This window comes from Neolamprologus brichardi, chromosome 1, assembly GCF_056152115.1.
Source record: "Neolamprologus brichardi isolate AB-2024 chromosome 1, ASM5615211v1, whole genome shotgun sequence".
Lineage (NCBI taxonomy): Eukaryota > Metazoa > Chordata > Actinopteri > Cichliformes > Cichlidae > Neolamprologus > Neolamprologus brichardi.
In genome coordinates, this window is record NC_142104.1 from 22,009,031 (window position 1) to 22,123,970 (window position 114,940).

A 114,940-nucleotide genomic window follows, 5' to 3' on the forward strand; every position below is an offset into this window, starting at 1 on the left:
TGTGTTCGCTCAGACACATGAAAAATTAGAGAGAACATTGATGTATTTATATATAAACATATATAAATTTACTAATTTTATAAAATTTTTATGTAAAAAATTTATATTGTTGTTGATAACAAATTAATTAAAGCAACAAAACAACCTGAAGAGCCGGTTGGGGGCCGGTTAGGAGCTGAAAGAGCCGGCTCTTTTTAGTGAGCCGAGCCGAAAGAGCCTGTTCTCTAAAAAGAGCCAGAATTCCCATCACTATTCACCATGCTGATGGTATTTTATGGCTGTCAAATGCTATTGTATGGTTTTTGGTAAATTCAGCTAAAGAAATGGAAAGGAAGTATTTGTTTTTGCAACTGGCTTCTAGTAACAAAGTAAAATTGCTTCTTTGGTAAGATTCTTGTTATGTGCAGATATCACAAGAAAGTCTGGCTCCTTGGAAGGAAAATATAAAAAAAACGAAAGGTGGCTCAAACTTGTGCTGTACACATCTTTATTCATCTATTTCTGGGTTCTAATTTTTTAAAAAACCTAAGTCCTGTTGATATACAAACCATTCAAAAGTACAAAAGGTGGACATTGTGATACCATGATATCTGAATGGAAGCGTGAATTTATCAGCTAATGTTAGCTAACTTAGCAATCTGCTTTCCTAACCAGGTGTAAGATGCAATGCAAAAACACACATATAAGCTAAGTAGTGCTATTTATTGACTAATAAAACACTACAACTTTACTTACCAAATCCAAAGCGTAAAGATGCAAATATGTCCACAGTGTTGGGAAGGTTACTTTTAAAGTGTATTCCACTGCAGATTACAGAATACAAAATGGCCCAAAATGTAGTTTGTAACGTATTCCATCACGTTACTCAATGTGACTAACGTATTCTGATTATTTCGATTACTTGATATATTGTCATGCTTTTTACAACTACATGAATGTACTATTGCTGCATGATTTTTTACTATTAATGAAGGGTAGTCGCCACCAAGCTAACATTGTTAGCTGGCGTTAGTTGAGGTTAGTTCATAGACTGCAGACTGTTAGACTTGATGGATAGCATTAACAACCTGTTAGCTGCAAATAATCCTGTGCAGTTCTGAAAGCAATACCAACTACATTTTTAAATCTTAATATAAAATGAGTAAGATTAGGGTGGACATCAGAAAAGGCTGCACTTTTTGCAGCAATCTCGTATAGAAAACAATTTCTGTATCAGTAATGGTTTTTTTCTGTCTGCTTTCAGAAACTGCACATGATTATTTGTAGCTAGTAGGTTGTAATGTAGCCTTCATTAATAGTAATAAAACAAACATCAATAGTTCATCGAAGGTACTGTAGTGGCACACAACCCAGGTAGCTACCACAACTAAAACAAGGTAGTTGCAGTAGGCGAACTTTAGTTTTTAAAAAAGAACTCACTTCCAGATGTTTCTTTAGGTTGGAGTCTTTTGATGCTGAGAGCAGCTTGGTTGCTGGCAAACAGAGTTTACATTGCACGTCAGATTTCACCCATCCTGTTCTTCTTTAAATATGAAGTGGTGTCAGAATTTCCAATGAAATGCATTCCTGCCCGTCCACTGCTGGCTCTGTTGTGCTGGCTCCGGGTCCATTGTGTAACTGACACCACCAATATTAACAGGATGCTTACATTAGCGCTTCTTATTCCGTGTTTTGTTTGGGTTTCCGGCAATGCGTGGAATTACCAAAATAGAGAAGGGATAGCCTAACATATGAAACAGGAAAAGACCACCCTGGAATCCATTTATTTCAACAAAGTAACTGTATTCTAATTATCACCTACTTAAGCGGTTACAGTTACTCATATTTTGTATTTTAAATATGTAATGCCGGTACATGTATTCCGTTACTCCCCAACACTGTATGTCTTTAACAACAAACAGTTGATTGCTTGCAGAGTGATTGCATAGGCAAAAACTTTAGCCTCATATGCCAGTCAGAGGTATTCTTTACGCCCCTTGGTATCACCTCCATGAAACTACTAAGATATTTTTATCTTATTAGTAGCTAAATATCATTGAGATTTTATGTTCCCTGGTTGCTCCATTGCTGCTAGTTGTGTTTGGATGCCTAATAAGAATAAATAATTTAATTAATTAATCTTTAATTAGTTAACCAATGAACACACATGATCCTTTTCTGAAACACAGTATGACCAAAATTTACAAAATTACACATTTTTGTTGTGAATATGACTGAAAATGAGTGGCTGAGTCCATAAAGTCAGCAGGAAAGTATTTTCTGAGATGAGAAGACTTATCCATGGACTTATGGAAGCCTTTTTGCAAACACAGGGGACATTAAAAACACCACAGATTCAAGTCACTTCCTCACATGGCTCCACATTTAACATACCTGGAAGATACATCCATATTTTATACTGTAAGGGTGCCTAAAACTAGAACAGCTAACCATTTAGCTAACTTGCATCAGACCAGTCATAAGCAAACGTAATACTGTCCTCAAACTACAGAGCAGTCTGTAATCTCCACTCAAGACATTTTTAAAAATTCTTTAATTTCACTGATTGTTTTAAGCATCCATATCTGCAAGCACACATAATTAAAACTAATAGAGAAAACAGAACTCCAAACTCTGAGGCACTGAAAGAACCATCTAAATGTAGATGGCAACTTCATGATTCCTTACCCATAGTGTCATTTTTTAAAAGGTTTTTGTTATATTAAAAAAATGGAAACAGATTTTTTTAAAGGATCTTTGTTTTAAACATTTTTAATATTCAGTAGCTATTCGACTGTAATTGTAAATGTGTTGCTATGGGAACCAAGTTTACTCTCTGTTAACAACAGGAGAAAGAGAAAAATGTAATTTAATTAAGATATCCTGTTTAAATATATTTATTTAAACATGGAGGGGGAAAAAAATCCCAGACAAAAACGAGGGAACAACAGCTATGTATTTCCTTCTTTTCTCCCATGGTCTAACCTGTCTTCAGCGGTTGTAAGCTGACACCACAAACTTGCAGGCGTTTAAAAGTGACGGCCCCCTTTACATACTTTAGTGTACTCACATGTGGTGGACCTGAGGGCGCTGAACATCTGGTCGTGAGTGATGTGTGTACCAGAGGAAAAACACGTAAGAAGAAGACTGTGAATAAGAGACATCTGTGGAAGAATCCTACAGTTACTGTGAGCGTTGTGTAAGTATATTTTATATTTATGTGGAATTATTATTTTTATTATTATTATCATAGCTGTGGTCATAACAATTTATTTCAAGAAATAGAAAATGTATCAAAATTTACAATTTCAGAGTTGCTTGTGTATTTTACAACACCTACCACTACATGTATTTAACCATAACTTACCTTTTTTCTGTCAGAAGAAAACGTGTCTTTAAATGTCAGCTTTGTAAACTTATTTTCACATAAGCACTCACAGAAGTTACTAACCGAACAGACTGTTCTGAGGAGCTCATTGTTTGAACCAGTGGAAGATTGAAAAATGTATATCTTGGCGCCAGAATTTGATTTGATCGGGTTTTACTGGAGCAAGAGCACGTTTTATCGAAGGAGCATAAAGAGGTGCAGCAGGCGATAGACCTTCTCATCCTGTGTTGACATGGAGTTTATTTAGTCTAGAAGCACCGTAGGGTAGGTCGTGGAGTGAGAGCTGAAGCCTCTTCTTCATTCAGTAGTTTTACATTACCTCTTCTACTTTCCAACAAGTCAAATGAGACGGACTCAAAACTGATGGAGTAAGATGCTGCCAGCAGCGCTACTGCCGTCCAATATTTTATGGATAGTAATTTCAAATAGTTGCCACACAGAAAGCATCAGATTTTGTTGGAAGCTGAAGAGATTATTTCTACTTGTTTTAACCCCAAAGTAAACACCAAAGCTGTGCCTGCCATGTAGGAAAGGAATGTAGTTGTTTACCAGATGCTGCCAGGCTTTGATTTCATTTAATAGCAGAGCTGAGCCGAGGGTTGCAAGAATCCCATTCATAAATAACATCTTGTCTTACTAAGACACATTTAAATGAATGCTTTGGCTCAGGTCTGTAATAATTCAGGTAGTCAGGTGTGTAACTTTACTAGTTTTCCTCTAATAGCTCGTTTAGAAGTGAAGATTTAGGCTTTTATTTTGAAAACACATTAAAGGGTGTGAGATAACAGTGAAGCACATCTCTCTTTGGAAGCAATAAAGTTTGGGCAAAGTAAACAAGGTGTAAATCAGAGCTGCATGCACGGACCTGTGTGTTTGTTTATTTGGCACTGGTGTGTGTGTCTTACAGCCTTTACACGCAGCTCTGCAGGAATATAAAGGCTGCTAGTGTCTAAGAGCTGGGCCAGTGGTTGACCTCTGCCTTCCCTTCCCAGCAGAGCTCTCCTGTAGCAGAGGTGTGAATATTGCACCTGGATGTTTTCTTAGAGACAGAGGCTCCCGTCTGTCAATCTGTAATCCAGCATCAGACTAGGCAGTCTGTGCCCTCCACATATAGTTTGCCTCCGTCCCACATCTGCATGAAATGTTTAAAAATGATATTTTGCACTGTGTCTAGTCAGAGTGGTATTTTTACAAGTTTCCCACATTCATCTCACACAACCCAAGGCCAGACTTCAGTGCAGCTTTGCCTGACATCTTTTGTGAACATGCTACAAAGGAGCTTGCTGCCAAGAGAAGTCAGCTTTACTGCAAACTACACCTGAACTTGTAGTGCTTATCTGCAACGAGGAGCTACATGTACTTTGATAGATAAAACACAGGTGGTATCAAAAAGCCAGCTGCGATCCTGCCGATCTGGGTCCCTGACATCTATCTTCAGGTGTGCAATTACTTCACTATTCTACTAAAGGCAATAAATATTGGGAGTGGGTTTTCCCAGAGACAAGATTTTTATCAGTTATGTTAGAAGCACAGCTCAAAGGATGCCAATATCATCTTGTTTTTGTCTGGTGTGAAACAAGAGTAAATTATTATTATTATTATTATTATTAAATGGTAAATGGCCTGTATTTGTATAGCGCTTTTACTAGTCCCGCCTAGGGACCCCAAAGCACTTTTACACGTCCAGTCATCCACCCATTCACTCTCACATTCACACACTGGTGGAGGCAAGCTACAGTCGTAGCCACAGCTGCCCTGGGGCAGACTGACAGAAGCGAGGCTGCCATATCGCGCCATCGGCCCTTCTGGCCATCACCAGTAGGCGGTAGGTGAAGTGTCTTGCCCAAGGATACAATGACCGAGACTGTCCGAGCTGGGGCTCGAACCGGCAACCTTCCGATTGAGCCACGATCGCCCCGTATTATTATTATTATTATTATTATTATTATTATTATTATTAAAAATCTAACAAGTTGTCTAAGCAACACACCGGTTTCCCTTGTTAGATGGCTACCACAGCATTTATGAGGGTCTCAGGATCACATACTGTATATAAAAGATTGACATGGCCAATGTGACGTTACCTACCTACTAGTTTACTGGTTTTGAACTCTGCATTTTGAAGCTTCAATGGTACTGAAGCATAAATGTGTGAACAAGCGGATGGTTTGGTAAATTCTTAAAATGCCAGCAATCTTTGTCATCAAGCTCAAACCATTTAGGTGCAACACACAGAAATACACATTTGTCTAATATTGGCAAATAGTTGAATAATAAAATCCTAGCTTCAGTCATCATAAGCACGAGTACAAACTTCTTGAATGGGCTGCAACACACAGCAGGCATATTTGTAAGGGAACAATGGGAACCAATCTCTCATTTGGCTCCTGTGTGACTGGTTTGAGTTGAGTTGTAAAAGTCTTTTTAAAAAATCACCCGCCCTACACTGGTTATGAAGAGCCACCGGGAGCAAAACTATTTTTTCTGTCAGGCTTTTAATCCTGTAAAACTGTCTACCTTTAATATACAGGCCTACTGTTAGCCTCAGATGGCCACCACATGAGCAGCAGTTTTTGGTATTTCGGCGTTGGCTTAATTTTGTTGCTGCTGTGTCGTGACTTGTAGACTATGCTCAGAGAACCCACACATAAGCATCAATGAGGCTTGTTTCCCGGTGCAGCTGAGGTTGCTGCAGGAATGTGTAGTAAAAAAGATTAAACTCGTCTCTGCTTTTAATTAATGGCAATATATCAGGTTCTGCATTGGGTCAAAGAACTACAAGAAGCATATCCTTATTCCAACTGTAATATTTCCACCCTCCGTGAAGTGTTTTGGCATTTGACAAACCTTAAAATTAATTGATTTTTTTGCCTATGCTGGACTGCTCAGATCTTATTTTACATCTCACCGGTAGCTTAGAAAAACACCCCCACCATCCAGAATGTTTTCTTGCCTTATTACTTTATAGTGAAACATTAAAGTCAGTCAACTGGCTCAAAGTAATCATATCTCTACTATATATCAGTCAGCACACCCACTGACCCACTGTACATGTTGTCATCTTAATTCTAGCTGATTAGCGAGAGCAAGCCTTTGCATGGTGCTGAGCTTTACGATCGTGACTGCTCTGGGAACAGGACAAATGAGCCATGCAGCAGCACCAGGAGACTGGCTCGGGGCTATGGCTGTACATCTTATTAAACACAAGCTGCCTGCAGTCAGTCAGTTTAATCCCTTTGATTAATGATTGTGTGGATTGTTTGGTTGTGAAAACAGAGTTTGCACATGAAAACCAGTGCCGCAGCTTTTGGAGAAGGTTTCAACATGTTTTGTTGTTTTTGTACATTCACTTTAAAGGACCTAATATTACCCTTGAAAAACCATTATATTTTAAATTATGTATTTGGCTTTAGATGTATTATAATCTAATTAGATGTAGATGCACCTTTACAACATTTAGCATATATAGGTATATGAGTTATTTTAACTGCTATTCATAGTTTTAATATGTCTGATCTATTTTAACTTTCTTCATGGGTAACAGATATAATTAAGGCCCGCAGTTAGAGGAGGGATAGTGTATATATAGGACAGAGGATGGTGAATATGACAGGAGGGAAAGAGAAAGAATAAGATTCATTGATGTAGTGAAAGAGGACATGCAGAGGGTTGGTGTGACAGAAGAGGAGTGAGATGGAACTCATCTGGTGATCCGTAAAGGGAGCAGAGGAAGTTAGGAGGTCAGCTGTGTGAATGTCATACCCTAATTTGAGACAACACTATTCTACACATTACTGATGAAGAGCAGGTGTGCTTGAAATTGTTTACTATTGAGATGCAATAAATGAATAAAAATTGGAGGACCAGAGTCATGTGCGGTCTTAAATGGTCTTCTTTTTAAATCCAGTTTCTCTGGACTAGTGGGATCCATCAAAGATCATTTGGTGCTGAAACATGGACAGTGAAGTTGGAGCAACGAAAGCCACTCTTGGCAGTCCCATCACCCCGAGGCAGTTGACTGGATTGGGGATGAATGGCTGTCTCTCACTAAGGTACAGACACTCTGGACCAGGCCTGGCCTGTCCCCAGGAGTACCACCAGTGGCTCCCCTACCGCCATGACGCTAGCCTTCTGCCCATGAAAGAAGACCTGGCCTTCTGGCTCAACACCATGATGGGTGAGACAACTTTTTATTTTGTAATAAACTGTATTGAATAATACTGTTTTTAGCCAATGATGATCAGATCTTGCAGACCTTAGAGGCCTACTAGGTTTTTATCCATTAAACATCTCAGTTATATATTTAGGCCCCAAGCTATTTAACAATTTCTAAACAATAACCAATACTTTTTATTCTGTATTTGATTGGAAGCCAAAACAAGTAGCTGAGGATTAGAGTAATATGCTCGTATTCCCTGTTTCTTGCAGCAGAATTCTTAACTAACTGTAATAAAAAGCATTGCAAAAAAATATTGCAGTGTTGCATTGCAGTAATCAACTGGATGATCCATAGAGAACCTTTAGATTTTGCTGGGACTCCGTCTAGCTATAATACTATATTTTTAAAACAAAACATGGCTACAAAATCCTGAATTTAGTTTGGATTTTTTTTCTAATCCACACAGTCACACCCCCAAAAAATGTTAAATGCAAGTTGCACCTCAATCAGCCATCAACAAGCTTCTGGCTTAATTCTGGTTCAATATTTGATATTTGGTCGATATTGCAAATGGGTGGCTGTAGCTCAGGTGGCAGAGCAGGTCAGCCACTAATCAGAAGGTCGGTGGTTCGATCACAGGCTGCCTCCTGGCTGCATGCCAAATATCCTTGGGCAAGATACTAACCCCATGTTTGCCTACTGGTGATGGTCAGAGGGCCCGGTGGCGCCTGTGTCCGGCAGCCTCGCCTCTGTCAGTGCGCCCCAGGGCAGCTGTGGCTACAATGTAGCTTGCCATCACCAGTGTGTGAATGTGTGTGTGAATGGGTGAATGACTGAATGTAGTGTAAAGCGCTTTGGGGTCCTTAAGGACTAGAAAAGCGCTATACAAATGCAGGCCATTTACCATTTACACAAATTTTCAATAAGACTGAGGTCTATTGATTTGAGGTGAAGTTGAAGAATTTGGAAGTCATCCTCCAGTCCTTGACAGCTGGTACAGTGTTCCAGAAGGTATTTGGCTTATCCAAATGTCAGACAAGCTTGAAGGCTTCAGTTCTGAGCAGATATTTCTTTCTTGGTCTTTGTTCTCTTAGTCCATTTCAATGTAAAACTTGCTTCACTGTTGAAAATAATTCTGGTGTTCCAGCAGTTCCCAGTTCATTGCAGGGTTGAAACTTGGTGTTCCTGAACATCCAAACTAATTTCCTTTTATCTGAAAGTGACAGTTTTGGCAGAGTGGTGACACATCTGAATAAATTGTACTTAAATGCATTGAAATGCAATAGTTTAGAAATGTCTCCAAGAGACCTTCCTATTATGTGTAAATCCATAATCTTTTTAGCTCTTCGCTGAGTTTCTTGGACTTTCCCATTGCTCTGAGTCAATCCAATAAGTGCTGTCAAACAAATCCTTTTATGCTGACAACAAGAAACGGTTGACTACGGTTGGAGTCAATCATGATAGCAAGGTGTTACTAGATCTCGGTGTTGCCAAGTATTAAAAGATATTATTAACACTATTTACAAAGTGTGAATATATCAGTCATTATGTTTGGAATCAAGTACAGTTTTAAACAGACTGCACATCCTCATATTAAGTGTTGCAGTAGAGATGGAGATTATATTACGTAAATGTTTAGAATATATATAAATTGTATTAAATTATTATTCTCATTTCAAAGTCACAAAGTCATAATTGTAATGTGTAAACGCTGACGGGGTGTTTTTGGTTGTTTTTATATATTTTATCAAACTCATAAATAATCTTTGGCATTTAAAGGAAATTAGAATTCGAAGGTCAATACAGAAAAAAACAGATGTAATCATGTCATTATTATTTCAAACATTGGTTCACCCATGTACATTTTCACTCAGCTACAGTATAATCCAGAATTACTGATTTCATATTGGACTATTCTGAGTGTATCTCATTGTTAAAGAATCCTTCTTATGAAAACAAATGGATAAGATCGTCTTGGAAAAACCAATAGAGGAACATATTTGATCGACTTCTAAGATCTTTTTTTTGAGTAAAGCAAAATGCTAAAAGCAAACAATCCTGAGTTACAGTTGTGAAATTTCTGTGTGTCATGTGTGAATTCTGCCCAGGAGTGGACCTCACAGCAGATAATCTGATGGAGAGTTTGGATAATGGCGTTCTGCTCTGTGAGCTGGCTCAGCTGCTGCAGGACAAGATGATACACAACAACAATGGCAAGGTGATGTGACAACACAAAGTAATGTGCACAATTATTTGCACACCAAACGAAAAAGAAGATAAGACTAATGCAAAAACACGTAATGTGAGTCATTTTAATAACAACAAAATAAAAACAAAACAAATGAAATCTAACTTATGAACAGCCAGAGTTCAGGTAGAAACTAGGTCAGGTCACGTTGGCAGTGATGATGTCTGGCATTTCATTCAGTGCTTGTCTATGTCTGTTATGTCTATTCATGTTTTCTTTCAGTAAGCCTCTCCTTACTACAGTCTTGTTTTGTAAAGATCTTATCCCTGATATGCCCTCCTTGTACACGAAATGCTGGCATAATGCAAGTGGAGAGGAAGTTGTCTCTTCCACTCAGTGTGTTTATGCTCAAACTCACTAAAGAAGGCTTTTCTATTGTTGATCATTGGACAGGATCCATTGTGTACCCTGAAACACTGATCTGAGATAAAGCCAGTCAGTATGCTTCTTAGAAATGAGAGCTTATGTTTCCACTGCTTCTCTGTGAATGTGCTTGTTAAAAACAATCAATCACAGGTCTTCACAAGAAGAGTGATCCACTGGCGAGCTGATGCAACTTCTGGATCATTTTTCGCCAGGGACAACACGGCCAACTTCCTCTACTGGTGTCGAAAGATTGGTGTTGATGAGGCTTACCTTTTTGAGTCTGAGGATTTGGGTGAGTTAGGACCGGAGATTGAATTTTACCTAATGGAGCAGAGAAATTCAGACCTTTGTTTCTTTTAACAATACAAGGCTCAAGTGAATCATGCCTCACAGCACTTACAGCACATTACTGATTAACATGAACATGTTATATCTCAACATGGTGTGCAGTGTGTTCTTAAAGAAACTGGACAATTGGAGAACAAAAGAAGAAGCGGTAGGCCTAAAAAAACAAAACTGTACAGCAGATGAACAGTATCTGAAAGTCATGTCCTGACCTTGACCTGACGCAGGACCTAAGAGATACATCTGGACCTTTAGTTCCATCTACTGTTCACTGAAGTCATTCTTAAGAAAGGGAAACAGAAGGAAAAGGCTGATGCATGCCAAATTACACAAGAACTGGACTGAAAATCAAGTGTAACAGGTCCTACGGAGTAACGAATCCAAATTTGAAATATTTAGCATTTGAGAGAGAGTTACGACACTGAGGCACGATGGAGGCCCAGTGATACTTTGAGGCTTCATTTTAGCCAGCCGTGTCAGAGATCTTGTCAAAATTGATAGAATTATAACCACAAAAAAGTCAAATCATCCATCCACTATGCACTGAAAAGGTGTCTGACTGGCAATGGCTTCATTTTTCAGAATGATAGTGATCCAAAACACACTGCCAGTGCAGTAAAAGCATACCTCAATAGAGGTGCACACAGTGGAACACTGTCAGCCACAGACTGGCCTCCTCAGAGCCCAGACGTCAACATTATTGAAGCAGCATTTGATCATCTTGACAGAGAACTGAACAAAAGGCTTCTATCATCCAAAGAAGAGCTTTGAATTTCCTTCAAGAAGCCAGGAGAACTATTCATGAAGACTACCTAAAGAAATTACAAGAAAGCTTGCTTGAGAGAGTTCAGGCTGTATTGAAGTGGTCATACCAAATATTGACTTTCAAACAAGTCCAACTCCTTTTTTTGCCTTATATACTGTGTTGCCATGTATGTTTTCCCATGAAAGGTGACTATAAACATTTGCACAATACTATAGTAACAGTTGCAAAACTACTACCAATTGTTTCAAATTACACATTAACAGTCCAGTGAGTCGGTGATAAAATGTTTGTGACTCAGAAAAAGTGAAGTATACATATCTCACATCTCACTCCAGTCAAGTCCAATTGAAGTACCAGTTTTAATCAAGTTAAATGCAGTAAGTAAGTCTAAGAACGAACATTTTGCACATCTTAGATGGGCATGTCTCTGCAAGGTGGCAGATGCGTAGGACTGATAATGTACAGGCTAATCCTCACCAGCAACAATGAGTCTCCCCTGCAGGCAAAGTTACCCACTTCACTTGATTAATTGAGGGAAGTGGGAAAATACAGTTACCACAGTTTGACAGACTTAAGTTTACTTCATCAGTGACACAAAGGGGGGATGATATAAACTTCTTTCTTTTGTCAAAACAGATGAGTCAATAGAAACGCAGCTGTTTGCTGATTGTATAACTTTTTTTTTTTTGCCATAAGTGAATGCTGTGGATAATGTGATGTTCTTGGACTCAAACGTTTGTCATCTTGACCAATAACAAATTAATAATAATTTTCTGACACAAACTGAGTGTAGAGCCATTTTTAAATAAACCATAATGGACTGAAGTGGCTTACTTGTTGATGACTTCATGCCTTCATGCCCTCAGCAGCACATCCAGGGCCCTGAGGAATTCCTGGTTCAAAGAGAGAGATGCACAATAGAGACAGAATACCTCCTGAAACATATCCTCTATGTTCAGGCTGCTGGCCCCGCTTTTTTTTCTTTCTTTTTTTTTTACAAAAACAGAAGCTTATCTCTGGAAAGATCTTTCCTTTCAGATAAGTGACCTTTTTTTTATTCGTACCCCTGTATCCTCTTTGTCTGTACGTCACGCATGTGCTGCCTGAAGTCCTCCACAAGCAGCCTCGGGAGGTGTGCCTGTGTCTGATGGAGCTGGGACGGATTGCAGCCAGGTAACTAGGAATAACCAACTGTCCATCCACAGAGCAGCTCCAAAAATAAAACCGTGATTGCATTACACTTAAATGAAATATATTATTTTTATATCATTGTTTTCATTCTACTGCCAATAGCTGCATGTTTTCCTGTTTTATTGTAAACTGGAGAACCAGTTTTCACAAAATCTATCATTTTACTTTGGTATTTAGTTTTCTTTTCTATATTTAATTTTCTTGTCATCTCATTTTCTGTTTATCCTTTGATTTTCACTGCTATAGCAACTCCTTATTCATTTCTTTTCACCTCTTAAGTTTTCATTTCTAGCTGCATTAGGTGCTCACTTTAAAAAAAACTAAGTGATAACTGCTGAAGTATCTCCAAGGGTTTAAGCACCTTGATGTGAAAACCACTATGTTCTCTCTCCTGTGTTGATTTGTTTGTGCAAATGCAAATTTTTTTGTTAAATTTCACTTTCAGGTACGGCGTGGAGCCACCGGGGTTGGTTAAGTTGGAGAGCGAGATGCAGAGGGAGGAGGCAGAGAGCTTATCTCCATCATCCCCTCTTTTCATTTTTCCTCCTCTCTCATTGTATTCACCATCCCAGCCATCCCTACCACCTGCCCCTTCTCCCCCTCTCCCTGCACCCGCTCCCCTCACTCCAAGGGCAACCAGTCCATCTGAACCCCTCGCTGCTTCGCTTGCCTCTGATCTTCCATCAGCCACAACAAACCCAGTAACTATGTTTTCATCCCCTCCTCAGTCCTCACTCTCATCCTGTACTCCTTATACAGCCACAGTCTCGACACAAACACCTTTGTTCCCTTCATCCTGCACCACTAACACATCTGCCTCAACTCCGCTGTCAGCGCCTTCACCCGGCCAAACCCTGGAATCCACCACCAAAGTCTGCCTTACCGCAATAAACGCCCGCCGTCCGACAGCTACACCTCCCACTAACTCCCCACCTGCAGCCTTGACTCCTCGCTCATCAAACAAGTCAACCATCAGGAGGAGCTCCTGCAACAGCATTTTGGATGACTTTGTGCGTATTTTGTTTCCAGTGAAATGAATCTCAGTGGTACACTGTTTAAAATACACTCGTTTTGAGTTTGTTTTCTCTGTGGAATCTGTAACAGGTAAGAAACATTACTGAAAATCCACCCTGCAGTTGTCCCATCACTTTCCTGGTTGAGAAACAACCAAAGGGCTGTTACCGTGTTGGGGACAAAGTTCTTTATATACGAGTAAGTATGTTTCCGTTATCCCTTTCTCCTAAAAATTACTTGTATTTTGATACATTCATGCAGTAACTTTGAGATCCTCCATACAACTCTTTAGATAATTTTGCCAACATAATAGAAGCAGTAAATACACTCTCTGACCCTTTGTCTGTACACTTTGGCAGTACTGAGTTGGACCCCCTTTAGCCTCCACAGTTATATTAATTATTCATGATACAGATTTAACAAGGTGCTGGAAACATTCCTCAAAAAGTGTGGTCCAAATTGACATGATAGCTTCATGCAGTTGCTGCACATTTATCAGATCCATGATATGAATCTCCTGTTCCACGACATCTCAATGGATTGAGATCCAGTGGCTATGGAGGCCATTTGAGGACAGTGGTTTTTGGTGACCTTGTGCAAATTATAGCTGCAATTTCCTGTTCTTGGCTGACCACATAGCAGTGCCGTGGTACCCTATGTAGTTTTCCACTTCTGTGCCTCATCTGCTTCAAGGTTCATTGTGTTGCTTGTTCAGAGATGCTCTTCCACATACCTTGGTTGTAACAAGTGACTGTTTGAGTTACTGCTGCATTCCTTTCAGGTCAAAGTCGGGTCATTCTCCTCTGACCTCTAACATTAACAAGACTTCTCTGACTTTCACCCAGAGAACTGCTGGTCTCTGAATATTTTGTCTTCTCTGTAAAGACTGTGTGGGAACATTCTAGTAAATCAACAGTTCCTGAAACACCCAGAGCACCCAGTCTAGCACCAACAACAACACCACCTTCAAAATCACTTAAATCACCTTTCTATCTCATTCTGCTGCTCAGTGTGAACTCAGTAGGCTGTCTTGACCAAGTCTACATTCCTAAATACACTGAGTTTCTGCCATTTGATTGGCTGATATGTATTAGTGAGCAGGTGAATAGCTGGACCTAATGAAGTGGCTGGTAAGGGTATAAAAACATAATAAACAAATAAGTAGTATGTAAATATATATTTTTAATAGAAGTTTGGTTTACATTGCATTAGTTTGATGACAATGCTTTTAACTTGTTTTTTTAAAATAAAATATTAAAGTATTTTCACTAATAGGACAGGAGGCTTTGTGATACCAAAAGACAAATAATAAACCACACCTAATGTGAGCATTTGTCACCGATAACACATAATCACATATGAGGTGTGAATGTTTAATCAAGAGTTGAGTCAGCAACAAGTGCAATGTGTCAGAGGGACTGATTTGCATCACTTGGGATGGAGACCCTGATGTCTTTCAGCCTCCCTGAAACATCCTCCATCTGTATGCATGTGTTTTGAAGGCTCAAGGATGGGGAGGCAGGGTTGCTTGGCAACCAGTGGTCAGGATACGAATGGGCTCACAATGATTGTATTCAGTACATAGACCTTCAGTGAAGAGTTCAAACCTGGAAGAAAAATAAACATGTTTCTTTCAGGGTGATTCTGCAAAGATATGACCCTGGTGTGCATTTTAAATGGCAGCCCACTCGGGAGTGCATGTATGTGGGTACGGTTTTGAATACAAAGATGTACTTCAGTGTCTTTTATACATCCCTCCATCTATAAAAACTAATAATGTGACCTTGATGCTTGCTGTATGTTTTGAGTACACGATATATCATTTTAACATAAAAATAATCACTGGGAATCTAAAAGGTGAAATCTTGATAAGGTTTCTCACAGGTTGGATCACAGTGTTTGTTCAGGAGATGAAATTTATTAGATGCATAAGTTCTGTTGCAACAGCTACATTATGACATTAGTGTCAGATTGCACATTTCTTACTTCCTATTTAGAGAATCATATCTGCCATATCATAACAGATATAACATATGTTGGAACACCACTTCTTAGAAACCTGAGGAAGTACAGATGCATGATAGCCAAATCATGGGCTGGCTAAATGCATACGCATAAGCAAGATTAAAGCTTTTCTGTGCTATCAAAACTGCCTTGTGTGCTCACATTCTTTATGCAGTCTTTCAGATATAACGTCTGTCCTTGAACCTGCATCACGTCTTCATCCCTAATTATTAGTTTGTAGATAAATTGCACTGCTTCATTTTTTCCCGGTTGCTGAAAAGCAGACAAACATGAGCTGTTTGAACAGAGTGATCAGTAAGCCATCCATTACCTTGAAACCCACCGCTGTCTACACGTGAGTGGGGAAACACACCATAAACCTCAATTTCCATATACCGTGATAACCCCCGTGCCGCTCCTAGGGGAGTGTCCCCTTCAGTGTGTACAGACCTTTTTAAAGAGCAGATACTATTGATTACAAAGACAAAGTCATTAGCGATGGGTTTAATCAGACAGCTTGTTAATGAGCGGCTGAGCATGACCGCCCCTCCTCACGTGTAAACTTTCTACCCCGCCTCTCTCTCCCCTTCGCTCTCTATTCCCTTTGGACTCTATTCAATCACGCTGGCCCTGGAGTGCTTTGCTATTCTTTGGTGTTAAAAAAGAGGAAGGCTTCTCTTTCTTCTCTCTGCCCAATTAGGCTCTCGTTCAGCTTTGTAGCAGAGACCCCGTCTGGCTGTGCTGATGGAAGGAAAAGAGATTTAAAGCCCCTCACAATATTAAGACACATCATGCTAATATAGTGATGAACCTAAAAAGCACTCTTTTTTTTTCATGATCACATATAGCTGATTAAAATCGTTTTCATAGAAACACTTCATCATCTTCCTTTCTTAAGTGCTCTCGAGAAAGACGTTGACTCAACAGAAGCCGTGTGATCTTTGTTCTATAGCCGACCTTTGACATAACAGTGGAACGTGAAGAAATGATGAACAAGGAATGTGTGAAATATTTATGAAACCTGTACTCAGACCAAATCTACTGCCTTTGTTGTCATCGTTTTACCTGTTAGTAAGCTCAGATTTAGTAAACATTACAATGTAGCTGAGGCTTATGTGAGCGACGTTAGCTTTGTAGAGGTAAATTTAAGATTATGCAAATCTTCATCACCACAACTGTCCTCCAAATCATGAACATGTGTCCAATCTGATGAACATCTTTACTGTAGTGGATTTGGGGATAACTAAAGTCACTAAGCTTTATCTTCTGGCGAATGAGGAGTTATTTTTAGCAAGATATCTCAATTTGACCTTTTAGTGCCATTCAGAATCTGCAATGGTCTAATCAATGTGCTGTCTTATAGGGTTTCTATTATACTGTCTGCACCTAGACATACACCCTGTATTTAATAAGGAGGTCTCACTGATGTGAGATCTCTAGTAAAGGGAAAACCGAGTACAACAGGCGAAACAGATTAATGGCATTAGAACCGGTATGGCTCATCAATTTGTGTGTTTGCTGTCAAATTTAAGAACTGAGCACGCTCACAGCATCAAAATCAGCGCTTGTGGCTAAAGCCTGCCTCCTACTGGCATGTGTATAGAGGACTCCTTTTCCCTGAGTACCCTAATGCATCTTTCAGGAGGAGAGGGGGAGAGAGGGAATCGATGGAGGACACAAGGGAATCCAGACGTTAGTTTATGGGCTGCAGACATAGCAGGGAGGGGGAGGAGGGCGGGGGTTACAGAGACAGAAATAAAGGAGCCTGAAATAACAAAGAGGGCTTTGGTAGATCATCTCCTTCAGAAAGATGCTGACTTGTTTCATTTTTTGTATTTTCTTTTTAGATGATTAAGTTGGTCTTTTATTTGACAACATTGGTCCATGTTTGAAAAATTACACCCAGAAAATAGTAGACTGCAGAAGCTATTTATAGTCTACATCAAATAACAAATCTAAGTTTATCTTTTACTTTATTTAATACGTTTAAGCTTAGACAGTCCATTGTTAAGAATCTGGACCGAAACACGAGGTTTGCCAATGACAGTAAATGAAAACAAGGAAAAAAACAACTGTGTTTAGACAGTTTTTTTTTTTTTTTTTTGTATTGTGACTGACGTTTTGAGAATGAGCACCAGTCACACTGATATTTCCTGGGAGTGTGACAGGAGAGTGGTTTATTCAGGATGTCAGACTTGACCCCTGTCAACCTCAACAGTTTAATCTGCAGGATAACAGCTGAGACGCACCACGTCTGGAGTTTCCTCTAAAGCTGCCCGTGTCTCCCGCCTGCGTGTGTGCGTGTGTCTGTGCTTGTACCATTGATTTTTTTTTCATCCCATACACGTGACACACACACACTTCCATACATAAAGCGAAGGGATCTGCTTGTATTATCGCATTCTTAATGGCCCTGTAATGAAGGCTTTATTGCTGATAAGGCAGGAGGTGGGTGGGGGGGGGTTGCTGGCGCTGACAGAAGAACGGATGGCTTTGCAGGGCCTCTTGGGAATGTTAATGTCTGCTGGGAGTTGAGGGACTGAGCCGAACTCATCTCAATTTCTCCTTCCATTGCTTTTTTTTCTCCAAGGCTCTATATTGTGGCATTAGTTGCCATGGCAGCAGTTGGTTTTCAGCTGTAAGGATGGCTGTCTGTGTACGATTTGTTGATTCAGACACGACTGACCTCACTGTAACTACTGTTAACAGACAGACTGGTAACGCTGGAATTATTATCATTTAAAATAGTTCTGCTAGGTAGCTTGTGCTTCAGATCTGTGTGGGTGCGCCATTGTGCGTCACTGTGTGTGTGTGTGTGTGTGTGTGTGTGTGTGTGCTCAGCTGGTTCCACGAGGAGCTGTTTCATTTGGCTTAATGAGATTTTGACAAAGCTTTCCAAGACATCATTTGCCTTTCATAGCCAGTGCTACACACACACACGTGTATGTGATTATGTGTGTGTGTGTGTGTGTGTGTGTGTGTGTGTCTGTGTGTGAAGCACTGCTTAACATGTATTTGAGAGTTCAAAAACATCCTGGAAATGCATCAGCCAGAAAATATATGGAAAGTTTATTACCCAGTATTCCCTCCCACGTCACCTTTGCAGATGCTGAATGAGCGTCACGTGATGGTACGAGTTGGTGGAGGATGGGAGACCTTTATGAGTTACCTGAAGAAACATGACCCCTGCAGAGGAGGAGAAGGAGGAGGAGGAGCAGTGCTGGCAGGTAAATCTGAGGTCAGGCTCTGTAAGGACAAACCAAAGCCACCCAACTTGAACATCTCACCTGACAGTTACATGGTGGTCGGAGCCCATTATCGTGGCAAGAAGTAACTGCCTCCAGCTTCAGGTGGCAGCGGGAACTCTCACCTAATCAGAGCAAAGTGTTCAAGGTCAGTGATTGAACACAGCTGACGTCCATTTTACCTCAAGTTAAAATACAATCCAACCTTTTCTCCTTATACACAGATGTGACTGTTCTTATAGCTGTGTGAAGTACGCAACTGACTGTGATTACAAGCTTACTTAACTCTGTGTATGCCACAGTGCGTTAGGAGGCAAATAAATGGCAACAATTTTATCAATTCACTCGCTTTCACCGCTTCCTGCTGCTGCAATTTGTGCTTCAGCAGCTTTATTTTGAGCTGTAAGAAATTGCAGCGCAAATATTTTTGTCAGCGCACCATCTTTTGGATGTGCATCATTACTTTCATATATTCTTCATTGTGAAACACTCTTTCAGGAAAAGTCTTTTTGGTACTCTATGCAATAATGTGTCTGGTGTAAAGTCATTTATTTAGATTTGTGCAGTTTCTCAAGCTCACAATGTGTTTATGTTTGTTTGAACTTTTTTTTATTTTAGACATCCACATTCCATCATCTGTGTATTTGAGTTTCATTGGATGTTTGCCTGTAATTAAACCTTTTTACAAAAAAAATATGTGTTTAAAATAATTTTGTTTGTGTTTAAAAAAAAATAGACTTGATTGCTATTGCAAGGACTAAATAAAAGATTTCTTAATGCTGCTTCATATTTACTTACTTCTCACGTTATTTGTATGTTTTGGGCCTTTTAACACAGATTTACTCATTCAAGTCTTTTTTTTTTTAAAAAAAAAAAAAGCAAAGACACAAAATGTTAAGTTCTACCTCTAGGTGGCACCATGTCCTCAGTGACAAAAGGCCAACCGCCACCTTTGTGATTAGTTGGGGAAGTAATGTGTCAACACTGGCGCTATGATGGTGTCCTACCTTCCTGGACATTCATCTCTTACCTGGACTGTCTGTTTTCAGTTCAGCTCCAGAAAGCACCTCTACCCTACAGATTTAACAGTACAAAACATCTTGCTGCCTCAGACAGACGAGGATCGTCACATATTAAAACTTTCAAGATAAAAGTGCTTTTTTTGCCTTGTTTTTTTAAAAACAGTTAGAACGATTCACATATAGCTCTGCAACTTTGGAGGGCAGAACTACAGAGTCCCGGCACAAACACAAAGACAGAAAGCAACAACATGTTAATAATTACATGTTTTATTTCAGTAAAATAAACTAATTAAAAATGGACACACTTTTTCATATATTGAAAGAAACTAACTGTAATGAGATCATGCAAGGCTGTAATGTCTGGCTTTTGTTTTTTTTTGTTTTTTTATCCCCACGTAACATCTGCAGTGGATGGAACCAGTATAAATGTAGAAAATAATAGCTGTGCTACTGAAATGAGAGCCACTCTTAATGGTGGCATTTTCACGGGACATCTCTCATTGCACAGAGTACTTCTCTAAGTTCCTCATGAAAGTTGGATTATACAACAATTTCCAGTATCTTGTTACACGGTGCTCATCCATCCTCTAACGTTCGTTGTTTTTTGTTTTTTTGTAATGCTTTGTAAATCTTGCTACTGTGTGCTACTGTTCTTCTGTTTTGAGTTGATGACAAAACTTCAGCTTCAAAACACAGACACTGCTTTGTGTTGGTGTTCATTGAAATTTACTATTTGAGACATGGGGGGGTGGGGGGTAGCTGTGTGCTTTCAAAATGTATCATGTGTTATCTTTTGACTGCACACATGCAGTGGTGGCAAAAGTCTAATTCCTCCCCCACCCCCACCCCCATAATACGCAAAAAAGAGTTGTGTGCAGTTGTGCTTCAGTCAGAACAACACATTGTACTTGCACCATGTACATATACATTACACTTCACTGCTTACAGTATATTACTGTGTTTCAGTTTAAGTGCAAACTTAAAACTTCATTAAAACACCACACAGCGTCGCATTCTGTCAGTTAGCAGTGTAGCGAGCATAGATATAAAAAATTTCCATATTTATAGTATGCCCTACTTTCAGGTGGAAACATTTCCACATTAAGAGCCTCGGCCAATTGAACCTGACCTCACAACACTGTATAAACGCGGACTCACAACAGGGTGCTTGTTACATGCTCTGATAATCTTTTGCTCCCTCGTGTGACCTTGCAAACAAATATAGTGCCACCAGCTTAAGACTTCAAGTTCACTAAATCATGAAACGCAGCAAAGTGCAAAGATTCAACAAGACACTGGCGATACAGTTTTCTATCATGCCTCAGTTCATTTCCTCATTGATGGTGATGGTGAAATGACCAAACGTCACACACAGTGTTGTTAAGACACTATAACACCTTTTTTTTCTAAGAGAGTTAATTGACATAGCTGATAGAATATCTCATGATTCATCTCAGGCAATCAACACTTATAAAAACATCATGGCTGTAATATTCTTGTATCATGTAGTCATGGATCGTGGAGGTGGTGAGTTTTGTCCTTTTAAAATATATTACCTCTAGTGACTCAGGAACAAAAATTACAGCGTTACAAAAAAACAAAACAAAAACCAAATGGCTTTTGTGGGTTATTCTCGCCCAGTAGTGTTAACAGGGTGATAGTTTTTCCTTTTATATTTAACAGCTTGAAGTCCTACACTTTATTTTCAGACATTTTTACATTGTCCAAACCATGTTGCACACTGTGGAATATGTCATTTTCCAACTTAATACAGAAAACCTGGTGTATTTCAAATCAAAAATAAGTTTCCAAGAACGCATTCCTTAAATTTGACTTATTATGGATACTTGTCATTTCAAGTTTTCTCAGTCTAGTTATTTTCGATGTGTAAATTAAATAATTCAAACTGAATGTGTATTTGCAGTACAGCTCGAGACACATGTCTAGGCATATGTTGCTGTAGGTGCTTTGTTTCGACCTCGGATTTGGAGGTGTAAGACGAAAATGAAGAATTCCTCTGTTCCTCTCACACACAACAATGTGTAGTGTACTGTTTTGTTAGCTAGTACACAGTACATTTGCATTTTACTGGTACAAAATATATGTTTACTAAAATGATCAGTCATTGTGTGAATTCCAAGCATCACAGCCTTCAACAGGATTTTTTCTACTTATAATTTTGTTGTTGTTGTTGTTGTTTTCTAAAGATTAACATCCATATAAAAAAATTTGTAAACAACTCTTAAATTCACAATATGCATTTGATTGCTGGACAATGAGGTCCATCACAGAAATGATCTTTTATTGTGCTCCTTTCCTTATATTAAAACTAACATTGCAGGATATTAAATGATGATAGTTTGGCCTTCCACTAATGTTTGATATAGTCTGTTATTGTACTTAGTACAGATGAGAATTCTGTGTGCAGATTGTGCTTGTATTTTTAGTGGCATCACTGAAGTTGCATTTCTTTCTCTTCTAAAATTGCTTAATTCGCTTCTATTCAGAGAAAAAAAGGACTGACCAATATGAGGTTAAACAGTGGAGCAATCAAATACTTCCTCCATAGTTTGGTCTAATTTTTCTTGCTGTCAGGTTATGATTCAGCCTTCAGCAAACACACCGGTCTGTCAGATCCATGACAGTGCAGCAGATGCTGTGTTTCTTTTACTCAGATTTACCTGCTTACTTGCATTACTTTCACTTGGTAATCGACTGAACTCTGCCGGCCATCACTGCCTCTGAGCAAACAGAAAACAAATATTCAAAATCTACTTTACACAAACAATGATCTGGATCTACACTGAGATGCATTTGTACATATATAATTGTCAAAGAAGCATCAAACAATTTGCTCTTGAAGGCAAAAAATTTACTTCTGTGTATTTTATCATACTGACCGCACTGCTAGACCCAGTATAGGCTGTAGACGTGTGCCCTGGGGCTCATGTTTGATATCAGTTAGTGTGCTATACTAAAGATAGGCAATGGGCAGTCAGTGCCAAATTTTTTTCTTCTTCTTTTTTTTTTCCATTACGAACAATAACACAGCACACTTCACTCGACTGACAGAGGAATGCTGACAGGATGTTCTGGCCTGATGTTTGTTCCTTTTGCTGGATATCTCTCATGATTCATCCATAGTAATTGAGCATGTGTGGAAAGGCTGGTGTGTGTCTGTGTTTGTGTGTGTGTGTATGTGTGTCTTTGTGTCTAAGTGTGTCTCTTGTGTGGGATTGTGTGTGGCTTTATGTATTTAAGAGAGCACCATTTTATGACAATTTCTCTTCAGAGAAAACAGTCACCATTAGATCATCATAAAGTCAGCATTTCAAAAATCAAAACCAAAAAAAAAAAAGTCTTATTTGTGCTATTAGAGCCATGCCCCAGTCAAACATTGCTGTGGGTGTCACTCTTGGCCTCTACGGAGGTCCCTCGGGGATTTTCAAGATTAGGTGTGTGAAATTTGCCGTTACTTTGTTCCTTCTGTCACAACTCAGGCACACTGAACACTGAAGGGGGATGGCGATGCTGAGGGTGTTGTGAGATGGTGATCAGACAAAAACTGTTTCAGAGTTAAACATCAAGGTTGGAAGGGTGTGTTTGTGCGTTCGGTGGTTCAATCGCTTCACAACGCCCCTGTCACACGGTTCCGTTCTCCTGCCTCGGCTTGTGGATGGTTGTGCGAGCGGCAGGCGTACTCAGGGATGGAGCCAAGGTGCAGAGGAAGCCAGCCAGCAATGTGAGACCGAGGCCCCCCCAGGCACAAAACATGGACCAGCCATAGCCATGGCTAATGTCTTCAGGGAGGCCATACATGTAGCGAGGATAGCGGGATAACTCGAAGTTGATTCCTGCCACACATGTGCACAACGAGATGATGCAGCATGTTCCTGTGTGAGTGGAAGAGAACAGGACTGGTTTACATGGTTTTCGATCGATTATTGAATTTTTACATGTACTCTGCATCTTACTGCAGGATGAGAATCCTGTTACTGCAGGACATTGAACTGTTATCTCATGTTAACACAAAGGTGCTCTCAGCTGTCATCAAATAAATAAATAAAGTGAATAAAATTGGATTTTGCATGCATGCTTGTGTGTGGATGTGGGCATATGTGCTCTCACAGTACCTCCCATGAGAAAGAGTAGCCCAGCTACATATTGCATGAGGTCATGCTGCTGGCAGCATCCCAGCACTCCAATGATCCACCCGAAAAGAATGATGGACACAGCCATGCCCACAAAGCCAGCTGTCATTCTTCTTAGATCTGCAAGCAGAAACGAAAACTTCACCGAGGGAATCGTAACTTACAGACACTGAATACTAAAGCTAAAGGCTAAAGTATTATTATTACTATTATTGAATTCCTTATGTAAACACATTGCATCACTGAGAACAAGATCTCTTTTTCATGACACACCTGTGTGCAATAACATAAGTGTAGACAGACTGCTAGACAGGCAGAAACCTAATACAAAGAGACATTATACATGGTCATAAATTATGAAGAGTATTTCCCAGGGTAGATGTAGACATGTAATGTTTTAAAATCATCCAATTAAATTAAAAAAAACAACAACATTGCTTTAATTGTTTGGTTGTTTATTTTGTTTGGTTGTTGTTGATGGGGTTTTCCCTTTTTTAGGCAGCAAAGTCTTTCAGTTTTTCCAAACTGTGTGAACAGGAAGTACAGCTAATATTAAAATGTCATCAGACATCGTGCAGTAGAGCCTTGTAAATAAACTTTATACATTGCTGCTTTATTTGCGAGGCAGGAAAATCGCACTGTGTTTCACAGTTAGAACAAAGATACAAGAAACACAGGTGAGTAGAACAGAAACAACTACTCTGTGATAATAGTTAAGATAAGCATGAGTCAAGAGGCAGGCATAGAAACAATATCACCATAATTGTGTAGACAAAACTATAGATTGTACAATGATGTTACTGGGAATACAAAAGTCAAATCCCTGGTGTTCCACAGCAGCCTTAAACGTGAGGCTAGCACCTATCCAATCAACAATTTCATGTAAACTAGGCTACATGCTAACTTAGAAATAAAGTTACAAATGAATGTTTACTTCTAATTGTATTATCAATAGCAAAGTTGTGACAGAACCAACTGGCTGTCCAGTTTCTTCTTTCAGAGGAACTAATATTGTAGTATGCTATGATATACTTACTCGTGTGTCAAGGATTTAACTAATGCCAATAAAACTACTTAATATAGATCAATATAATATTCAAAAATCAGAAATCAGTGAATTCAAAGCTCTAACTGAACTTTATTTTGTGCTAAACTATCTGCTTTTAGACAGCTTTTTCTTCTTTTTTGTGTTGAAACAACCTGCTGTGTTAGAAGAGGAAGTGTTTTAAGACATCATTACATAGTTTCAATACACAGTTCTTTCTAGGAAATAGTCTTTTTTCCTTATCTTCTAAATAGATCCACACAGTGAAATCAAATGAGGATCCCACTGTATATATATATAAAACTAATTCAATCTGTTAGTTAAAATAATTACATACATAATTAAACAATTCAAAAAACTGTAATGCATTAAAATGATATCACTTTTACAGAAAACCTTTTTAAGCCAGAACCATGAAACAGTTGCCAGAAAATTCTAAACTTTGAAAAATGAAGTGTTCAGTGAGCCTTCTAATAGCTAATGTAAAAATTTAGTACTCGTGCAACAAAATACAACGAGAATAAAAATGTAAAAATATAGCAAGAACACAAATAACAAGAATAAATGCAAGGATGTATTTTTAACTCATTTTAACTGAACATCTCTGCATTACCAATGCACTGTATCACCCGTACTGAATATAAAACAACACACCTACAGGCAATAAGATAAAAGTAGTGGAACATGATACTGGAAATCACTACTGATGGAATCTAAGGTCTGGCAACTCACTATCTCATGTTAACCCAAAGGTGCTCTCGGCTGTCATGAAGAACAGAAACTGAATAAAATTGTATTTCGTCTGCAGACTCGTGTGAGGATGTGCTTTTCACAGTACCGTGATACAAGGATGCCAAGAAGTACAGGTCTACTCAAGGGTTTAAAGGGGAGGTTTAAGAAAAGAAGCCCCTGTGTTAATAACACTGATAACAGTGAGTTCAGTATAAGGTCAGCAACACATTTACTATTGATAGGCAGCTATGTGTTAAAAGTGGTAAATATAGGTATTTTAATTATTCAGAAATGGATAAGTATCCACTGCGACGAAGCGAGCGTCTTGCTAAGGCTTATAGGTTTATAAAAGACTGCAGGAAATGACAGCACAAGGAGATTATTTCACATAAATGTTTGCAGTAAGACTGAAAAAAGACGTGGCTTTTGTAAATGCATTTGAAATGGTGGGGGGGTAAAGACAAAAAAAACATATTTATGTTTAATATTTCCACACTTATATCATCATATCTGTACTGTAAGGTATAAGAACAGTATTTTGATTTTGGTGTTATACGCAGTTTTACATTTTTGCCATTATTTAAATTGCATTTATACAGTATGGGTACTTGTATGTATAGTTGTATCTTTTAATATTTGATGACATCTCGAAGGCAAATAAAAATCACAATAAAATGTATTGACAGAAACAAAAATGTCTATTTGAATTTGTTGTTGAATGTGTTTTCACATAATTTTTAATAAAATCAGCAATCATTGAATAAAAGTTTATAAATAAAATTCACATTAGCCTCTGGAAGTGCTCAAGTTACCTTCATTTGTTAAAACTAATTAATTTTGTCACTGCTTCTCACATGAAAATAGTTTCTGACATGTTTGAGGCTGACAAGAACTGACAGGATGAGAACACTGTTATGTGAACATGGCATCTTTCATCTAGTGGATCAATTTTAGTTTAACAATCAGAGCTGATGGTAGTTACAGTAAAACTGTCTGTCGGTGCAAAGAATAAATAAGTGCACAATACAAAATGTGTTTGTCTGTGTCCACCTGCCAAACTTATGTTCAACTTTTACTTCTGGTTTGGGTCTCCTCCACCTCCAGAGGGAAATATCTAGCTGATAAACTGCTATATGTTCCACTGCCTGTTCCTATTTTTGTCTGCTATTCAGTGCTGTGCAAGCAAGTCTAAAGTGAGTTCCTTTTTCTCTGAAAACAGTGACACTAAATAAGAGAAGAAGTGCGTGTTGATTCAAGTAGCAAAACAACGACTAAAACAGGGATAACTTTCACAACTAGCGTGGGTTAGTGGTAGCAGGTGTGCTGCTGTTTCTCTTTTTTTGATTAAATGTGCACACATCCTTTACTTTTTCATGCAGCTCTGATTTTTCATTGGTGTTTCACTGGTCAACAGTTTCAGGACTTAGTAATAAATATTGCATGCTTGAGCTGTTTTTATGGATTGTATAATTAAGAGCCTGTATGTGATAGTTATGTAGATGCTAAGAGCAGTATGATAAATTCAGAGCACTAATAGTAAGACTAAAGCAATCCTGTTGTACAAACAATAAAAAAAACACCACTTTCCCTTCGACTACACATCATGTTGAGTATTGATATTCATTAAACAGAAGCAAATGTGATTTAATGTGAGAAAAAAGTGAGAAAGACTTCCAGCAGTTCTTTAGCTGGCAACATGGTGTTGTTTTGATTTGGTAATAATAGAGACACTTGTTTGACGAAAAAAAGACATAGGACCCAACACATTGCCTTGGTGCACACCAATGTCACTCAAAAACAAAGCCCATTACTAAAAAAAGATTTTTATTTAATTTTCTCTTTTTATTTTTTAAATTATCATTAAGCTAGTCTATTAATGCTATGACCACACTAGGAAAAACAGTGGCTGGAAACTGTGTGCAATAAACTTCTAATCTTCATGCTTCAAAGATGTAGATTGCATGAGCAAACCACTTGCAGTCACTTGCTATCTTCAGAGTGACTTTGAACAGCAGTACGATGGAATTAGCCTACTATCAGATTATGATTGAATGGGTTCAAATTGTCAACTATATACAATCTGTTTGTGATAATGCAGCAAATAATTGTGATAAATCAATTAAAATAACAAATCTGTTTGCATCTACATAAACAGAAATCCACATTAACTTTAGAGTCCAGCCAGAACCTCAGAGATTTAAAACAGAAATTTAGATTCCCTCCAAATAGTGAAATTCTTGCTGTAGACCAGCAATTTCAAGAATATAGCAAGAATGCCACCAGATGACAACCAGCTGTGTCGAGTCTCCAATACAAAAAGAAACGTCACAGATGAAATGCACTTATCAGACTTGCTGAGTTAGACTGTAATGTTTTGGCAATCAGTCTGCTTGTATAGATCAGACAGCAATTATTTACAATGCCAAACCCTTGCCAGTCTGACCGAAATTCTTTGTAGAAAAATGTGTATTAATGAATAACTCCAAAAACCAGATAGTCAATCACCAAACACAAACACAGCCAATACCAGCTCCATAAAGACAAAAACTTTAATACTTACGGAGTGCATGCCACTCATCCTGCCGTATAGTCTTTGTGATGTTGATGGGTAAATTTCGCGGTAAGATAGACGAAGAATAGTGATACTTGACTGGGATACATCTCTGAATTATGCCTGGCAGAAGAAAATGGAAACAGTTGTAACTGGAGGACAAATTCCTTTAATTCAAGTAAGTAAGAGGGTAACAAGCAAGAAAATTAAGTAAGAATTGCATTCTGAACCTTCGCCCTACTTCTGGGATTGTAAGATAATGTGTGTATGCAAACATGGTAGAAAAGCTTCTTATTTATTTTCCACCCTCACTGGGTTTTAATTTTCTGAGCTGGCCTTATTAACCTTGTTTTCCCAACCACTCCTACATTGTTATTAAGGGAGGGGATTAGGGAAACAATATGGAATATGGATTATTCCACCGACAGCCACAACTGTTAACTGTTCTGCCTTTAAAGTGAATCTATTTTGATTTTTGCATTTGGTTTTGGGATCCAAAGTCTATAATCCAGATCCTGCTTTTCATATCAGATCTCATATTAAGGAAAATTGTGGAAACTTGGCAAGCCTTTAAATGTCCCACACACCTATTGAAGATTAACATAAATTAATTTAGCTTCATGACTGGAGCTGTGTGCTTGACTGACGCCTCCCTGAGTCTCCTTTTTGCTTTGTTGTGAGTTCAAATGGGACAAATCAGACATTTATCACAGCTACGGTACAATGAGTTTGATTATTACTCGTAAGCATATCGGTGCCCGGCTTTAATCTGATAACGCAAATGAAGGAATCTTTGAAGGTGTCACATATTGTGAAAGTCTAAGTCCAAACATCTAGGGGTAAACTCTGTTCCACATATGCTGAAAAACTATGTGAACAAATTAAGATTTTGAACTCCTAATACTCTGTATAGATCTGGAAATGCATTCAGAAATGTTTGCATTAATTAAGAAAATAATCTCCCAGATGAGACACAATCAACTATTAAAATGCTTTGCAGCTTTGACCTTTCTTTTCATCTGATTCCGAGTGCAGTTCTGTAAATTGTCTCACTTAAAATTTGTGTTATTATCATTTATTGTTTGCCTTCAAGCAGGATGACAGAGTTTAATTAAGGTCACTTTAAATCTGACAGACTGGTTGACGTCTGATTGCACAGTAATCACATTTCGGCTGCTTGAGCAGGAAGTAACAACGTTAGCACAATTCTGATGTTCAATTACATACATTCGTGAGATCTAAATGTAATAACAGCGGACGAATCTGCGTAATGCTTCTGATGGATATTCATTGTCACCGTAGTGAACATGCCAATGGCAAAGCAGAGCTACTGCAGCGAAGAAAGACATAGTTTGGTTTACATGTTATTATTCTCCACATAATGCTGTTGCTTTATAGGTCAGTGACCATTATAAATAATCAGTTTTCTTCTATGCCATCTGTACCACTCTTTGCACAAAACATGATCAATTAATGTGAAGCTATAAAACCTGAAGTTAAAGATTATCCTAAGACTCAGACAGGGCTATCTAAATCGAGTAATAAAATCTATTTACTTAGACTGCATACAGCATTTACTTCTGCAGGCACTTATAGTAAATATTGTAAGTTCTATTATGCTTGAAATTGAGCCAATTCTAATCTGCACCTCCGTTCTTGCTGATAAGAGCTCAGTATGGTAAATATCCCAAAGGCATGGAGGCTAGTAGCAGCAAGAACTTTTAACATAAGTTAAATGTGTTGTAGTCTGTCAACATGCATAGTGCAAGATGTGGACATGGTATCATGAACACGGCTCATAACCAACGTAGCAGTGCTCGTTTAAAACTCAGATGTTTTTAAAAAGCATGCAGTCCAGTTAAATAATAATACAAAGTACAGCCTGAAATAACCAGAACACTGAATCACAACCATTCAGAGACAAAATCTGAATAAGCTTCATCAGAGTTACTTGCTGCTGCAAAAACTGCATCGCACTAATGTGTTTATGCCATAAAGTCAGCCTTTACAGGACAATGGGGCAATCAGTGAAACATTAACAGAACACTGAAGTGATGTAAGTGCACTGCTCTTACAATATGGTGATTTTTGAGAGCAGAAATGAAAATGCACTGTAAAGTATTCATTAGAGAGCCTGAAATCTTGTGTTATTCGTGCAATTAAATGGTGGCTAATTGTAACATAAGTGGCAGTAGTTATAGTAGTTGGGGGGGGAGTGGGAAGTATTATGTAACAGAATTACTGCAAGGTATCTAAAAGGCTGCTAGATTTGGTGTGAACTGATTTCAATACAGCATGCTGTGGCTAAATTATGTTATTTACTGGTCTGTTTTAGCCATGCTGATCTACTTTTATTGTGACACTAACCAACAACAACAACAAGGACCACAAAACGTCCCCCACTTTCAGGACCTTACTCTTTTCCAGGTATGACATCAGGCCTGATACAAAGCTTTTCATTGTTGTTCACTGAAGGATGGCTGTGCACTGAGTTGTCTCTACTGTAGCCTAATATTTAAAGCATTTGCATTAAAGATTCAGCTTCTGGTGCACACTGAAATTGTTTTATTTGTCATATTGACTATTACGAGACCACTTAGGCTCTTATAGACAAGACTATCCTCTTGTTATAATAATATTATCCGAGAGAGAGAGACAGAGAAAGAGAGAGCGAGAGAGAGAAAGAGAGAATTAGCACCATGGACAGCGAAATTACCCGCTGAATTAAAAGACACAATAGATTCCAAAAGGCCATCCTCACGTTTTATAAAATGTCAAAGCAGAGACACACTGATGTGAGAGGCCTCTGGATGATTGTGTGTGTGTGTGTGTGTGTGTGTGTGTGTGTGTGTGTGTGTGTGTGTGTGTGTGTCAGGCTAGGTGAGCTCATCGCTGAGCACGGCCTGGTGGTGCACACAAGAAAAGCCAGGCTCCAGACTGCTCGTGTTTACCTTTGTAAATGAGGTCCTCGGTCTCCGGGTCGAATCCTTCTCGGTGACATTTCCTCCAGAGACCAGAGATGGTGGAGTTAAACTGCCGGCTACAGTGAGACTCCATGGCAGACGCCCCGGCCAGAAAGTGCCGCTTCCTCCTGAAGACAGGAGCAGCATCTGGGCCGTTACCTTCCCTCTCCAGGCTCTTTGGAGGCATCTGGAGGGGGAGGTTGTGGCTCGAAATGTAGATGTAACCCGGGTCGTTTCGCTTACTGGCATAGTTTTTACACCTCTCTCGATGTCTCCTCGCGTCCGTCTCGTACCAATAATCGGTGCAAATCGCCATGGCGAGCAGCCCCAGCGCGCAGAGAGCCAAGAAGAGCCCCGTGCCCGTTAATATTTTCATAGCGGCCATCTTCCCCACTCGACGGAGAGCCCAAACAGTCGCAAGAAGGTTCCTCCGTGGCCGTGGTGATACCGCGTGAAATAAATCACGACGGCACTCACAACCTCGCGCAGTCCCGCGCTGGGAGCATGGTGCTGAAAGGCCAGTGATGTCCGGACTAGATGCTGCGGTCTATTGTTGTGGTACCCGGTGAATGCAATGTTGTTCCCACCATCTGTTATGGTACAGGAGGAGAGGGGATGGATGGCGACCAACGCTGTGAGGAGGAGGCAGGGGCAGTGATGTAGTTGCGCTCTCTCTCCTCCAGGTTGTTGCGGGATGGGGGAGCAGACAGAAAGCAGCTCTGTTGTGGGGGAGTGCTGATTTTTAATGCTCGGATGGTCACCTTTTGCACTAAACGTGTAAAAGACAGGTGCTGTGGAGTCACAGCTGAGCAGTGTGGAACCGATCCTTCAGATTAAGAATCATCTACTTTTTTTATGTGTGTATTTATTGTTATTTATCTCCCACAACTGCGTTCCTGAACAGCAGCAGAAACGATGCACAGTGTAGAAATGATGTGACATGCTTTAAGTAATAATTGTTCTATACTGGGCTTCATAACTCAGCCATCCAGGCAATGTTCACGAGATGGCTGCCAGCTGATACACAATCACATTTGTGTTTCAGAAGCAAGTTCCAACACAATTAAATTTGTTTCAATACAGGTACAAATAGAGCTATATATATTTGTGTGTCTGTGTATATATATGTATACTTGTGTGTATTGCATGTACAGTGGGGCAAAAAAGTATTTAGTCAGCCACCGATTGTGCAAGTTCCCCCACTTAAAATGATGACAGAGGTCAGTAATTTGCACCAGAGGTACACTTCAACTGTGAGAGACAGAATGTGAAAAAAAATCCATGAATTCACATGGTAGGATTTGTAAAGAATTTATTCGTAAATCAGGGTGGAAATTATAAGTATTTGGTCACCTCAAACAAGGAAAATCCCTGGCTCTCACAGACCTGTAACGTCTTCTGTAAGAAGCTTTTCTGTCCCCCACTCGTTACCTGTATGAATGGCACCTGTTTGACCTCATCATCTGTATAAAAGACACCTGTCCACAGCCTCAACCAGTCAGACTCCAAACTCCGCTATGGCCAAGACCAAAGAGCTTTCGAAGGACACCAGGAAAAGAATTGTAGACCTGCACCAGACTGGGAAGAGTGAATCTACAATAGGCAAGCAGCTTGGTGTGAAAAAATCAACTGTGGGAGCAATCATCAGAAAATGGAAGACATACAAGACCACTGATAATCTCCCTCGATCTGGGGCTCCACGCAAGATCTCATCTCGTGGGGTCAAAATGATCATGAGAACGGTGAGCAAAGATCCCAGAACCACACGGGGGGACCTGGTGAATGACCTGCAGAGAGCTGGGACCAAAGTAACAAAGGTCACCATCAGTAACACACTACAACGGCAGGGAATCAAATCCCGCAGTGCCAGACGTGTTCCGCTGCTGAAGCCAGTGCATGTCCAGGCCCGTCTGAAGTTTGCCAGAGAGCACATGGATGATACAGCAGAGGATTGGGAGAATGTCATGTGGTCAGATGAAACCAAAGTAGAACTTTTTGGTATAAACTCAACTCGTCGTGTTTGGAGGAAGAAGAATACTGAGTTGCATCCCAAGAACACCATACCTACTGTGAAGCATGGGGGTGGAAACATCATGCTATGGGGCTGTTTTTCTGCCAAGGGGACAGGACGACTGATCCGTGTTAAGGACAGAATGAATGGGGCCAAGTATCGTGAGATTTTGAGCCAAAACCTCCTTCCATCAGTGAGAACTTTGAAGATGAAACGAGGCTGGGTCTTCCAACATGACAATGATCCAAAACACACCGCCCGGGCAACAAAGGAGTGGCTCCGTAAGAAGCATTTGAAAGTCCTGGAGTGGCCTAGCCAGTCTCCAGACCTCAACCTCATAGAAAATCTGTGGCGGGAGTTGAAAGTCCGTGTTGCTCGGCAACAGCCCCAAAACATCACTGCTCTTGAGAAGATCTGCATGGAGGAATGGGCCAAAATACCAGCTACTGTGTGTGCAAACCTGGTAAAGACCTATAGTAAACGTTTGACCTCTGTTATTGCCAACAAAGGTTATGTTACAAAGTATTGAGTTGTATTTTTGTTATTGACCAAATACTTATTCTCCACCCTGATTTACGAATAAATTCTTTACAAATCCTACCATGTGAATTCATGGATTTTTTTTTCACATTCTGTCTCTCACAGTTGAAGTGTACCTCTGGTGCAAATTACTGACCTCTGTCATCATTTTAAGTGGGGGAACTTGCACAATCGGTGGCTGACTAAATACTTTTTTGCCCCACTGTATGTATTAGATAATGGTCCAGTGAGAGTAAATCTGTTAAAGATTCATTTACTCTATATTGGGATGGCAAGATGTTGGATGCATACCTCAGAAATTTTGGCTCACACCAACATGATAGTATGACCCAGTTGCTGCACATCCACAAGGCGAATCTCCAGTTCCACCAGGAGGCCATTTGAGTCAAGTCATTTTTGTGTTCAAGAAGCTAGTTTGAGATGATTTAAGCTTTGTGACATGTGGCTGGAAGCAACCATCAGAAGATAGATGTGGTCATAAAGGCATGGACATGATCAGCAACAATATTCAAGTAGGCTGTGGAGTTACTCAGTTGGTACCAAGGGGCCGAAAGCGCGCCATGAAATTATCCCGACACCATTACATCCCCAACGACCTGAACTAGGCAGGATGGATTAGTGCTTTCATGTTGTTTACACTAAATTAAATTCTAAACCTGATTTCTAAATGTCACAGCACAAAAATTGAGACTCACCATCATCACCTGAGCAACATTGTCCAATTTGGCGAGCCTGTGTGAACTTCCTGTTCTTAGCTGACAGGTGTGGAATCTGCAATAGGTTTCTGCTGCTCTAGCTCATCTGCCTCAAGGTTTGATGTGCATTCACAGATGCTCTCACACATGAAACCCTTGGTCCACTGGTTATTTTAGTTACTGCTGCCTTCCCATCACTTTGAGGAAGCCTTGACCATTCTCATCTGACCTCTGACATCAACAAGGCATTTTCACCCAGAGAAACTGCTGCTCACTGGATATTTTCTCTTTTTCAGAGATGTCCCCAGAGACGTTCATGTGGGAAAATTCACGCAGATCAGCAGTTTATGAAACACTCGGACCAGCCCCTCTGTCACTACCAAACATGCCAAGTTCAAAGTCACTTCATTCATTCCTCTGATGCTCAGCTTGAACTTCAGCAGGGCATCTTGACCATGTCTTTTCCTAAATTCTTTGAGTTGCTGCCATGTGACTGTCTAACTGGATACTGCATTAACAAGTAGAACAAGTGTGGCAAAGTGGCAGGTGAGTGGATGCAGAAAAAAAATCTCAGTGTAAAGTTATGAAACACAAAAGCTTTTGCAAAGCTTCATGTTTTGATTTGTTTTTTGTTGTTGATTTTTTAAACACTAAACAGTTAAATCCACTCTGAAAAGTGAAGTTATTAAGAGGACAGTGTAAACATCATCAAAATATTATGATTAACATCCATCTGTCACATATTCCAACCCCCCGACTCCAGGAAATAAACTCTTGGGCTAAACTATGCAAGGATGAGAATAAGAATGAAAGATTTGTTTGTACCATTTGCCAGTGAAACCTCTTCCACTACAGAGTAAATAGTGGTTGCTGGTTGTCCTTCTGTGCTGTGACTTAGGAAGGCTCCCACAGACAATAAGCTGCTCACAGGCTGATGACTAAGGAAGGCAACCCGTGGAGGAGTCGTTATGGCAACAGAAGCTTGCCAAATAGACTGTGTTGAAATTGGACAAGTGTGAACACACAATCAATACCCCCCCACACTGCCATATGACATTTTAGGCAAAGGACCTTTTGCAGTAAAATTATGCTCACGGTGGACAACAAGGTCAGCTGAACACGTCGCACTGTCTCAGCACCCGCACACAACTCTATCAGTCAAAATATCCCTAAATCCACTGAATCATGTGTCCCAGTGCTTCCTCTTGTCTGCTAAAGCGTGGTGCTTAAAGTTAAAAATAAAATAGCTTCTTTAAACAGAGATGCTGGAAATTTACTGGTGATTTTATTCAGTGGTGGAAACTTTATATTAACAACATGACATGAACATCTGCATGGTTAACTTTCTAAAAATCTGTCTTTAGCATTACAAAACTGTTAGTGAAAACTAAATATAAAACCATACCAATCATCTTCTTCCTCCTCGTGAACTAATTTCAACTTTGTCAGAGACATCAAAGTATACGGCGCCGGCACAGCTTTGTAACGAGCCCCGACTTCTGCTCGACAAAAGGTGCAGCCTGTGTTATGTTAAGGAGATAAAAGCATATGGAGTGTACTTTGGTGAGGAGCCGACTCTAAAGCGTTAAACCGTCCTGATTTCTTGGCACTTATTTCTGAACAAGGCAAAATGACAACGTGGTGCACGTCTGATGAATCTGTTTTCTCGTTTTCAATAAATACGCAGCAGCTACATGAGAAACAGAAGATGGGCAGCAGTAACAACACACAAAACATTTAAACAATGTAGCTCTGAATACACTATAAAGAGGGAGGTCCTTGTACAGGGCCGGTAATACTTGTTCTGACCAGGTACGTCAGGCGTACCCGTGTAAAGATACATGTGCAAAACATCATGATTATCTGATCAACAAAAGACAATTTGGTAACAGAACTCCAAACGATCCAAGTTTGGCACATTTTGAAGTGTCCACACCATTTGTTCCACCGACAGTCGTCCATCCGTAAGGTGCCAATCCTCTGTCAGACTTTTTTTAAGCATCACACAAAAGTTTCTATGAACATATATGACGGGTAAAAGATATGAAGAGAACGGGATGTTGCTCCGCTATTAAGTTTTAGTGTTTGGTAAGGCAAAAAGGGTGTTTCTGCCATTAGCAGTCGAGAATGGCAGAGAGCAGAGCCATGACAGCCACGCCACAGAAAATGAGCAGTACCTGCATCAGGGAGTGTCTGGAAAAGCAAACAAAAAGATAATAAAACGTTAGACATTGAAACTAATTTGAGCACATTAAAGGAAACCATCTGCCCTTTTTGAAACCACAGAGCCAGTTTTCCATTCCTTGCTAAGTTTTATTCTACTAAACAATCGGTCACAAACCACACACTGGCTCTTTCAGCCATCTCCAATGTCTCCCCCTGTGGCCTCGAGCAAAAACTAGATTAATATGGAGCATGGGAATAAACAATGGCCATTTGTTTTAAGGGTGTGCAACCAAAGGACTGATAAGCTCATGCCATGGCAAAGAGTCCATTACCCATCATAATGACTACTACTCCTACAATCCTCTATTCTGATTCCTTTGCACAAACACAGGTAGGACTCAAACTGTCCTGCAGAGCTTTAAATAGCTGCTTTGTAACAAAGCCAGCGTAACCCCCCCCCCAAAAAAAAGGCTAATGAATGCTTTCCTTTTACTTCACACTTATAATAAATATAAAGTAATTTGTTATTTCAGTTCTATAATTTCATATACGCATCAAAATCAAGATGTTGCTATAATAAAAATGCTACTGCAACTAAAAGCAGTTAGGTGTGTCAAAAGATTTCAATATTTGAACTAGAGATGGACCGATCCAATATTACGTATCGGTATTGGTCCGATACTGACATAAATTACTGGATCGGATATCGGAGAGAAATAAAAAATGTAATCCGATCCATTAAATATCAAAAAAGCACCTCACAAAACTTGCGACATGGCGTAACTCGGCTCATAACCGTAGCACGTCGGAGCAGTATGCTCAAGTGATAGAGTGGCTGTGTGTATTTGTAGCCTCGCTACCAAAACAGCATTTCATCTCCGAGGAAGTTATCCCAGAGAGAAGTAAAGCAAATGTGTAAGTTCATCTCTGAATGTTTGTAAAGCATTCCCACGTTAAGCTTAACAACCGATATATGGAGCGACTGCCTCTTCTTGCTGCTGCTTCAATCATGAAACTGATCAATGATCAGCTGATCGGCTTTTCTGTCGCGAGTCCGTCTCTCTTGTTTGTTTTTGGCCCACTTCGCGCCGGAAAGAGGAAACCAGTGGCTGAACAACAGCAGCACGTTTAAGCTTGATAAGCTGTTGTTAGAATTTATTTAATATTACTTTCTACACCAGGATCCTTTTCTACGCAGCTGACGGCTGGTAACTGTGCAGGGGCGGATCTAGCAAAGTTTAGCCAGGGGGGCCGATAGGGCATGAACAGGGAAAAGGGGGCACAAAGACATACTTTTCTTTCTTGTTCTCATTTAAAATGTCGAGCTTTTAATAAATAATTATCTGAATCTTACACCCAAAGTTTTAATCTGATGTAAAATGTATAGAAGTCCATTACTGTATATAGTAACTGTTAAGTCTAATATACCCTAGTAAGCTATAGTACTTTTTCCTTTGGGAAGGTACCATCTGTGCAGTCTGCATGTTGAATTTCTTTAATTATTCTTGAAAAATAATTGATTTCCTTTCTTTTTTTCACACTGCATCAAGTTAAAGTTGATTACGTCGACTAAGCATCATGAGGTGGAGGGTGGGTGGTTCCCTATTTTTTTTTTTTTCTGGGAGTTTGCAACCCTTTTAGTTAGGTTGCTTAATATTTCTGCTAAGTACTCTGTAAAATACCAGAATAGGAAGGATGGAGCAGGTTTAAGTTTATTAGATTGATCAGTTTTGCTGAACTATGAAATATTTTGGGTGCAGTGTATTTTTTACATACAGGTATAACAGAATAGCTTTAGTGTTGTTGTTTATTTAAACTTGAATATGAACTTATACAAAATGCAGCAAGATATTAAATAAACAGTTTTATTGATTAAAAAAACACACTATATCGAATTCATATTGGTATCGGCCGATATCCAAATTTATGATATCGGTATCAGTATCGGACATAAAAAAGTGGTATCGTGCCATCTCTAATTTAAACCTATTTGTGATGTTGATAGGCTTATTTATATTAGGCTGAAGCATGTTTTCCATACAGATTTATTTTTTGGTTAAACAACAAATAAACAAACAAACCCCACTCTGGCTGTTTTGATAGTAAATGCTGGTGTCCCATGTATTAATCCATCTTGGTTCACATTATTGCCACAGAACACATAAAGATGTTAAAATATACATGTGGTGTGAGTTAAAGCCGGACGTTCGGTTTCCGGCAATACCAATCACCGATGAACATCTGTTTGTGAAAACATGCAAATTATTAAAACAGATAAAAACAAACAAACATGTGATTTAAAATAATTCTTCTTGTCAAAATCCATTTGACATGCTGGTTAGACCCCAAGAATAATGCTGTTGATTTCCTCAGTAGCAGTAAAAGCACTTTAATAAAGGACTTCTTTAATAAACATCCATCATACCTGAAACTGGATTCCTCCAGAAGGTCAGGCACTACATTCACCAGGGCTATATAGAGGAAGCCTCCAGAAGTGAAAGGCAGTATCCAGCTACTGGCATTTTCTAGGCACAATATGAAAGTCTTGTTACTGAATATGGCGACTGTAAAATGCACTCCAGTTATTAATAATGCGTTTGCTTGTGTGTTGTGTATTGGCCCCATCCTACCTGTGCCTTTTGGTGACTGAGCGCACAGAGCGAAGAAAGCTCCGAGGACCCCAACCAGCGCTGTAGACAGCTGCATGCGAGCAGCACTCCATCTATCAAACCCGGCCCTCAGCAGAATGGCAAAGTCCCCCACCTGCAGATGATGATGTTTCCCACATAAAAAAAATGGGTAAACATTCAGCGTGTTTACAAACACTAGAGCACTTCATTCTTCCGATACGCCTTAAGCAAAGTAAACTGTACAATTTAGCAGCAACTCTGATCCTCACCTCGTGTGGGATTTCATGGAGCAGGATTGCGAAGGTGGTGAGGAACCCAACCTGCAAGAAATGTATCATTAGTGCTGCTTTGTCCTACACAAAGAGCCTAAAGAAAACCACAACTGAGTCAGGAGTATAGCTATGCGTCAATTATTTATTGTTTTGTTTTTAGCATGAATTAGGGAAGACAAAATCTCAGCAGATCACTATAAGTGAGCTTAAATTTTTTTTAGCCATAGTCAAGGAAAAGAAAACCTGAAAATCTCATGAAACAAAACATGTAGTTCATACATCAGTAAGGTCAAGTGACAGTGAAGGTAACTTAAGATGGTTTAGGCTAAACCATCTTAAGTGGTTTAGCCTAAAGCTAAAGTGATAGCAGCAATGATCACCTGCTTTTGAAACAAGACTTCATTGATCTGAGGGAAGTTGACAAATTTATAAAGTCCTGATTATTTAATTCTCAAAATAAACAAAATAAATAAGCACAATCATAGACCAGTGTGAACGAAAAAAATTGCTAATTTTACACTGTGCTAAATGCACAACGAGTAAACAGAAGACACTGGTGAGATGTCTTGTATGTGCATGTTTGAGACATTGAGTTAACTTCCTCTCTGGCACACGGATCCATAGTTCACGCTGCTTGCCTTATGTCTCTCCAGCTGGACTCCCATCCCACTGCTACAAATATACAATAACTTACTGAAGCGATACAAATTCATGTTACTGCAGTTTGGAGTGCAGATTTTTTCAATAAGACCGTAATGCACCAAACAGAAATAATGTTTTAAACTCAAAGGCTGCTCCCACAAGCCGAGGCCGTATATTTCTTCAATTTCAGACACTGTTTCGTCGTTTGGAATAATTATTATTGTGTTTTGTATTAAAGTATTTATTATTCAACCTTTTGAAGTGCAAACAACCAAATTTGTATTCACACTTACCCACACTCAGTGGGCATTATGTTACTGAGTCTGATGTTTCCTCCTCTGAGGTTCCAGGAACAAACCACTGACATGTATTTATAACGCAGTGAAAAAGTATTTGCCCCTTTCTGACTTCTTTTTTTTTTTTTGGTGCATTTTTGTCACACTTACATGTTTGACATCAGATACATTTTAGAAAGATAACCTGAGTAAAAACAAAACACTTTTTAGACGATGATTTTATTTATGCAAGTGGGGGAAAAAAGCTACGAGGTGGTTGAATTATTTGTGATTAACCACTCAGTTTCACTTGCCATACCTGCAAAGTGAAGCAGGTTAAAAGATCACTAAAAGTAACATATCATACCTCAATCATGTAAGTGCGACAAATTAAGAAATCGTGAAGGGGAAAATATTTCGATGCATTGTATAGTTTGTATAGTATACATTATACTTGTATAGTGTAAAACATAAGGCCCGAGGGCCAGAATCAGCCCAACAAAGGCTCCAATCTGGCCCACTGGAAGGAGTGAATAGACTATGATGTTTAAGCTTTCCCCCCTACTTATATTAAAATCACTCAGGAATTAAATGTTTAGTTAAATGTTTTTACACTGACAGAAACGGCACTTTCACTTGTCAGGGCCACTTAAACTCAAAGTGGGCTTTATGTGGCCCACAATGTAAAATGAATTTAACATCCCTCTTCTATACAGTTCGATGAAAACAGAGTAAAATGTGGGTCTTCAGACAAATATTGCTTCTTGTTCATGAAACAGAATTTGAGGGGCTGCTACTCGACAGTCAACATTCAAATACAGTATCTGAAAAGCTTCCATTATAATTATAAAAGAGTCCAGCATCAGCTACTGCACTGTATTTACAGTCACCAACTGTCAGTATGTGACTGCAACTTCAGGGAACATCGGCAATTATATTGTAAAACCAGGAGTTATTTCATGAATATGCATGCTGGAGACTAATTGTGAATAATCACATTCTCACAAAACGCCTTTGCTGAATCAGTGTGGTTTTGAATTTGCATATTTTCAGCACAAAACTATCCAGAGACATTAAAACAAGGCGCCGCCACTGTTTTAAAGCACACTTCTGAGACTGCCACAACTCTGTTGCCATATTGGTTAGCTGGCATAAAGCACACATAGAGCTTGAGTTATTACTGGACCCAAAATATCAACTGCATCTGAAACCAAGAGCAAAATAAAGAGCAAGCACCTGAGCTTGAAAAAGCAAAGCTGCTTATATTACATGCCGAGTACTTTAGATGTAGGACAAGCTGTTGGCTTTTGTGTGTAAACTACAAAAGAGGTGTCACCTTATCTTACCTTTTTGCTAACCAGGAAGCTCCCAGATACTGCCAGCCCATGGGTGAAGTTGTCAATGCAATTGGCGAGTAGGTTTAGGTATCCACTCATCTGTGACACAGAACACATGACACATATGTCACTGTTAGTCACATTACTGCATATTAGTCAGAACTGAGAAAACAGCAGGAATGGATCACTTCTGTTACAGCACAGCCTTGGCAGACGCAACATTTCATCCACGACGTAAAGTTTAGATGTGGAAATTTTATTTACTAAGTCTTTTGATGCTAACGAAGATGGCTTTCAGTTTTTTTAAAAAGGCACAACGTCAAATATCAGTTTACTTTGTGGACCAGACCACATACAACTAAAAAAAAAAACCTATTCTGGAAAATAAAAATAGTTTCTAGTTGACTAAATGCTCGAGACATCTAGAAAATAATTAGCGCAATTTCAGTGTCTTTAGTGTCTCAGTGTTTTTCCACATTTAGGCAGTCTAATCTCATCATAAACACATGAACAGGCCTTGGGTTATGTCCAGATGTCTCCAAATCTGGCTTTGGTGAATTTTTTCCATGATGTGACTTATTCTTGCAACACTTTTTTTAATGGTGCAATTAAGCAGTTTTTTTTTTAAATTTCTTCTCTGGAGCTCTGGCCCACCAAAGTTCAGTCTTATCTAACACATGTTTGACACCCACGCCACTGCGAACGAAGAAACTAAACATAATAACACATAAAAAGATTTTGGTGATTAACTCTTGACTTTCTCTGCCAACTTTCTTGTTACCGTCTCCAAAAATAAATTGTTTATTATGCTGTCACTAAACACTTCCTGGTTCGAAAAACGCAGTGTTCCAAGCATGATATGTGGGGAAAGTGGAACAGCTTTGTTTTTTCAGTAAGCTCCTGCTTTGTCTTTTCAAGGATCCCAGTATTTGTTTGCACATACACAAATTGTATGTAAATGCAAAAGCAATGTGGTCCAATTCCCGGCTTGTATACCTCCACCAAACAAACTCTATACACAAAATAGAAAACAAAATTGAAAAAAATGAGTTACAAAAAGTTATGACTTTATACTTTTAGCTCAGTTGTGATCTACACATTTTCACAAATCAAGGTAGGTTAAATATACACACAAAAACACATAAAGACAGACAGACACCTCCCCAGTGTATTCATCAGACTGGTCATATACTGGTGGAAACCCTTATGTATGGGATCACATTTGATCAGATATTAAATTGGTATCACTAACCTTTAGTTCATACACCTTTTCCTTTAAAATCTTTAACACATACACTATATGTGTAAACAGCAACACAATCTGTTTGGTGGAAGTATAAAAGCTACGAATGGCACCACATTGCTTTTGCTTTACGCACGATTTAAGTATGTGCAAATAAATATTTACATACTTGAAAAAGGTAAAGAAGAATTTTATTGAAAAGGGAAAGAAAAAAAGAAAACTGGTCCACTTTCCCTACATATCATTCTTGTTGCAGTCAGTTTTTAAACGACAGAATTGGATAGGGCGCACCATGTCCAATACAGGGTTGTGACTGAGGGTGAAGTCATATCCCAGCTGTCACAGGATAGGGCAAGGTACACTCTAGGTACACATAGGTCACCTGTCTATCACAAAGCTAACAAAGAAAGACTGACAACCTTGCACACTCCACCTACAGCCAATTTAGAATCATCACCTGGCTGAACATTAGTAGTTATACCTAAATTATTACAATTAGTAGAGCAAATTAATAAGAAAACACAGCCCAAGCCATCCTAAGAATTCCTCTATACACGCCTCGTGAGGTGAGGACAACCATGTAATTTAAGACACTTTCACTTCAATATCAATAGGGGTTACAAGGGGACATAACACCCCTTAAAAGGGTTTCTTTAGGAGAAAAATACATTTTGTAATAATTATACCTGTTATCATAGTTGCTGCTGGTGCATTACTGAGGACCAGCTTTGAGGCAACTATGAATGCTATAGCCATGAGCAGAGATATGGTCCACTCAGCAAACCCCAGGTGGGAAACCCACCCAAAACTAACTTGTATTAGCTACACTTCATTGCCCCCTTCTTAAATAAGATCTGAATTTCATGTCACATCAAAAACCTAAATAATCAAGTCCCATCATACTTCACATACCTCAAAGTAGGGCAGGGCAATATGGCCAAAAATATTTATCACAATATATATTTGAAAATTTGCGATAATGATATAACTGATGTGAGACAAAATACTTCACAACTCCACAACTTTATAAGTGCAAAAAATCCCCATAAATTTATTTTCACTTAAACAAACAGCTGTTTTTTAACAGTGCAAATGCAAATTCTTTGCTGACAGCTTAACCAAAAGGCACTTTTGGTTAAACATGCAAGCGCACCGGAAATAACGACGGTCTGCTTGCATGTTCTACAAAAAAAAAAAAAAAAAAGTGCTTTGGTCGCCATCTGACAGACAAAAACGAAACCAGTTCCACATCACTGCACGTTTTTAAAAACCAATTCTCATTCTCCTTCGCCGCTATGCTTTTTCTGCCATGTGTGTATGAAAACAAAGGCACTGCGCAGATAAGACTGTGAACTTTCCTTTGTGTCCTCTCTCACCCATAGAATGACCCTCACTCAGCCTGCCTCTGGCTGAGATCTCAAAAAAAGGAGTTCTTCACCCCCACTGTCGCCAAGTGTTTTGCTCATAAGGAATCGTTATACGCTTGAGGTTGTGCATCTTTACAATCCATTGCACGATGAGATAACTATTGTTGTGAACGGGCACTATATGAACATTTTTATATTGAATTAACCCATTATTTATGTTACCAACCAGCTTATGAGACATTTTAAAATGTAGCCTATACCCTAAAAAATAAAATTGTTAGAGAAAAAGGATTTGCAAAGGACTCACAACAGAGTCATTCTACAGCAGAACTGATTATGCAAGTCTCTCTTCCTGATTTCACTGAACCAACCACGTTGCTATTTATTACTCAGTTGGAGAAAATAAAAATTTATTTTTTTTAAATGTACTTCTTACATAAGCAAACCATGTCAAATTCTTACCCCAAGTGATGCCCCCATCTTTCATCATTTTCTGTCTTTTTGTTAACCGGGATATGTTTTGGTTGTCAGCCTTACCTTGATTTTCTCTGATCCTTCCTGCAAACTCTGCTTGGAGGATTTCCATGACTCAGCATGGTGCCCGTTACTGAGTGATAGCACTGCTTTTCCACTGAAAACTGAATTAGGCTGTGTCTGTAGAGGGAAAAAACGGAAGGGGGAGGGGGAGGGGGCACAAATGAACACATCTTCTCAACAAGACCTTTTTAAAAAAAAAAAAAAAACTCATTTAAAATACAGTTATGGTCAAAACAGTAAGGAAATGGTATTGCCTGAATCCCACAGTGCAGTAAACAGTCATGTTACTGCTGCTCCTGCCGTGTGTCAAACAGTTCACCCACAGGCAGCTTAACAGCTGGTAAAACATTCTCATTATTTTTTGACCTTCCTACATTTGCGCTAATAAGCAGTCGTTTGTACTTTTCATTTGTTTTCTCAGAAACAACGAAATCTCCTTTAAATTCGACTGCCACTCCATCATGTTTACATTTTCATATTATAAACAAAACAGAACGAGAGCGAGAACCATTCATCTTAGGCTATAGGGTCTGTTTTCCGAGAACAGCCAGCTTCCTTGTCCCATTATTCAGAAACCACTTACGCTGCCATTTAAACTGATAGTCAAATTAAATGAGAGGGAAATAGGCTGCTGACTGCTGGTCGCCGAAAGGAAATTTTTGCTCCATGTGTACGATTGAAGCATGAGGAAGTAATAAAGCGTGATGAATTTTGGGGGGTTATCAATCTCCTCCAACAGATTGGAGCTAAACTGTTGGTGCCAAATAGTCTGAGTTTTGCCTAATGAGAAATTCAAAATGACCTAAGAAGCCAGAAAGTGATAAAAATCCTATCTTGACATTTTCCATTTGACTCTGAGGCTCTCCACGCGTTTGTTCGTTCTTCTTAAACACTGACCCAATTAGAGTAAAGAAAATTAGTTCAGCTTGTTATACTTTTTGCTTCCTATGGAAAGATTTGCCACACAATATTATCAGAGAAAACACCTATAACCACCATCTCATTCTCTCATTCCCCATCTCTTGCTGCCTGTGTCTATAAGTTGAGTATTATCCTTTGGACACTCAAATGGCTAAAGCAGCTGCTACACCCCAGCGCTATAAATAGACACCAGTGGAGGAGCTGAGCCATGGATTCCAATCTTCTCCCTCAATAGCAATAGAAAGATAAGAAAGGGAATGAGGCTGCCTTTACAAACATACTGCTTTCAGCCAGTGTGTTTGTCACTCGTATTTTATGTTACACTATCTATATTATCTCCATCTAACCCCTAAACAATAAACTTAAACAACTAAGAATGCTACAGTATTTATAGTTAATAGTTCATTTATAGATATTTAAATAATAACTATAAATAGTTGTTTTTTAAACCAGTGCACATAAACGCCACGTCTCATGTAGGTGAGCTTGTTCATGGGTAAACATATATATGTTTACCTACAGGGGATGGTAAAGGCAGAATTCAGGTGAATACACATATACGGTGTTGTGAAAATGTGTTTGCCTCCTCCCTGATTTCCTATTTTGTTGTATATTTGTCACACTAAAATGTTTTAGATCATCAAACAAATGTAAATATTAGACAAAGATAACACAAGTAAACACAAAGTGCAGTTTCTAAATGATGTTGTTTATTATAAAAAGGGAAAAAAATCCAAAGCTACCTTTTCCCCCCCACAAAGACAGAGCAGACACTCGCTTTGCTTTCATGCACATATGCCCAAATTTATCACCCCAGATACATCGGTATCTGTATTGTCTGATTTCTGCAAATGATTTCTGATGAGATGACTCAGGAGGGGTGGGTTATTTTTATCCTCCCATGAGGCTCTGTGGAATCGCCAACGGCCAACAGTGTTGTGGGAAAAGTATTGCCCCCTTCCTCATTTCTTGTTTTTGCACATTTGTCATGCTTACATATTTAAGATCATTACATTACAATAATGCAGTTTTAAAATTACTATTTCATTTATTAGGGGAAAAAGCTATCCAAACCTAATCTCCCTTGTTAAATTATTAATTCTGACTAACCACATTTTGTGGAAAATTGATTTCAACTCCACTAGGCCCCACCCAGCCCTGATTAATGCCAGAACTGTTGAATCACTTGTATAGATGCTGTGTGACAAAATAGCTCAGAAAGCAGCTTAGAAAGAAAATCATTGACACCTTTCAGTCTGGAAAGAGTTACAAAGCCATTGCACAATAACTAGAGAACTGCAGTTAAGATCAGAGGTCATGACTGAACAATAAGAAAGAGACTGAGCAAAAATGGCATCCACAGGAAAGTTCTAAGCCAAAAAAACCCTGCTGGGCAAAAAGAACACAAAGGCTCGTGTCACATTTGAAGCTGGAATAACTTTGGAATAACCTGGATGACTTGTCATAAATGCTGGAACCATGAATTCTGCTCTCCACCTGAAAATCCTGAAGGAGAATCTCTGAACATCCGTTCATCCCCTGAAGCTCAAGCACTTGGGTTATGCTGCAGTACAATGATCTGAAACATGCTAGCAAGTTTACCTCTGTATAGTTAAAAAAAGTGACCTCGTCAAAATCTTGGACTTAAATCCAATTGAGATGCTTTGGTGTGACCTTAAAAATGCAGTTCATGGTCGAATACCCTCCAGTGTGGCTGAAATAAAACAATTCTGTAGAGTGAGCCAGAATTCCTCATTGCTATTTATCACAAACACTTGATTGCAGTTCTTGTTGCCAAGGGTGGCACAACCAGTTATCAGGAGCACATACTTTTTCACAGCACTGTTTGGCATTGCAGCCAGACACCAGAGGAACGTATCATTATAGTAGTGCTATCCAACCTCTGAAAAAATGTGCGGCCCAGACGTGCAAATAAAAAAAGTGCACGGATGAAAGAGGGACACACACACAACGGGAGTTTATTTCTCACGTCCAGCGTGAAGAAATGTTTGCACACTGATATAAGCTGAGGGATTTACCCAACCATAATAATAAACAATAATTAGTGAACATAAGTAGCTGGATATCAGATAAAGAGCTACAACGTTGAGTCACGATATTTTTCGGCTCTTTAATTAGGGGTCCAGATACACAAGTGTATGTGCAAGTACAAGCTTGTGCTCTAATTTTAAAATCAGTCCAAAAGTCAGTTTTATCCTCCTGTTGTCTCTCATTTGATGATAGGTATGAGGGATCAGTGTAGCTGCACCACATACACACCAATTTCAAAGCGCGCAGAAGTCCAGACCCAGTCACATCTGCTGGAAGCGTCACTTACATGTAAAAGTGCAGCACGAAACCATAGCTTGGCAGATTAAATTGATCATGAATCTCAGAATAATCACAATATTAATATAAAGCATCAATTTGGAAATGATATAAAATAAAAAATAAATAAAATAAATAAAAATTGGCCTGACTGTCGAGCTACCCCAAATCACTTTGATCATCATAACCCTATTACTCAGCTGTACGACACGTAGCTGTCCTCCCCTCTGTGCTGATGGTAGTGCGGAGATGAGCAGTGTTCATGTAATTTGTTAGCCTATTAAATACAACGCTGGAAAACTGGCAACAATGACCCTGTCCAATATACAAATCCTTACAAATGAGCAAATTGCAGCCAAGACATAAAAATCCATCTCTGACAGCACAGTGATGCTGTTAGCATCGTTAGCTTTCTGTGTGGACTTTGCTTGCTCTTTCTGTGCCTGTGGGGGTTCTTCCCAGATCCTCCAGGGTGAACTGATGCTTCTAAATTGGCTATAGATGTGAATTTGAATTCTGTCCAGTATCTGTCACCGATTTGGTCAAACAGCTCACAAAATGGATAGATGGCTATTTCTCTCTCACTGAACATGAATGCCGATGTGCATATTTTCCAAAATCCCAAGCTGTTGGTGAAAGCGTCATGTGATGTTTCAGTCATAGAAAAAAACTGGCAGAATTATGCTGACTGAACACAAATGCATTCTGTACCAAGCATACCAATGAAAAGATAAATATGTGAAGGCTTGTATTGACATGTGTGTGCGCAGCACTGAGCATATTCTTCTGAAAACGCAGCATTTCAGCAGAAATACTTACAGCCGAGTTAAAATTCAGGTCAGAAACTGAAGTGGAGTTCTCGGGGCTGTCTTGGTCTGGGAACATTTTCTCCAGGAGCAGGAAGGCCAGCAGACCGATGATTACCCACAAGCCTTGTGTCATGTAGTGGTTTTGTTTACCAGCTGGAAGGGTAGCAAACAGACTGCAAATAAGGCTGAGAGAGCAAATACACTTCATAAGATGCTTCAGGAGAAGCGGACTGTTAACAGTGAAAGCAAGCTGCTGTCTAAATATTACAATGATAGTAAACATTATTAGCAATTATAGAAGAATAGGTCAAATTGAATACAGAGGTGGTGAAGGCACTGGTGGAAAGGAGACCCACCTGAAGAGCCAGACAGCTCCCAAGCCTCGGGAAGTAGGTGGAGGAATACATCACCCAGGAGACCACCAATAGCAAAGCTCAAGAGCTGTTTCAGCTTATGGCATCCAGCTGACAAAACACACACACACAAAATATCAAAGTAACAATTATTTTGCAGAATAAAAGTTATAAATAATTTTATACAATTTTCATGTTTTTGGTTTACAATTACAAGCACAAACTGATTCCACTTTCCACTCATCAACGAATCATTTTGTCACAAGAGACATTAATACACAAGAGAATCTCTGGCTCACCTTACTAATATTAACCATGCTTACTCACGCGCCACGTTTTTATTCCTGAGGAGTTTCCTTGGTAATGACTAACCTCAGCTCACGACTGCACTTGGAAGCTCACAGCCTAAAATACACATTTGGCCTGCCACGTTCTTTAGGGTGGGGCACCTGAAAGAGGCCTCAGACTGACCTACAATAACACGTCTAGTTACTGAAGCTCAACAGTAAAAACCTCTCTCTCACTCTTCAACCATATGTTAACTGGTTAAAATTACAGGCAGGTATTGTAAGGGTACATTACTGCCTGCCAGGGATGGGTACTAATGCCTGGTACTAAACAGGCAATGGGGTGAAATGTTAAATAATGAATAAGCTCTGACGTAATTGGTTCTGCTCTCAGGACTGGGGGAGGATGTAATGCATTTTCACCATTTCCAATCTAGAAACTTCTCTTGTAGACTGTGTGCGAGGCCCAGTGGCACCATGCTGCACATGTATCGAGACCCTTCATTTAATAACAACCACAAACGAGAATGCAACATACAAAAATGTGTCTAGAATTCAATACCACTCACTGCCACAAGCGCTGCAAGTCTTTTCTTGTCAGGGCAGAAATGACTAATATCTTGAAATATCTAGCGGACATCACTTACTGATAATGTCGTTTTCCACTACCATGCCCAAAACAAGGAAAATACTGAATGTGACTGCACAACTCAGTATTTTTCATTGAAAATCCACTGCACAAGTAGTGCCAGATCTATTAGTCTCAGATGTACAAAATTTTGGTTCCAATTAGAAAATGTCGGTACGCGAATAAGTTAGACTAAGGTGCTAAACATCACAGTGCCTCAGTGCAGCCTCACAGAGCTGTTGGTCCGGCTTCCATTTTCCCGCCTATCGGGCATTTCTCCTTTTATTTTTATTTTTATTTGGTGTGGAACTGGGTGACCTTTTGACTGACAATTTGAGAGTCTTTCTGTTCAGCATGGTATTTTAATGCCTCGTGGCAGGGGGGGTGGAGTCATTATCATGAGGTCACCACAGGAGGCGATCTGTTTACCAGGAAGCAGCAGTTTTCCAAAAGGTTTGAGTACCCTTCACATTAAACCAGGAGGAATGTGCAGCTGGGTTTAGGAGAGGCTGACCAGAACTACTTGTTGATCATACCGGGATTTATTATTCAACAGCTGGAGATTTTAGCTATATCGTTGTAAGAAGCTTTGAGAATCAGCGATGCCAGGTCAGACTTCTGTAACTGTAATGTACTTCCTTGATTCACTACAAGCATTTGAAGTCTGAACTCTTGTCCTTTAAAACACTGCCATCTCGGTTTATGTTGACTATTGACTATACTATTGTCAAATGTATTTTTGAGCAAGTAAAAAGGATTATAAATCTAAAAGTTTTGGCCAATTGGTGACAACTAGGGACAAATAACCCTCTAGGGAATGCCCGGACTGGTCGGCGAACTTTTATGAGAATACACATATTTTTGGTTAGCAGATGGTCACCAAGCAGTCTCTACAGCCATGTGACTGAGGTCTTCCATATTTACATCACCAAGTAACAATGCAATGCCATAAAGCCCCGCAGAGCAATTATTTAGTGTGCCCTCAAACAAAGAATGATAAAACTAAATGTTCTCTTGTTGGCTGCAAGACCAAACACAAGACTGCTCATGCATTCCTCGATATCAGAGGAACTGAAGACTTAGTGGGCGACTTTTACTGTAAGAGCTATGTTAGCTCAAGAGAAATCTTTTTATGTTTAAGGTTAACAACATCCAGCGTGACAAGGGTTACCATCTGTTGTCTTCATTCTGTGTGCATGTTGATTATATTTAATACAATTACAGTCCCGACAACAGTGTTATTCTTTTACATGTGTGTTTTGTTTGTTTTCACTGTCAGATGCATGAACATGAAACAGTGACACAAACGCAGCCCATTAAAACAGGTGCACCCTAGTTTTGTTATGCCAAATGACCCTCACAGCATTGTCTATTGTTTCACCTACACAAATATGTGTGATCGGCTTCCCTTGCATAGCGTCACATACGGTAAATGTTTATGCAGTTTTATCATTGCAGTTATAAAATACATGTTATAATATAAATAATGCAAAGGCATACTGATGTTGCACATCATCTCTCTTACCTTCTGTTTTGAGGGCTGCTCCAGCTTCAATGGGAATGACAAGCAGGGGGAAAATCCCACTGAGGCCTACAGCAACAGAGCCCACAAGAGACAGGAGCCAAATATGAGCACGCTCACTGGCTAAGAAGTCTGCTACTGCCTGGAGGCCTGGGAGGTCATCTGTCAGGCTGGGGCCTGGTCCTGCAGCTGTGGCCGTCGCATGAGCCATAACTGTTTGTGTCATCTTCTGGTTGCTCGATGCCCCCCTGGAGGTCAGCATCAGCAGGGCAACCGGGATAAACAGAGCCGCTACAGCCCAGCTGGGCCTCCAGTAACGTCCACCTTTCATCCGTTCCAAGGTCCGAAAAAAACTTGCAACCAGTAATTCTGTAAAGGAAGGAAACCATAACAAAAACAGGTCTTCTCTGTACCTTATAAATGTACTTAAAAAAAAAACAACAACAACAACAAAAAAGAAAAAACATAATTAAACTGAAAACTTCTAAAACCTTTCAAAACGGTTCATCTTTGCAGCTGAGTAGATGGAATTGGTGTTTCTGCTGCAGTTTTTTTTAAAATAATAAAATAAAATGAAAAATGAACAGGTAGAAAGATTGAAACACAATCTGCAATCTGTCCACTCATTTTTCAGTCCAGTTCTTGATCCTTAACATTTTCATAGGACTTTTTTTTTGGAGCCAATTAACATTGAGCTATGAAGCATAAAAAGAGAATAACAAGTGTTCTGTTTACACATATCGGACAACTTTTAACCAGAAGTAATTTCAAATTATGTCTTTAGTCAGTTCCAAAAAAACATAATTTGTTCCAGTTTCTTTAACAGAATCTAAAAACAACAAAGATTTCACAGTTTGCCAAGCATAAAAAGTTTGTTTGTTTTTTTTTTTGCACTAAGAAGGTGATTCCCACAGACCTAATACCGTAAAACTTCACATATCTCAGTATGGTATGAAGTGAATTCTTAACAATTTGAGAAAACTGGACAAGTGGAGGACAAAAGAAGAAGTGGGAGGCCTAAAAACTGTCTATAACGGATGGAACAGTATCTAAAACTCATGTCCTCAAAAAAAAAGACAGAAAGAAAGAAAGAAATTTACTTTAGTTTTCTCCATTATTTCCAAAGAGTCATGTCTTTAAGACATATAATTAAAAAAAAACAAACAAACACACACCAAAGACCTGACACAGGACCTAAGATGATCCCGGTACTGTTCATTGAAGGCTCACCAGAAATGACCTCAGTGTAAAGGAAACGGAAAAGCTGAAGTATGTAATTACACATTAACTGGCCGGACAAGTAGTGACAGTAAAATATAGCGATGAATCCAGATATTTAAATTTTGGTTCAAATCGTCATCAGAACAGAGTGTGACACTAAACAGAGAGTGTCTATATCCAGCTGTAAAACACTGTCATGGTTTGGAACTGCGTTTCAGTGGTGTTGGGAGTCAAAATTGATGGGATTATGAACGCAGAGAAGTACCATCTGATTTTGATCCACCTGGAAAGCGTCTGTTTTGCAACACCTTCCATTTCTTTCAGCATGACAATGATGTCAAACACACTGCCAATGAAGTAACAGCATACCTGGATAGAAAAAAAGCACACAAACACAAGCAGAACAAATAGCAGCAACATTCAAAGAAGGGCTTTGAATGTCTTTCAGGAAGCCTGGAGAACTATTCCTATATTTCCATTTGTGTTAGTATTTAAGTGGAAAAATATTTAGAAATGAAAGGTGACTTTAGACATTTGCCCAGCACTGTAAGCCAGGACCAGTATACACTATATACTGTGTATGTAAGTACTGGGGGATGACACAGTTTTATTACTGGCGCTGTACGCCACCACAAGAGATCTGAAATTAGACATGTCAAGACGAAACTCAAGTGCAGGTTTTCAGAGTTAAATCCAGGGTTTCATGAAAACTATCATACTAACTATAGATATTAAGATATTACTGCCATTTTTTATTGCCTCAAAAAAAAACTTAAATAAAATCATTCTAAATAATACAAGCTGCTTTTACCTCTTGTTGTCGGTTTACTAGAACTGGGTGCACTGATCCAAATATCAATAGTATCAATACCAATGGTGGTTAACACCTCAAACATGCACTATGAAAAATGTCTGAAACGTTTTGTGTTGACTGCCTCGTCCATTGTATTTATAACCTATTGAACTTTTAAACAAAAGAAGCTGACCTGCTTTAGAGCATTTACAAAAAACCTCCACTTTTAATATGCATGAAAAGATGAAAAGTGTGTTTTGTTACCAAATTATTGTGAAAAGTGAGAAAAAAAATCACGTGCTTCAATTTGCTATGCACTTTATCTCATAAGTCATAACACACTAATGTCCACTCCATAAGCTGCCTTGTAGGCTAAAAATATCAGTATTGATATTGATATCACCAATACCTGCACTGTATTTACTTGATATTTGATTGATACCAAAATTTGCAATCTGGCCCAGCACTACTATTTACAGCTTTTACAGCCTGAATCTGTCCACAGCTTTTGTCCACTAAAAAAACGAGACTATAAATTATAGAGCTGTAATTCATAAACCCTTCCTATAATTTGTATATACAAGAATACCCTCAAACATAAGCCAAGAGTATCCCTGTATTTATTAGGATAAACTGTAACTTAAATATGGTTTTAGGTAACAGTAGCACTACACATACTGGTCCCTTTAAAACATCTGTGGATTTGATTTTTACTCAACTTGCATCGATAAATAGAAACTTTTTAAACTCTCGGTAAACACTGGAGGCATTAAAAAGACTTTGGCATACATGTGACAAAAGTTCAGCTATGCTGGAGGAAGAAAGCTCCAGAAATAGCAGACAGACTTCCTCCTGGCAGGATCCAGGAGGATATTTTTGTCCAAGCCTTTTTTTAACAGTGACTGCGAAAAGTTTAAGTGCCTTTAAATTATTATTGATTAATCACATTTGTGCAAGGGGGAAATGTATAACACGTTTAAGTCGCTGTTAAACATCCAGTTTGACACTTCCCTGCTTGGGATTTCCCTGGAATTGCAGATTTAAGCAGCACGTAACACACGCAGTTGCGCTGCGATATTAACCGCAGAGAAGATGCAAAGACGGTGGTGAAAAAAGTCGCAAGCAGTGCGGCAACTTAAAAAAAAAAAAAAAAAGCGGTTAACTCAAAGTTGTGTCAGGCAAGTTTACACTTGGGGTCTGGTTAGCAGGCTAACGTTAGCCCGTAAACGTGCAGACGGGCACAGCTACAGAGATTAGCCTCGCTGACACGCAGTCACTTCACATTAAAGCTAACCCTGCTATAGCTAGCACCAATTTCACAAACTTACTGATGGCGTCAGCGGCCAGGAAACCAAAACAAATAGCAGTCAGCATGTGGCTTTTTTTTTTTTTTAAATCTCTAATACCTTGTGATTTCGGCAATCTTTGCACCAGTGTGTCCCTGCCATCCAGGCCGGCTTGATAAAATGCAGGCTGAGTTCCTCCAGACTCCAGCTGCTGCTGCTCCTGCAGACAGGGATCCGTTAGCTGCAGCGCACCAGAGACTGCGGGTCACCGCGGCTTCCCCAGTCTCCGAACCATACGCTGCTCCAGACAGCCACGTATCAGGATCATGGAGGGGAAACATAAACAACAGAGGAGAGGCACAGCATGGATCCCGCCCCACCAAAACGCTCCAGGAAGTAACTTTATTGCCCCCCTCCCTTCTTTCACTCGGGACCCTTAAGCTCTCCAAATCAAGGCCAAATATCAGCATACTTTTCTTGCTCGGGATATTTTTATTTTTACTTCAGTGAAATGGCGGGATGTTCGAACGTGATAATTATGTATATTGTAATAACGTGTTGTTCAAACGTGAAAAGTATATTGTACAAACATGATAGTATATTGTACAAACAGGAAAAGTATCTTGTTAGAACAATAAGCTTTTCACGTTATAACGTGATACACTTGTATTTTTCTTTTGCCTGGGTGGCAGCTCTACGCTTCCGTAGGATGTAACTAGATACCACTAGCACAAAAAATCAAATCCTAACCCAAAAGAATTGTATAATTGGTAAGAGTGTTTGAAACAGATTTCAGAATCGACTGATCCGATTACTCGAACAAAAAAAAAAAAAGATTATTTGCATCAAATATAAAAAACATGCCTCCCATGTTTTTCTTTTCTTTTTTAATGAGAGTAAACTGAATAAGCATTTGTTGTTCTGCAAAGTAAGACAAACAACTATTATTGTGCTTTAACAGTTTACACTTTAAGTATATATAATATTAATATTAATTAGCCTATAACCGAACAGATCATTCATGTTATCTTATCTATACAGAAAAGTTTGGCTACCATCAGTATAGTCCATCACAGGTGTAAAATGTAGAAGAAATAGCTATATATATATATATATATATATATATATATATAGTCATTGTGGCTTACGATAATTAGATATATGGATTAACCTTACTGCCTTCATGTGGAATATTTTTAATATCTGAGCGATTTTTTGGCCTAATATCACTGCAAAACTAAACAAACCAGAGTGTGAAAAAAAACCCCAAAACAAAATAGAATAATGGTCAAAAAGAGAGATGCATACTGTCATTATCATCCTCATCGGTCCCATTATTGTTGCTGTTAGATACAGTATTACTGTAAGTGTCATTACACAATGCAGCTCTTATTGCAGACAGTGTTACTTAATATAAATAAGGAAGAGAGTGTAAACTACAAGCAAGTTACTCCTTTACTGCTTTCGTTGTATTTATTTACAGGAATCAAAATCACTTAAGTTCTGGCTTGTCTTCATATTTAAAAGTTGGTACAATTTTATCTTTTAATTCAGTTAATAAAAGTTTTAGAAAATGAACGTGGTATACTGTTAACCTTTATGTCCATTATGTGTTTTATTATGAAATCAAAGCTAAGTAGGTAAGCAGGTCTTATTATCACTATTACAGGTTCCCTGTGCAGTTTCCTGCTTCTATTAATGCAAAAGAGGAACATTTTAATGTGTGGGTTCCTGTTTTGTTTGTTCATGGACACATCTAGGTTGTCATGACTTATCAGCAACTGTGGGTAGGCCTATGTTTTTACTTTTGTCCACTATAGGGAGGAACTAAAGTTTTTAATTGCAGTGGGTCACAAATGAATAAGTTACTTGTTGTTGTTCTGGATATTATTAAAACTTAAAACCAGTTTGAGAAGATTATAAAATATATTGTTAACAATTAAAGCAATGCTTTGCAATTTTCTAGCTTTATGACCTCTTAAAAAAATAACTGGTCAAGTTTCAGATGTTTTGCAGTAGCCAGCAGCTCCTGAAAGACAGAGTTCCCCTGTGATTTAAGTAATATGTGATTCAGTTAACTGCCTGAGAACTAAAGAGGTAAAATTGGGCTTCAAAATATCACACACAAAAGGCAAAGATAATAGAAAAGTGAGTGTATGAAAGAAGACCTGACAGACATATATAGTTAAAACTGGATGCAGCCCAATCAGTAGCTAAAACAAAATTCGGCTTAACTTATTGCGTTACTTCTTTCGGAGGTTTGGTGTCTTCTTTATGTTTTTTAGTGTTTCGTTTATTTTAAATGTGCACATTAGAGTTGTTTCTACCATATATGGATCTCTAAGAGGGTCCACTTCCTCATCTTTCCTTCAGTGGAGCTGTTCAAGAAGTTCTCTTTATAAACTGCCTGACCACCAGGTGGTGCATGTGACAGGAGTTTACTTTTTAAATTACAGTGTGACATTTGCCCTGACAGTCAAGAAAATGGCCATTGTATGCTGACAAGATTTTAACTTACGACTGGACGCATGTGGAAACTACTTTTAAAAAACTATAAGAAGTCCTCATTCCCTCCAACTTTAGCATTTTTGCAATGCAGTATCATTGATTCATTCTTAAATCTTTTGATTCTGTAGAATTAGAAAATGTGGAAGAAGCCAGTCTCATGAGTAATGCGTACTATTTATGACAAATCAGTCTTATGAGACATACAATCCATAAAACCCCTTGAACTTAAACACATGCTTTTCTTTTCCTATTTCTTTTTGTGTGCAATGACTTTACACTTGTTTTTCAAAGGTAAAAACATTTCAGTGGGCCGGCTTATCCACCACTGTTTCCCACATTCTGTGTTTCGATCAATTCCTTTAAAAGCAGAATATGGACATGCTGCAGAATGAGCGCTAATATACGTAAATAAAAGGGCTGCGCAAACAGTCTTAACCCCTGTCAAGGGCATGTTGTTGAAGTCAAATTGACAACATGCTCTGAGGTTGTTTTTAACATTTGAAGTCTAACCAGAGTTTAAGTTCTCAGATTTTTAAAAATAACTGTGGCTCTGACAGGCGGACTTAGCAGAGTGAGATGTGAAGATAACAAAAAAAAACATGATTAATGTCCGCACTGAGTCATCCTTGTCTGACTTGAGCAATACATTAAGAAAGAGGAACTTGGTTTTTGGTGGGATAGAGGACCACAACCTTATATGGTTATCTATGGGTTTCTGGGCTTGTATAGCAATGAAGAGTTTCAAAAAGAAGTTAAATTTAAAAGTTGTTAAACTGACCGTGATGGTAGATTAGTCTTGTTGTGCTAAATAGAAAAAAGGCAAAACAGAGGAAAAAAAGTAACTTTCCACTGTGAACGGTTGCGTGTGTTCGTGTGCGTGCATCTGGGTACGTGTGCGCATGTCCGCTTGCCTTGTGATTCACCCTTGTCTAATAATACCCACAGCCAAGTCTAATAGCTGATGCTTGTGGAGTCCAGAGAAAATGAGGAATCAGGAATAAGAAGTGAGAGGCCTGGATGTCCCCTTACACGCTCGTCAAGCGACCGTTCCATGTCATTGTGAAACACATGATGGCCACTGAAACCTCTGGGGACTGTCAGTCAGGAAATGTAGGCCTTCGTTGTGGAGTGTCCACCCACAGAACTTAAATATTCTGTGTGTGTTTTTCCACAATTCTTGAGAAAATTGCAAGTGAAACAGAATGCATTTTGTCCAAAACCCACCCGCTGACACGAATCACAAACCGGGGGGGCCCAGTTTTCTGTAGGCTAATACAACCCTTGCACATAAATGCTGGATTGCTTGCCACTCAGTGATGATGTTTTGTCGGGTGTGGGCTCAGATCACATTGTGCAAAACTGCATTGCATGGCAAAGTGACAGTATCTGATCATAAATCGTGGCTGTAATTAGCCCTGCAAGAGTGTCAGTATACAAAAAAAAAGTCTCACGCGTATATTTCTATTCTTGTAAATAAATATACTTTGCTGTTTTTGCAGATAGCAGGCCATGATGCATGTGCATACACTGTTGATCTTTACACGTTGTCACACCATTAATCGAATTTTGCCAAATTTAACATGCATGCAACAAACACACTTCATTGTTTAAAAAGTTGCTTTGTCTTGTTTACATGGTGACTTCTTCATTGCAATTTGTTTTATGTTAGACATGTGAAATAATGTGTTTAGCCCTTGGTATAACCTGGCAACAGCCTGGTAACAGATGCTTTAAATGCTTCTTGCAATCATTCTGTGAGAACAAGTACAAATCAAAATGCATGTATCTAACTTCACGCTGTCTTTTTTCCTCCTGCCACCCTGCTTTGCCACTGATTTAATTCAAAGGGGAAGCATCTATTGTTTTAGCCATGCCGATTACCATTCAGTTCATATTCTCACAAGACTTCTGTTTAAGCTGTTTTTGTGCTTACATGTATTGCAACCCTTGTCACAGAACTGTAGTGGATAAAATAGACTAAGCTTAAAGCAAAATTGCTTAAAACGCCAATCAAAGGTCACTTCTCTTGTGCCACCTTTCTTTCATTCTTTGCAACAAATATGCATCAAACTGATAAGAAATAATAATAAGACATTTGAAACTAGACTGCTGATGTGGCCGAATGAGTTGAACTCATCAACATTAGGAGTTCGCGCTGGATTCACAGCTGTAACAACTTGTCTTGTAGGAAGTTTGTCACCTTCTTGTTTTAATAGGGAAGAAGAAGAAGGAGAAGAAGAAGAAGCCTTATGGTACCAACCTAAATTGGTAGATTTAAGGAAGTTTTTAGTTCCCCTGCTAATTCAGAGATATATAGAAAGCCTGCATTTTTCAGCCACCTTTGGCAATTTGCTTCCAGTAGTTCAGCAACTCCCGTGTAGAGAATTTACAGCTGGATGCTGTACATCGAGTGATGGTAAGACCCAAGCAGTATTTTTTTTTTTTTTTTTTTTGTTCTCTCTGAGTGAGAATGTGGGCGTTTCTTAACTGATACGAGTTCGCTGTTAGTAATACTTTGTGTTTTTGTACAGGTTTTTAAAAGTGCAGTTTAGAACCAAATATATTCAAGCATTTAACCAACATAGTTCACATTTTATTTCAGTAATTTGGTTTTCTTTATTTGGATGTGTTTAATTTTCAGAAGATTTTAATTTGTTTTGTTAACATTAAATATAAGTGCAGATAGATATTTGTCTGTTTTAAAACTTTACTGTTTGCCTTTTTGCATGTAACGTCACTGTATGTACTCAGAATGCACAATTTTGTACAAGAAATGCATGTGACTGAGTTTGTTTATTTATTTTTATTTATTTTCTTTTTTTTTGTAAGTTGGTTAGTGTTAGAGTGTTAATCTTTAATAAAAGCCCACAGAATATGTTTATATACAAATATTTATGCTTTACTTTCATAGCTTTGATATTTTCTGCTGCACAGAGTTAACCAAAGTTTATATCTACAAGCATCTGCTGTGAAGAAAGTGTAGTCTGCCTGGGGACTTTCTTTTAAGGGTGGGGGTTATAACCTTTTTTTTTTAACTGAATTACTCAACTGGCTCAGAGAAATGGTGAGCGAAGACGATTACGAAATTCGAATACTGCCACAGGAGTTACAGAGTGTGGACATCAACCTGCAGTCATTCTGGTCAAACTGATGTTCTGTGCAGGGGGAGTGCAACACTTCCTGTTGCGACGTACCCTGTATCCTGTTTTCCACAGTCAGTGGTCATGCATGTCATTCCCCTCAGCAAGGCTGTGTGGGCACAACCTCGTGACCATGCGTTGTGAATTTTCTGAAACTGAATCAAGGGAGACTCCACATGTCTGAGAAAAACTCTAAATGTCAGCAGAAAAAAAAAATCTGCAGGCCTACGACGGCACGATGAATTTATGCACATCTGTTAAGAAAAGACTAAAAGTCTAAAATGTGTTTGACTTCAGTGAAGGACTGTATAATCCCTGTGTTTTGCAGTGTTAAGTAAGCTGTAACAGTACCATTTGATAAGCAGCAGATTACTTCCCTCAAAATATTAGTAATACCTTAAAATAAGCACATACAGGCAGTGATGAGAACACTAACACCTCCACACTGCTGGCCTTGACAAGACATGAGGGGCCACACTACGCGACCGTGAATTAAGAGGTGCCAATTTAACTGTTTGCCTACATGTGTGGACTTGCAGATATGTATCTTGTGACTGTATTCAGACTGAAAACTGTGAAGTGCTCAGTTACACCCTGTATTGCGGCCAAACCAGAATGCAGTCCTTGGTCTGAGCTGCTGCAGGTCACAAGTATGTAATTTCACAGTGTGTCACTTACACTTACACTAAAATTTATCAACGCTGAGAGCCTTATTTTATATCTCACTGGACCTGTTTGCCTTAGAATAAGCAGCCTCTATTTAGGTACAAGACATCTCATGCTGCATGCCCTGTTACTGGGTGTACATTTTTAATGTAGCAGCAGGGACAGTGCAGGTATGTTAGCAGAAGTCCTGCTGTTGTGTATGTTGGTTAACGACTGTTATGGAAGTTAATATCTATGGAACTTATTCAATCCACCTCCACTTTTTACTCTTTGATGTTGTTGTTGATGAAATCAGGTAGCTAAAGATTTGCAGTTGGTTTGCCATTGGTTATTCTTATTAATAATAAAATATTATTATTGTTAGCTGACTCAACACCCAGGAAATTAACGAACAAAAGAAAAGTAGGTCAAGTCCCTAGAAAACATGGACGCTCCCAACAAAGGTGGTTCTGTTGACAAAATCTTTTACCGCGAGCTTTTCTTCTACAGTTTTACTCCCAAAGTCCCACACCCACTGATTGTATGGCAGCTTTTAACTAAATCCCCTCAAAGTGCAGGGTGCCACGACTAAAATGTTTTTTTGGATTGAATTGTACAAGAAAATAAAGCAGAAACTCATCGTGCTATGCTAACCATCCACTGACTGCAGCTTTAAATTTACCCTAATTAAGGAAATAATATTGATTCATGTAATTCTCGTTGAGCAAGTGGTAGTAAAACACCCAGAAGTAAAACAGGATTTAAAAGTATTCAAGCAGTGATATGGGACTTTTTAACAAAGCTACTGAAGGAAGAAGGACTATTAGGAATGAATTACCATGAATGGACCAGCCTCTTTAATATTTACATTCAAAAAGGAGGTTCATTTGCATTCAGCATTAGTAAAATATACAAATGAATTAATGATATTGAAACTTAGGCAGCTGCCTTGTATTTTGATGCGGAGTCGAGGTTAATGCCTTGCTCAGTAACCCTTAAATGTCATTAAGAGTGGGTACAAACTGTACAAACACGTACATTGCTGCAGATGGAAGAGTAAATATGGAGCCCTGTGAGTACCTTTAATTTATACTATTCCAGTCTGCTTAGATTTTTTCATGGTCATTATTTTTTTTCACATCTGCAACGTGGGAGTATCTGTGACAACGGAGATAAGTACAAACAACTTTGGCACAGCGATCACGCTGAAACTGGACATTAGGAGCACCTGTTTGAAGAGCAGCTGTGCTGAGCCTCGTCATGTTTTAGCAAAATGTCTGCCAGTGGTATAACAGAGCCCTAAGAAATAAACGCATGCACACAGTGTTGAGTAAAGGGATACTTTTCCAAAGGTTGCAAAGAGGTTTTTAGACTGTATTACAGTTCACAGATGTACCTAATAAAGTGACCTCTGACTGTATTTCAGCAAGAGGTTAGTCAAAGTCACTGTAAAATCATACACACATGACAAATGGAAGGCTTTCAGAGAAACACCGTGTTGCATGTGATGTGTTGTGGTAATGGTTTTTATGTTGTGTTTTTGATGTTGCAACCTATCTGCATGATGTTGGAATAAAAATAAAAATAAAGGTTTTACTGAACACTGAATAAGTTGTCAGTATTTCTTTCTTAAAGCAATATGACTACTGAGTTTGTGACTGTACTTGCAATAAGTTTCAAAGCTGTGTGGAAACTAGTTTGTTTTCAGCCATCTGTTTACTGCAGATGTTTCTGTTACTGCAGTTTCTGTTATGTTGCACAATGCGAATTACGTGTCAACGGTCAGCTTTGTTTTGTTATTTACGCCGGCATTGCCACTCTTTTAATAATACCTTTATATGCCTGATGCCTGTCTTTTTATAAACTGCATAGAAGGGCCTCATCTGGAGCTGGCCTGCATTAAACCTGCTGAACCGACCAGAAAATAGCACGCAAATAAAAATAAAAATGCAGCAGAGAGGTGACCGGCTCTTATCGAGACCTGGACCATCCGGACCGTATGACACGTAAAAGGATTCATTTAAAGTCAGCCTTCAAGGAACTGAATCTGAAACAAGAGTTCCCAGTTCCTCATTTAATAGTATAATACTGCTGTTGTGCATGTAATGTACTTCATCACTCAGGCCACAAGGAAAACAAACTAACACTATAAAACCAAAAAGAAGAGACGATTAAAACACTGACGTCGAGTGCAGTTTTAAAAACTTTGATTGTATGCTCATGTATAAAAACATTAAATGTTAATCTGGTTTTTCTGTCTTTACCTACTTTGGACACAGTGTTGATGCAATTGTTACGACAGAAATGAAACCACAGACTGAAAATGCAGTTTTATGTTACACTTAAGCAAGTTCAACAGGGATAGTTTGACTTGTTTTTTTAGTCAGCATGTTCACACTCACTCGGCACAGTACTGCATTTTATTTACTGCATTACATATATTAGAGTGCTGATAAAATCAGAGACAAGCATGACACATTTTAATTCCTTTTAAGGTTCCTATGCTGGAACCTGCTTGTCACATAATTGGGAATATCAGGTCACTTTACCTGTGAGGATTGTTAGGTTTATTTTAATTGGTCACCAAAACATTTAACATGGCTCTCTGATTCAAGATGGTGTTGCTAAAACAAAACAAAACAAAACAAAAAAACCCATAATGTAGTACAATTACTCACAGTATTTGAGTATTTCAATCTTTTGCAATATTGTACTTCTCTGTAGCAGTTCAGAGGAAAACACTGTAAACTTTTATTAAAGCTCAAGTCACTGATTATGCCTGTAGTACAAACTACTACAAATAAACTTGCCTCTTTGCCAGTTACAGCATTAAAATGAAGAACAATTTTGCATTAATAATTATCGTAAAATAATACGATGGGATTTTTAAATATACATTGATGGTGAATCTACAAATACAACATTTCTTTGGTATTTGTTCTGTGTACCAATACAACTTTTACAAAAGTAACACATTAAAGTATTTCTCTCACCTTTGAAAATGTTGACAGATAACTTCTGTTATGAAATGTTGTATTCATATTATTATATTTTTTATGATATGGAACACATAATGGAGTAATCTTAACTCTTATCTTATATTTAAATGATCATATTTGAGTTAGCTTAAATGGACGTTGAATGTTATGCCAAAAATGGTCATTATGTTGCTTAGTGAGGGGGGGGGGGGGGGGGGGGGAAGAACCAAACATTATCTTTTGGCGTCACTGAAAATAGTTGTGATAGAAATAGTTCCGGTCTTGCTGCAGCTCACTCTGTGTATTAATACTCCTGGAAAATGCTACTGTACATATGGTTGGTTCAGCTCAGGCAGCTGTGATTCAGAGGGGGGCTGGTTTGGGGGTAGGCCTCCGTCTGTGTGTTTTTAACAGCTCCCTAAAGTGAGACAATTATGATCCCTCATCAGCTTAAGGGGAAAGCAGGTCACAAGGATTAAAAGCATTTAAATTTACAAAAGACCCTGAGGTGGCACTATTTCTGTGACGGACTGTAACATGCCAGCTTCCATAAAGAGATAAATGCATATCTGCGCTCCGTATGACTAATAGTGTGCATTTGCTATGATGTCTATGTGCATGTGTGTCGCATGTGTGTTATTTTAAAATGAAGTTTGACCGACTGATCGATGTATAGCTGAAATCTCTGAATCTGTGTGACCCATGTTCGAAGATGAAGATAAACTCGGTGTTTTGATCATATGCCGGACTTTATTTTCAGCACAATGCCTTATCACAATACTGCATTCTTCCTCTTAAGCAGGCAGGTCTAACAATATGCACTCAGATTTATGCTACACTGTTACTGTATTATTTATCAGTTATTTCAACATCTGGGAAATACGCATTTATTTTCAGATGTTACAGTTGACATGATATGTTTCGAAACTGGCAACCAATGCAGCTACAACACTCAGCCACAACATTAAAACCACTGACAGGTGAGGTGAATAAAATCATCCTGTTACATCTCAATATTTTTGGGCCCTTGGAATCATGAGGATGAGACTCTGACATGTACCATCCACCTAAAGGTAAAGAAAAGGCTGACCATTGCCATGACAGACCTGGGAGGCAGCGGCAATAAGCCTGCCATACTGCAAAAAAAATGCTCTACAACTTCAGAGAATACTCCAGATTGATATCTAGATGGGAATCTGTGGGATGTGCTGGAACAAACCTGATTCACTGAGGACCCACATCTCAATGCTCACGACCGAAAGGATCCACCGTCATCTCACTGCATGCCAAGAGAAGAGGTCAAAGCTGTTCTGTTAGGGTGAAAGCGAGCTACACATTAATAATCAGGTGGGGTTTTTTTTAATGTACATATATATATATATATATATATATATATATATATATATATATATATATATACATACATACATATATATATTTGGTCGATAATCTAACATCTAAATTTGATGGCAGCCCAATGTCTTCCTAAACATTGAACATGTTGGCCAAAAACATTAGTTTAATATATGGCATAACAATGCATTACTGAATTAAAAACAAACAGGTGTTTTCTCAGTTTCATAGACTGTCATTACTGTTTGGCAACAGAGGTACTCACTTCCCCCTCAGGAATTATTCCAACCGTATCTTCTCTGTGTGATAATCACAATCTCCATTTACCTCGATGAGGTTACAGCACAGACACTGTACCTTCATCTTATCTCACAGCTGTGCATTGCATGTGTGTGTGTGTTGTGTGTGGGGGCCACATTTTCCTCAGCAAGTCACTGTTTACATGACCAAAACAAATATAGTAGTCATTTTGCTACAAAGCACTCCTTCAGTCTCTCGGTTTCAGGTCCGCAGTCAGGATCCAGGCACATGGTTGCCATTTACATACTAAACATAGCAAGGTTGGTAAAATAGCATGGAATTTTTACTTGAGCCCTTGGGACAAAGCAGCTGAGCATTTATAAGCACCATATAGCCATGTAATACATGCTTTATAACATGTTGTTGTCTATTTGTAAACTGCAAGGGATAGTTGACATCATTTCAAGGGTTGATTTTAAAGCTTAAAAACAAAACATGATGTAGGAATTGTGAAAAAAATATCAATGTTTATTTTAAATCTGCATGATTTAAAAATGCATTATAATGTGCAGAAAGGTAAATGTTTATATATACTAGTTCATCTGCTTAAATATGACACGTTGTAAAAGCGCAGACATTGACAAAGAGCACAAACAACAACACGTTAAACTCTTGCAAACACTGTTGCCCACATTTATCACCTCACACACTTGATGGGGGGAGAAACTGACAGTGAGGAAAGCCCTCGATGATGATTGGCTACCAAGGCATGGGACAGCATATAGACCCTGATAAATGTGAAGTTTCATGGTCTCCCCTGACAAATCATCAAATGGCCAGGAACCTTTTGCAGACACACTCTATTGCTCCCACCCACACTAAATTTACAGAAGTCAAAAGTTCCTTTTTCATTTTACAGTTAAACAGTGGGCCTTGTTTATTTAATTTTATCTGATGCAGTTGAAAGGCCTGTTTGAGCAGTTAGTGTTATAAGCTTGTGCTATACAATAAGAGAGGGAGACATTTTTTGGTTTTCGTTGACTGAGAGGAAATTTTGAAACATTGTGCAATGGTGCCGCAAAAGTTTTGAAAGGTTGAGAGAGCATTTTACCAGCAAAGCATCTGAGAGTCGGTCCTGGATAAGAGGTATCCATGTTCCATCCATACAGAATGGAGAGCTATCTCATTCAGCCTGTAAGTATAATTTCTTTTATTACAAATATCTAAACTCTGAGGAGACTTTCTAGCTTTTGAAACTTAAACAGAGCTGACAGACTAGTTCTTTTTTACCGCAGGACTAAACAGAGAAACGCTCTTAAGAATGGATGACATACATTTTTTTTAAAAAAATTAGATGAATTAATGTGGTTTCTACTACAATTTGAATACAGGGCTTACAAACTCTAAGAGTGTATTATACGATGAGGTACATGAAATTGAAACTCAAAAGTTCTGAGAGTTTCAGAACTGTAGGACAAAGAAGAGAAAAGAAATCGTCATTATTCTAACATGACGATTTCATAACACTTGAAGCTAATTTAAATGTGTATACATTTACAGGCGACTTAAACGGGTGTTTAAAATGTTACAAATAATTTACAAATCCATTGGATAAAATTCAGATAAGGAATATATTTTCTGCATAGTCCACATACACCATTGACTTAAAGCTTTTCATTCATGATATATACATTTTGTTGTTGTTGCTTTTGTTGTTCCAGCAGCACACAGATGACATTTACGACCCTGAGATCTACAGACATCAAATTCCAGAATATTCATATCCATATGTCCTAGATCCAGAAAGCCAGGCAGGTGAGTTTTACTTCAGCGTTGATTTTTTCTAATCCTTTTACTGTTTAAAGAAATTAAATGTAAATTAATAATGAAAAAAAGTTTGGACTGTGAAAATCCACTCGGTGATATTTAAATGTATATAATTTTAAAATAAAAAACAAAGCATGGAGATTGTATTTAAAAATACTGATGTCATTAACTAAACTGTATTTTTAAATATATAAAAAGATTGATATTAAACATAATTTAGTCATCCTTCAAAAAAAAATTTTGGCCATGGCTTAATGTGGTAACGCAGACTTTTCTGGTTTGTTGTACATAAAAAGACTGCAGTGTGTGCAGCTGGAGCACACTGGAACACAGGAAACAGATGCCATTTCTTTTTTGCCGCTATAACTACAGACATAGAACAACTTTCGCCCCATGGGGTTTTGTTAATATAAGAAAGGTGCTTTACTTTCTCTTGTAATCAACTGTTTTGAATGTTGCACTAAAACAAGTTGAAACTGGGCTGGCTGTGAAGGCATCACTTGTCATTTTGATGTGCTCTAACCTGGCGTCGAAAGATGTCAAATCTTTATCTACACCCAGAAATGTTTAAATTAATATATACCGATCAAGGTAATAGATATTAATTACTGTTGTAGTGCTAGAGTTGACGTGGGACATGCCTTTTTAACTATTTTTGTTTATTAGTGATAAGACTGCACTTTGCATTTAAAATGTTTGCATATTTGCAGTGTTAACACTTAAAAAAAACTTGTACTTTTCAAGCTAGCTTATCTATCTTTTGTTTTTGTTTTTTTCTAACTAAATAAGTTTTAAAAATAAAACAACTAGGGAAAATTTGTAAAAAAGAAAATTGCAAATTAAAGACAGTCAGTGGCTGTGGTAATAGTGCTAGTGTGGCAACAAACAGGAAAGAGCTTCATGCTGAATTCTCTTTTATTCTCGTCATTTCACACTGTTGATGCAAACTCAGGCACTTTCAGAAAGCCAGTTTTTGCCAAGTCCACTTGTTGTTTGTTTAATTTCTTTAAATATCTCCAAATATGGATTTTCACAGAAATACATTGTGGCTTTTATTATGTCTCCACTGTCATTTGTGCATTTGTACAGACATTTTTCCGAGTTTAGATTTGTCTAAAAATCAGTCTGATTGGGTTTAATTTCTTTCCATTTTTTGTAATTTCACATGTTACAAATTCTGTGGTAGCAAAATAGTTATTACTGTACAAAAAGAAGAGAAAAGGTTGTGGCCATTATGCTGTTTTTCACCATCTCTATTTAGAACACTGGGACTACCATGCTCACCCTCATGTGCACCCTGCAGAGTTTGAAAACCTCCAAGAGAGCAACTTCACAGAGCTCCAGAATGTGCAGGCTCTCCACCCATCTGGGCTCTTACGACATGACACTCTACGATACGAAGCTGAAAACCTGCTTGATCCAAATCTTGCGGCTCATTCCCATGTGTTACAGCAACCAGTAAGTCCTCAAACCCACAAAACACAAGCAGTCATTAGTAGTCAGAGGCTAAAACGACAGTGATGCTGACTACTAAAGGGAATAATTAAGTACAAATGAAACTGTTAAAAAGCTGCCAGCAAGCTTTAAACTGTTGGTCTGCAGTGTGCATACTTTAAACTAAGGCTTTCAGTGCATCATCATCAACTCCTCTAAATGAGTTATTTGAAATCAAACATTTACCCACCAGTGAGTATGATAACACATTAAACTATGATGTTTTTTTTTTTAATCTATTTAAAGCCACTGACATTTACACTATTCAACTGTGCAAGTATGAAGCATAACTATACTCTGCTCTCTGTGGTGGAGTGGAAAAAGCATTCACTAGAAACTGATATCTGTCAGCTGATTGACACATAAGCCGATTTTGCTACAGTGCATCATATATTTTTAGTTCTATGCAGACATCTTCAGAATCTACATATTTTGAGGCTGTTATTGAAATCACAGAGAAGATTTCGGGAGCTTGAGGCCCTTTAAGGTCCTGTTACAAAAATCAGGAAGTGAATCTTTTGAGTTACAAGAAACACTTTTATTTTAGTGCTTTTTTCTTCTTTCTTCCCAGTGTTAAAGGAAAAATTACTTTGAATAGGCTCTGTAGACTCAGCTAAACTCAAAGTCACATCTGCATGCTTCAAACCTCCAGTTATGAACCAGTGAACTAGAACAGAGATCTCTGGTTTTGGAAAACAGTACGTCTAACCGCTTCAGCGTCGTCAGTTTCAAACCCCATACTTTTGTTGCCTACCTCAGTATGAACTTGTGTTATGCAAGCGTGTGCGTGTGTGCCTGTTTTCTTGTATATTCACATGTTTCAAAGGAGAAAAACCCCACAAAGATTCTACATACAATCTTCAGCACATGTGAGATCATGTGCATCACAATAAAAAGGACTTGCTTTGATGAAGATCACAGACTTTCCCCAAATCTTACCATGTATGTACCATGTATAGTGACATTTTTGGCTACACGCAAAGTTCATGTTCCCTATTTTAGGTGATGTTAAGTCCAGAGATGTCATAACAATAAACATTTCACTCAGTAGTGTGAAGACGTAAAGTCCTGAAACAAGCAGATACAGCTGACGTGTAGTGTAGATTTTTCATGTTCTAAAACATCTTTTGATTAACCTTAAACTTCACCAAAATACTCACCTCATAAAGAGCAACTTGTGCTTTTGCTGTTAGCAATCACACAAAAAAAAACCCTCACAGAGCATGTGTGCCTATAGGTCACATGACGGTTTTCACTTGTTAGCGAGTGAAATTTCCCTTTTAAAAAAACATCTGCCATTTTTTACGAGATGAAAATGTTTGTGTGCTTGGAAAAAAAAAGAGACAGAGTGAGATAAGGTGTTGATACAGAAATTTAAATGTAACAGGAAAGTACAATGTGAAAACCACTGTTCACACATGGAAATTCACATGTAGGTATCCGTACCAACCGTTGCCTCAAAAGATGCTATGAATACATTGACAGCTATTGCCTGTCACACGCACAGGAGCATCCACACATCACAGCTCATGCAGAGAGAAACTTTGTTTTACGCTTTCACTTGCAGTGAGAACATCTTAGTGGAAACCCACACTTCACTGTACGTGTTTGATAGAGAGTACAGTACAAAAGCACCCAACGACCATAGCGAATAGCTGTGCAATGAATTATACTTTTGCCAAGCTTATACATCGGCATTGTGAAGAGGACGATTCTACTGTTGCAGTGAAATGCTATACTGTTAAAAGTGTAATATGTTGTGGTCTTGCAGCACTACCCACTCAGGACCTCAGTTTTCATACTTAGCCATAGCTGTCGGATGGCTTTAGATTTCACGGGCGTTTCTGATAAAGTGATCACAGAGTGCATTTTAGAGTGGCACCATCATCTCTGTCTGCACTTTATATTGGTATCGTAGTTTAAAACTTTCCAAAAGTCTTTAGCTGTCAAACATGATGGCTTAAAAATGATATTATAACTAAACCCATGCACACATACATACATGAAATAGATAAATAGATGCATACATACTTAAATAAATAAAACGTGTGAAACTGTGTCTGAAAAAACAAGATAAGGGCTAAATACCATACTTGAAAAAATGTTACATTGCAAGGAAAATTTCTTTTCTCAATTAAAACGGCAGACCTCTTAGGAAATTAAGTACAGCTACAAATACAAATTAAAAGATGGATTACATCATTAAGTTCTGTAGCCCTTGGTAGTTGGATTGGGCCACTCTGAACATGGCAGTATCTAAATGTCACATTTAGTTACAGCGGAGTTTAGTTGAACTGCTTTACAAACTGCTCTTTATTGCATCAGCTTGTAGAAAGTACTGTACTGTATACTTTTTTTTTTTTACCAATAAATGCTAAGTGCAATTTTGCGTTCTTTAGCCATCTTTGGTGCTAATCATTGTTTAATATCATTCACAAGAAGAAGCTCTTTTCTATGAAATGATACATCATTATTTCATTATTATTATTGTTTCACTTCAACTCAGGGGAAACCTGGAGATGAAAATAATTTAATAGATAGTCTACAAGTTAAATCATTGCAAACATTTTATTTAAAACTAACTTTGATTGAACAGGTAACGTTCTTCCCTCGGACCTTGTATCCACCGCATATATCCCAGCGCAGCTCTGATGAAGAGGACCATGGGGCACGAAGTCCGCCACTGGAGGTGTCTGATGAGGAGTGCTTGAGAGATCGAGTTTCTTATATCCCAACAGGAGAGCTGGGTAAGGAACTAGATTTGCTGTACTCAGTCTGTGCCAGTTAGCATGGATACTTTAGGAAGCACCAACTGTTCTGCCCGTGTTCACATTCATAGTCTCACTCTTAAGATTCTCAGGTCGTTGTATATCTAGGAGTTCTACGTCAATACTCTTTCTTTAGGTTCTTGAGTCCTGGAAACTAAAGGAACTTTCTATAATATCTGATCTGTATAAACACCATGTGGACGTGGTCCAAGTTCCTCCATGAATGCGTTGACCAAGACAAGGGGCATGTTCATTTGTTGTGTTTTAGGTCATGCATGAATCAGAGGTGCTTCAAGAGTCTCTGTCTGACTTACGGATGAGTTTTCCTTTCTGTGCACTTGGGTAGTAGACATTTGTCAATAAGACATGTCAGCTTTGTGTTCTGCTGACAACTTAAATTGCGCTTTTAGGATCAGCTACACGTTGCACAACAACTGCTGGTCTTGCATCTTCTCCGGAAATTGGCCACAAAAAGACAGGGAGGCTTTTTTTCTGTTATGAATTATCATGAATTTGGTCTCCAAGAATGGAATTCAGTTCAACTCATTCACCCGTCCACCAATCCTGTCACAGCTGTCACTAGGCAAGAGGTGGGGTACTCTGAAAACAGGTCAATTCAGTTCCGTTCGGTTAATAGCAAAAGTTTCTGTCTCTCTACACTGGATTTTGGAAAACATGCAGTCTGTAGAGTGGGAAAGCTTGCTACCTCGCTGGCCTTCCAATGAGGTATCTACAGAGATCGGTCAGTCTTTGGGGCATTTTTTTCTGCTGTGACCAAGTTCTGTATAAAAGTGGTAGACAGCAGCATGTTTGTTGAATAGACATTTTTTCCAACACAGCAGGATTGACTCACACACCAGAGCCAGAGTCTCAGTGTCAGTGGACGTTCTGGATCATGTCCAACTCCTTTCACAGTTGACCATTGTTCTCTAGCTTAACCAAAAGTAGTGTGCACTTCCTCTTTTATATTATTTAGGATGTGACAGAACCTGAATAGTGTCTGGTGCCCAGTGTCAGTAGTACCTGTAGTCAAGTGGCTTATGCTTTATGCAGTGTTTTGTTTTGTTTTGGGGATTTTTTTTCTTTTAAACCAAGCACCGAGGTGAGGATTTCAGTGGAAGTGCATGTGCGTCATACTAAACTGGTACCATGTAAAATGCTTCTTTTTTTTTTCCCCATCGGCTTTACAGAGTTCCTTTAGTATTGGATTGTGTATGAGTGGAAGTGAAAGGAGAAAAAAAACAAAACGCCATATTTCTCTGACTATAGAGACATTTTGTCCAAGGAGTAAATAGTTTGGTCGCATGTGTAACTGTCACCTACACTCCCGATCAGATGGCTGTAAATAGAACTCTTTTAAACTATAAATTCGATTTTTATTTAATTATTTTGTTAACAAATTAGTCACAATAATCTTATATCTTATACAAGATTTTTAAATGTCTCAAAAAACTACAGTATGACGATATTAGAAAAAGATATGTTTTGTGTTCCCATATAACATACAGCATAAACAGTGTCTTTATCTTGCTTTTGATGTGTACAGGAGTCAGTTGTCCTCAGTTTTGTTGTATGGCTACAGGCAGCCATGTGTAAAGTGATATAAATTAACGAACGACCTCCTGCATCATTAATGTGAGATCTAAGCATTGGTTAACCTACTTCAGATACAGTTAACTGTGCGTCAAGCTAGGTTCATTTCATTACAACAGAATGATTGTGTAAAAAATATGATGATTCATGGACGGTTATATCTGCAGGAAAAACATTTTCCATTGCTTCTAAGAACTTAAAAGCGTTTTAGTGCAAAGTCATTGCAGTGTCCTGTACGCCGTGTAACGTTGACGCACATAAAACAGATATTGTAAAATCAACTACTGCTCTGCTGAAACAATTTTAGTTCTAATTTTCTCACTGACCGATCTTTGACTTTGTGTAATTTGTATAAAGTTATACATTTCTTTATTTAATTTTTTATGATTTATATTCACATATATATATAAAAGATTTTCTAAAATGTAAGTAAAACAAAAAAATTATAATATGTCACTTCTAATGATGCAACTCTCTTGTTTCCAAAGGTAATAAAAAGAAGATCCGCTTGTACCAGTTTCTGTTGGACCTTTTAAGGAACGGCGACATGAAGGACAGTATCTGGTGGGTGGACAGAGATAAAGGGACATTCCAGTTTTCTTCCAAACACAAGGAGGCTCTCGCACACCGCTGGGGAATCCAGAAGGGAAACCGCAAGAAAATGACCTACCAGAAGATGGCTCGTGCTCTGCGCAACTATGGCAAAACCGGAGAGGTGAAAAAGATCAAAAAGAAGCTGACGTACCAGTTTAGTGATGAGGTGCTGGGCAAGAGTCATCTAGACAGAAAAGCATACATATAGGCAGGAGGAATGCTCAAATACTAGCACTGAATAATGAAAAGTATAGATTTAATCAGTCTTCCTGATGAGTACTGCTGCACAGTGTGACCGAGTCTTTGAAGGTACTAGTAAATGCAGCATAAAGCTATGGACCACAATCTTCCTTCTAAGACATGCTGGGGGACCGTTTAATAAGTACAGAAGAATCACCATAGAAAGCTCAGTTTGGCTTGTCTGTCTGAAATATTTGGAAGACAAAATATTCCAAATGATCACAATGAAAATAAAGTCAGTGCCAAACACGTTACATTATGTGTAACACGCTGTTTGTAAATGTGTATAGAGATTTGTGAATGAGTACTTTTGAAAAGCTGTTATTGCTGGTGTTCCTTGTTGAGGTGGCCAGAGTTGGAAGTAAAAGTCATGTGATACCATGATTTAGAGAGACCTTTGATACACACACCTAACAGACAAAGTCGATATCAGGAACTAGAAAGAATTCCTGATTACAACTACCCTTGGGCCATTTTAGTCAAAATAGCTTTAAAGTGTGCAGTTTATTACCGATTAAAGTTTATTTCAAGCTTAAAGTAATACAGTTTAATGACTTTAGCTCAGTCTCTCAAAAACTGCAGGCAAGTCTTGTCTGACACCTAACTCTTGTGAATGAAATACAGACAAACAACATGTACAAAACAACCATAAATTTGAACTTCACCTCTGAAACCACAAAACCACTACCAGCCACGGGGAACAATCATCTACGATCATCAAACTCTACAACATCATTTTCAAACACATTCATAAATCTTTGTTCTAAATTTTTCTTGTAGAATTTCTTTTTTGTCATTTTGGTTTATTGTGTCTTTTTGATAGAAAGTATAATAGTTTTCCTGTGTACGCAACAGAAATATGAAAAAAAAAATACATAGTTTTTACATTAAGACTTTAAATCCATGGGTAACATGGGTAATTGACTGCTTCTTTTCAAACGTACCAAAGTCAGTCAGATGAACTTAATGATAAACATTGCTTTTCTGAAATGTAAAAGCAAGCTGGGATTATTGTTTTTCAGGTATTTGGAATCTGGAGCAATGTGTTCCAGCAGGTTACATCTGCTTTTGTTTTGTAGCTTCATATTAAATGTACAAGCAGCAGCTGTATGACTCTTTTCTTCGAACTCCTGGTATGAGAGGGATTTGACTTGTTCGCTGCCTGTTTAAAAGCATTAAGGAAAAGAAACAGAGCCCTCTCTTGGGTGGGGTGGATGTAGGCATGTTGACATCCCCTATGCAGTTTTAAGTGGGGGTGCACACATACATGGTAGACGTTTATATTCTGTTTGGAAACATCTGATATATTTTCAAAACTAAATTCTGCTTCATGTCATTCAACCACAGCAATGACATTCAACTTCTTTGTCATGTTGAACATGTACAAGTTCTCTTGTAATGTTTTTACTACTGTTTGTATATATTTAAACTGGATTTTTTTAAAAATATATTTAAAACAGAATATTAGGTTTCATATCATGGTTTAGAAGACCGTATATGAAACGCTGTATGTTACAATTACAAATCGCATGTACAAAGTTAATAAATTGTCTGTCACCTTATCTGTATTGTGCTTCTTGCAAAGATAATTGTGATGTGATTTGGGCAAACACTGGAGATAAAACACAAAGAAGAAGAAACGCAAAGTCTATATAAAGTTGAATTGTGTTAGACACACAGATTAAGTGACATCTCTCATTACAACTGAAAAGATAATCGTCCAACTATGAGGAACTATGAGGTTAATATGGGGCTGGGGAGGTGAAGTCACTTGTCACCAAGTACTTATATCTGCCTGTGTGTACTGACACACCGCAGCCACCAGTTCCCCTGTTCATAGAGGGTATAAAGAACCCACTATGTTGAAAGTTACACAACTACAATTTTTATGTTATATCACTGAGTGGGAAATGCAGTCCTGTTCATTTGTTCTCTATTTGTTTTTCATTTTCTAGAATAAAACAATTTTTAGCAAACTGTCTAAAGAAGACCTACGAAATGCTCACTGACTTCTCCGTTTCCACACACATCCTTTTTTAACTGAGAAAATAGGAACTAAATTTATTTATCATGTCAGAATCAAGTATGTCAAAGGCAAATTTTGTCATAGATAGATGCTCCTGTATGTGAAATATTAACATATGTAATGTATTACTGAAGGTAGCAGATTTAAATATGTATAATGTGTGAAATTTGATATTTAGAAACTGTGTTTTATGGCATATTGTATTGACCTTGTACTGTTGAAGCTTCATCGTGGGCCAGAAAAAAACATTTTGAGAGTTATTTTTCATTTAAAGTGCTCAGCATCTGTGTGTTGGTCTCACAGTTGCCTTCTAGTTACGATGGCCACGAGTCTTTGGCTTTATGGGAGTAGCCAAACTGCAACATTTACTACTGTTATCTGCAATATGTAAATATAAAGTTACCACAGCACCTGGTGTCTCAAGAGCCAACAGCTCCCCACAATGGCTGAGCTATAATTAATATCAATAACAAGCAGGCGTTAAAATGTCCTTCAGTCAAATACAGTAATTTAGAGCTCATGCAAGAGAAAGAGAACTGTGTACATGAGATGCATAAAAGCACCAGATTAGAGTATAGTATAGTACAATATAGTTAGTGTAATATAGTATAAACCTTTTGTAGACACAAATCCCTTTGGGGTGCATCAGGAAGGGCATCTGGTGTGAAAACGTTGCCAAATCAAACATGCAGAGCTACATGATGTGGCAACCCTTGTGAATAAGTGATGGTAGCTTTAGTATAGCATAGACAAAAAAGAGAGGGTCTGTTAGGAGGTAACAAGAGAGAACGAAAGGCAGAAGTGTGGAGTAACATTTAATTTCAGGTCTGTGGCTGTCAAAGAGAGAGCTGGCTGATTCACAAAATCATGGGTTTGAGGCATGCCACACAGGCTGGATGTCAGTAAGAAGAGAAAGAGGACTTCTGAAGCTGGATGAAGCGGTAGAGAGTGTCCCCGGGGGGAGAGAGTGGTGATTGGAGCAGACTCCAAAGTTCATGAAAGTGAAGATAACAGAAAGGATTAGGAAGTGTTAGGTTTGTATGATACTGAAGAGAGAAATGCAGAACGATAGATAGTAGTGGATTTTGTGAAAAGGATGGAAAAGGCTGTGGTGAAAAGTCTAAGGAGCTTGGAAAGCTTGGTGAAAATGTGCTTCAAGAAGAGGAGGAGCATGGGGTAACATATAAGAATGGAGGTGAAAAGAACAAGTACATGAAACTATTCAAAGGAGGATGTTAGCAAAGAAAAAGTGAGATAATCTGAGACACGAGCACAGGGAGGGTATAGATACGGCAAAAACTGAGTTGAAAAGGAAAAGGCTAATTGTGAGTTGTATGTAAGGCTGAACACTAAAGAAGAAGAAGATTAGAGAGGAAGTGTGCTGATGCCAGTTTTCAAGATGATGTACAGAACTGTAGTAACTGCACAGGGATAAAGTTGAAGAGCCATATCATAAAGATGTAGGAAAGAGTTAGTTTAAGAAGAGAGATGATGATCAGTGAGCAGCAGCATGGCTTAATGCTGAGAAAGAGAAGTATAGATGTGATGTTTACTTTGAGAGTGTTGATGAAGAAGTATAGAAATGGTCAGACGGAGCATCACTGAATGAATCTGCAGAAAGCATGCAGTAGGAAAGAGTAAGCGAGTGGCAAGAGAGGAACTGTAGTACTGCATGAGGAAGTCAGGGGTGGCAGAAAAGTATGTGAGGGTGGTGCAGGGCACCATGGGGATAGTGAGTCAGTAGTGAGGTGTGTAGTAAGAGTGACAGATGGGTTCAAGGTGTGGGTGGAGTTACATTACTGAACTATGATGTTTGCAGTTGAGATTTTGATCTGTAGTGGGAGTAGGGTGTAGGTGGAAGAGAACCTGGGCAGGTGGAGGTATGCTGTGGAGAAAAGAGGAATGAATGTTTGTAGAAGCAGGACAGGGAGAAAGGTGTAACAGCAACGTTTCGAGGGGTAGAATTATGGTATGATGTATGTGGCATTAACAAAAAGGAGGCAGAGCTGAAGATTTTCATTGAGAGTGACGGGAACAGACAGGATTAGAAATAAGTACATCAGAGGGACAGTTCAGGGTGAGCAGTTTAGAGATGAAGTTAAAGAGACAAGGCTTTGATGGAGGGATAGTGAATATATTCAACACGGCATGTTGAAGATGGAGCTGAAAAGAGGAAGAACACAGTGAAGATTCATGGGTGTAGTTAAGGAGGAAGATGCTAGAGAGTGAAATTGAGGCAGATGATCCATCTTGGTGGCCCCTAAAGGGATCAAGCAACTTTGTATTTGCTCGACAACCTCATGGCTCAGTTGCTGCCAAAAACAACAAGATTGCTATGCATGTGTGTCCAAGACACAGACCAGTTAAAGACCTTGTCCATTAAAAAAAACAAACAAACTAGAGTTTGTCTATCTATTTGTAGTTTTAACTCTTAGACATACAGGCTAACAGGAGGCAGAACAGATGTGGGGAGAGCAGACTTTTTTTGGAATCAAAGTGCTAAATATAAACTGCTGCGTTACATCTCTTCCCCTCCCTCTCAAGGCCTATCATTCAGCCGAGGTGCTGGAGGAAGGGATGGTTGAAATATAGCCCTTGGTCAGACGTGACCGGTGACAGGCGGTGGGCTGGGAAGTGGGGGCTGGGTCACTGCTGGAATGGGCTGTAGGAGTGGAGTGGTGTCTGCGGACACTGGCTTAGGACTAGCAAAAATGGCACAAGAGGTGGGATGGTTCATGGAAGGAGGGGAGGCATTTTTGGAAAGAGGCCCACTATTAAAGGCAGGGGGTGTTGAGACAGACAGCAGACTGTTTGGGAGCAAAGAGTCACACAATTTGAAGAGAGGAGATTGATCAGGATGCCAGAGCCAGTCAAAAAACCAAGTAAGTGGACATATTCGACTACCTTAGCAAACAAAGATGGAGCAATTTATTTCTCATCTTATTTAATGTTCCTACTGTTTTGCCACATGCCTGCTTTGAGCAAACTAATCCATGAATCAAAAAGTTTGCCATACATATGAGTTCTCTTAATAACTGTAAACTTTTAGATAAACTCTTTATTGTGATATTACCACGTTCTACCTTAATATCTAGTCAGAAGAACAACAATATGGCAAGACGTGTAAAAAGTACATGTGAGAAAAAGCTGAGATGGGCCACACCCCTGTTAAGCAATGAACCACAACCAAACTGCCTGCCTAATACCTGCATATCATTTTCGTTATACACGGTGACACAGCCTTTGTTTTTTGTTCATAGTGTTTTTATATGAAAAGTTTTCTAAACAGACTTAAAACATCATTTTAAATATAAAGCTTATTTATGCCCATGCAATGACTGTAACCTGTGTAACTGAGAAATGACATTTGGAAAACATAAAGAAAATGTAGCTCTTCCTTTTCATGATTATTAAATGAAAGGTAGTTCAATATGTTCACTTTGTACAGCTTAAAGATGCGTAATGCAGTTGACCAGGTAAAGTAGCAGTATTCTTCTTCTATCCCCTCAAATTTAAATATATTCCATGGCTTATTAAGGTGCCACAAGTGCCTTTATTAAAATGCTTTATCAGCCATCATGTAGCCAGGAGCGAAGAATCAGAACCCACTACATTCGTGTGCATGCAGTTGTTGTTTCTCATCAGAAAACACTTTGAACTTGAAGCCCTTTTTGGTCACGTCAGTAGCTCACTTACACATCTCGCGGCGCAGGTGGAAACATCGTCTGATGTGAAATCGACACTGTCACATTTCCAGCATCACTGCATTCACAAAACGATTCACTGATCCAAAAATGCCCCGCAGGATTCCAACTTGACAAATGACTTTCCACAGTTTTCTTTGCGCTCTTGAGTGGGAAATGAATGGCCGTTTGAGGAGCGAGAAGCCTGACATGTCACATATCCGATGACAAAGAGTGCAGCCCAAATGGCCAAGCTTGTGTGCGTGTGTGTGTGTTAAGACCTTTAGTGTCAAGGATTTGTTCAGGACAAATTGTCTTGAGCCCATAACATTACTGACAATTACTATCAGTACAGTGCGGTCGGTAAGATTGTTTTCAGTCAAACATTTAAAGACAAGAATAAATACAGCAACAACATGAAGAAAAGCTGTAATAATATATAAATGAACACATTTGGCTGCAGGAGGTGCATTCAGCTCAATCCTAATCACTCGTTAATGTGATTGAATTAAACAGAGATTAAACTGTAAATGCCAACATTTAACCCGGTCCTCGTGAGATTCAGCTGAAATAATTTGCTAAACATATCCAAAAATAAGGTGAAATTAGGTTTAAAAGATCACTAATCAGCTTTACAATTACTAAAATTCTCTAAAAATAAAACTCAAGGGAGTCTATTTGACCTTAAAGCCAGACAGCAGTATGAAAATTAGAACAGTACAGATGATTGACAACATGACAAGAAGGGCACATTATTCTTCCTCTCCCTTTAAAGTCACAAAAATAGCATCCAGCTAATCCCTCAACTATGATACCTGCAACCCCTGTTGCAGCTTAAGCCTGCCAGCCTCATTTATTACTCCAGTACATATGCATCCTATATTTAAACGCATACTTGCGGGGCCATCTGTTAACATGTGGAGGGCTTTTTTTTTTCTTTTTTTGGTTTGTGTGTGGTTACGTGAGGACTCGCTGAAGACTGTCCGCCTGCATTACGCCAGCACAAAGTGTGCGATTCATAACTGTTAAACCATTAAACATGTCAGTCAGTCGTGTCAGTCACGCTCACTGTTTTTAGGCTTCTTGTAAAGACGACAAGCACTTAAGAGTTGCTGAAGAAATTTTTTCAGTCTTTCAGATTAAAAGTGTTTAGCTTGTACACATACAGTACAGCACTGTTAATGCTTGTTCACGTTCCAGAATGTGCTCCAGAATTCATTTTTTGTCTTCTAACTTGATGTTTGTGCTTTGACAGGATCTGTGTGGAGTGGCAAAAGGCAAATTTATTGGTTTTCAGTTAGCCCCACCCAGTGTGCTGTGGACTGTACAACATTTTTCATCCTGGGCAGCCATGCTGAGCTCATGACTCTTCTAGCTTTGCTGACATATTCATACTTATTGTTGCCCCCATATGTCTTTTTCTTTCTTCAGAATTTCTTCGGGCATGATCTTTGTTTTTTGAGCAGAGAGAAATTACCCAGATGAAAAAAAGTTTAAATAATGTCAAATCTCACAGATATTTGTCATTTAGTGTTTTTACAGCATGATCAAATTCTAATCACCGAATGCTCGGTGAGATGATGGTATCTGTGTTCACTGCTGGCCTGGCAGCATATGAGCTTTAAAGAAAGAAAGTTAAATTGACACATCAAAGGTTTGCTTTTAATTTCCAACCCACCCTCCCCAGTTTCAGCATTTGCCAGGAAACCAAAGACTCAGGAGGCAGAAGAGGGGTCCTCTGTGATCTTTGAGGCAGAGACTGAAAAGCCAGACGCTAAAGTAAAATGGCAGTGCAACTCAAAGGACATTGCCAGCGACAGCAAATACATTATTGCAGCCGACGGGAACAAGCACTCGCTCACTATAAAAGTTATTACCAAAGAAGACGCCAGTGTCTACGCAGTGATTGCTGGGGGCTCAAAGGTCAAATTTGAATTGAAGGTGGTGTCTCAACCAGGTGGGAGATTGCGATGCTGCTGCTGTGCATTTGAGGTCTCTGTGTGCTCACCTACGGGCTGTAATGTCATCACTGCGCACAAAGCAAAATGGAGCACTCGATGCAGAAAACCACTGAAGCAGTAAATAGTTGACACACTGCATGCACTTGATGTTTCTGCACATTCTGACAGCACCCTCTGACAGCTACTCAAAACCAGATCTTTGAAACAGCTCTGTATGCTGTGCATTTGAGAGATGTTTGCTTTAAAAGGATCAGTTTGACATTTTGGGGAATGCATCATTTCTTTTCCTGTCGAGAATTAAGTTAGAAGATTGACAAAACTCTCGTATTTGACAGCTAGATTCAAGGTTATAGTCAGCAGACAGCTGGCTTAGCATATAACTCATACTGTATTAAGGGCAGCTACCTTGACTCGGTCCAAAGATTTAAAAAAAAAACATCAGACCACCTGTGCATGAAAGGGCACCTCTATAGCTCAATGTGAAGTTGCTGGGGAACCAGAAATGACTGTGTTGAACTTTGTCCAGACCTTTTTTAAAAAGAGACATCTATAAAGGTTTAGACCCTCAGAAGTGGCCAATTGTTATGTGGTTAAATATGTTTTGTAGTTGTGCATACAAACTTAGGAGAGGCATTCTTATGGGGCTAGAGTAATCAACTTAAAAACATTTTGTTTTGTGTTCTGTTGGATTTCAGTAACCCTGCTGCCCCCGTCCCTGCTGGAATCACAAGGTGATCAGCTGTTGGCTCATTAGAACAAATCTATGACATTCAAGCCTGGTTCCCTGAACGGAAAGCTCTGTATTAAGGGACTTTAAAAGCTTGAGTGTCGTCACACTGTGTTTTCCCCAAACATGACATTGTGATTTTTTAACACATCAAAAAATCCTACTGAAACTACATGAGAACCTACGTGGTCCACTAAATCAAAAATAATTGTCCCAGAAGGGACTTGAACACTAGTCAGCTGGCGTAAGGGTCTGTGACATTTGGCTTTGTCGCTATAACTGGAAACAGGCCTTCATGTTGTTTCAGTAAGACTTAAATTGTACATAACAGATGGTGGAGAGAGAGAGAGAAGTCATCCAAGCCAGTGGTTGGATGACTCGTTGTAACGTGACTAGAAATTACACAGCTTCCTTCAGTTAGTTGCATGCCTGTGTCCTGGGGACTGTTGTCTCTAAATACAAATGATATTACAACAGCAAGTTTATTTCCCAAAAAGTCCAGCTCTTCATTTGAGGCCGTGAACACACCTACTCACTCGTTTAACTTCACTCATTTTGTCGTGTATTTTATCGCACCTGCACAGCACTCTAATGTACATTGAGACGATTGCTAAGTGTGTCACAGAGCAACATTTGTGCTATTAGTTTATCAGTGTCACCCTTTGGCTTTAGTAAGATGTAAACAAATGTCAAAGAAAGACAGCGGCCAAAGTGCCCAGTGTGCTATAAGGGACTGGCCACAGCTGTCTGGGGCTCATATCATAGCCACCTTTACTCTGTTTGCATGACGACCTTGACCCACACCAGTGCATTATTTCCTCATGAGTAACCACCACTTGACTGGCACTGAGGAAAGGCATGAGAGGCAGCTGATAACACATGGAAAGTCAGCGGGCCTTTAAAAAATGATAAGACAAAAATATTTTGGTGATGAATGTTGGCCAGATACCTTTGTGGAGATAGGTTAATTGAAAAATCTAAATTGCCCATAGGTGTGAATGCAGGAGTGAATGTGAGTGCGAATAGTTGTCTGTCCCAGTGCGTTAGCCCTGCGACAGACTAGCGACCTGTCCAGGGTGTCACTGTTTGGAGCTGATTCTTTGTTGAGAGGGGAACAGTGAATGGACTAAACGTATGATTGTTGTTTCTCTGTGCCTCTCAAATGTTGCTTGCTATCTTCAGCTGAGGCCCCTGCTGATGGAAAACCAGAAGAAGCCCCTTCTCACCCTGCAGTAGCCCCAGTACAAGAAGAAACTCCTGCCCCAGCACAAGCTGAGGGTAAGTTCATTTTTATCACTCAGTGATTCCTTTGTTCTCTTACCAGCTGTCCATTTTTATAAAATATGCTGTGAAAATCATTCCCCAAATGCTCAAAAATGCCCCAAAATATCCCATAACTGTACATGTGTACTCCACAAAGACTTTGAAAACAGCTGCCATTTGTAAGAAAAGGCATTGCCTGGATGCTATTTCAAGTTTTGCACATGCTATGTTTAAAGAAAAGGTCTCCAAGGTTCTGTAATTCCATGCAGCAGGGTAGATAAATACAGGACCCCTCAGACTTTTTAATGACCTTCTTTTAAAGAGGATTTCACATTTATTTTTACTGTAGTAGAGTAATGTCAGATCAAAAATTGTCATATTGTATTTTACAAAGTTTCACCAACAGCAGAAAGTTGAATGGTTTATGTCATGTGCCTCTATGTGACAAGTGCATTAAGGAGGCAAATACAGGGCACAGGAAATAACCTCAAACAATGAGCAAATCCAAACTTTTGCCAGTGAAAAGTTGCCAGAAAACATTAGAATGAACCTCAAAGACAGTGAGCAAGTTTACTCAACAAAGGACATAAGGCGACTAAGACAAGACAGATGCAGAGGGATGACTGGGGCAAAGAGGAGATACAGCTGAACTGGACAAGACAAGAGATGAGAGACTACCAAAATAAAACAGGAAGTAACACAGGCACAACAACAGCCACACACAGAGACTTGACAACCTGACATGAGGAACAAGGAGGAAATATAGTGACCACAACAGTAACTGAAACTAAAAACCCAAGCCTGAACACGAAATAACATACACAAAGCTGAAAAACAAAATAATAATAAACAATTTAGGAATGACCCTGAAGATCATAAACAGAACACGAGGGACCGAAATATAAAAAAGATTGGGTCAGCAGCCCAGGACCATGATAGGTTTGTCTTAACTCTCAGAGCTAAGCTAATAATGTGCTATTTTCAACATAATGTAAAACCCAAACATTTTTATAATTGAAGTTCATGCTGTAGCATTGTATTTTAATCCCGTTGGTTTTCAGATGCACATCCTCCAGACACCAGACAGGACCTGACTGGACTCTTCACAGAGAAACCTCAGAGTGGAGAAGTCACTGTAGGTAAGTGGCTTCAAAATACAGGATATAAAATTAAATACATTTAATCTTTAATCTAATCCCACTGAATTAACCAGCTATGTATAGGAAGGGTGGACACACAAAAGCAAAGATACTTGTAATGAAAATTTGAAAAAAAGTAGAATATTGTATCCTTTTAATAAAAAAAAAAAGAAGCTATATCGCACAATGAATGTAATGTGTATAATGTGCGCTCAGTAAGATGATCATTTGTAGAAAAGGTAAAGATGCCATCAGATATGAGAATCAAATCCAAGCCTTGTTTTCACACAGGTGAAAACATCACATTTGTGGCTAAAGTGAACGCTGAGTCGCTGCTGAAGAAACCCACGGTCAAATGGTTCAAAGGGAAGTGGATGGACCTTGCCAGCAAGTCTGGAAAACACCTGCAACTGAAGGAGACATATGACCGCAACACCAAGGTGGGCTAATGCTAAAAAGACATCACAACAAACAACACAAGAAGAAATTTGGAATAACATATGTTAAAAGCTATGCTTCCTTTCAAGGAACACACAAATGCAAGGGCTCATGTTGTTTGTCACTAAAATGACCTTAAGGCTGGAATATGTAGCATTTCACGCTGAAGCAACCGACATGTTTTGCAAGTCCTGCCCTTCTCACTCTCAGTTGGGCAACATCTTGCCTCAGGCATTTATCCTGAAAGCACGACAAACCACAGGCACGCTATCTTCGAGGCAATGACACAGCAGTGACACATCAAACCTGTTCGGAAACCCAGAACTTCAAGGAAACTTAGATATTTCAAAGGAAAGGAGTCAGGGAAAATCAGCAGACACCTTCCTAAAAACATCCCACATACACACAGCAAAACACATTATATCTCCAAACACATTAAATCTCACATCTCTTTGCACACATGTGATTGCAGGTCTACACATTTGAGATGCACATCATTGCTGCCAAGGCTAACTTTGCTGGAGGTTATAGATGTGAGGTTTCATCCAAGGATAAGTTTGACAGCTGCAACTTTGACCTCACTGTTCATGGTGAGTGTCCTTATTTTATTAATGTGACACTCTTTTTATAATACATACATACATACATACATACATACATACATACATATGTATACATGCACCACAGTGATTTATGGTATTGGACACTTTCTTTCAGAGGCTTGTGCTCCAGAGGGCCTGGATATAAGAGCAGCTTTCAGACGCACGTAAGTTTTATTTAAAAAAATTAAATAAAATATTAATATATGTCATTCCAAGAATAAACAAAGTGATGTGACATTTTTAAAAAGATTTTAAAACGTAAATTGTTTATATGAGTTGTTCATTGAGAGTTTAACTTCCTCATCCCATTTCTTTAATGTCACAGCTATAAAATTCACATTCCCTTTATAAAACTATTTATAATCCATTAATAAATCACACTTTTACTTCAATTTTGTATTACCAGGCTGACTATATTTTAATAAAAGTGAAATATTGTCATATGTGAATGGTACATTTTGATACATTTTTTGTGATCTGTTTTCTGTAATCTCGTTTTATAATCAGAAAACCATTTTATTTTGGATTTGTTTCATATGAACAAACCAGTTTTTGCCCTCTGTAGAAAAATACAGAATATTTTTAAACAGTCTAAAGACGACTATTTTAAAGTGTGAAGGAAAGGACTGAATTATTTCATTAGATGAGCTGGAGTAATTACTTCTGCATGTTTTCGGTAGATAACACAAACACTGAAAACCACTTAAGTACCCATAGGCAGATACATTTTTGCACATGCTTTAAATCAGAGTCAATGGGGAACAAAACTGCAGCCATCACTTTGCCGTCAGCTTTGTGTATGATAGCGAGGACTCAGTAGATTATAAAGTCAATGCACAAGTACAGTTGCTAATAAACTGCAGTGGATTATTGCTGTCTGTGAAAAATAACTGTGGAAATGCTAACCTGTCAGGAGTGAAGGCGGTAAGAAGAGAAGTGGACCAGGAGCAAGGTAGTAAAGGTGTTTGTTGCAACAACTGAGGCCTGTATTCAAACTCTGAGGACTTTGTTAAATAACAGAGAAATCAGGATGCAGATCAGAGACTCGTCTCTCTTCTGCGGCCTGCCTTTTCTCTGCCAAACAAACCCAGTGTTGTGAATGATACGGCCTCCCTTTTGCAGATTTTTGAGAACGACAACAGAAGGAAAACCTTGAGAGAGAGCTAAGTGTGGGACTCAAATTCAAAATCCAAAATGCAACTGCTAATTATAGCTGCGATTGTGTTAATCTTCGGCTCTCCATATGTGGAGATTTGAGCTATTAAACTGTTAAGTGACATGCCGCTAGTTGCATCTGTCAGCTCCCTCTGATCTCCTCCTGGGTCTTCATCAAAACACCAAAGCCAGCTGCACAAACAGCTACATGGCAGAGTGAAATTGGACGGTGGTTTGATCATACTGAAAGTGCAGGATGTGCTAAGACACAGGCTTTTCAGTAGCCGAGCTCTTCCATAAGGGGTTGCCACACAGAGGAAGTGCTGCTATGGTGTGTTGTAACTCCACCGCATAAACCAGAGACTCACCTTCTAATCCTGCTGCCGGGTCACAGGCAGGAGACAAACACACAGTCACATCTACTGTGCCCTTGTTTTTATCTGTTATCCCACTCATGAGCAGCAAACAGAGCCTATATCGTACGGTGACTTGTGTTTTCTTTAACCTTCAGTGTTGTGCTTTGTTCTTGCGTGAATGAATGCTGCTGTTCATGGCTTGAAGAACAGTTCTATAGTTTTGGGAAATACAACTTTTTGACTTTGTTTCCAGAAATGAAGTAAAGTTATCCTAATGTAACAAGAATGGAAGGAGATGTAAACGGCTTGCCTCGATGCCTTAGGCATGACTGGCTTTGCTGTTTTGCTCTTTGTTAAAAGATGCTGGTATAAGACAGATACAGTCATTCCTCAAAAACAAGAACACCATCTTGTGTAATTTCTTAGTAAACTTCCATGTAGTAAACTATTTGATTTTCAGCAGGGATTATAGTCACATTCAGATGCACACTGGCAGCTGTGGGCACCACAGTTGAGCAGTTATTCCTGTTAAACTTTTCCAAGTCTGCTTCGAGTCCGGCTGGACTCATGAAGCCGGTATGCTGTATTTGTGGAGCTTTGTGAATTTTCCACCTACATTAACTGGACCAAACAGACCCCGACCCCCCTGACTACACCAGCATAAATAAATGTGTATTTCCCAAAATGAAAGCTGCTTCCTTAAACATGGCAACATCTGTCTTTGCAGACAAAAACATCTGCCTGCACTTCACATCTTTCCATTTGTTTTCTTTTAGTTTCGGCGTGTCCGATCCAGTTTTTTTTTTTTTCTTCCAACATTTTGATATGCAAGCATGTCTCTCCCTTGCATATTGGAGTAAACAGGAAATGATTCACCGAGTCTGGGAATGTGGATTTGTTTTATTTAAAATAGACTATATCTGTTTAGTAATAACATTTACTTATTGAAGAAATGAGAAAAAGGTAACCTACTGGGCTGTTGATATTTTCTGATTCCTGCAGTAGCACAGACGGAAATGATGACTCAGGAGAGCTGGACTTCAGTACTCTATTAAAAAAGAGGTAAGCAATTACAAACTAATAAACAAAAAAATTCTAATTATTTATAGTCTTTCAGCTTTTGTTGTTGTTTTTTTGGAGGGTTGCCCTTTATAATCTAAAACTCTCACGCTTTCATTCCTTCTGGATCTCCTTGCATCTTCAGAGAGTAAGCTACTTCTGCATTTGCAAACTAAAAGTTGGAATGATCACGGATCTGCAACCAAATAAGCCTGAACACAAACTAACAATGCACAGTGATAATTTAAGGTGGCATGATGTGTTCATTATCTCTGAGCTTTTATATTTGTCTGTCACGCAGAATAGAAAAAAGTGTTACCATTTTTTAAACGTATACACATGATTTTCCATCACATAACATCCTGAGTCACTTTGTCAGATCCCATTGTTTTTCCTCACGCTTTAAATTAATCCCCTGCTCACCACTGTCACAGCCCCGAAGATCATTTCACTCAGTCTATAATAAGTCTGACAATAGTTCCACCTCTGTGCACCTACATTTTTCTTTGAAAGTCTTCGGGGTTAACACATGTCACATCCCTAAAATCCGCATATATGCCTCACTATAAGCAGACCCTGTGTTAAAATCCAAACAATGCATTCTTTGTTAGCATATGAGTCATTTTTGACTGACGTTGTGACTCAGGTTTAGCGTGTGCACGATTGCTTCAGTGCATTTTAACCATTGTAATGATATTTAATGTGCTTTAAAAGCATATTTCTAATTTGCTGATTGCATTGCTTTTGAAATGCTGTGTTTTAACTTTTCTGGTTTGTTTTGCCATATTTGCCTCTTGGGTTCTACCTCTGAATGAGCAGCAGTTTTTTAAAACCCTCAAATCGGTAAGAAACTGCTGACACGTTGTCTGAATGTCACTGGGAAACTTTTTGTTGTTCTGTGTTACTTGTTTTTTTCCCCCATGACAGCAAACATTTGACAGCAATAATTAATAGCAATGCTGAAATCACAATCATTCTTAGCTGATTAAGTGCTGCTAGTCTATTACAGAAGCATAAGCAAGAGTCAGTCATTTTGACAGTATGTAAAACAAATGCATAATAATTCCCCATTACATGATGCACAGAGCAGGCAGATGGAGTTAAACAAAACTTTACTCAGGAGGCAGTCTCACACCAAACAAGACATCAGCAGCAAGTAAGCAACAAGGAAACAGATGACAGGTACACAGAAGTACACAAGCAGTGTGCACAGCTTAGTTAATCCAAGGTATGAAAAGGAGACATTCTCATTTGTAGTGAAACTGCTCTAAAGAAAAAGAAAATGCCCATTTTATCTTATTTTGATACAAATATGTTGATATTAATGTTTAATGGGGATCATATTTGCTAGGGAAATTTAAGCATCTCATAGTTTTTCACATCTATAACTTTTATTAACAGTGACAGTCTCATATGGAAGGTGAGCAGCGCAACTGGACTGTATAAAAATAATGAATTTCAGGCCTCAATTATGGTGCGAGGGAAAGCTGTTTTCTCTATTTTTTTCTCTATATTATTTCTGCCTCTTTTCTGGCAGCCAGTTGTTTATTTAATGGGGTTAGGCAAGTAGTTTAGGTGCCTAACCTTAACCAAATAAATAAATAAGTTCACATAAAATTTAAAAAAGTAAAAAAAGAAGACGAAGAAATACAAAGTAGGTATATATGGAAATATAGTACTACAAGTAAGTCAAACTCTTGCCATGCCTTCACCACCACTTTAACCTTTTTTTTTAAATCTTTTCAATCAACAAGTTTTTTGTTGTCTTCACTACCAAATGTAATTTAGTAGCGAATATAATACATTGTTATGAAGCAGGGTACAGGGCTGTAGTTCAGGAGGTAGAGCAAGTCATCGACTAACCGGAAGGTTAGTCATAAAATCCCTGGCTGCTCCAGTTCGATATTGAACCCTGAGTTAAAGAATGAACATGAGAGAGAAAGCATTTAGGCGAGGGGAAAAATTGCTCGTTTAAATGTGTGTGTAAATGAGACATGTTGTACAATGCACTTTGAATGCCTAAGTAGTCCATTAAAGAAAATGTGCTGCTGTCCATTAACAGCAGCACAAAAAATGTGCATGGGGAGCTTCATGGAAAGCCTTTCTCAGGTGGCTCAGTAATTTTGTTCATGTAGTTTGTAATACTCCTAAATTCTTGAAATTAGCTTTACAGTAACTACAAAATGAGATCAAGCCCATAATGACACAACAGGAGATTACAAAACACAATCGATATCGATCTGTTTAAACTAATCATTAGCTACAAGTTTGTAAACAATCTACTAAAATGACTCTTGAGCTTTTGCTTGTTAGTTTTTCAGTATCAAATATTGAACTGATGCATGCGATATCAATGAATCTGACTGTGTCCATTTTGCTAGTATGTTACAGTGACTGTCCCTGTTTTAACAGCCTACTTCTTTTCACTCATTTGTGTCACTGGAGTGGTTTTAACATCTCTGTCTTTGTGTGTTAGAACCGTGCAGGTGCACACGGAGACCGATGTGGATGTGTGGAACATCCTCAGCCAGGCTCCTCCTACTGAATATGAAAAGATTGCTTTTCAGTACGGAATCACCGACCTGAGGGGCATGCTCAAGAGGCTGAAGAAGATGAAGAAAGAGGAAAAGAAAAGTGAAGGTTGGTGCGCTGAGCTTGTAGCAAAACTAACACAATTTAAATGAAAACCTAACAGAGACTGATTATTTTATTTTATTTATGCTCTGAAACACAGCTTTCCTCAAAAAGCTGGATCCTGCCTACCAAGTGTCAAAGGGCCACAAAATAAAACTGGCTGTTGAGGTTGCCAATTCAGATATTGAGGTGAAGTGGCTGAAAAACGGGCAAGAAATTCAACCAACTGGAAGGTCTGAATACACCCTACCTGTGCACCTTTGCTAAGTTTTATTTTTATAGATGCAAGTATTTTATCTTAATCAGGGCCTCATGCCTCAGTTTGCAGGGTGAGCTGAGGGATACTTAAAATGCATGCAGCCTTCTGAATGAGAAAGTGAATGCTGTTTTATTTCTAAAGTTTTAAATAACTCTGCAAAAAAAGAATCTGGTTTTTAGCAGGTCTTAAAATTAGTTAAATACAATTAAAGTCAGATGAACAACGGCACATATTATATATTACACTGTGTCAGTATTTATGTAACAAAGATTAAGGTGCGATGGAAGAGGAGTGTGTGGAAAAACTAACACTTCCACAGGAATTTGATTGATCATCGGTAAATGTGAGTGGCTTTATAAAAGCAGATGTTTTGGCAGTTTCTAGATCTGGAGCATTCAGATATATCTTAACACAATGAGGAGCAGGAAAGAAAACATCAGTGATCTTAGAGAAGCTATTATTGTTGCACATCAATCTTCATCATCAAACACTTTAAAGTCTGTCATTCTGCACTGAACTTATATTCAGTTGTAAAACATTTAAAACAGCTGCCAATTTTCCCACGAGTGGACGTCCCATCAAATTCACCCCAAGGCAGAAAGTTTGGAAAAACCCAACAACTACAACTCGGACTCTTACATGTTAAATGCTAAAGTTTGTTACAGTACAATAAGAAAAAGACTGAACAAGGCTGGCTTGCTTGGACGGGTTGCCAGGAGAAAGTCTCTTCTCTCTAAAAAGATCTTGGCAGCATGGATTAGGTTGCATAGTTGCATCTCAACAAACCACGAGACTTCAACAATGTCCTCTGGACAGACGAGACCAAAGTGAAGATGTTTGGCCAGGTGGTGGAGGGGTGATGATTTAGGGTTGTTTTGCAGCCGCAGGAATTGCAGTCACTGAATCGACCATAAACTCCTCTGTGTACCAAAGTGTTCTGGAGTCAAATATGTCAAAATTGCCAAAACTGGGCCATGCAAAAGGACAATGATCAGCAAAAGAATAAAGGTGTTGCATTCAGATATATCATATAAAAGCTGAGGACCCCATGATCAACACTTCCATTGGTAAACAAATGCACATAGCAAACGAAAATAAGAGGAAAATGCGTGGCGGGACTAAGATTATAACTTTCAGCTAAGATGAGAATGTATTTGGTTTCTTGACAGTGAAAGATGAATTTTTTATATATATCCAGTCAAAGTCCAGACCTTATGGGCATAAATAAATGTCCACAAGCCTCAATGACCTGTAGAAATGTTGCAAAAAAGTGGGTCAAAATTCCTCCACACCAATGTGAAAGCCTGATAAAGTCATACCGAAAATGATTACTTCACATTATTGCAACTAATGGTCTTTCCACAAGCTATTGAATCATGGGCTGTGCTTAGTTTTCACACACTGCTTCTGCATTTTGACTTAGGTTCTTTTTAATGTGTTGTTGTTCATCTGAAATTCTATTTAAATCATTTTAGAAGATGCTCAGGGTGGCTTTTTATTATATTCTGTTGCAAAACTTTAGGAAGAACATACTTAACTATATTACTGATTGTTTTTCATTTCTCTCTTTTGCCTCTCCATGACCAACTTCCCTAATTTGTACCTTTATTGCGTCATTTGGTTAAATCGATAGCAAGTAAGTGTCATAAGTAATACAAAACATTTCCTTTCCTTCTCACACGCTATATTGTGGTTTTAAAAAACAAATAAAAACAGTGTTTTCATTGTGTGATAATCTTCCTCCCTGTCAAGGTACATATTTGAGAGTGTTGGCAACATGCGGTACCTCACCATCAACCACTGCTCCCTGGCAGATGATGCAGCGTATACCTGTAAAGTAGGAGAAGAGAAGTGCACCACTGAGCTCTTTGTTAAAGGTATTTGATGTTTTGAGAACATTCACAACATACCAGTTCCAGTACAGGTATGCAAAAACAAAGATGTTCAGCTAAATCACATGTTCTTATCTGTTTTGTGCAGAGCCTCCTATCCTGGTAGTGAAAAATCTGGAGGATCAGATGGTCATGAAGGGTGAACGGGTGGAGTTAGAGTGTGAAGTCTCAGAGGAAGGAGCAAATGTTAAATGGTTAGATGTTTTTCTTTACACTCATGGCTAAGCAGCCAGTAACTGATCATCCATGTCCTAATTTATAAAAGCTGAATAATCCTTATTAAATAAAATAAATGAATCATGAGTGAATAAAAAAGTATTCAAAGTGCCATCTACCATTAAATTATATTTAATCGGGTTAAATTTAGGCTCTCTTTTAATTTGCTGGATCCTTAACAGTTGCTCAGACACCCCACTGATGGCATCTGAGGATGTCATGTCTGCAGATAGATACCAGGCCTCAGAGACTATGAAGTGTTGCTACAAGCTGTGAATTATCATCCCAATGAAAAGGTTGCATGAGCCATTCAGTATGTCCCTCATGACCTTTACCTGAAGAAGAAAGTTGCTGTTACAAATGTATACAAGCTATTATTGTCTGGCCAGTGTAGGTTTGTTGAAACAAAGTACAAAGATTAAATGTATCAGATATACCACCTCTGTATTACAGTTCTCTGGTTCTATGTGTTCCTGAATTACCTGTTAATCTGAAAGGTCACCTTGTGTATTTAATGGAGTGACGCAAGTAGACCTAAACCTGCCAGTAAATTGAGCTAAGGAAATGTGTGATTGTGCAACTAAAATGCAAAAAAACAAAAAGAAACAGGTGGTTGTAACAAAGTGAGAATCATCTGAAAGTTCCAACTTTTGCTAAAGCGATAAAATAAGTGTATAACACAGGACTGCAGCCAAAATGCTTCAAACAAATAGTCAAACCTAGCAAAAATGGCCCAAACTGGCATGTGTATTAATTTGTACATGGTCCATCTAACTAAACAATGTATCCCATTTGTTGAAGTTGGGCTCATGTGAATTCAAATTGGATCAATTCTGAAATGCAATGTAAACTTTCTAACTTAAGATATTGTCTTTATTTCACCTATTGACCTGTACTCTGACCTTGGATTCTGGAAGCAGGAAATCTGTAATGTTGCAATGTAAAGTTACATGTTGTTTAAAGTGTATCATCCAGAATAACATTTTAAATTTTGTTCCACCGCATACTATGAAAAGTACACAAAAACTCACCTATGAAATGTACTGAACTATAATCAGACACGTTGCTAAGTGATGAAACCAACACGTGTGTCATAATATTTTTAAGTGATGAAACAGATGAAATTTCTAAATGTCAAAACATCCCACAGGTCAGTGCTAAACCACTTAACATTGAAATATTAATCATTCAAGCTCTTTTATCTCAAGGGATGACTCAGTCATGTGTCTAAACATAGCAGGCAACTAAGCAAAGAAGTAATTTTAACTGTAACTCTTTAAGCTTTTTGTTACTAGCAGCCTGTTGCAAAAACAAGTAGTTTGTGGTGCGTGGTGTGCAGTGTGTCGTTAAAAAAAACTGAGGAATTTGGGCAAGTGGAGGACAAGAAAAAAAGAACCTGGCTTAAAAAAATGTCTACAGTAGATTAACAATATGTGACAGTCGTGTCCTTAAGGGAAATGTCAGCTAAGCCCTGACACTGGCCCTTCAATTGAACAGTCTAGTGTTCATCAAATCCTCATCACAAATGGTCTCGGTGGAAGTTTGGCTGACAAGAAGTCATTCTTGAGGAAGTGAAACAGGAAAAAAAGAAGCCTGAGATTAGCGAGTTTACCTCAGTTGGACAGAAAGTAAGGTCTGATGAAGTGATGAATTCATATTAAAATTTGTGAGTACAAATAATCATCAGTGCATATGGAGGAGGTCAGGAGAGAGCTTCAACAGTGAGTATCTGCAGCCCTCTGTAAAGCACAGTGGGGGCTCTGTCATGGTTTTGGGACTGCATTTCAGCCAATGGTGTTCGGGATCTTGTCAAAATGGAGAAAGATTGATGAATTAAATACTGATTAAATACAGAAAAGTATCCTCAGATTTTGATTTAGTGTGCAGTGCCAACTTACTTACTGTGATTTTGCCTTATGCTACATTTCCACGTATGTTGGCACATGGTTTAGTAACATGTTTCACCACCTATTTACCATTTTCCTAGCAACATATTATGTACTGTACATAATATGACGCAAAATGTAACAAAAATCTAACGTCTAGCCAATTAGCTGTTTTAATTGTCATACTAGGATTCAGTGACATCAAAATCCACAAGACGTAGTGCATTTTACCTCAAAAGTAGACAACCTCTGAAAAATGGTTGAGCAGTGAAACTAGCTCTTTTTATCTGAAACTTTTCACCATGTTTGTTGATCATATTAATTTTAATTGTGGTTTTAATTTCTGTTCAGGGAGAAAGATGGTGTGGAGCTGACAAGAGACGAATCTTTCAAGTATCGCTTCAAGAAAGACGGCTGCAAGCACGTGCTGATCATTAACGAGGCCACCAAAGAAGACTGTGGCCACTACAAGGTTAAAACAAACGGTGGCGAATCTGTGGCAGAAGTCCTGGTGCAGGGTGAGTGTCAATTACGCCGTACAAACCATATGAACCATTTTTGTCAGTGATGAATTCTTCAAGGACACATTCCCATACCTTACCAATAGCTCCGTGGCCTTGCCACTCTTGGTATGTGGTCTATCTTTAGGATATAGCACCTATCATTGTCCCAAGGTTGCTCCACAGATGTAAGAGCACATGTAAGCTAAAGTTAGAAGACATATATTTCACCTAAAGGGCAAAGAGTACTTTGTGGTTTGAAAGTATGTTTTATTATTAGATGGTAGATTTTCCTCTAGTACCAAGTCACAGCAGCTCGGTGATGCTGATGTAGGATCCCCGCTGGGCACAACTGAATTTTGTAAGTCTCCTTTTGAGAAATTAGTTAGATTTGGAACTTTTTTTTTTCAATAACATGATGGTCTTTGGTATATTTAAGACAAGTGTCTCTTTGAAGGTGATTAGATGTTTTACTTTTAATTCCACAGGTGATCTAGAAATAATGGATGGAGACTGTTCAAACTCATCCATACACGGACGTAGGCAAAATTCATTTAAAAAATCTAGTTAGTTTTCCCTGTAACCATCCTAGCACCATTATCTCACAGAACAAAACATTCATCAAACAATATTTCAACTAAAAGAAAAGATTATCACACAATGGTCATCAACGTCTGTTTAAAATTTCTTCGCTTTATATTGAATATGCATGCTCTCTCCTTTGCATATGTTGTTTTTTGTGTGTGTGTGTGTGTGTGTGTGTTTCAGAGGTGTGTGTAGATATAAACCTGATCTTTGCTCTTTGTTGGCCTTTTAATTGAACAGCGAGCCTGCCAAGAATTACCAGCTGCTATCGTGTTGCAGGGATCAACACCTCAGTCCACAGTAGAGCTCCCATTATAATGCCATTGGACATTCCCATCATATATGCCCTACCTAGCAGTGAGCTGACGTGAAACTGTTGTAACCTTTAAAAGGAGCGCGGTGTGAGATATCTCACCCAGATAACAATTTCCCTGGGACAACTTTAATAACCCTCTTGTACATTATTTCATCTGATATACAGTAATAACCCGAAGCTCCTGCATATGGTCCTCATATCCTCATATCTTGCCACTTTATTTTCTACTATAAATCTAATTAACTATTCCTCTTGTGTCTGTAGCTAAGATACAACACACAGAGGAGACCCTCATGCTCAAAATCATTATCACATTATCCACTCGTATAGTCGCTGGAGCTTTTATTTTTTTTTAATCATATTATCCTCACAAGCTATCAACTAAACCTGGCGTCTCATAAAGCAGAAGGCCTGCTGTTATCTGCACTCTGAGCCTGTGTTTTCTGAACATGTAGAGAAAGAGCTGGAAGTCTACCAGAGCATCGCGGACCTCACAGTGAAAGCAAAAGATCAGGCGGTTTTCAAGTGCGAGGTGTCAGATGAGAACGTGAGGGGAACCTGGTACAAGAATGGCGTCGAAGTCAAGCCTGATGCCAGAGTGAACATCACGCATATTGGCAGGTGAGGACATGTTTGCACGTGGTAATGCGTGTTCGGTATGCTGCCTGCACTCCATGACGCCACAAGCTAAAGTTTTTGACCCCGTAGGATCCACAAACTGACCATTGATGACGTCAAACCGGAGGATGAGGGGGACTACACATTTGTGCCAGATGGCTATGCTTACAACCTCTCTGCTAAACTAAATTTCTTGGGTAAAATGTGTGCTTTTATATTCTTTCACTTTAAAATTAGAGGCTCTTTAGAGACTCACATGTTCAAATTTTACTTAAATAACTTATTTAATTGTTTTTTTCTGGATTTCCAAGAGGTGAAGATTGATTATGTGCCACGCCAAGGTACACAGCCACCAACTTACGCAGATTGTACCAGTCATAATACAAAATATTTTTCCATTTTAACCATTTACATTACATTCACAGATCCTCCTAAGATCCACTTAGACTGTATGGGTCGCACCGCCGAGTCAACCATTGTGGTGGTGGCTGGCAACAAACTACGTCTGGACGTCCCCATCACTGGAGACCCAGCTCCAACAGTGATCTGGACCAAAGGAGAAAAGGTAAGACAAATGAAAGGCTTGTGCTATTAATCATTAATTAAGACATGTGCCACCAGTCCAGAGTTATATAGGTAAGATTTGAAATCTGAAAAAAACCCACTTCATTCATTACCAAAGACACACTGATCAATCACAACATTAAATTACCTACGTGACAGCGTACAGGTCACTGTTGTGCCACCAAAACTGTTCTGACCCAGGTGGGACCTCCGAGGTTGGATAGCGGAGCCTACAAGCTCAATTTGATTGAGATACAGGGATCTCAGAAGCCAGGAAAAAAGATCTTTTTGTTTGGTCTTGCTGGGTGAGGTGGCTGGCTGCCATCGGGGAGTGCTATCATCATGGGGGTGCATGTACTTAAATAATGTAACTGCAGTGCAATGAGAAGATGAATGTTGTTCATTTTACCTGTCTGCAGTTTCAGTGTTGTAGCTGATTAGTTTATATTTGTAGCTGATTATTTTATATTTGAAAGACATACTAATACTGCATTTTAAAAATAAATGCAACAATATGTTACATGCTTCCAATATTAAACAAGCCAAGGAGGTATATTTTCATCAAATTGCTTTTGATAATCTAAAGTGCCACAGGCTAGTTCTTCCATATTGATATCATGCAAACTAATACATTCCTCCCTGCTTTGGCTTGTAAACTTTGATGCTTTCACCGAGCTGAGTAAGCACAGTGCTGCTAATGGGTTCCAACAGTGATGCTAGCTGTAGTTTGCAAGTCTTTGATTTGAAGGGACCCTCTCTGTCCTCTTTGGCTTTTAAGGCTTTGCTCTGCTCAAATGTAGGCTAGTTCTATAAAACCCAGTGGAGATGACAAAGGAGGGCACACAACCTCTTGGACCACAAAGGATGGGGAAGTAAGTGCACTTTTCATTATATGCTTATTTTTTGTTTGTTGTTTTTGTTCACTCACGCCAGCACTGCCAGCACGTGCCTCAGTTTCTACGCATGTGCACTTGCTGACCTTTACAAGCTTTTGTGACACATAAACAGTAAAGTCACATGTCATGCATTTAGATTTACAAATGTATTGTAGAAATGTGCTGTAAACCTGCTGTCTTACAGCTTGAGCTTTGAAAAGACGTTAACAAGAAAATCTCAAAACCTCAAAGAGCAGAAGTAACAATTGTAAACTAATACATGGATTTTCTTAAAAACACTTTATCCAGTGAATATCATGGTTTTTTCCTTCCTCTGTGTCAGTTTTAAACACTAAGAACAGGATAAAACTGCATGCAGAGTTCATCCATGTCACTAAGGTAAGAGCATGTTATGACTCTTCCCTAAGACAGACAGAGGGCACAGGAGGCTGAGCAGCAAGTACAATGTGTACAGTATGGAAAAGGTATAAACCATATGAGCATGAAAACTACATTTGGAAGCTCTCTTGCCACAAGGGGTCACGACAGCAGGTAGTTCCACATGTCTGATTTGGCAGAGTTTTTTGCCTGATGCGACTCCAATGGGGATATTTGTATCTAGTTGAAAATGAGCTAGCAACCTTTTGTTTGGCAAGCAAATGTGTTAACTGCTACACAACTGGATATAAAATATACAACTAAATACTAGATTCCAACATTAAATGTAGTAATTGAGAAATATTGTCAAGGTATAATAAGTTTGTCATAAAGGAAGCAAGAGCAGCATCACCTCAATCCGGCATTGGTCAAGAAAAAAATTCAAATGGTTAATACTATCAGTCAGACCAGTATATGATATTAGTATTTTAAAGTTCACCTACTCTGAGACTTAATCTGAAGGATTTTTACTTTCTATTTTAAAAAAAAGAAGAATTAATTAGCTCATGAAATTAGATTTCAAATTAGATCTTCAAGTTGTAAAGTAGCAAATTGACATGCTAAATTGTATATTCATGGAAATAATAATGAAAGCATTCAGTGTCTGCATTTATAAAAGCTGATAAATGACTTCAACAAAGTCAAGAAGAAAGGGGAGAAACACCCTTCAAATACGTTATGAGAGTTGAATTTGCATGGTTTGTCCACCATGGGGCACTCTGCAATTTCCTTGTCAGCGACACATGTTTGCAACACTACAAACAACCAGCAGATGTGAGCAGAGTGAGGCAAAGTGTAAAAAAATAATAATAATAATAATAATTTTAACAAATATTAACTACACAAATGGCAGTGTAAAATATTAGCTGATACACTTGGATTTTTTTTTTTAAATCAGCAAATATTGTTATTTGTATTCGTCTTAAAAATCATAATTGATCCGGCTACAACCATCATTTTTAAGAAAGTGCAGCACAAATTCCCAAAAGAAACTTTGCTCAATATAATCGAGTAACTTTCATGGTTGTCCTCATGTAGGTCGTCACAGAGGGAGACGGTAGGGTCCATGTGGAAACCACCAAGGGCCACTGTGTCTTCACTATTGAGTGTGCTGAAAGGCAGGATGAGGGAATCTACTCTGTTGTGGTTCGAAACCCTGCTGGGGAAGATACAGCAGATATCCACGTGAAAGTTGTCGGTAAGACATCTTTTATCATTATTCTCCCTACCATAGCCCCAGCAATACCAATTAACACACACCAACAGCCATCAAAGTTGTAAATTTATGAAATTTATCTATGAATGTCAAACTTTCTTCTGACAAAAAGAAGAGTAATGTTTCTCCTCCAGATGTTCCTGATCCTCCCATGGCTCCCACAATCCTCAGTGTGGGTGAAGATTCTTGTGTCGTTCAATGGGAACCCCCTCTGTTTGACGGTGGCCAGCCAATAATTGGTAAAAATAACTTCTAATGGGCTTTATTTCATAATAATATGAGCCATTTTCTTTTTGCATCTTCCTTTATTTTTCCTTGGAGACACCAAGCCAATGGCAACCCACTTTTGAATTTGCAGGTTATGTGCTGGAGAGAAAGAAGCTGAAGAGCTACAGGTGGATGAGACTGAACTTTGACCCCTACCCTGAAACCACCTATGAAGCCAAGCGTATGATAGAAGGTGTGCCGTATGAGATGCGAATCTATGCTGTGAACAGCATTGGTATGTCTCGTCACAGTCCAGCCTCTCAGCCATTTGTGCCAATCGGTGAGTCCGTGAATTTGTCTTTGGATTAAATAAACAAAAATAATTGCAACACTGAAATGGATAAGTGGATGTTCCATTTTCATTCAGGTCACTTTCATGAAAAGGTTGATTGATAAGTTGTCTTGGGTGTAAAGACAGATTGTGATAACATTGGCATGTTTGACTTGAATAAGTTGGGTCATGCAAGTTCCAGTGACTTAAGTCAGTCTAACGTTTCATAGGGCTAGGGTGACTTGTAATGTGGTCATGAGTTCACAGGGTCTGTGCACATGTAACAAATTAAAAAACAAAAACATGATGATGCAAAGATCATCTCTGAGTTAATTCAGGAGTACAGTGCATGTCTGTTGGCTATAAGGAAGAAGTAGCATTTCTGTGGTATAATGCAAACATGAGTAAATAGTCACTGAGACACCGAACACATGTCAGGCTCCTATGATATTGATTTAGAATGGACTTTTAATTAAAACAATTGATAGTCTATGACTAGTTCATCAATAGTCTACTGGGCTGCAGGCACACCAGTTCAGCTCCTGGGCTCCTCTTCTCCAGATCTATGCTGCAGTATGCAGTTTAGCATTGTTATACTGAAATATATGACATAATCTGGATGGGAGCATGTGTAGCTCTAAAATCTGTATATACAGACTTTAAAATCTGTATATACAGACTTTAGAGGCATTGATGGTGCCTTGCCACATATGCAAGCGCCCAGTTCCACAGCCAAACAAGGTTTGGAGTTAGATGCACTCTTTATGACTGTCACTTTTCATTCAGCAGCTCAGGTTTTAGTTGTCTTTTATTGTGGCACAAATTTATCTAAACTGCAATTGTATCCTACACTTGTTGATCTAAGAGGGAGCATCAGTGTATCCAGATGGTCAGTTACTCTTAAGACAGCTGATTAGGAAACTATCCATGGCATCCCTCTCTATAAATAATGGCCTGGAAGCCCTTGACTCTGCTGGGACCAGCTGCTTAACACACAGGGGGGTCACTGCTTCTGTGGAGGCTGCTGCAGAACAAGCATCGTTATTACAACAAAGACAGCAGGACGAGAAGAGAAGACTGTCAATGAGAGAAAGAAAAAGACCACATTGAAGAAGCAGATACAACCACCAGTTTAAATTAACAGCAGGACGTCTATGCACCGAGGAAAAATATGACAAAGCCTAAGCTCTCAAAGACGGCTGAGAAGAAGCCAGTGGAAGATAAGAAGTGTTTGGAACCTGTGGAAGAAACGGCAGCTGGGGCTCCAGAGAATGCACAAGCAAACTGTGAACACAGTAAAGCTGAGACAGAGGCACCTCCACCTCCTGATGCAGAACAGGAACCTGGAGCCAGTAGTGCAGAGGCAGCACCCAGTGGAGAAGAGGGAGCACCAGCTGAGGATGAAACACCAGCAAAAGGTGTCACTCTGACAGAAAGTGGTCCTCCTGCAGAGGAAGCTGCAGCCCCAGCAGTGCAGACCCCCGTGGAGCCTGCTGCTGCCGCTGAGCCAGACCCACAGCCTGTTTGCAGTAGGCATTGTTTGATTTAGGGTTTTAGGATGTGATTTTTATTTTATTTTATTTTTTTGTTGGATTATCATGCAGGTTTTAGAAAAAGGTTCAATCCGCACTAGCAAAATTACTAGTGCGGATAATTAGTTCATGTTGGCAGTGAATTAAGTAAATATTTGTCAGTGCATCATTCCCTAACACGTTTACTGGCTGTGCAACACACACAGAAATAGTCACTCAATATTTAAAACTTTACACATTTGGTTTCTACGTGTTTAAGGGCAAGATGGAGTAGCTATTCAGTTTGTTCACAGCTCCGCATGTGCTTTCAGTTTGTCCTCAGAGTGATAACAATAGGGCTAAACTAGCCACTAAATCAGTTCCTCCTCTGTTTCACACAAATTCTAGTTAACCCATTGAAGCTGTTCTTCTAACTGTCCTCCTAAAAGAAAAGATTCAATCCAAAGATGTAAGGCCGAAAATCGACCATCTTGGTCTCTATGGATGAGAAACTCCCAGGCAAAAGAGCTGTATAGCGCTCCAGAGCCACAGGTCTGAAATCACGTGTCACACAAAGTATCACAGCCACTTGGACTTCAGCCTGGCAAGTCAAGGTCAGTCATATTCACTGACTCATATTTCACTGGATGGAAAATGATGCCTAAATCTGGCTTATGGGCTAAACGGCCATTTGATAAATAATAGCATTTAATATTTAATTAATATGTCTTTGTTGTTCAAGTTAGGACAGGATTAGGCAACCAGATGCTGAATTTCATTATTGGAGATGAAGATTGTGCTAAACCCTGTGGACTATATAAGACCAGTAGCTCATCTTCACATACCTCCCACTAAAGCTGCCTGAGTATGATCTGTGTATGCTAACAAGAACTTACACAAGTGCATACTGAATTTAATTTGACGGTCTGCCACTGCTTCTTAAACACAGAAATGTAATAAATACTGTTGATTATTATCTTATTGGATGTAGTCAAGCTTATACTAGCAAGCTATCTATACAATTATAGAGTGTAGAGGAACACTGCAGGAAAGAAAGATGCAAATTAGCCCAGATATCTATACACAATTCATCAAAACTGCAGCACAGGCAATCCTGGATGGTCTGTTAGTAAAATTACTGCAAGGCAAACAGCATTATTTTTCAGATAATTCAATTAAAATGCTCTAAACCCTGCTTTTTAACTAAGTGTAGATCTTTGCCTTAAAAATAAATTTAAAAAAATTTAAATACAAGATGAGGAAAAATAGTGATTTTTTTTTCTCAGTCATTGCTTACCCAGCATGTTCTCCTTAAATTCTCTTTACATTAGAGTTTTAAATATTTTTATTCAGCCATAAACTGACACACAAAAATGTTTTTCATCGATGTGATCAATTGTAAGAGGACAAAAAGACTGTGCATTAATATATAATATATATGGTCCCTAAATTCTAAAGCTCTCTGTCACTGTCCTGACACTGATGACAGACTGATTGTGAAAGAATTTATTTTAAATAAAATGAATGACAAACTAGCATCTACCTGGGGTTTCAAGAAAGACGTAATGTGCAGCAAAAGTGGAGGAAATGGAGAGAAGACCTGTTCCTCATAACTAACCTGAGGATTGAGTTAGCCCTCTGGCTTTGAGCTTTTCCTCATTACAGGGTTCGCAAATTTTACTAGGCCTCCTTTTTTGGAACAGGACCCTAAAGTGTAATGAAATGCAATTTTTTAGGTAGACTTTAAGAAAGGAGATTTTTTTCTTACTGTCTGTATGACTTGGAGCTTGCTGACTTGACCTGGTGTGGAACAAAAGAAAAGTAAAGCTGCAGTGTAATGTGATGATGGCTCTGAAGAAGGGTTAAATAATCTTGTACTGATTATTGTCATCCACTTGTCGAGTAATTAATTAAAGTAATGTATTGCTCTAGCTGACTCAAAGGGACATTTATGTGCTCTCTGCCTCTTCCTCAGCTCCTACAAGCGAGCCCCTTGGACTGTGCGTCGACAACGTCAGTGACACTTCTATCACGCTGAAGTGGCGGCGGCCTGAGAGAATTGGCTCAGCTGACCTTGAGGGCTATGGGATTGAGTACTGCAAGGAGTGCAGTAAGTACCGGAGCAAGTTGCATTTATGCTAATTTCCACATCATAACTCTGTGATTTGAGTTTATTTGAATTTTTTTGTGGTTTCTGGCAACAGCTGATGAATGGATACCAGCAATGGAGGGTCTGACAGAGAGGACGTCGACGGTGATCAAAGGCCTCACCACCGGAGACAAGCTACAGTTCCGTGTGCGAGCCTACAACATGGCGGGACCCAGTGCTCCTGCCACTCTGGCTCAGCCCGTCACCATCAGAGAGATTATGCGTGAGTAATTATAGATTATACGCTTCAATATTCGCTTACATCCTTTAGTTCCCTACGTGGACGTGATACACAATGCTCAGCCATTTTTTTGTACTCTTATTTTGTGTTTTATTTTCACAGAACGCCCTAAAATTTGGCTTCCCAGAAATCTCCGTCAGACTCTTATCAAGAAAGTTGGAGACATCATGAACATCGTGATTCCATTTCAGGTGGCTTCATGAACACATGAAACACAACAAGGGATGTTACCTATGTTTGATATCAAAGTAAAACATGACTGATGTCTTTATCATTATTGGTCATATCTGGTGGTCATATCAGTGTGACTGGATGGATAAAAAGGTAGGATTATTTCACCTTTCCCAGCACGGACATAAAAAAATGTAAACCTTGGTCTGAAGACAGCACCAGGTCAAAAGTCACTTTCATGTTAACATGTAGCCTGTCAGTAATTAAGAATGTGGCCACTTAAGAATCTGCTCTTTGGAATCTGGAAACTTCACCTGTAAGGTCAGATAATTGCTTGGAAAACTTGTTTGTGGGAAAATTCACAGTAGTTTCCTGAAAAGTATTTAAGATTTTTAACCATAGACTGGTCCAGGTCTGAAAAGTGAAGCCACAATAGAAATGTTTTGAACCCACACTCTAATGGACCAGCAGGGGGTGAGTCCTGAGTTTGTAAAAAGAAGACAGGTTGTACTGAAGTCTATAGAGAACTGCTCCTCATCTCCCTCACTCTATCACATCAGCCCTGATTGTGTTCAAAGGAGTTTGCAGTTTTGTTTTGACAAGCTGACCAACTGTGGCAACGCTGAGCAATGTTCTGTTTATGAGCTGCTGTTTGAACTTGTAAGTGTGACAGGAGAGAGCTGAAAGATTGCTTTTCTTGTCTCTTATTTGCAGACAAACACAGAAGCAATCTGAGTTACAGCCTTTCCTTTCTCTTTTCTTGTGATGCAGGGGAAACCCAGGCCAAAAGTCACATGGAGCAAAGATGGGGAGCCCCTAGATCCCACATTAGCTAGTGTTAGGAACAGTGAAGTTGACACGATCTTCTTCATCCGCAAAACAGAGAGAAAACATTCCGGGAAGTATGAGCTCCAGGTGCAGATTGAAAACGTGGAGGACAAAGCAGCAGTAACACTGCAGGTCGTTGGTAAGCAGAACTGAACAAATGGAGAGCTACGTTTGACTTCTAATCGGAGTATAAAAAATCACTGCATTAAAACAGCGCCACAGATGTTTTGTCAGTGGGCACTGAATGAGAGCTCCTATTTTATTTCCTTGTACAGACCTCCCAGGCCCTCCTGAGGCTCTAAAGATTGTTGATACCTGGGGTTTTAATGTGGCGCTTGAGTGGAAGCCTCCAAAGGACAACGGAAACTGTGAAATAACCGGTTACACCATTCAGAAAGCCGACAAGAAGACTATGGTGAGACTGCGCTAGAAAGCTTTTTGGAGTCCAGCTGGATCCAAACACTAGTTCTCGCTTTTGCTGTTAGCATGTTTTTCCATGCTTTTCCACCCAATAATAAGCAGCTAAATTCAATAAAAGTAGAGATTAATTTAATGTTTTAATTTACCTAATACCTTCCTGTCCCTTTTTCCACCTTTCAGTACCAAAAGTTACATAGAGCAGATGTTCAGGTTAGGAAAATCCTGGTGGACAGAATCTATTGGAAGCACTTTTGTTCGGCTTTCTTGTGGTACCATGCCTGTTCCAACTTTATAGTACCTGTGCCAGTAATAGAAATTTGTGCAATATGTTCCACATGGGGAACCTTTGGTAATTTTTGTTGCTAGTGCGTGTCTCCAGTGGTCAGGTTAGGTAGAAGAGATAATAACACTCAAATCTAAATTTCTTTCTCCCTGGCCCAACCGTGGTCTGTGGTCCTGGATGGTGTTAGATTAATATTTTAGTCTCCCTCCTGGAACATATCCTCTAATTACAGCAGCTTATGCTGAATATGCAGTTTCTGCTGGCACACGGGAGAAGTTTGGTTTCTGGAATTTGTATTTGGAAACATCTGCATAGTTCTGTTACCTAAATGTAACCAAACTAGTTTTTAAGTTAACAAAGTCTAAATATAAGTCAGCAGTTAACAAAGATTTATTAAATTGATGAGGCTTGGGACTCTCAAGCAAGCCCTACTTAGCCACCACAGCCTGCTCCCAGCACCAACTTAGTCAGTCAGTGTATTACAGTTGTGGTCAGTTTACATACAGTTTTTAAGTTTACATAAACTCATCATGGGCATAAATGGTAATGGTAAATGGCCTGTATTTGTATAGCGCTTTACTAGTCCCTAAGGACCCCAAAGACAACCAGTCATCCACCCATTCACACACACATTCACACACTGGTGATGGCAAGCTACATTGTAGCCACAGCCACCCTGGGGCGCACTGACAGAGGCGAGTAATATTATAGTAATTTGTTTTTTAAATAATTTCTTTCAGCTGTTAACCTATGGTATTTGGTTAATTGTCCCTTATCAAGTTGCACCTTGACCAGATACTTCTGGTGGCCATCACCAAGCCTCTGGCATCACACAGACCCAATTTCTAAGGAGGCCTACACATTTTCAGTAGGGAGGTTCGCAAAAGAAGCTAAACGTTTTATCCACTGCAAAGCAGGTTTTGATGTGTGTTTGGGATCATTGTCATTTTGGAACATCTGTCTGTGTCCAAGTTTGATTATTCCGTCCACTTTGTGCAATGCAGCATTACCACTGCTAGAAAAGCAGCCCCAAAGTATGATGTTACCACTTTGACCATGCTTAAGAGTTGGTACGTTTTACTCCTCCAAACATACCTCTTGTCATTTTGGCGAAACAGCTCAATTTTTGTCTCATCTAAGCACAAAACTTTTCTCTAGAAGTCATTTGGCCTGTTCGGGTGTGCAGCTGCAAACTTCAGTCCACCTTGAAGATGCTGATTTTGGAGCAAAGGCTTCTGTTGTGGTCAATACCCTCTCAGTCTGTGGCGATTTAAACCTTATTGTGAACGGTAACACTGGTGTTCCAACAGTTTCCAGTTAGTGGCAGCTTTGAGCCTTGGTGGTTCTCATCTAATGTTTAAATTTCTTTCTGACCTTAGCAAAATGGTAGCAGATCTAAATAACTTGTAGTTACGTACAATTGTGTAAACTCCTTATCTTGAAATCTGCAGTTGTTTAGAAACGTCTCAAAGAGACCTTCCCAATTCTACAATTCTCCTTCCTAGATCCTATTGTTAGTATTGGTTACTCCAGTGAGTGCTTGTTAAGATATAAGGCAGAACCTTTCAAAACTTATTAAAAAATTAAAGTGACTTTGATGGCGAACCCGTTGTGTATATTTGAGCCTTTTTGCCGATGTTTGATCCTGTGTGGATTATCGAAAACTGCAAATAAATTTGATCTTGAGCACCCAATTCTTGTTTTTTAAAGTCAAATTCAGACTCTTCCCAGTAACTTTCCTCTGTGGGTCACTAGTGATGTAATATCTGGCCTCCTGGCAAGAGTTCCAACTGCCACCATCCTCCACCTCGAGCCGCCGGGAACAGTGTCAGCCAGGAATGTCCTAATCTTATCCTTGTAGCTTTGAGCTGGTCCAGATTGTCTGCACAGTGACGCAGGTCCATTGTTCCCCTGCCAGCACAGCAAGTGCTCATGTTTCACTCTAGCCATTATTATTAGATCAAATTAAGTTTGCTTGCAACATAGTGAGTGTTTATTATCATGTTACCAAAAACAGTGTACCTGTTATGTGGCATAAATAAAAGCACTTAGGGTAGGTGTCCTTTAAATAAACCCTTATCATGTGTTGCGAAATAAATAACCTGTGATAAATTCTCCTTTGGGTGAGCACTTTTCTCTTATCAAATCAGTAAAATCTTTGTAATGTCTCAAAACTTTATGTGGGCTGTGCCTTAATGTAAAGATTAAATGTCATAAAATGAAATATTACCATAGCCATCCAGAGTAGCTTCAGGTGTCCTTAAGCTGAAAACTTAAATAAGTATGAATGACACCCACACTCTAAATAAAACCAATTTATAAAAGTATGATGATTCATTCTTTTTCCTCACTCATTCAGTTACATTTGTCTTTAAAGTGGTACTTAAATGCTCAATCTGTTTTTTTTGTGTGTGTTTTTTTTAATTAATGTGAAGGAATGGTATACAGTCCATGATCAGTACCGGCGAACCCATTGTGTTGTGTCCGACCTCATCATGGGGAATGAGTACGTGTTCCGAGTCTTTTCCATAAACCTTGTGGGCCTCAGCCCAGAGCCGTACTGCACAAAAGACAGTGTTTACATTCAGAAAACAGGTGAGCAAATATAGCCAGTGTGACGCACTTGTGGTTATGATTATATGCTCTTTGGAACTGAAAGGAAAATATCCAATTCTCAATCCTCTCAGGTATCATATACAAGCCACCCAACTACAAGGATCATGACTTCACAGAGGCTCCCAAGTTCACACGCCCTTTGGTGGACCGTTCTGTCATAGCAGGATACAACGCCACCCTAAGCTGCGCCGTGCGAGGAATACCAAAGGTCTGTAGGGTGTGAATTAGATGTTTCAAAGATATTCACTTTTACTAGAATTAAACCTTGTTAAACATTTTCCTTTGCTTATATACAGTGCTTAACAATTTTTTAGATAGATAGATAGATAGATAGATAGATAGATAGATAGATAGATAGATAGATAGATAGATAGATAGATAGATAGATAGATAGATAGATAGATAGATAGATAGATAGATAGATAGATAGATAGATAGATAGATAGATAGATAGATAGATAGATAGATAGATAGATAGATAGATAGAGAGGAATGCAAATTAAAAAAAAAATTTTAAAGGCACTTTACATATCCTACACTAGTACAGAGAAAACCCCACCATCAGATGACCCCCTATGAGCAAGACAGGACAAAAGACACACTGTGGAAGATTAATAATAACTAATAATTAAATGCAAAGTGGTGTATAAACACCTGGTACACCTCAGACATCACCCCAGTGATAGACAGAAGGAGTACAGAGCTCTAGTGGATGAATTTGTGGAGTGGTCTGCGAGGAATTATCTGCTTCTTAAAGTGAGTAAAATGTGAGATGATGATCGACTGCACACATATCTGCATAGCCACGACAACAGGCTAAATTGGAAGCCCAATACAGAGGTTGTGTAAATAAAGGGGGATGAGTAGATTCTATTTCCTAAGGAAGCTGAGGGAGCAGCATCAGAGCTGGTGACTCCAGCACGCTGAATGAACAAATCAGCAAAGCTGGCTCTGTGATTGGCTACAAACTGGAAACTTTTGAAGCTGTGGTGGAGAGGAAGTCACTGAACAAACTGTAATCATTATAATCTTGACCACCCTGAAATCTTTATTATTATTAGTAGTAGTAGTAGTATTTATCGTATTATTATTATTATTCAATCAACATTTAAACTGCTTTCCAAAATCTTTTCCCAAAAATATATACTTACATAATTCTACTTTTCCTCCCTTATTAGCCCAAAGTAACATGGTACAAGAACAAAATGGACATCTCAAATGAAGCCAAGTACAGGATGATCAGTAAGCAAGGTGTCCTGACGCTGGAGATCCGTAAGCCTTGTCCATTTGATGGGGGAGTGTATACGTGCAAAGCAGTGAACGACAGCGGTGAAGACACAGTGGAGTGTAAACTGGAGGTTCGCCGTAAGTAGTTCATGAAATGCATGTGTCCTCTTTTTCATGCCCCACTTAGACTGCACTTTTTCTCCAGCATCCTTCTTTAACACCCCCTTCCACCTCCCATGTTTGTTCTTAAAGAAAAACATTCACGCACACATGAACTCATCAAATAATTAAAGAAAAATATATAAATATATTTTAGTGTTAATAGCAGAATACAAAAAAAAAAAAAACGTCCACATTTGATGTGAAATGGTTTCTTGGAAAATACTAACTGACCACACACCCCAGAAAATCCTTGACACAACAGTCTTGTATTTATGTATTTATTTCATGAGTAAAATTGGACATTCATTAACAAAGAAAGATAAAGAAACCCATTCAGTTTGATATTTCCCCACATCCTGAATTGGCTCTCAGGCCGCACACTTACTAAGAGATAAACAAGTTTCTGCCGAAGTCCTTTGAGTCCAACTAACAATTCATTTAAATTATGAATTAAACCCGCCAAGCCTTTTCTCAGTTTTTTCTGTTAAATACTAACATTTTATGAAGTTCTTTCTGAGATAACGTCTTGGGGATTATTGGGAAATGACAGAGCTCTAAATTGTGCTGCAAAAAAATAATCCTGTTAAAAACTGATTTGCAATTTCTGTCATAACTGCAAACATAAAAATAAAATCACATTTGCACAGAGTAAAAGTTTTAATTGTCATAATTTACCCTGTCAAGCTCCAAAATAACCTGTAATATGATGATAATATGATAAATTCTTAGGAGGGATTTGACAGAGAATTATGGACTTTATTACAGTCTCCACATTTATGAGGTTTTAAATGTCCACTGAGAATGTTTAAACAGTTCAGCTGTATTCATTTATTTTTAATTCAACAATAATTATTAATTGAATCTACAGACAATCATCACCAAGCTGTGCAACTCTCCTCAGTTTTGTGGAGGTGCGACTTTCAGTGAACTACAGTTCTGCTTCAGCATTGTTTAAAAACCAATAAAACAGTAAAAACACACTACAGACATTAATGTTACCTACTCAGCACCTAACAGATTAAGTAATTTTTTGTTTTGTTTTTACTGAATAAAAATCCCCCCTGCCTTGCAGCTCAAATTACTAGAGAAGATAAGAAGGAGCCCAAGAAGGAAAAAATTCAAGAAGCCAACTGAAGAGAAGATGGCATCTCAGAGTTCAGCCCCACCTCCTTTTTATGTTTATGTGGTGCTTTCCTCTCCTGCAGTCATCTCACATCATGTTATCCTCACTGTTATATTATATCATGTAAACCACTGGATGACTGAAGTGAATGGGGCTCACTGAATTTGCTGTTCCTTTATTTTCATTTTGCTATAAGTATTTATTATTAATTATCCCAAACAATGATCTTTATTTCAGTCTAGTTCTTGATATTGATAACAGAGATGACAGTGTTTAGTAAATAGTATCAATATTTAGGAAACTACTTTCTGATTTGCTGCTTGTCTGGGCTGATTTGTGTGCATAAAAATTACTTGAAAACAGAATTACTGAGTGATTTTTTTTCAGTCGTGTAGTGTACAGAGCTGTGAGGACTATGTATTTGCTGTCTTTCTACTTTTTATTTTTATTTTTCACATTTACATTTAAGATCATCAAAGTTTACACAATATTAGACAAAAATAACCTGAGTAAATTCAAAACAGACTTACAACCACTGTGTGAAATCATGAATTAACTATGATTAATCACATTTTTCTTTTTGGAAAAAACAAAACAAAACTACAGACCTCAGTCCTCAGTTAAGGTCTGAGTTCTTGATTCAACAATACGAAAGGGAAAAAATGACATCTATAGGGGAGCTCCAAGGAGAAAACCACTGCTGACCAAAAATAATACAAAGACTCATCTTAAATTTGCCAAAAAAAACTCTTGTTGATCCCCAAGACGTTTGGGGAAATATTCTGTGGACTGATGAGACAAAAGCTGAACTTTATGGAAAGTTTGAGTCCCGTTACATCTTGCATTAAAACTTCATAGAAAGAATATCAACAGTAAAACATGGTGGTGGTAGTATGATGTTCTGGGGTTGCTTCGCTGCTTCAGGACCTGAACAAATTGCCATAGTTGAAACCATGAATTCTGCTCTCTACCAGTAAAGGAGAACATCTGGAGGTAAAGAGTACTTGACTTATGCAGCAGGGCAATGATTAGAAACGCACCAGCAAGTCCCCCTCTGCATGGCATGAATGCAGGTGTTGGATTGGCCTAGTCAATGTCTGGACATAAATCCAACAGACTTGTTTTTGCATGACCTTAAACAGGCTGTTCATGCTCAAAAACCCTCCAATGTGTCTGAATTAAAGCAATTCTACAGAGAAGAGTGGGCCAAAATTCATCCACAGTAATGTGAAATATGAAAAAAAAAAAACTAAGAAATCAAGAAGTGTACTGTATATGTAGGTGGTATTACATTATAGTGCAGCAAGGATTTTTTGAAAAACCCCAAAGCCTGCCACTGATACTCAGAAGTCTGGTGCAATTGATACGAGTTTCTGAGAGCTTAGTTTTATTGTAACAAAGCCTTTTTAAAGCCAGAGCTGTAAGGCATGTGCCTGAACTATGTGAAGGGCTAGAATAGCTGGGATGTGATTAAATGTAGAGTAGAGCACATTCTGGCTTTGCTCCATAGTGGGCTCCTGTAAGATCACTCAACAGTTATTCCTTTGATGCCTTGAATGTAAATATTTCCCGTGCCCTCTCAGCGTACAGCTGCAAAAGATCCAGAGAGCCTTGTACGTGTCACAGGGTCGCCTGGAACATACTTGATAAATGTTTTAGAGCATCTCTGTTTTTTGCAAGGTGTTTTGACATTGGACTTCACCAAAATCCACAAATGATGAGGGTAAAGGGTAAAATGGCTGAAAGTTAAACCAAACACATCAAATTTCATGTCTGTAACAGTCCACATGACAATTTTCACTCATCACCTTGTTACAATTCATGAGCTACACCACAGAAAGGAGACAGCTGTGGTGGCTGGAAGTGGAAAGAAACTGAATGCCACAAAAAGTGTGAAATAAATTCACTGCTTGTTAATGTAAATATCCAATCAGCGTTTGGCTGATTAGATATTTACATTAACAAGCAGTGCAGCATCTTAATGCATGTAGACATAATCAAAATGACCTGCTTAACTTTAAACTGAGCGTCACAACCAGGAAGGTTTTAGTATTTCTGAACATGGCATGGTTGCTGGTGCCATGTTCAGATGTCTAAGTATGTCTACGTATTTCCAAACCTGCTGAACTGCTGGGATTTTTCCATACAACCATCTCCAGGCTTTACAGATAATAGACAGAAAATGAAAAGGTATCCAGTGTGTGGCAGTTCTCTGGGTAAAAATGCGGTCAGAGAAGAATGGCCAGACTGCTTTGAACTAACAGAAAGGAAACAATAACTCACATAAACATCTGTAACTCAGATATGCAGAAAAACATCTCTGAATTCACAGCACATCAAAATTTGAAGCGAATAGGCTACAGCAGCAGAAGACCACACCAGGTTCACCAAAATTGGACAATTTAAAAGACTGGAAAAATACTGCCTGGTTTAATGAGTCTCTATTTTTACTGCCACATTCAGATCATTGTGTGCTAACAGGATAAAAGCATGGATCGATCTTGCCTTGTATCAGTGGTTTAGGCTGGTTTTGTATTAGTGTGGGGACAGTTTCAGGGAATGTAGCATCTTCTGATGGCTACACTGTGGTTGCAAAGGGATGGACATGGTCATGTCACAATGAATTACATTTCATTAAGCATGACCCAAAATGGTTAAGTGAGTCCATAAACTCAGCAAGAAAGTCTTCAGAGAGGTCAAGACAGAGAGCAATTTTCCCATAGACCTCTACAGGACCGGCAGTCTTTTTGCAACCACAACTATCGCCATCTGGTGGCCTTCAGAGACACTGCAGGCAGGTTGAAGACACTTTCACATTGGCTTCATTTCTCCATCCAAGAAGCCTTGTCCT

The 114,940-nt window shown here is 38.8% G+C and overlaps 5 protein-coding genes across 8 annotated transcripts; 3 read left to right on the forward strand and 2 right to left on the reverse strand.

Moving 5' to 3' along the window:
* Nucleotides 1-3,054: 3,054 nt before the first annotated feature.
* Nucleotides 3,055-19,055, forward strand: gas2b (growth arrest-specific 2b). The gene is made up of 8 exons (XM_035905915.2): nt 3,055-3,178; nt 7,275-7,544; nt 9,635-9,744; nt 10,291-10,432; nt 12,361-12,424; nt 12,888-13,452; nt 13,547-13,654; nt 18,567-19,055. Exons 2-8 carry the CDS (start codon nt 7,322-7,324, stop codon nt 18,792-18,794), a joined length of 1,440 nt encoding a protein of 479 aa, XP_035761808.1. The 5' UTR covers nt 3,055-3,178; nt 7,275-7,321; the 3' UTR covers nt 18,795-19,055.
* A 923-nt stretch (nt 19,056-19,978) lies between these two features.
* On the reverse strand, nt 19,979-31,889 carry tmem276b (transmembrane protein 276b). Its single transcript, XM_006780245.3, has 4 exons — nt 31,158-31,889; nt 28,216-28,329; nt 23,861-23,998; nt 19,979-23,620 (listed from the first exon to the last, which is right to left on the reverse strand). The coding sequence occupies exons 1-4, from the start codon at nt 31,552-31,554 to the stop codon at nt 23,370-23,372; spliced, it is 900 nt and encodes a 299-aa protein (XP_006780308.1). The 5' UTR covers nt 31,555-31,889; the 3' UTR covers nt 19,979-23,369.
* A 3,770-nt stretch (nt 31,890-35,659) lies between these two features.
* On the reverse strand, nt 35,660-55,470 carry slc39a13 (solute carrier family 39 member 13). Of its 2 annotated transcripts, XM_035912792.2 has the most exons (11): nt 55,153-55,470; nt 53,219-53,322; nt 51,736-52,101; nt 49,299-49,406; nt 48,953-49,095; nt 44,885-45,001; nt 41,747-41,836; nt 39,481-39,531; nt 39,212-39,344; nt 39,007-39,106; nt 35,660-36,608 (listed from the first exon to the last, which is right to left on the reverse strand). In XM_035912792.2, exons 3-11 carry the CDS (start codon nt 52,061-52,063, stop codon nt 36,530-36,532), a joined length of 1,149 nt encoding a protein of 382 aa, XP_035768685.1. In that variant the 5' UTR covers nt 52,064-52,101; nt 53,219-53,322; nt 55,153-55,470; the 3' UTR covers nt 35,660-36,529. The 2 variants fall into 2 exon arrangements, with proteins under 2 accessions (XP_035768685.1, XP_006780309.1); XM_006780246.3 differs by lacking the exon at nt 53,219-53,322 and having other exon boundaries at nt 55,153-55,469.
* An 11,253-nt stretch (nt 55,471-66,723) lies between these two features.
* Nucleotides 66,724-75,249, forward strand: spi1b (Spi-1 proto-oncogene b). 3 transcript variants are annotated; one of them, XM_006780249.2, is made up of 5 exons: nt 66,724-67,090; nt 67,618-67,711; nt 68,985-69,181; nt 71,814-71,964; nt 74,067-75,249. In XM_006780249.2, exons 1-5 carry the CDS (start codon nt 67,049-67,051, stop codon nt 74,378-74,380), a joined length of 798 nt encoding a protein of 265 aa, XP_006780312.1. In that variant the 5' UTR covers nt 66,724-67,048; the 3' UTR covers nt 74,381-75,249. The 3 variants fall into 3 exon arrangements, with proteins under 3 accessions (XP_006780312.1, XP_006780314.1, XP_006780313.1); XM_006780251.2 differs by having other exon boundaries at nt 69,027-69,181; XM_006780250.2 differs by having other exon boundaries at nt 67,621-67,711.
* Nucleotides 75,250-79,181: 3,932 nt separating this feature from the next.
* On the forward strand, nt 79,182-112,454 carry mybpc3 (myosin binding protein C3). Its single transcript, XM_087839538.1, has 32 exons — nt 79,182-79,320; nt 83,992-84,087; nt 85,134-85,211; nt 85,503-85,651; nt 86,122-86,239; nt 86,367-86,415; nt 87,165-87,203; nt 88,765-88,824; nt 89,641-89,664; nt 91,298-91,461; nt 91,556-91,688; nt 93,348-93,350; nt 93,467-93,591; nt 93,695-93,800; nt 96,060-96,226; nt 97,565-97,730; nt 97,818-97,924; nt 98,039-98,068; nt 98,153-98,292; nt 99,092-99,163; nt 100,643-100,802; nt 100,955-101,059; nt 101,179-101,367; nt 104,845-104,979; nt 105,074-105,241; nt 105,362-105,450; nt 106,202-106,397; nt 106,534-106,673; nt 109,397-109,556; nt 109,649-109,785; nt 110,756-110,942; nt 112,039-112,454. The coding sequence occupies exons 1-32, from the start codon at nt 79,296-79,298 to the stop codon at nt 112,098-112,100; spliced, it is 3,579 nt and encodes a 1,192-aa protein (XP_087695664.1). The 5' UTR covers nt 79,182-79,295; the 3' UTR covers nt 112,101-112,454.
* The last annotated feature ends 2,486 nt before the right edge of the window (nt 112,455-114,940 follow it).

What these genes read in the sequence shown, in the direction of transcription:
- spi1b (XM_006780249.2), top strand. Translation starts at nt 67,049, where the DNA reads ATGTTCCATCCATACAGAATGGAGAGCTATCTCATTCAGCCT. An exon ending in CCCATGTGTTACAGCAACCA is followed by an intron (nt 69,182 to 71,813) that starts GTAAGTCCTCAA and finishes TTGATTGAACAG; the next exon opens with GTAACGTTCTTCCCTCGGAC. An exon ending in TATCCCAACAGGAGAGCTGG is followed by an intron (nt 71,965 to 74,066) that starts GTAAGGAACTAG and finishes TTGTTTCCAAAG; the next exon opens with GTAATAAAAAGAAGATCCGC.
- tmem276b (XM_006780245.3), bottom strand. Translation starts at nt 31,554, where the DNA reads ATGGCCGCTATGAAAATATTAACGGGCACGGGGCTCTTCTTGGCTCTC. An exon ending in GGATGAGTGGCATGCACTCC is followed by an intron (nt 23,999 to 28,215) that starts GTAAGTATTAAA and finishes TTCTGCTTGCAG; the next exon opens with ATCTAAGAAGAATGACAGCT. An exon ending in GCTACTCTTTCTCATGGGAG is followed by an intron (nt 23,621 to 23,860) that starts GTACTGTGAGAG and finishes CCACTCACACAG; the next exon opens with GAACATGCTGCATCATCTCG.
- slc39a13 (XM_035912792.2), bottom strand. Translation starts at nt 52,063, where the DNA reads ATGAAAGGTGGACGTTACTGGAGGCCCAGCTGGGCTGTAGCGGCTCTG. An exon ending in AGCAGCCCTCAAAACAGAAG is followed by an intron (nt 49,407 to 51,735) that starts GTAAGAGAGATG and finishes GTGTTTTGTCAG; the next exon opens with CTGGATGCCATAAGCTGAAA. An exon ending in GCTTCCTGGTTAGCAAAAAG is followed by an intron (nt 39,532 to 41,746) that starts GTAAGATAAGGT and finishes CATTTCTTGCAG; the next exon opens with GTTGGGTTCCTCACCACCTT.
- gas2b (XM_035905915.2), top strand. Translation starts at nt 7,322, where the DNA reads ATGGACAGTGAAGTTGGAGCAACGAAAGCCACTCTTGGCAGTCCCATC. An exon ending in CTGGGACGGATTGCAGCCAG is followed by an intron (nt 12,425 to 12,887) that starts GTAACTAGGAAT and finishes TTTCACTTTCAG; the next exon opens with GTACGGCGTGGAGCCACCGG. An exon ending in ACAGCATTTTGGATGACTTT is followed by an intron (nt 13,453 to 13,546) that starts GTGCGTATTTTG and finishes AATCTGTAACAG; the next exon opens with GTAAGAAACATTACTGAAAA.
- mybpc3 (XM_087839538.1), top strand. Translation starts at nt 79,296, where the DNA reads ATGCCAGAGCCAGTCAAAAAACCAA. An exon ending in TATCCACGTGAAAGTTGTCG is followed by an intron (nt 100,803 to 100,954) that starts GTAAGACATCTT and finishes TTTCTCCTCCAG; the next exon opens with ATGTTCCTGATCCTCCCATG. An exon ending in GTGTAAACTGGAGGTTCGCC is followed by an intron (nt 110,943 to 112,038) that starts GTAAGTAGTTCA and finishes CCTGCCTTGCAG; the next exon opens with CTCAAATTACTAGAGAAGAT.